The sequence below is a fragment of the Doryrhamphus excisus genome, linkage group LG15 (genome assembly GCF_037039965.1).
Source record: "Doryrhamphus excisus strain RoL-2023G ecotype Guam linkage group LG15, RoL_Dexc_Guam_v1.1, whole genome shotgun sequence".
NCBI classification, from domain to species: domain Eukaryota; kingdom Metazoa; phylum Chordata; class Actinopteri; order Syngnathiformes; family Syngnathidae; genus Doryrhamphus; species Doryrhamphus excisus.
The window spans coordinates 13950319-14079175 of record NC_136371.1 but is presented as its reverse complement, the minus strand read 5'-3'; the positions used below and the strand labels follow the sequence as shown (position 1 = coordinate 14079175).

Below are 128857 nucleotides of genomic sequence, written 5' to 3'. Positions count from 1 at the left end.
GAAAGCCTATTTTATGTAAACCAGAAAACGGTCAAAAGGCTTGAACTGTAGTTTGAATGAAAATCTTTACACAAAGGATGCATTAGTGCATGTTAAGATAAATATGGGATTAAAAAAACAAATTTTGGTCACAAAAAACAAATGTGTCCATTTCTGTGTATAGTTGCTAAGCTACAAACGCAGCACCCTGGGGCTCTTGTGTTCATCTCTGGGGACTTCAATCACTGACTTGAATGTACTGCAGGGGCCACACGACAATGTCAAGGAGGTTGTTGACTTCTGTATAGACGTGTTTGTTCCTGTAAGAACTGTACGCTGCTATGCAAACAAGCAACATCAAGTACCCTCTGAACCAGAGGAAGAGGACGGGGGATCAGCAGGAGTGCAGAAGTGCAGAAGGAACTCAGAGTCCAGCTCAGGGGGGCGAAAGAGTTCAGGTACAGGAGAAAGGTGGAGCAGAAGATGCAAAACAACAGCATGAAAGAGGTGTGGGATGGGATGAAAGTCATCACCGGCTACAGCTCAAAGAGGGGGGTGACCATGCATGGAGATGTGGTGAGGGCAAACCAGATGAACAACTACTTCAACAGGTTTGACCACCCCATCTTTCTCACCTCTGAATGCTGCACCCCCCAGGCTGAGCCTGGAGCAGAGGAGGGTCCCCCAGCAGTGGAAAACATCCTGCATCATCCCGGTTCCAAGAGAGCTGAACGACTTCAGGCCGGTTGCCCTGACGTCACACATGGAAGACCATGGAGCGGCTCCTGCTGCACCACCTCAGGCCACGCACTCGACCCGCTGCAGTTTGCTTATCAGGAGAAGGTTGAAGTAGAGGATGACACAGCGATCCCTCTCTCACCTGGACAGGGGCAGTGGTGCTGTGAAAAGAACTTTCCTGGATTTCCCCAGCGCCTTCAACACTGTCCAGCCTCAGCTCCTCAGAGACAAACTGCAGAAAATGGGAGTGGGTTCACATCTGGTGGTGTGCGCTGTAACAAATTTGGCTGTTAAATTACAGTACACTACTGGCAGCTAGAATCGCCAGCTTCAAACTGTTATTTTACAACTGTTATTTTACAGTGATCGACAACAGTATATTACTGTCAAAGTATTACAGTACTGTGCTGTAGAGAATATAAACTTTACAGTAATATACTATTATTTTACAGTTCCTACAATATTCTCAATTAACAACTTACTACTGTAAAATTACACTGTAACAATTTTCCTGTTAAATTACAGAGAATTTACATATAATGTACATATAAATCACACAAATGTTTATTTAAACGGGCAGTGTCAACATGAATACTGTTACTGTAAAATACAATAAGACTAATCAAAGAAACTAAAAACCGTTAGATGTCCCATATAAACAAACTAAATACATTCTTCAAATGCATGTAAGAGACCTAAATACAGTGAAGAAAATAAGTATTTGAACACCCTGCTATTTTGCTATTTCTCCCACTTAGAAATCATGGAGGGGTCTGAAATTTTCATCGTAGGTGCATGTCCACTGTGAGAGAGATAAACTAAAAAGAAAAATCCAGAAATCACAATGCATGATTTTTTAACAATTTATTTGTGTGATACAGCTGCTAATAAGTATTTGAACACCTGAGAAAATGAATGTTAATATTTGGTACAGTAGCCTTTGTTTGCTATTACAGAGGTCAAACGTTTCCTGTAGTTTTTCACCAGGTTTGCACACACTGCAGGAGGGATCTTGGCCCACTCCTCCACACAGATCTTCTCTAGATCAGTCAGGTTTCTGGGCTGTCGCTGAGAAACACGGAGTTTGAGCTCCCTCCAAAGATTTTCGATTGGGTTCAGGTCTGGAGACTGGCTGGGCCATGCTAGAACCTTGATATGCTTCTTACGGAGCCACTCCTTGGTTTTCCTGGCTGTGTGCTTCGGGTCGTTGTCGTGTTGGAAGACCCAGCCACGACCCATCTTCAATGCTCTGACAGAGGGAAGGAGGTTGTTCCCCAAAATCTCACAATACACGGCCCCAGTCATCCTCTCTTTAATGCAGTGCACTCGTCCTGTCCCATGTGCAGAAAAACACCCCCAAAGCATGATGCTACCACCCCCATGCTTCACAGTAGGGATGGTGTTCTTCGGATTGTACTCTTCATTCTTCTTCCTCCAAACACGCTTATTGGAATTATGACCAAAAAGTTCTATTTTGGTCTCATCTGACCATAAAACTTTCTCCCATGACTCCTCTGTATCATCCAAATGGTCATATGCAAACTTAAGACGGGCCTTGACATGTGCTGGTTTAAGCAGGGGAACCTTTCGTGCCATGCATGATTTCACATCATGACGTCTTAGTGTATTACCTACAGTAACCTTGGAAACGGTGGTCCCAGCTCTTTTCAGGTCATTGACCAAGTCCTGTCGTGTAGTTCTGGGCTGATTCCTCACCTTTCTTAGAATCATTGAGACCCCACGAGGTGATATCTTGCATGGGGCTCCACTCCGATTGAGATTGACCGTCATGTTTAGCTTCTTCCATTTTCTAATGATAGCTCCAACAGTGGACCTTTTTTCACCAAGCTGCTTGGTAATTGCTCCGTAGCCCTTTCCAGCCTTGTGGAGGTGTACAATTTTGTCTCTGGTGTCTTTGGACAGCTCTTTGGTCTTCGCCATGTTACAAGTTAAAGTCTTACTGATTGTATGGGGTGGACAGGTGTCTTTATGCAGCTAACGACCTCAAACAGGTGCATCTGATTCAGGATGATACATGGAGTGCAGGTGGACTTCTAATGGGCAGACTAACAGGTCTTTCAGGGTCAGAATTCTAGATGATACACAGGTGTTCAAATACTTATTTGCAGCTGTATCACACAAATAAATTGTTAAAAAATCATGCATTGTGATTTCTGGATTTTTCTTTTTAGTTTATCTCTCTCACAGTGGACATGCACCTACGATGAAAATTTCAGACCCCTCCATGATTTCTAAGTGGGAGAAATAGCAAAATAGCAGGGTGTTCAAATACTTATTTTCTTCACTGTACATGAAAAGACAACAAAACTGTTTCCATACTATTCTTTTACATAGTGTCTTATCTTACCATATTGAACTTTACCTTAGATAAAACATTCATTCATTTTCTACCGCTTTTCCTCACAAACAATTGGGCTGAATACGGAAGCAACTAATACACAGCAAATACAGTAAGTGACTAACAAATTGTGTGAGGAATGCTTACCGTATCTAAATGTACTCCAATGTATTCTCTGCTGTTTGCAAACATGTATCAGTAAGAACAGTTCTAAAACACACTTTTCCAAGACCATTGAAAATACATATCAGTAAGAACTTGATGAAAATATTCCTCAATTGCAAAATTTCTAAAGAAAACTGTAGGTATGCTGGTGTTTTTCTGACTTAAAATAGTCCTGTGAAGTACACTTATGTTCTATCAAAAAGCAGTTATATATACAGAACATCAATTTACTGCCATGTATGGAAATATACAGCATCTCAGTAAGAACTTATATAACTTAAATATGCATCAATGGCAACATTTGGGAAAAAACAAGACCTGTTAAAAGAGTTCTGTGACATAGGCTCTTGGTAAAGTGGTGAGGTAGGCTTGTTCTTTACCTCAACAGAGTCCTGTGAGGCTTGTGTTTTACCTCCTAAAGAGTTATGCAAGGTAGGTGCATGTTTATGTTCGTCTGAGTAGGCGTGGACAGTCCTGATTCAAAGCAAAAATTATTCAGTCAGGGAGAGATGATCATCATGTTCCCGGCCGTTGTTCGTCTCTATGGCTTGCAGTGTCGATGCTCCAAAACAACAGCAAACAAAATAATCAAAATAAGTCAGAGACGTACAATAACACGCCATGCTTATAAAGCTGATCATATCAAAGTCTTTTATGGTTTAATGTGGCAATGTCAGTCAGAACAACATATGGAGTTAAGAGCATGAGACAAGAGAGATTTCACTGACCTACGTACAGTGCATCTGGAAAGTATTCACAGTGCTTCACTTTTTCTACATTTTGTCATGTTACAGCCTCATTCCAAACTGAATTAAATTAATCTCTTACCTCAAAATTCTACACAAAATACTCCATTATGACAATGTGAAAAAGTTTTTTTTTTTACTTTTTTTGAATTTATTAAAAATAGAAAACAAAAAAATCACATTTACATAAGTATTCACAGCCTTTGCCATGAAGCTCAAAATTGAGCTCAGGTGCATATTTTTTCCACTGAGATCCATTATTCGTAAATGGAAGACGTTTGGAACCACCAGGACTCTTCCTAGAGCTGGCCGGCCTTCTAAACTGAGCGATCGGGGAAGAAGGGCCTTAGTCAGGGAGGTGACCAAGGCCCTGATGGTCACTCTGTCAGAGCTCCAGCGTTCCTCTGTGGAGAGAGGAGAGCCTTCCAGAAGGACAACCATCTCTGCAGCAATCCACCAATCAGGCCTGTATGGTAGAGTGGCCAGACGAAAGCCACTCCTTAGTAAAAGGAACATGGCAGCCCGTCTGGAATTTGCCAAAAAGCACCTGAATGACTCTCAGACCATGAGAAACAAAATTCTCTGGTCTGATGGCTTTCGTCTGGCCACTCTTCATGGCAAAGGCTGTGAATACTTATGTAAATGTGATTTTTTTGTTTTCTATTTTTAATAAATTCAAAACAAAAAAACCTTTTTCACATTGTCATAATGGAGTATTTTGTGTAGAATTTTGAGGTAAAAGATTAATTTAATTCAGTTTGGAATGAGGCTGTAACATGACAAAATGTAGAAAAAGTGAAGCGCTGTGAATACTTTCCGGATGCACTGTATATGAAGTCCCATTCAAAGTCCATGAGGTTCTTCAGTAGTGTGGAGACATGTGTATTTACTGTGGCAGACTTCTTCGGGACCATCATACCAGTCTTCTGGAGACATGCTTTCCTCAGGTGGTCTTCTATCCTCTCTCTGGATTGATACCAACTGAAATCAGAATAGTCTATGATAAGAGACCGAAAGGAAAACTGTATCTTGGAACTATTCTAACATGTAGCATGCAAACTCCACACAGAGATGCCCGAGAACCACTCATCCACCGTACAGCCTTCAGGTTTCAGTTTTCACAAATTAAATTAATAAAATAATAAAATAAAAAATCTATAATGCAGACAAGGAAATGAAATGATTCTTACCTCTGAATACATTCCAGAGTACAAGCTTGTACTCTTTTATTGATATTGAAGGTTGAATATGTAGTAGACTGCAAACACAGCAGCCAGTCCGGTCAAAAAGGATGGTGTGATGCCCTCAGATATTACACGGCCCTCCAGAGTAACCATCCAGCATCCAATATTGACATTCTCTGTTCCACCTGAAACTTCAAGTAACATCATCAACATCATTTACTTGATGTTACACATCTATAGTCTCAAAATAATGACCAATGTAACATATGAAACAATGAAAATGAAATGCTTACCAAGCAGTATCAGACGAGGGCTTGCAGGAGGAGTGAAGGTTGTTTCAATGTCAGCTGACACCCGGAAACAACCCGGCAGACACCCGGAGAATGAAAAGCAAAGGCCATTTGCTTTTCTTTATCTTCAATGTCAGTTGGAGCGGCACGCAGGAGAGCAACTAACGTAACGTAACGTAACACAGTCTAATCATAATACAAATCGTCACACCTCATGTAAAAGTTGTTTTTCATGGACGGAGATTAAAGTTTCCATCCATCCATCCATCCATTTTCCTCCACTTATCCGGGTCCGGGTCGCGGGGGCAGCAGTCTTAGAAGGGAAGCCCAGACTTCCCGGTCCCCGGCCACCTCCTCCAGCTCCACCGGGAGGACACCAAGGCGTTCCCAGGCCAGCTGTGAGACATAGTCCCTCCAACGTGTCCTAGGTCTGCCCCGGGGCCTTTTCCTGGCTGGGCATGCCCGGAACACCTCACCAGGGAGGCGTCCGGGAGGCATCCGGACTAGATGCCCGAGCCACCTCAACTGACTCCTCTCGATGTGAAGGAGAAGCGGCTCTACTCTGAGCCCCTCCCGGATGGCTGAGCTCCTCACCCTATCTCTTAGGGTGAGTCCAGCTACCCTACGGAGGAAACTCATTTCAGCCGCCTGTATCCGCGATCTCCTTCTTTCGGTCATGACCCAAAGCTCATGACCATAGGTGAGGGTGGGAACATAGATCGACCGGTAAATTGAGAGCTTTGCCCTCCGACTCAGCTCTCTTTTCACCACGACGGTCCGGTACAGCGACCGCATTACTGCCGAGGCTGCACCGATCCGTCTGTCGACCTCACGCTCCCACTTTCCCTCACTTGTGAACAAGACCCCGAGATACTTAAACTCCTCCACCTGGGGCAGGACCTCATTCCCAACCCGGAGGGAGCACTCCACCCTTTTCCGACTGAGAACCATGGCCTCTGATTTGGAGGTACTGAGTTTCATCCCAGAAGCTTCACACTCAGATGCAAACCGTCCCAGTAAACGCTGAAGGTCGCAGCCCGAAGAAGCCATAAGAACCACATCATCTGCAAATAGCAGAGATGAGATTCTAAGGCCCCCGAACTGGACTCCCTCAACACCTTGGCTGCGCCTAGAAATTCTGTCCATGAAAATTGTGAACAGAATCGGTGACAAAGGGCAGCCTTGGCGGAGGCCAACGTTTACCGGAAACAGGCTCGACTTACTACTGGCAATGCGAACCAGACTCCTGCCCCGTTTGTACAAGGACCGGATAGCACGTAGTAGCGTGCCACCAATCCCGTACTCCCAGAGCACCCCCCAAAGGACGCCACGAGGGACACGGTCGAATGCCTTTTCCAGGTCCACAAAGCACATGTAGACTGGTTGGGCAAACTCCCATGCACCCTCAAGCACCCTCGTGAGGGTGTAGAGCTCGTCCAGTGTTCCACGACCAGGACGAAAACCGCATTGGACCTCCTGTATCAGAGGTTCGGCCAACGGTCGTACCCTTCTCTCCAGCACCCTGGAATAGACTTTCCCAGGGAGGCTGAGGAGTGTGATCCCCCTGTAGTTGGAACACACCCTCCGGTCACCCTTCTTGAAAAGGTGGACCACCACCCCGGTTTGCCAATCCAAAGGTACTGTTCCCGACTTCCATGCAATGTTGAAGAGACGTGTCAGATTAAAGTTTCCTTGCTTGCCTAAACTCAGGTGTTCAACAGATTTCATTCAAACTCGACAGAAAGTTAAAATAAAACTCACCACAGCCATCTCTGTTACTCATTTCACTCTTCCATCACCCACTAAGTTTGTAGTTTGTTCGAGATAGGTCCTTAATTCTGCCGCGGCTCGATGTAAAAATATTTTGGACGTGCTCTTTCTCTCCCATGCCATGCTGAGTGACAGTTTGATTTCAGTCAGGTTGATTCATTCTGCTGTAAAAAATAAAGATACGTTAGTTTTTACTTACCGTGTTATTTGTAGATGCACAATTGGAAGGATGCAGACGAAGCAAGACTTCCTGTTCATGGGTATCAAACATGTCCCCGCTGCACAGGCAGGAGAACTTTCCCTCGCGAGTTTGGCACGCACCAAATTTGAGAAAATACTGTAGTTTACTGTAATTTATAACAGTAGCATACTGTTGACAGCCCGTGCGCTGTTGCTTCACGTTCAACAACCCACAATGCATTGCAAACTACAGTAAAAAACGTATTCCGTTAATATAGTATATTACTGTTGGAAATTAACAGTAATTGTTTACAGTGTGGATCACGGACTACCTGACAAACAGATGGATGAATAAATAAGGGATGAATTAAGCAGATACCTCCCTACCTCCCTCCTTACCTACCTACTTGCCTACCCACCTCCCTCCCGACCTACCTTCCTACCTACCTACAGGCTGTTTAAAGAAACAACGATGTTCATTTAACACATAAAATGGCTAAAATTGTTCCCAGAATGATTTAATGGTCGAAAAGCTTAATTATCCTTGTATACAAATGGCAGCATGGACATGTCACACATTTCCACATTATGTTTATTACAACATGCATACTGTGATATATTAACACATCAAATATCACAATACCACAATTCAATTTGACACATTTTTCCCCAACAAACTTTATTATTTAGTAATTGAGGGAGTAATGCACAAATTCATACAATAAATTTGGGAGAAAAGTGTAACAGTTCAGACTCTGGGCGGGGGAGGGGGAGGGGGGGTCGGGTCCTCTGTTAGATACAACAGAAGTGTATTTTAGATATAGACATCATTAGTCTCATTTAGTCAGTTTGCTTGGTCAACTACCACACAATATTTAACAATCTCATAAAATGTGATGGTACCTGCAAAAGATTTTCAATTTCAATTTTCAAGTAGGTAGCATGCGAAGCCAAATGAATGGATCAAATTCTGAGGCAGTCTTAAAAGGGAAATGCACAATTTGGGGGGGAATTTTGCCCATCATTCCCAATCCTTATATGAAATAATTGTATGTTCATGTTTGACAGAAGGATTGTGAATGATGGGCAAAATTCCCCAAATGCAGTGCAGTGCAGTTCCCCTTGAATGGATTATAATGAACAAACCTCGATTTTAGGTAACAATAAAGGGAAGACACTTGAGTCTGCTGCCTCCGCACTTACAAAAGTCACACCACACACAGTCCAGATCACTAGAAAAGTCCAACAACACTCCTACTTCAAGCCTATTTCATGGTATAGTAAGTGCACTAAATATAGAAACAAACACATATACATATGCCTTGTTGTCCCATATTGATTAAGTCAGAATGAAGGACAATCCCTATGTCATTGTGTACTGAAAAAACTTATGTGCTTATGTGCGTCATCAAAAAGGACAAAAGAAGTGTATGCAGACACATAAGGATATTTGTGGTCTACAAACATATATATTTTAAATGTTATATGTAAAACATACTTGCAGAACAAACAAGCAATAAATCAGTGTTGAAAAAAAGCCATACGATTTAGAGAACACACACCAATATTAAAATATCAGCAAGCAGACAAAATTAGCTAAACATGGTGTATTGCTTTACTCTCTGAACTGTTGCAGTTTGCACACACTGCGGGATAGATATGTGTTTTCCATATCATAGGAAGACAGAAAATTCCGTAAAGGGTGTGATAAAAGCAGTGCTAAACTATCATATTGCAACACCAAAGCTTGCTGGGTAAAAGGGGCGTTGACATGAGTAACAAGCCGATGATTATGTGCCACTTCATAACACTTGACGAAAAGTGTCACAAACTCTGATTTCCAATGATTACAAAGGTGCTAAATGTTAAAACACACACACTCACGTTGTGGACTACTCATATGGAAATGGGATCAGTGCTTGTCTAATAAATCTTCACCAGCTAAAGCTGGACAGAAGGAGGAGGTCGATCCCATTAACAGAGACGGACACATGCATAATCATCCCCACCTGAATATATCCCGTCAGTTGATTCTGAATGGAAACCAAGATGTCACATCTTAGCTTTACACTACAAAAAGGTCATGAGTGTCATTTCGGAAGTAACGAATTTCTGATTATGCTATTCATCAAAATGTTGACATCTCAGCTTGATGGAAGTGATGACATCTAACATTTGTTGGTGCAAATTCTGGAGCAGTCATGATGAGGTGGTTTGGCGGATGTTTTTGATTTGACATGATTTATTTTGTCTATTATTGTTGGGAAGGCAATTTTTGCAAACTTTTCATTTGCTCAAGTCATTAATACAACAGTGGATTCAAGTATCTGTTCTGCTGCTCTCTCTGATTGCCCACTTTTTAAAAGTCATTTGACAATATCGGATATTTCTTAAAAGGTAATCAAAAACTTCAAAGAGATGGCAGTTTTGCCTGTGTGGTCAGTTAAAGGGGAACTGCACTTTTTGGGGGGCGAATATTGTCCATCATTCCCAATCCTTATGTGAAAGATGAACATGTTCCCTTTTCTGTGCACCATAACACAAGAAAACAAGTTAATATGAGCTAGCTTACAATGCTGTCATTGGGATACACCTATTTTGACAAAAAAAAAAAAAACCCTCCAACATGCATTTAACATGTACATGATGATAACATGGAATAGTTGCAGTATCTTGCCCTATTTGGATTACTTAAAACACTACCAAAAGAATTTTCTCAGCATATTGATACACACACAAGTAGATACACGCGCTGTGAACAACAACAGCATAGACACAGAAACAACACTTATGATGTCCGCTCTCCTTGGGATGGCTGTGTCTTCCAGCACAAGACGTGTGCTCCAGTCCTCAGGTCAAAAATGCTGAGACTTGCGATTACCAACGCGTCGTGTTAGTCCACAAGATAAAAATAGTTTTTCATGTTAGCTGCTACAATAATAATATCGCTGCAGCTGGGTTAATATACAAGTCTGTTATGTAAATGGAACACTGTTGGTGTTTTTTTTTGTGCGGGCTTTAGTCAAAATAGGCATTTCCTATGAAACCCGTTGCTAGCTAGCTCATATTAACTGGTTTTCTCACATAAGGATTCTGAATGATGGGCAAAATTCCCCTTTAAAACTGTATGTTCATGCTGGATTATGATGCTGACATGAAAACATATCCATTATTCATAAATAGAATCTAAAAGTGTATTTGTTACTGTGTCTGAGAGCCACTAGCCATGGTGAGATTAAAGTATCCTGGAGTGCAAAATCACGAGAGGGCAATGATGAGGGTTAAAGTGCAATGCATTATTTTTGAACATCAGGTGTGAGTTCATATACAGTATATGCAAATCCTCATTTGCAATGATGCTATTTCATAAAAGATCACTCTTAAACCACTACAAAAGATAATATTTTCATTCTCTTCTCATCACTTTGATTCAAGATAAAGCAATAGCCAAAATATGGCCTCTTCTTCTTCTTCTTTTTTTTTTTTAAAAAAAAAAAGGTATTTACCTCATTTGATTGTGCTGCAACAGTGCAACAAGCGCCACTAAAATTCATCCTTCTGGCAAACAATTAGCTCAGCTATTCTAGACTTAAAATAGTCATAGTCATAATATTTCAAGCTTTTTCTCTGACGTATATGTTGACATTGACGGAAGAAAACAATCCCTATTTCCTAAAGTCAGTGTTTAACAATTTGTAAATCATGTTTTTTGCCCTTGATTATGGATTTAAAAGCAATACACTTTCCAAGTGATACAAGACAAAAAAGTGAAATATGGTTAAAAACTGACCATTAATTGAGCCTAATTGTGAAAAGTGAAAGTACAAAATGACAAAAAAGGGAAAAAATGAAAACATCAGAGAAAATATTGTGACTACAGATAATCCACAAGGGTTTTTAGATATGAGATAACGATGGCATAATTGCTTAGAGTATATAGTTGTATACAGATATTGTTTATGTACAGAGTACAGTCTACACAAGCATAATTACGTGACTAAGCTAACAGAGAATTCAAGAGAAATACCCTCCACTTACAGTAAACGCGACTTTTCTTGAGATAAGGTTATCCATGTGGAAGTCACTGATTTTGTGAAGCTCCTGCCGAGAGAGGGAACTGAAACGGGTACCTTGAATGGAATGGAAAACACTACTGTTACATGGGTACTACTTAGAAAGGCAGCCATGTTACTTTGTACTTTAAACTTTTTAACAGCCGACTGAGTTGTTTTCTTCACGCTAGGTTCTTGTCAGGTTCAACAACATTTTGAGCAGCCGTTCTCTGGGATTCCTTCATGTTATTCAGACAACGGTGGCCTGTTTAGCTTGCTTCTTCGTGCAGTGGAGGCATTGGGCTGTCGCTTCAGGTCTGGGTCCACAATGTCCGTAAAATCTGAGTTTTGTGTGGGGGACTGTGTTGAGTCAGACAACGGGGTCACAAATGAGTCTTCATTTGTTGTGGTTGGCGCTTGAGTTTGTGTTTCAAGAGCAACAACCACAGGGGAGCGCTCTTTGGGCTTGCGGCCCCGCTTCTTACCAGTGGTGGCACCATTCCTCACATCTGCTTTAATGCCGTTGTCCTCCAGAGGTTTAGTCTTGCTGCCGGAGATGCCTTCACTGTCTGTTGCACGGAACCAGTTCTGAAGCCATAAAAGTCACATTAGTGCTGATTGGAATTCATGTAACACAGTCATATGAAGATATGCTGGAGTCTATCCCAGCTGGCGGGGCGGGGTACACACGGACTGGTGGCCAGCCAATCACAGGGCGCATATGGACAAACAACCATTCCCACTCACATGCAAACACCACACAGAATAAAATAATACTATCATATAAAGCGCCATAATAATTGTATTCATGATCATGAATGATAATGGTAATAATAATAAAAAGGTGAGACGTAATTATATGACCCACCTGTGAGTGTGTCTTGCTGATGTGGTACTTGACACCACTCTCTGAGTTAAACTCCTTCTGACAGATCAGGCATGTGTACTTTGCCAGTCCTCCACCACCCTGTGGCACAGAGACAAACACAGACAAATATTGCCACATGATTTTAGACTTTACTGATTGCAAATTCATAAATACTTTCTCACTGCTAAACTGCCTTTGTATAGCTACAAACCAAAGATGCTATATAGATAAGACCACCATAAGAGCCACAAATACGAACATGTAACAGAATGTTGTTGGCCATGATGGAAAGCAAAAGAGCTGGATGGGGCGGGGCTAGCTGCACAACCTTGTACAATGTATTCACTAGCTGAGCTCAGTGGAAAATAACCTTATGCACATATAGCTTGGTATATATATACATACATATATATATATATATATATATACATACATATATATATGTATATACAGTGCATCCGGAAAGTATTCACAGCGCTTCACTTTTTCTACATTTTGTCATGTTACAGCCTCATTCTAAACTGTATTAAATTAATCTCTTACCTCAAAATTCTACACAAAATACTCCATTATGACAATGTGAAAAACGTTTTTTTTTTTACATGTTTTGAATTTATTAAAAATAGAAAACAAAAAAATCAGAAAATTGAGCTCAGGTGCATCTTTTTTCCACTGATCATCCTTGAGATCTTTCTACAGCTTAATTGGAGTCCACCTGCAGTAAATTCAGTTGATTGGACATGATTTGGAAATATAATAACTGTCTATATAAGGTCCCACAGTTGACTGTGCATGTCAGAGCACAAACACCAAGCATGAAGTCAAAAGAACTGTCTGTAGACCTGCGAGACAGGATTGTCTTGAGGCACAAATCTGGGGAAGGATACAGAAACATTTCTGCTGCTTTGAAGGTCCCAATGAGCACAGTGGCCTCCATTATTCGTAAATAGAAGACGTTTGGAACCACCAGGACTCTTCCTAGAGCTGGCCGGCCTTCTAAACTGAGCGATCGGGGAAGAAGGGCCTTAGTCAGGGAGGTGGCCAAGGCCCCGATGGTCACTCTGTCAGAGCTCCAGCGTTCCTCTGTGGAGAGAGGAGAGCCTTCCAGAAGGACAACCATCTCTGCAGCAATCCACCAATCAGGCCTGTATGGTAGAGTGGCCAGACGAAAGCCACTCCTTAGTAAAAGGAACATGGCAGCCCGTCTGGAATTTGCCAAAAAGCACCTGAATGACTCTCAGACCATGAGAAACAAAATTCTTTGGTCTGTGAGACAAAGATTGAACTCTTTGGTGTGAATGCCAGGTGCCATTTTTGGAGGAAACCAGGCACTGCTCATCACCAGGCCAATACCATCCCTACAGTGAAGCATGGTGGTGGCAGCATCATGCTGTGGGGATGTTTTTCAGCAGCAGGAACTGGCAGACTAATCAGGATAGAAGGAAAAATGAATGCAGCAATATACAGAGATATCCTGGATGAAAACCTGCTCCAGAGCGCTCTTGACCTCAGTAGACTGGTCATGTACCTTGACCATATAGACAGTAGACATTAGCACACAGCCAAGATCTCAAAAGATTGGCTTCAGAACCACTCCGTGAATGTCCTGGAGTGGCCCAGCCAGAGTCCAGACTTGAATCCGATCGAACATCTCTGGAGAGATCTGAAAATGGCTGTGCACAGACGTCTCCCATCCAACCTGATGGAGCTTGAGACTTATTGCAAAGAAGAATGGGCAAAACTGCCTAAAGATAGGTGTGCTAAACTTGTGGGATCATATTCAAAAAGACTTGAGGCTGTAATTGCTGCCAAAGGTGGATCAACAAAGTATTAAGCAAAGGCTGTGAATACTTATGTAAATGTGATTTTTTTGTTTTCTATTTTTAACAAATTCAAAACATGTCAAAAAAAACTTTTTTCACATTGTCATAATGGAGTATTTTGTGTAGAATTTTGAGGTAAGAGATTAATTTAATACAGTTTGGAATGAGGCTGTAACATGACAAAATGTAGAAAAAGTGAAGCGCTGTGAATACTTTCCAGATGCACTGTATATACACACACACACACACACATATATGTATATATATGTATATATACATATATATATATATATACATATACATATATACATATACATATATATATATACATATATATACATATACATATATACACATATACATATACATATATATATACATATACATATATACATATATATACACACATATATATATATACACATATATATATACATATATATATACATATATATATATACATATATACATTTATAATATTTAATGTATATATATATATGCCATTATATTGCAGAAATATGACCCAAGATAAGATATGCCTTTATTGCTTATTTCTACATGTAACCTTGGCGTCTTTTTAGATGCTTCTTTTGAATTGTGCTTGGACTATTGCAATTCATTGTATTGCAATTCATAGTTCCTACCAGAACTATGAGGTCCAGCTCACAGCTCTCTTTAACTACGCCTCGGTCGAATCTTAAATCTCGGGGTGATAAGAGCCTTCTCTGTTGCAGAGTTGTTTTACAGTTATTATTAGTGTCATGACTCTGTTTTATTTACTTTTTACTTTTAGCTCTACAACCTCTTATTACACATGTGTTTTATTGGCTGCTATACAGCACTTTGGGCTTTTAACTGTTGGAAACGTGCCCTTGAATTTGCCCTTGACCTATTACTAACTAACTGACTAACTAACTAAATAAAACCCAGAGCAGCATTATGAAAGAAACTTTTTCCTTCTTCCCACCGCCCCTCTAGACAGCGCTAACATCCATTAGTGAAATTGGACGATACAGATACTGTTCACATACGTCTCTCTCTCTCTCTCTCTCTTCTCTTGGCTTGACTTCGCAGACGGAGATTTCATGAAGGGTTTTTTTTCTTTTCACCATGTTTTTTTTCTTGTAAGAGCTACTTTTACAAAATGAAAGATAATATTTTGATGCATTTACATTTTTATTTTTTAGAAAATGTTAAACCCCAAAACGTCATTGAAATTGCACAAAATTGCACATTGAATGTGGATGGGAATGGCTGTTTGTCTATATGTGCCCTGTGATTGGCTGGCCACCAGTCCAGGGTGTACCCCGCCTCTTGCCCCAAGACAGCTGGGATAGGCTCCAGCACCCCTGTGACCCTTGTGAGGATAAGCGGTAGAAAATGACTGAATGAATGAACATGGCGGCCTAAAGCAGTGCAGGGCATACTACGGACGTGGCTGCCAGGTAATCTTATCTTATCTGTCCAGTATCTTTGCTACAAACTCACAGTAAAAGGCATATTATACAAGTAAATGAACTACTGAGCTATACTTAGTCAAGGTTGAATGTTGAATGTATTTTTAAGACCCTGCAAGAGCCTAAATAACGATCACCATTAACATTTTCAAAAAAGTAAAAAGTAAATTTTTTTTTCAAGATTAACGTAACGTATAGTTTCTTGCTTTAATTTGTCGATTACATTTACAGTTTCAAAATTAAATTAGGAAAGAACCGAGAGGGACTCTAAAATTGTGTCCAGAGAGTGCTTATACCTGGCTACAGTTGGCAAGGTGGGCTTTTAGTCCAGACACACTGGAATAGACAGCATCACAGTTCTGAGCAAAAAACAGAATAAAATGTCAACAAGCAGACATTTGACAGTCATGACATCACCACATTATGAAGAAATCCAGTGCCCTGACATATCTGTTAGACATATTTTACTTCATTGGTGCAGCAGATGAAGCCATTTTCCTTGACTTGGTTCTTCCAGGTCTCTAGTAGCTCCCTGCTGAAGCTAGGAAGGCCAGGGCGGGTGTAGTTCAACTGTACACAAGAGAATAAGCAGTTCTATCAAATTTATATGCATCATAAAAAAAGAGACTGACTACCAACGTAGTCCTACCTTTTAGGACCTGTATTTGTATGGCTGTGTGGCAGGAGTTACCGGATGCTCTCAAAAGGCATCCGCTCTGTTTTCTTACCCTTTTGCTGTCAGGCACCAAGTCATCCTTGATGCGACGCTTGGTGCCCCAGTCTTTGGCGAGCTCATCCTCTGCAATTTCCTGCAGGTGAAAGACTGCCACCTGAGCAGAGTGGCGCCTCACTCTGCCACTAGGGGTCCGTTCAAAATCCTCTGCCAGGCTTTCATTCTGCACAACCTTTTCCTTGGCTCGGACCTTTCCTTGAATGCCCTCATTTTTAACTTTGTCTTTCTCTTGAGCCACTAGTGCTTTTTGGTACCACTCTGGCTGGTTTTGCTCCCTCTTCCCTCTTGATGACATATCAGAGGCTACCTGGAAGAACAGTACGACACATTGAAACCTGTATATGTAAACACTGGCTTATTTTTCTTTACATCCGGAGGCTGTCACATTTGCTATCTTACCCTCTCTTTACCAGTGTTGTTGTTTGTATCAGTGCTACTGTCTTTGCTCTTGCAGGTGGCTGACATAATCGCAGCGATGGTTGAGGAATGTTCAGTGCGTACATGGTAGTCCCTGCCAACCTTCGAGCGATATGTTTTTCCACAGTGCTGGCACAGAAATACGGGTTTCTCATCATCAGAGATCTCACGTCCGCAACGCTTCTGGTGGTACTGGTAGCCCATTAGACTGGAGAAGTGAGCTGAACAGCCCTGCACATTAAATTGCAAACTTGTCATATGAAATATTTACTACTATTTTTGTACCTTTGCATTATTTTGTAGGAAAATAACAGCAAACAAGAGGAAGCTGATATTTTTTCATATATGGTTAATGCAGTAGATTTCCTTGTGTACACAGTTTGCCTTTTGTACTACATGTTGATGTGATTTTGGATGCACTACCGATGTACTATGTGTACTAAAAAGGATAAATATTGATGGCCAAATGGCCAAAAGAGATATGCTTCAGTGCCCTCCAGAAGTATTGGCACAGTGAGGACAATTATTTTATTTTGGCTGTAAAGTATACAAATATTTGAATATGAGATTTCAGCTTTTATTTACATGCACAACTTTCCTCCCCCATTCCAAAAACATGCTAGGTTAATTGGCCATTCCAAATTGTCCATAGGTATGAATGTGGGTGTGAATGGTTGTTTGTCTATATGTGCCCTGTGATTGGCTGGCCACCAGTCCAGCGTGTACCCTACCCGAACACAGCTGGGATAGGCTCTAGCACCCCTGCGACCCTCGTGAGGATAAGCGGTAGAAAATGAATGAATGAACTTAAATGATGATGACACAATTTGTGTTATGTTCTGGCACTGGTGTTTGTTGGACTTTGTGTTGTTGCTTTGTCTGTGCATTCATTTTGTGTCCTGTGTGTGTTGAGTAGGGGCGTGGCAGATGGCCAATTAGGCCTACTTAAGCCAGCTGCTACAGCAGCACAATGTATTAGCTTAAAACATCTCATGTTAGCCTACGTACTATCACTTGCAGCTGAATGCAGCCACTGGTTTTTATTTACATATTGTTAACTATAGTATCAACTGAGAAGTGGTTGTTGCTTGTTTTTCTAAAGAAAAACAGGAGAGGAAACACTTTATTTTTATCACTTATCATCAACTCCTGCCTCCTTGTGAATCACATCACCACATTTGGAGACCCTTGACGTGACCAATGTATCGACCAACAACAGTGCGGCCATACTGTCGCCGCTCAAAGCTAAAAAGGCACCCGGCGTAGGTGGCTATGTATGCCCGACTTTTGGCAGCATCACGCCTGTGGTTTTATACACAGGCAAAACATATCCTTCCCAATCTGAAACTGAGCGTAGACATTGAGTGCTAGAATAAGCACTGCAACCGGATACACCTGAGCAACAAAAGACACCTGTCGGTCACACATTACAAAACATTTGCTCACATGAAAAATGGGTGGGTACAATTCCTTTTTTTAAAGCTGTGCATCCGATCCAGATGTAAATATCTGGAAATAAAAGTTTAATGTTGCTCTCTTGTCTCATATTCATCATTTGATGTCAAATGTGTCAGTTTAAAGGAATCGGTCTCACTGCACCTATACATCTGGAAGGCACTGTAAATCCAAGCTTGCATAATTGACATCATGAGTAAAATGTGACATGAAAGCTGGACAGAAAGGATGAAAGAAACAAAGTCAACTGCATACCTCGCTTGGACATTTGATTTTTCCCATCTGTTTGAGTATTCGCCGTAGTCGTTCTCTCTCCTCATGCTCGTCCTCCATCTGGCCTTCACGCCATGAGGGCTGAGAAGATAATGTCACATAAGTGTCTCAAAAATCATAATGTCTTTTGCATGCATGCGTTCAGACTTTAGATTACATAGCTTTATGGTGAAGCTGTTTTTCAAGGTTATAACACCTGTAAAACCGGTGTGGACATTGAAACGGTGAACAAAAATACATTTCTGGGGATCACAATAGATGAAAATATGAGCTGGAAACCTCATATTACAAATATACAACATAAGGTGGCCAGAAATATTTCAGTATTGAACAAAGGAAATTTTTTTCTCAATCAGAAATCACTCCACACACTTTATTGCTCTCTGGTTCTACCATATCTTACTTATTGTGTGGAAATATGGTGTAATAACTATAAAAGCAATCTTCACTCACTAAATGTACTGCAAAAAAGGTCAGTAAGGATAATTCATAATGCCGCCTACAGAGAACATACTAACTCCTTATTTCTAAAATCACAAATACTTAAACTTGCTGATATAGTTCATCTTCAAACAGCTAAAATCACTGATTTTATCACTATATTGACAGTTACTATGGTACCCATTATGTAATTGGATAGTCATGTCACCTCGTACTTAAAAAAAAAAACAAACAAAAAAAACCAAACCTTAAACTGTATTATGGAAAGCAGGAAGTGAACAAATGTAACAGTTACTGATAGTAAAAGTACCAGATGGAGGGGTAGGATTTAATAAGCTTTGCTTCTTCCTACTCCTTTTGGACATGTGGAACCGTGAACTGATAATGGGATGCACTCAATTGTAATCTGATGCATGTTCAAATGAAATAAAACCATTACCATTACCATTTTTCCCGCAAGTCTAAGTAGTTAGCAGAGGCTGGAATAACAGATGGCAGAGCTGCCAGATGACTGGAGAGAGTATAGACTTATTAGAGCATCCCAGTGGAGCAATTGCAATATGGTGTCTCGTGTGAACACAGAGAAATGACTGAGCCACAAGGCTTGCTTTTATAGTTCAGGCAACAGCTTTTGATGGATGAAAGCATTATGGCCATGTCATATTAATGCTTCCATGAGAGACAGTGCATGAAAGGACGGGAGCTAGCTAATAGTAGAAGCTATCACAGTAGCAACACCAGTTTCAAGGTCAAACTAAGGAGGCAATTTCCTGTCCTTCTGTCAGCATGCTGAGTTGTCGGACATCGCGCTGAGGCTTTGCCATGTGACCATAACAACACAATATACCAAACTCGCAGGTCACAGGAAATCAACACTGATATAAAACAGCAGTGTCAGCTAGTTTATGTTGGCTGATAAAGTCCATACTGCTGTCTATAACAATGTTTACAATAATATGACATTGTTTTTGGTTATGTATGATTCTATCTCATACATTATTAGAAAGAATAAACACTCATGCATAATGCCACAAGGTTTGCAGCACGTCCACTCATTAAACATTCATACTTTTTGAAACAGGCTATGTTGAATTATTTAGGAAACTTCATAGCTCTAATGCAAAGGTACGCTTCTAAAATCTTTAAAAAGCTCTCTCAGCTGTCAGACTTCAGTCATACAATGATACAAATGTGAGTGCTTCAACAACTGGTATGCCAATCACCACATCAAATATCTAATCATTAATAAAGCAGAAAATAAAAAGTGTGTGGCTGCACGTGGTTAGCATGTTCTGGAATGTTCTGTATCTGGAAGATCGGGGTTTGAATCTCTGTGCGTGTGTGGGTTTTCTCCAGGTACTCCGGTTTCCCACATGACATGCACGTTAAGTCAATAGGCCACTCCAAATTGTCCATAGGTATGAATGTGGGTGTGAATGGTTGTTTGTCAAAATGCGCCCTGTGATTGGCTGGCTCTGTTTGGTATGCCCAGTATTTTGTAATCTTAAAATACTGAGAGCATTCACACCGATGCTGAGTGAAATGGAATGATTTTCATTGTGCTTGAGTGCATACCTTGGAGTTGTGTTCTGCCATGGTGTGATAGTTAAGTCCTGCCTTGGATCTGAACTGTTTGTGGCACTGTTGGCATTTCAGGGCCTCTTGGAGCTGCAGGGTTTTAAGGTAAAATTAAGCAGGTTTCCCCATACATTCATTATAATTTATTTGTGGCGGATCACCACAAAAAAATTTGGACTGCTACAAATAGTTTTGGCACTACCTGTTTGACCTTGCTCATAAACACATTATACTCTATTATAATGGGACTGTCCATGAATGAGGCTCGTCCTTACAACTGTGTACAGTTGGCTGTGCTATCCATCGTAACTTAAGACACCTCATACACACTCTAACAGAGAATGAAAGGACAGAGCAGGAGGGATTTCTGTTGCCAAGTTGTCGCTACATTTAGTAGTTCACCAGACACTCCAGGAACTGCGGTAGTACTGCGGGAAACACTGTTAAGCCCCAAATAAGGTTTAAGATAAAAACAAATGTGCCACATATGGTCCAATCAACAATGTAGTATTTTATATGTAACCTTATACACTTTGTTATTAAAAGGTCAGATGTGATCAAAACAAGACACAGAAGGTCAATTCATAAATGGGAAAAGTGGATTTAACAGTTTTTCCTAGACTCTGTATTGCTTTGGAGAAGGGCTTTTGTACTTCCTTTACTGTCATTGCACAAAAACATAGCAGTGAACACCAGAGACAAATAAAATAAAATAAAAAAAAATAGTAATGGCGCGACTTTCTCCCTCTTTTTCTACATAATGTCAATTTAATTGATTAGTACAAGCCATGTCACCAAAGAGACAATAAAATGATTCTTTTAAGACTCTTTTTTTATGCTGTGTTTGTGAGCCAAACCATTTAAAATATCTTATTATTTGCCCAGCAGACATAATTGAGATACACCTCTCAATTACATTTGTATGCTGTATACCGTATTTTCCGCACTGTAAGGTGCACTTAATTTTCACAAAAATCGACGATGCGCATTTTAATCCAGTGCGCCTGTGTGTGTGTGTACTGAGTTCCAAAATCTGTAAAAGATTCCCGCTGACACAGGGACGTACATAGTACATACGCATGACAGTGATAAGCCAATCAGAGAACAATACGTAATACACACAGTACATATGCTAGCAGCAATAAACCAATCAGAGAACATGACGTATGTACACCACATACGCTGGCAACGATAAACCAATCATAGAACATGACTTAATACGTACAGTTCATACGCTTAATGTCATTGACCAACGTTTCCCAATGTCGCTGACCAAAGCCCATCAAAAACATTGTGGTGAACCCGAAAAGAAAAAAATAAACTGTGGACCAGCATGCCCCCTCTCAGGTTCAGTATTGGTGATCTGTGACCTCCTTGGACAATGGACAAAAATTCCCCCGGTCACACTAACATCTTATAGTAGAAAGTTTTACAGGATGTAAGTGTTACTGACTATAGATGCAGTAAACATGTAGTCAAATAAATTTATATATACAGTGTTTCTCCTTACATTTACAGTGCATCCGGAAAGTATTCACAGCGCTTCACTTTTTCTACATTTTGTCATGTTACAGCCTCATTCCAAACTGAATTAAATTAATCTCTTACCTCAAAATTCTACACAAAATACTCCATTATGACAATGTGAAAAAAGTTTTTTTTGACATGTTTTGAATTTATTAAAAATAGAAAACAAAAAAATCACAGCTCAGGTGCATCTTTTTTCCACTGATCATCCTTGAGATCTTTCTACAGCTTAATTGGAGTCCACCTGCAGTAAATTCAGTTGATTGGACATGATTTGGAAATATAATAACTGTCTATATAAGGTCCCACAGTTGACTGTGCATGTCAGAGTACAAACACCAAGCATGAAGTCAAAAGAACTGTCTGTAGACCTGCGAGACAGGATTGTCTTGAGGCACAAATCTGGGGAAGGATACAGAAAAAATTCTGCTGCTTTGAAGGTCCCAATGAGCACAGTGGCCTCCATTATTCGTAAATGGAAGACGTTTGGAACCACCAGGACTCTTCCTAGAGCTGGCCGGCCTTCTAAACTGAGCGATCGGGGAAGAAGGGCCTTAGTCAGGGAGGTGACCAAGGCCCCGATGGTCACTCTGTCAGAGCTCCAGCGTTCCTCTGTGGAGAGAGGAGAGCCTTCCAGAAGGACAACCATCTCTGCAGCAATCCACCAATCAGGCCTGTATGGTAGAGTGGCCAGACGAAAGCCATCAGACCAGAGAATTTTGTTTCTCATGGTCTGAGAGTCATTCAGGTGCTTTTTGGCAAATTCCAGACGTGCTGCCATGTTCCTTTTACTAAGGAGTGGCTTTCGTCTGGCCACTCTACCATACAGGCCTGATTGGTGGATTGCTGCAGATATGGTTGTCCTTCTGGAAGGCTCTCCTCTCTCCACAGAGGAACGCTGGAGCTCTGACAGAGTGACCATCGGGGCCTTGGTCACCTCCCTGACTAAGGCCCTTCTTCCCCGATCGCTCAGTTTAGAAGGCCGGCCAGCTCTAGGAAGAGTCCTGGTGGTTCCAAAGGTCTTCCATTTACGAATAATGGAGGCCACTGTGCTCATTGGGACCTTCAAAGCAGCAGACATTTTTCTGTATCCTTCCCCAGATTTGTGCCTCAAGACAATCCTGTCTCGCAGGTCTACAGACAGTTCTTTTGACTTCATGCTTGGTGTTTGTGCTCTGACATGCACAGTCAACTGTGGGACCTTATATAGACAGTTATTATATTTCCAAATCATGTCCAATCAACTGAATTTACTGCAGGTGGACTCCAATTAAGCTGTAGAAAGACCTCAAGAATGATCAGTGGAAAAAAGATGCACCTGAGCTCAATTTTGAGCTTCATGGCAAAGGCTGTGAATACTTATGTAAATGTGATTTTTTGGTTTTCTATTTTTAATAAATTCAAAACATGTCAAAAAAAACTTTTTTCACATTGTCATAATGGAGTATTTTGTGTAGAATTTTGAGGTAAGAGATTAATTTAATTCAGTTTGGAATGAGGCTGTAACATGACAAAATGTAGAAAAAGTGAAGCGCTGTGAATACTTTCCGGATGCACTGTATACTCCTCCACTATATTGCTTCTTGGACGCGAAAAAGGAGCATTCCCAAAAAAGAACAGCAACTTCTCCATGAATCCATAACCTGATAACAATATCATATAACAAAACAAATCTAGACAAATCTAAAACATCTGACCTTCTGGCAAATCTCCAGGTGTTTCTTCAAGCCATGGATTGTTTTCCGAGTCACGATGGAGCAGGTGGGACACACCACTTCGCCTCTCTCTGAGATGGCTTTCTGCCACTGAACATCAGAAACAGTCCCTAAAACAACATGATGAGGTTACTCTGGGAGTCAGCAAATCAAATCTGAGACTACTGTATGAGACTACTGTATGTACAACATGTACGGTATGACCTATAACTCTTGACTTTTTGGTGCAGCCTTTTCCTTCTTTCGTTTTGTCTTAAGCACGTTCAGGTAAACGGGTCTGTGTGAGCAGCAGACGACCACAAACGAACACAAATATGAACGACTGTGAAGAATATAAAAATTTTGTTGCACAAAGTGCCCTTGCGTAAAGATGAATCTTGTCCAGGTGGTCCTTGAGTTGCAAATGAGTATAGTTCCTACGATTTTATGTGTATCTTTATGTGTCTATGTATCTTTATGTAAGCATGCACCAATCGATTGGAGGTCGAGCTGCATCAATTCCCTTAATTATGTGAGATTCCTCCTTCATGAAAATCTGACAGCTCGTAATCGAGTTGGGGATAAAGCTAAAGCTACCCTGTGCAAAGAGTCAGGCAGCGGCCTGCTGTTAGCACCTAAGAGTAGTCAAAAGAGCAAAGCTATGACAAGGACAATGTGAGATGAGGACCAATTTCCCTGGCATTGGATGACCAACCATTTTTGATCGATGTGTACCATAAAACAAAGAGCTTGTCAACCCATTGCAAATGACAGGCGGACATTATATATAACAGTATAACAACACAACAGTATGTCTCACGGTGTGATCTTACTAAGAAAACTTTTCTTACAACACTAAACTCATCAAACAGCAACTTAACACCCAAAAGGTATACCTGACAATATACCCCAACTAAGTTTTCCCATCATGCATTGCGTCTGAACAATGCATTGATGTCAGCCTGCCTCTGGGCTCTGCGCTATGGGCTCCTCTGGTGGCCAGAGGAAGCATCCATCCATTTTCTATGTTCCCTGTCCTCCAATGAAACGCTTTGCTCAAATGAATGTGCTGTGTGAAAACTTTTAAAGGTTGTTTCTTTTTTTCATTTTAAACTAATTTGGTACATGCTTATGTATATTCCCAAGGTACGGGTATATGTTTTGAGCGTTAAGTTGCTGTGTGATGAGTTCAATGTTATTTGTAAGATGACACTGTGAGTCAGATCGATATATTGTTATACTGTTGTGTGCCAACCCCTTGTGATTTCCAATGGGTTGTGAGTGGGCTTGTTGTGAGTGTCAAATAAAGAGCTGCCTGGTCCTCACAGACTCACATGCACCACAATATGCCATTATATGATGTGGACAAATGCAGTTCATATAATGGTGCGGCTTTTACACCAGAATTTAAGGTACTTCATTTTTGGTAAGAAGCCCAAATCCGGTCTGCAGTGTAAGCTGTTGTATAAGTATTGGTTGTTTTTAAAATGTAAATGAAATAACAAAGAAAGTGATATAATTTAGCAATCTTCTAAACTTTTCATTCATATTTGCAGTTAGCAAGTTTGTATTCACAGGTACAGGTCATGTTTTTCAACAAAATAAGATCTGAACATTGTTGGTGAATGCTGGAAGTCAGTGGCTCCCAAACTTTTCAGTGGCGTACCCGTTCTAAAACATTTGACCTGAAGCCATGTACCTCCTACTCCTGCACACTTCAAAAATAAATATTTTATCTTAATTAATGTGAAATATTGAATATAATTAATTGTTTAATTAGATAGCAATTTTGGGTCAAAAGTGTGTATTTGTTTCACATTAGGACTGATAAACAGATAAGTAATCATCCCACTTATGTTTTATTTCATTCTGCTGTTAGCATACTTCCGTTTGAATGGCTTAAATTTGAGTGTCACATTTTTATCCACTTCTGATGGCTATGGTTGAATTCTGCATATTCATTTCATACCAAATTGAAGGGCAAAGTTAAACAATCATGATGAAGCAGCATCTGTTTGACAATGATGTCTTTTATGACAGTACGACATTTTGTACTATTGTCATACTGTTGTGAGCAACAACATGTGTAACAAGTTGTCCATCATTTGTGTGTTCACAGCTGAATAGGTGCAGATTCTGCAAGAACTAGAAAGCTTTTTGTGCTGGTGATTGCGTAGTGCTGCTCTATAGGAGTCCTTAACTCAATACAAAGGGAGGAAAAATGAGCATCATCGGCCCCTTTAACCACGTTATTATGAGCCATGAAGGATTGCGTTCAAAGACACCATGTAACTTGGAATTCACATGTTTGGAGTGCAAAAGTATGATAGCCCTAACATTTTAAGACCATTTTAAAAGCTGAACAAAGTGTTCACCTGAACTTGTTGTGGCTGTACGTTTATTAGATGACTGATTTGCAGTTGGTCGTCTGTGAGGGTCCTCACTGAAACCACTCCCCTCTGGCCTTTTCACACGGCTTGCCTTCAGCTTCTCCTCCACTTTAGTCATACCTGCAACACAAAAGATATATAGAAGTATTCGAGTCACTCTTCACAGAACTGCAACAGTGTGGAGATGGATATTTTAATTAGCACCTTTCAATCCAAAGGTTCCAGAAATTGAAGGCTGCTCTCCAGTGAATTTCTTGGGTGTTTTCTGCTTCCGCCCTTGCTCCCAAAAGGAAAACAGTCAAAACACAGTACAATTTTATGTTAAAAAATGAAACTGTGTACCCTTACGGTGTTTCATTCGTTCTGGGTCTTCATCGGCATAAGTTGGCGGAAGGCTGCCACCTTCGCTTTCACTTCCTCCTGCATCAGATGATGTGCTTTGAGAATGCTCAAACTGAGGTTGGACTGACTGAGAGTGGTGACTCTGGAGTGAAGGTTGGCTGTACTGTTTCCTCTCACTCCTCTGGTGAGTCAGCTCTCCATTGTGAGATGGGGTAGATACCTCCAGGGTTTTTTTCACTTTGAAGAACATTGGAGATGAGGGGCTGTTTTCCAGGGGCCTGCATTTACAGACCAAGGAAAGGGCAATTTGACATGACTAATGTATTATACTCAATGGTAAGCCTGGAAGCTTGAACTCTTATTTACCTTTTGACACTGCTGAACTTGACAGCAGTCTTCTGGAGCTTAAGCTGTTCATCTTTAGACTCCAAAGTATCCCTGTTTGGATGGTTCCAGAGCTTGTGCTTATGCAGGCGAACCTTTGTTGCAAACGCTGCCTCACAATAGGGACAGCCATGAGTCTGCTTCTCAGTCACCGTGGTCTGACACATGCAAGGGGTTTAGATAGGGGGACAAGGGGTTTAGATAGAGCACGCTTATTTGCTATGGCTTGATCACTACTTGCAAATTAAATGGTATGAGATTAATGTGAGTCTACACTGACCCATACTATATACAGTAAAGTCTCATTATATCAATATTGTCGGGAGTCGGAAAAAATATCAATATAACCGGACTGTTGATATATCCGATCCTGCGCCAAACTGCATTAAAAGTGGGCAATAATGCACTCGACATTGTTCTATAGTATAGAACAAAGACACTCTATAGTATAGAACAATGTCGAGCAGCTTAAATCAATCTTTGCTTAAGGATTTCAATACCAAAAAAGAACACGGCGAACGGCTGCTTCCAGTCAACTTTATTTTTCACACTTCCACCACCAGAGCACAGCACACACACCGATTCCCGCACTTCCTGGTTCACAGGTCATGCTCAACCCGCCCCACATAGCTGGCCAAACACATGCCTGCAACAGAAGAACCAACTGCGTTCGTGGTTTACGAGAGAAACCACGAACGGCAGCATGTACATATGAAAAACAGTGATTATTGCAAGCGATAAAAAGATATCTGAATACAACACAATTAAATACATGTATTTGTACGCTTGTGTCTTCATTGGAATAGGTGTGTATGCTATGTCAGTTGGTTCTTCTGTTGCAGGCATGTGTTTGGCCAGCTATGTGGGGCGGGTTGAGCATGACCTGTGAACCAGGAAGTGCGGGAATCGGTGTGTGTGCTGCGCTCTGGTGGTGGAAGTGTGAAAAATAAAGTTGACTGGAAGCAGCCGTTTGCCGTGTTCTTTTTTGGTATTGAAATCCTTAAGCAAAGATTGATTTAAGCTGCTTTTGTATCAATATAAGCAGACCAAATTGGCTGGCGGGAGATGAAAAGGTAAAGGGCATCGTAGTAACCGGATTATCATAATAACCGGGTATCGTACTAACGGAACTAATTATATCATAAAATACAAGAAATTTGCTGGGAAATGAAAATAGTATCGTAATAAGCAGTAATTCGTTAAAACCGATATCGATATAACAAGACTTTAGTGTATATGATATACACGCTATACAGTTACAGAGGATAGAAGCTTACCCCCTGGCAGCGTTGATAGTGGTACTTTACACCATAGATGCTGGGAAACTCTAACCAGCATCCTGAACATGGACACTTAACTCTGGAGCGACGCTTAAACTCTTCCTTCCACTGTACCATCATGTGGGGCTGCTCGAGAAGAGGGAAAATGAAATTTAAAATTTTATTCTAATATAAGGCACACCGTCCTGTAGAATGAACCAAGCTCACTTCAAACAGCCACTCGGTTCAAAGAAAACTACTTACAGGGATGCTTCTCAGTTCCTGCTCTTCTGCTTTAGGACGACCTTTTCTCTTCCCCTCTGCTGCTTCATCAAAAACAGGAGCTGGGAAAAAAACACAAAGAACCACACATTTTACCTGTGAATACAGCTGGTAAGTCATTTGGGACATTGAAATTTAAATAACAGAGGTGGAAGAATCAGAACAGCTGCATTCTGATCTACGCAATGCAAAATCATTATGTCAAGTTAGATTGATATTCTATTGTTGTTTTATAGGTTGATATTATGTAGTTATTTTATAGGTGATGTGATAGGAGGCCACCTACGCAACAAACTACTAAATATTCCACCGTCAACTGTCAGTGGGTTTCCATGGCCAAGCAACTCCATACAAACCACCACTGGACTGGAGGGCACTGTTTCCCAACCTTATTTGTCTTCTGTAACCCCAGAGCCTTTTATTATACATTTTTTATCATGGCTCTGTAATCTGATATTGGTCTTTTGGCTGATATTAGACTGATATCCAATATCAATCAGGACACCCCTCATAATGTATATGTCAAAGAATATGTTATGATATAGATAATTATCATAAGAAGCTGCAAAGTATGTCACAAAATTACTTTTCGGTCATATCATCCATCGCTAGTTTGCATGGATGAAATATAAAGCAACAAACATGTAGAGTAGCCAGCCAGCCTTTTTGCCATTGCTTGACCTGAAGTAGCACACTATAAGCCATTGTCCCATCTGAAACAAAGCAGGCCCATAACGGAGCCAAACTTCAGCTCTCAGGCACAAGTCAAAGGAACAAAACAGCTGTTCATTTAGCGTGAGGGAATGACTCACACCCAGCTGTCTGTATGTTTGTGTTATTGCGCGTCTACCCTTGGTAACCCTTGAAAGTATTGAGAGTAGTGAGGACATGTCTTAGCGCTTTAACTGACTTTAGTGGTAGAAAGCAATACACCAAGACAAAACTGGCTAAAATTGGAGCCATTCATACTTTATATATTACAAACAAGTACAACAGTTCTTGTTTCCCACAATGAAACAACAAACTGTCATGCAAATAACAATTACACAACAATGCAGCTACATTGTAAGTGAAGAAGTGCGAGAGGAGTCAGAACCCAGGGGTCCTGGCAGCTGTCAGATGGTCTCATATAACTCCAGCGTTCTCCGAGCTATGTCTGCAATTGCGGCCATTGAGTGCAAGGGTGTATACACTAACAAACACACACAACACACACAAACACGCACTCACACAAAACAATCACACAACCCTGTTTTGTTTTTCTCAACAAACACTCACACTGGAGCCATTGTCATAGTAGGGTCAGAATTGCTGTAATTTGGAAAACACCACCATCATACACAAACACAAACTGCTTGGGACAGAAACAAAGCTGTTTGGAATTATCTGAAGAACTACTACCGCCACACAATATTAAGTGAACAAATAGATTCTTGCAACCAGAGTGTACGTGTCAATCTTATACATGTAATTTGACTTTGCTGTGGCCTGTTGTTAAGCTTTATCCGTTGTTATGCTAGTAACACACTGCAGTACCTACCTGTATGTGCACAGCACATTAGCTGGTTGTGCTCAACAAATTCTTCCTGGGCTGCACAGGTACAGTACTTCATGTTCTGTTTTGAATTCATATGTGAATAAAAAAAGGCAGTTTTGGTGTTAAAATACTGTTTGATACATTTCTCCTAGGCTTGTAAATCTCTTTTTGATAGACGATTTGATTCACATCTAGATAACACGGTTTACGAAATGATTCCAAAACTATACATTTTCACAGGAGAATGATTCCATTTCAAGTCAGTACCCAAGTAAGGTATTGTCAGTGTGGACTTCAATGTCCCTCGGCGAGCTGTAACAATTCTAACTAATGTGTGCAGTGTACTTATATGAGCTTTGAGACGAGTGAGCAGCAACCTATTACAGAGTCGCTTGGTTTTTGTAAATCATTGCAAATTCCCAAGTTCCCTGTTGATTTGGCCATGTTTTCAGAACACAAGTCGCTTGTTTCTCTCTGCAGTCAGTGCCAAAGAAGAACGGGGAAATACATTGACTCTGCTTATTGATACGCCAGCTAATCGGAGTATCGTGTGGAGAAACTTTGCATTCTCGAATGCGTGACGAATGTGGTACAACTCGGGCTGGGCGAGATATATATATATATATATATATATATATATATATATATATATATATATATATATATATATATATATATATATATATATATATATATATATACGTATAGTCAATTTAAAAAAAATATCAATATTTACTTTAGGCACAATATCGAAACCAACCATATCGTTGCTATCGCTGTAGACTGAATTTGTGCTATATCTCCCTCATGTCTGCGTGTCAGAGGGAGGAGGGGTGGAGCAGAAGCCCGGAGGCTCAGTTGAACAGGCTAGCGCGTCGGCAGTGGAAGAAGTCGGAAAGGAATAAGCCGTAACTCAGCAGTACTGAGGTACTTTGAATCCAGAGCATTAAAAAATCATTTCCACGACCTTTAAACTTGGCACAAACTCCAATATGAGTCGAGCGAGGTTTTGTAGTCAGTTCTTTACACAACAAGCTCTACCAAAAATGTTCAAGGAAGTTAGACAGCTGCTAAGCTTGATGCAGTCAACATGTTGGTATTCCTGGTACAAAATAACAACATGCTTGTGTCTGATAAATGTTTACCTAAAAATACTATGGTTTAATTTAATGTATTTTTTAGTTGCTGATGTTTTAAAATGTCCTCTTAAACCAGGGATTCCTTTATATGCTGTTGTTTTGCTATTAGCTGAGGATTTGAGCATAGCTCATTTAGGTTTGTTATAAAAAGATTCTATTTGACTTTTTCTATACTTATTTAAAAGAGAATGGCCCAATTTATTTTTGCAGCTATTTGTAGATAATATTTTTTAATGAGCATCTTGCATGTAGCTTAAAAATTTTATATTTTTATTTTTTTTACATTACATATTGCATGCATATTTGGCTTTGATTTTGTCTAAACTCTAAAAAATATCACCATATATATCGTATATCGATATTCAAACTAAATACGAGATATGGGTTTTTGGTCCTTATCGCCTGGCTCTGGGTGCAACTATAAATTCGCAAAAACTGACATGTACACAGTGTTTCTGAAGTTTCCAAACCAAAGGAGGAAACAATTCAAACCTGGCAAAATACCTGAAAGACCGGGGCACCCCATTTTTTCCAAATAATTCAAGGTAAGGAAGTTTTAGTTTACCATCACTGTTGTTACATTAGAGCCCCGTAGACATGAAAAACACATTTACACCCCTATTGACCTGAAGCCATATAACCCCTAACACCTGCACATAACACATAAACCTGATTATGTTAATTAACTTGAAAGATTGGGTATCTCTGTGGAGTTTGTTCTCCCCATGCATGTGTGGGCTTTCTCCTGGTACTCCCGTTTCCACCCCCATTCCAAAAACATGCTAGGTTAACTGGCGACTCCAAATTGTCCATAGGTATGAATGTGAGTGGGAATGGTTGTTTGTCTATATGTGCCCTGTGATTGGCTGGCCACCAGTCCAGGGTGGACCCCGCCTCTCGCCCCAAGACAGCTGGGATAGGATCAAGCACCCTCGCGACCCTCGTGAGGACAAGCGGTAAAAAATGAATGAATAAGGACTTTTTTTGTCCACTGAGGTTGGCTGTGGTTTAAGTCTGATATTCATTGCATAGCAAATAGAAGGGGAAAGTTTAACAATCCTGATAAAGCAGTATCTGGTTTGTTTAACATTGATATCATGGACTTGATGTGATTTACAAGTGCAGCGCTGACAGTTTGCTAGTTTGCTTGTTGAGTATGAAGTGTTATTATCTGACTGTCCATGACGAACTCTAAAAGAACGACTACCCCCTTCTAAATAGTATCTGAAATACAAAAATACATACAAGATTAATAAAGCCTCATTTTTGGGTGAATCTCCACTCACAGTGGGAGATGTTCGGGGATTCATTGGAACGCCAATATAAATAAAATCTTCCAGATGAAACACTCTTAATGCACAAAGTCATCATTCAGGCTTACTTATTTGTTGATATGACACACATGTCCAAGGAATAACTTGCGCTGTCTTCTTCCTGCTGTCTTCTTCCTACTGTCTTCTCCTCGCAGTTTGAGGCATTCAGGCGCGCTCGTAATTTTGAGTGCTAGGCGCTCATTGTTTTTATTCACGTACCCCTTATAGCAATTGACATAACCTTGGGGGTACGCGTACCCCACTTTGAGAACCACTGCTACACTGTATACAAACTCTGTATGCAAATGTTACATTTTAGTCAAAAATGTAACCAGTGTGACTGTCAAATAAATACCCGTTTACTGGACAGTGCAGGGCTGCGCGGCGGTCGAGTTGTTCAATCCCAGCTGGAGGATATGGTTTGTGGGCCGGACGGCACGCTCATCCCCATGGCGTGGGTGTATCCGGGACCCGCAATGGACAAGCCTGCCCGACCACGACGCCGGCGCAGTAAGGTGAGGGCACCTCCTTCCTCCACGCCACGCAGAGGCGAAATTAACCCCCCACGCCATCGCTGAGTGCCGGCCCATCACGCCGCTATTGATGGCCTCCGCATCATGTAAGCACGCCGATCTCTCGCTGCCCTCTTCGGATCCCCTTTGCCTCCCGTGCAACACGAACAGGAGCACGGCACACGTTCGCCTCCTGTGCCCAAGCCACGCAGCTCCAAGGTTCCCCAAAACCCGGCTCCCGTGCCAAGCTCTGTGATGCCCCAGATTCCTCCAGTGCCCAAGCCACACAGTTCCAAGGTTCCCCAAAACCCAGCTCCCGTGCCAAGCTGCATGGAGTCCCGGATTCCTCCTTTGCCCAAGCCTCAGGGGTTCCCAAGACCTGGCTCCGGATGCTCCAGACCCCTCCAGAGCCAAAACCCCGTCTGAGGCCCTCTGGAGCTCCGGTCGGGGAGGCAGAGCTGCCAGAACTCAAAACCCTCCTCCATGTCGGGCCCCGGCCCGGGCCCACTGTCCTGGTCGCCCTCCAGAGGCGCCCATCCATGGACTCCGCTGGGCCTGCCGTTTTTGGAGACCTCCAGAGGAGTCCTGCTTCCACTGGCCTGCTCACCATTCAGGCCGCCCTCCTGGGTGGCCCTGCCACCCCCATCGGCCTAGCCCTTTCTCCTGCCTCTCGTGGGGGCCCTGCTGGCTCTGCAAGGCTCCAGAGAGGTCTCGCCAGCAACCCACCTCCAGTCCTCCCACCGCCCTTCCCTCTTCGTTTGTGGACTCTTTTAGGACATCTAAATCTTTAGGACATCTGGGATCCATCCTTGGGATCCGTCCCTGCATCTTTGCCTGTGTGATAGTTTTGTGTTTCACTTTGTCTGCCTTAGTTCCTGCTTTCATGCTCTTATTTTGTATTATTTCCTGTGTTCCGTTTCTCTCCTGGGTGTGTATTCCTTTTGTTGGTGCATATAGTTTTTTGACGTGCTGCAATCGCTTTTTCGGAATTAAAGCTAAGCTTTTACCTGCACCTTCTCCTCATCTCTGCATCCTGGCGTCGAACTGCAAAGCTCTCAAGCCGGAACGTGACAGAATGTGGGTGGGGATGTTTGTCTATATGTGCCCTGGGATTGCCTGGCCACCAATCCAGGGTGTACCTGCCTAAAGACAGCTGGGATAGGCTCCAGCACCCCCGCGACCCTCGTGAGGATAAGCAGTAGAAAATGAATGAATAACTGGACATCGCAGGTGAAGTTTCTTAGATTCCCATAGTTTTTGCAAGGGAACTGGGTGTAAATTGATAATAATGCTGACATACTTAAGAATGAATTATGACAGAGTAAAACAAAATGGTTAAAAATGCAATCAAGATGAACATGGAATATACAGCTTGCCATGATTATTTACTTTACTTTGGGTGCAATCCAAACCTGCACTTTGCACCCAAAGGTGAGGGACATTATGCAAATTTGTCAGCAAATAAATGTGCTATCTTCAATTAGGTTTTGAAACAGCTGTATGGTCCAATGGATAGTGAAGCAACTAGGAAGTAATGTGGCCTCCTTGTAGCTGTTGCTGCTGAGAGGCTCGGGATGGGTCCTCTGTGTAAACAGACACTGAACAGGATACAGTGGTGTGGTGGGTTTATGATTACGTTTTGATAATGATGAGACCAAACTGGGAGAGCAGACTCTATTCATGTGATTGTCATTCAAGTGATGGCAGATGGCGTGTAGGAGTGTAAGGAAACGGGGGAATGCAAAAGAAGAATACATAAACAGGAAGATAAATGTGAGACAAAACAAATGGTCAACAAAATTATGGCTCAGAAGCCTTTCCTCTACCCTCCTGCTGCGTTATGAGCAAGTGCACCCTGTTTATTGCTTCCACATACGTAAGCACACACACACACACACACACCTGTGCCCATAATCCTCTACACCAGGGGTGGGCAAACTACGGCCCGGGGGCCACATGCGGCCCACCAAGTGTTTGAATCCGGCCCGCCAGTTGCTTTTTCAGTATTTCAACTTTTAACATACAAACTGGCAACATGTCTTATTTAGTCATTTTTTTTTTAAATGTAAAATTTAGTGACATAGTTTGATGTTTAAAGTGCTCCTGAAAAAAGCCACATGAGAACATACAGCTACAATTAGACAAATCATTCAAGGAAAATGTGTGTGTTAAATACATGTTCTGGCCCCCTGGACAATTTTGTTAACTCAATGCGGCCCACGAGTCAAAATATTTGCCCACCCCTGCTCTACACCCATGCAGACTATTAATACAGTCATCTCCACCAAGCTTAAAACCTGTCTCCAACAAGCAAGAATACAAAAATGACACAAAAGGTTTTCCATGCCCATACTGTTTGTTTGGACCTGTTCATGAAGCATCAACTGTTACTAGATGGTAAACTACCATCAAGAGACGTACGAGTGGGATTACTTTGCATACTGTACCTGTAAATGTCAATTTAACAGGGTTTTGAATAGGGACAGATAAGTTAAATATGAATATTGATTGGACGGCGGTCGAGTGGTTAGCACGCAGACCTCACAGCTAGGAGATCCGAGTTCAATCCCACCTTCAGCCATCTCTGTGTGGAGTTTGCATATTCTCCCCGTGCATGTGTGGGTTTTCTCCGGGTACTCCGATTTCCTCCCACATTTCAAAAACATGCTAGGTTAATTGGCCAACTGGTCAACTGGCATATGCTCCAGCACCCTTGTGAGGATATGAATGAATGAATGAATACTGATTGTGAATCAACTGTATTTCACAAGTCCACTACAACTCCCAGACCACCACATACCAGGAAGACAATGACGTTGAGTCATGCAGGGCTCGACAATAACGATGTACCGATGGCCCGGAGCAAGTTAAAACAAAATTCGGGCAAGTAAATCCAATCAGTGATATTCCCGTCGGGCAAGTGCACTTTGGCATGCTATACTGCGAAGAGTTTTTTTTAAAAGCGGTTCTTGTTGGGTGTTGGTAAAACACGGACTGCGTAATTCCGGTGGTAATTTGCAAACCAATCCTTGCACATCTTGAAATGGACCAATCAGAATCGTTTATTTAGACCACGGTACACAATCCACAGTCTGTGTTTTACCCACACCCGTTCTTGTTCAACCAATCGATCAACCAATCAGCGATCGTTTGACTACGAAAACATCTATCATGGCGTCCCTGTCAACATCGTCTAATTCTTCAACAACTTCTGAAGGAAAACACCAAAAAGTGATGAAACAGTGCCTTCTAAACAAGTATTTTATTAGCGGCAGCAAATCAAATGATGATGAGTGAATCACATTGCTGTGACAATTTTAAGTGGTCACAATGAAACACCACCAATTAGATCCAATACAAAGTGCTGATTTTGCACAAGCTACAAAATCTAGCGGTTCCATTTTTCTCTGTTTCTCTTTGCTTCACAAATTATTGTTTAACCATTGAGCATTTTTTTCTGGATTAAAAGCACTTTACTAGTACACAAATGTGTCTATTCAATAATGTTTCATTGTGGTGCACAACTTATAAATATCACTGCTTACTACGACTACGATGTGTAAGGTGGTATGGCATGCCATGTTAACATACATCTCCACAATTTTTCAGACATTCCTCCAAATACAATACATCAGTACTATTATCTGATGAATTATCAGCATATATTGATATATGATATCATTATGGCAGTCTTTTCATTTTACATGGGGCCAGTTCGGGCAAGTAGTTCTCACCTTAAGGATTCCCCATGGGCAAGTAATTTTTGTTTTTAATGTAGAGCCCTGTCATGTTTAACGTCTTTATCATTAAAAGTGCTATAAAACACACATCCATATAAAACCTGCCATGCTTACATAAATCCAATGCTTTACTTCCTAGTATTGATTCATGCAGATGCAGAGGTTCAATCCTTCAGGAAGCATGTTTTGTGAGGTTTGAAATGGTCTTAGGTCATGTTGCATGCAAACAAGTGCTACTGCACATCCCAAAATGGAATTCTGACTGGAATTAGTCCAGGACTCGAATGGCCCACACAAACAAAAGCCTGCATGTTAAACAATCTGTGAAAAAAGACTGCATAGAGCTAAAGCTGCACATTGTTATTGTTTAACAAAGTGTGTGGCAGCTTGCCACTTACTGTGTTTGTTGTTGTTTTCAGGGCATGGCACAGTTCTAACAGGCTCCTGGGTATGTCCATGCTTAGAGGTCTGGCCCCTTGGCAGCCCTGATATAAACAGCTTCCCAAGCCTGGTGCCACTGGGGCTTTCCATGCCTACAGTTGGAGTTGAGGGGGGACAAGACACAGACGTGGTTAAACTCATGAATCGAGCACCGATTTCACATTTTAAAAAATTGTATCATTGTTGACAGCACGGATGTCTTCATGGGTTAGTATGCATTTACTGTAAAGTGGCTATTGGTGCTGCCCAACTCAAGGTTATCTGAGTGGAGGCATACCCATCATCTAATGAGGATATGACCTTCCACGTTTGAGTTCAAAATCAATAGTCTTGACTCCACTAACCTCGTGTTCTACCCTTTAGATGAAAGGTGGGTCAAAGAAAGGGACAAGGGCGAAGGTTTTAAAGCTCTTCTTGCTAGCACCCCCGTCTTATTTCTCATCATATCCAGATATTGATCTCTTGGTCAAGTCACACTGCAAAGCAAAGTTTGCCTTGAGAAGGCCCCTGTGTGTTATTAACTACATGCTGTAGCCATCCATAAAAAGATTTAATTAGTTAGAATTAGATAGAATTAGTGATGAGCTCTGGTTGCTGTGTGCCATCAACACTCAAATGCATGAAGGTTGACAATCTCTAATAATGCCAAGTGAGACTGATAGCGATCCTACTTAATGTCTAAGCACCCATTCCTCACAGTCAGGCTCACAATGATTTACAACATCACACAGAGTCACTCGGTGAGTAAACAGTGTCTGTTTGTGTCATGCCAGTCAGAGTAAACTGAACCATGATTCACCCTATTGTCGCTTAGGTTGTTGTTAATACAGTTTGATTGTAGAGACATGTAGAATCAGATGAAAACACATACAGATAAGGTTAAAGCTATTTTATTTTTGCCACGTACCTAAGTACGAGGTGATATGACCATACAATGACATAATCGGTACCATAGTAACTGTCCATATAGTGATATGTTTGGCACATCATGACTGGTTCAAGTCTCTTCATCCTTGTATTTAGCAAACATCAACTGCTTGTATTGTTTCTTGAATTCGCTCATTGTTGTGCATTGTTTGAGCGTCTTACTCAATCCATTCCCTAGTTTGATTTCACATACTGAAATGCTATGGCTTTTTAACGTAGTCCTAGCATATAAGTGTTTCAAATTTAGTTCTTCCCTGAGATCATATTTCTCCTCTCTTGTAGAGAAGTATTGGATGACATTTTTAGGTAATTGGTTATGTTTAGCCTTATGCATTATTTTAGCTGTTTGAAGATTAACTATATCAGCAAGTTTAAGTATTTGTGATTTTAGAAATAAGGAGTTAGTATGTTCTCTAAGTAGCTTGTGACCCAGTTCATAACTAATCCTCTTATTCCGTACCTTTCTAATTTAGTTATTAGGATGTTATGATTGATTGTATCAAAGGCTTTTGTCAGACCCATGAATACTGCGGCTGCACACTTCCTATGATCTATAGCGTTAGTGATTTCCGCCGTAATTTTAATCAGTGGCATGGAGGTAGAAATGTTAGCTCTGTATCCATACTGAATTTCTGATAGTAATTTGTTCGCATTAATAAATTTATCCAGCCTATTGTTGAATAGCTACTCAATAATTTTGGAGAACTGTGGAGTAAAGAGACTGGCCGATAGTTAGTAAATTGGTGTTTGTCACCATTTTAAAAAATTGGAACAACCTTAGCTGTTTTCATTTCTTGGGGAAATCTTTCGGCCTGAAAAGATAAATTACTGATGTACATAAGCTGTTCTACAATCTTGTTGACTGCCGTTTTTATAGTGTCCATTTCGGTTCCATTACAATCAGTTGATGTTTTTGCTTTACAATTTTTGTCGATGATTTCCTTTTTCATTACATCTGTCAGAAACATAGAATTAGGTTCCTTTCTATTCAATGGATTTGAAATTAGTGTGAAGGTGAGTGTGAGTACCATCTTAAGGGACTCAAATAATTCTTACAAAGCGACTTGACTGCAAAGAGAACGACACATTTTAGTTCTTGGATGAAACGCATTTGTAGTGAATCACTAAGTTGGGGGTTTTCTCCATGAAGATCCTTTTCCAGGCCTTCACTGCAGTCGCCTTCCTTTGCTGTTCGTTTGGGGGTCTATATGCTCACACATTTGTCCTCAGTTAGGGCTGGGCGATAGGGACCAAAAACTCATATCCCGGTTTAGGTTTTAGGTTGAATATACAATATACGTATATACCGATATTTTTTCCACAAAGTGAGTTTAGACAAAATCAAAGCCAAATGTGTGTATCATTCATTCATTTTCTACCGCTTATCCTATTACTTATCCTAATACCGCTTATCCTAATACTGAACATGAGGATTTATTTTATATTTTAAAGCTCCATACAAGATGCACATAATTTTTTTTTATCTAAGAATAGCGACTTTTAGCAATTTTTGGCTTGAGCCCTTTATATTCTGGATGCCCTTCCTGACATACCAATGATGCTTACTAGTGGAGATTCAAACCAGGGGTGTTTGCTCCGAAGTCCAGAACGCTAACCACTACACCAAATGCTATTTGCTGACTCACATTTTTTTTAACAAACCTCTGCGAGTGAAAACAAACCATAAAAAAACAAAAAACATACAAAATTGTAGGTCATGCTGTGTAATAAAAAGTTAATTCAGCTCTACTTTGGTTGCATTATCTTCAATGCGTTGAAGAGCTCTTTTCATAACCAATTCAATTCCACAAATTCATGTTTAGAAGATAAGCTTAAATTAATTTAATAAATAAATGAATGAATGAATGAATGAATGAAGGAAGGATCATAGGACCTCTCTCGTTGCAGTTTGTTAGCTTGTTTTTGTCCCACAGGCGAGCAACAACTGGCTACCAGGTTCATACATGTTAATTTAGTTAACTTAAAGGACACCTGGACTTGTTTAGAATTTTGCCCATTATTCACTATCCTTATGTGAAACATGAACACTAGGGTTGCGCAATATTTTTTATGGGGCGACATACCAGTATAGATTCTTCCAATGATAAGAAAATGAATTATACCGGTAGAAATGATAAAACGTAATCAACCCGAGGTGATGACTGTGCAATATAAGATGAATGGAATGTTGTCATGGTGAGAAGAAGGAACGTTCGTGTGTGGAAGTATTTACTCGGCAGACCGCTCAATCATGTCATAAAATCATTATAAACACTGAACAACCCCCTACCGTCCTACACAGGTTGAAATGGCCATAAACGCAGGTGAAAGCCGGCTAAATCTTCCTTTCCAGAACGTGAATAGAAGCTAGCAGGGATTACCTTGTGTGGCTGTGTGTGCGCGACTCCGGTTCGATGAGTATATTTTCACCACGTTGTATTTTACGGCTTTAATGGAAGGAATGTTTTACAAAGGTTTGTAGCTTTTTGTACAAAACTCAGCTGAATTTAAATATAGTTTTATGTCGTCACATCATGATACATCCCTAAAATATTGTGATATATGCTAAGGTCCATATCGCCCTACTGCAATGACCACATACTGTATTTCTTTCCCTTTTCTGATGTGCTATATTAAAGTGGACCTATTGTGCTCATTTTGCGGCCCTTTGTATTGAGTTGTGGACTCCTATAGAGCAGCTACACACGATAACCAGCATCAAAAGCGCTCTAGTTCTTCCAGAATCTGCACCTATTCAGCTGTATTTCTTTGGATTTCATACTTCCAACGAAAACGGTCTATTTTAATGTATTCCATCCATGGCCCACCTCCAGGCACACCCACTCTGCTGTGGTTGGTTACACTACCAGTGTATAGAAAGAATTCCAGTTTGTGCTGCTAACTGTATAGGAGTTGATAAATGGTAAATAATGGTAAATAAATTGCCAATTCCGCCCTCTGCAGAGTGCATAGAAAGAGTTATGGTTTGTGCCGCTAACATTCTAAGAGATGACAATATACTGCGACTTATCCTTTTAAAATGTGGGCTTTAAACATCCCGAATCCGGAAGCAGAGACTGGACAGTCTGACGATTCTGAATAAAAGAGGTTACTTTAAGACGTCTCTCAATGCAAAGTAGATTTAGCATTTTAGCGCTTAAAGTTGGAAAGGCGTTGGAAAGTCCAGCTGCATAGTGGCCCATGTTCACTAAACAGTCCAGTGGGAAATGCCCTTGACAGATGAAAATGCATTTCTTTTGCTGGTAGGGAATCAGGAACTCCAACCACTTGTGTCTGTTAGTGGCGTCTTTAGGAATTGGAAACAAATGTGGCTTTCCCTTTGGAGGCATTGCTAGCAAGTAAGCAATTTTTCGCCCCTCTGTGACATCACAAAGGGGCAATTTTACCATGCCTTTTGCTGGGATAGGCTCCAGCACGCCCTTGTACCCTTGTGAGGATAAGCGGTAAAAAATGAATTAATGAATTAATGTTTTGAAAAATCTGTCGGGGCTCACTTCCAAATGCGCAAACCTCATTATCTTATATTAACTTTGGCATCCTTTAACATGAGAATACTACATTCTAACTACATTCATAGGTCAAACTTTCAGGGGCAATACCTGAAGGTCTAACCTTCACCTGAAGTTACACTGACGTCTGCGAGAGAATACAAAGCTTCAGGGCTTCAGGTTGTGCAGTGGCGTCATCAATTGGCGGCTGGCTATGTTGCAGATTTGAACTTTATTCAGCTATGGTCTTAAAATGTTTGATTAGATGAAGAAGAGCCTGTTTGAGTTTATAAGCATGTTTGACTCTGAATTGTTTTTCTCTTGCTCCTGTTGAAATCCTTTAGTCACAAATTATTTACGGTCAACCAGTGTAAAATGGTAACATTTGTAATTCCGGCAGTCTCAACATTGCATTCAAAAAGTGAATATACAGTATGTAAAACATACACACTCAATCAATCTGCTGACAAACTGGAAACAAGTATGTTAGCAATGCACATGGCCGGCTGCCATGTTAGTGTCATGTCACTCCAACGAGACAGAGGAGAAAGCAGCACTTTGAGTGGTGGTCAGCCACACCTACCTGAAGTGTTGGCCGGTCAGCCAGTGTACAGGGCCGGCTGGCCCCAGGTCAGCCAGGTGATCGAGGAAGACTGGGCGTTTATCCGCCAATGTTTTGTTACATTGCAATCCCGCCTCGCGGCATGTCAACAACTGGTGACGGAGGAAACACTGTTGTCTTGTCCACAATTCACGAAAAAAAAGCCCTGAAAAAATGAACGAAACAATCTAGGGCACTTTAGCCAGACCGTGCCACTCTTGCTTTGCTGCATTAATATGTACAGTATATACCACAAGGCACCGCTCCAAGCTTGTCGTTAAACACTCCAAAAATAGAGAGAAAAGACAGCAAAATCCTTGACTCCTTGAGGAAAAATATTGGAATACCGGATGGTTTATAGAGGCAGTGAAGCAAAATGGCGACTTTATACCGAAGGAGGAGAGCGGGGGGAAAAAAACCTTGCGCTGACTGGACCTTAAGGGAGCCTCCAAATGTTAAGATGTTTGCTCATTTCGACGACACTTTGCTAGCGTCAAAAGGAACGAAGCGATGGAAAATGAGAGAGAAACGCCGACAATCGGTGGCTTTTCGGCCTCTCCTCGGCTGCTTACCTCGGATTATTTGGCTTTTAATACGAATGTCTCTCCGCGGCCGTGTACAGTAATGTGTGCGGGACCGCACGTTTAGCTAAGCCCTCCACAGTTGACAGTGACAAGTACTCTCAAGGTAACTTGACAACTCTCGCCTTATTGCTGTTATTACGATCATTGTTTCCTGTGTCGACGAGGTGAAAATTGGAGCTTCGAGAGGGCTAAACTTGCTGCCGTTGTGCCACCGGCTCCTGCTTTTCCGACGTAACGGCGTTCCCTCTTGACGTTAAATCATTGCCAACTATTAGCCCGGTTTTGCTGGCCATTAGCATTTAGCATGGCGACTCCTAGTGTAATTACATCGATGGACATTTTTATGTTGTATTTTAACGCAGAGGTGTGCGCCTAGCCTATCACTGTCATCTTAATAAAGCATACAATCCAAATAAACTACAGCAATTGAAGTATGGCCACAAATGACATTTTACTCTCAAGCTACCGTTACGCTGTATGCATTTAGTTGACGTTATGGTAGTGTGAGCACACACATGCACGCAAAAGCTGCAGCTGTAAATTCCCATTTCAACCATATATTCAATAGTGTTTCAGAAAAATATTGAAAAAAATAATACTTAAAACTTAGATCACTAATAACACAAAGCTTTTTTTCTTTCGTCTCTGATTAAGTGCCAGTCATCATGACCTAATATTTCCCAATAACGGGGTATCATCCGAAGCCATGACGTCATCCGGGTGTATAAACATTGTTTTCAGTGTAGCCAGTAGAGGGCAGGAGACGCACATTTTGTGCAACAAGGGTCTAACTCGATTATTTTTGCATAGGCTTAATTGCAAAGGTTTAATTGATGAATATAAAATTTAAAAAAATACAGCAGTGGCATTGAGTCTAAATAAATAGTTGTATTTCATGTTAAATAAAAATCTAAGGTAACATAAACTAGACTGGTAATCATTAATGACTATTTTGGACAGCTGCATAGAGATTCTGAATTTCTAAAATGCCCTTTACAGTCATATATTGTCACGTCTAGGTATGAAACTGGCTGAAACTTGAGATCATTATTTTTAAGTGCATGAATAATCCACTAAGGGGCAGTGTCGGCTTGTGATAGCTCCAGCCTGCACTCAGGCTTTGGAAGAGGTTTTACGTATACATTGCATTGCATGACAAAATGGAAACCTATTAGATACATACAGTATGCACAATCTCATCCGATACAAAAACTGACTCAACAATTTTCATTAGTGTCATTTATTTGCATATATCAGAAAGCAATACAGTTCTATGAGGTCAGCTACACTTAGTACATGAATGCATGAATACAAAAGTGGGCCTTTCCTGGGAGGCACCAGAAGATTTACGGAATAAAGAAACAATGCATATTTTTCACACCTATTGACTCATTCACCACCAAGCCATTTTTCAGAAGCTGGTCTTTTTTCATGGTTTTGACTGATTTTTTGAAGGCATAAAGAATATTGTGTTCTAGTGCTATATAGACATGGTATGTACCAAGAAAGGTTAGACTTCCATCCTTTCATCAGAAAAAAATGGAAGATTTAAGAGTTAGCAGGGAGTGTGACCAATCACAGTGGAGTGGCCGTGGGTGGAATAAATGAAAACTGACCGTTTTGGAAATCAAAGGAAATACAGGTGGACTCGGTGCAGATTCTGGAAGATCTGGAAAACGTTATGTGCGGGTTACGGTGTCTCACTTCTCTATAGGAGTCCACGACTCAATACAAAGGTCCGGAAATTAGCATAATAGGTCCCTTTAATATCTCAAAAATCATCCTATAAACAAAGATGGTCCTCACAAACCCTAAACATTGTCTTTCAGGATCCAGCAGGCACAGAAAAAAATGGGTTTTTTAATGTAAATTGTGCACCTGATGGCTTTGACTTTGTATTTTCCATGTTTTGTTGACACAAATTGGCAGCACTAGAATGATCATCTCCTACCGTCACCCAACTCGCAACCAAGGCTAAACCAACTCATATCGACTCACAATTCCCTTCTTTTTATTTCACATTTTCAAAGTGAAATAGCATGTTTGAGGCTCTTGGTCTGCAATATAATTCATATCATATAATACTAACTCGGCTGCACGGTGAACGAGTGATTATTGTGCAGGCCACACAGCGAGGAGACCCAAGTTCGATTCCACTCTAGGCCATCTCTGTGCAGCATTTGCATGTTCTCCCCGTGCATGCGTGGGTTTTCTCCGGGTACTCCGGTTTCTTCCCACATTCCAAAAACATGCTAGGTTAATTGGCCACTCCAAATTGTCCATAGGTATGAATGTGGGTGGGAATGGTTGTTTGTCTATATATGCCCTGTGATTGGCTAGCCACCAGTCCAGGGTGGACCCCGCCTCTCGCCCCAAGACAGCTGGGATAGGCTCCAGAATACCCTGCGACCCTCATGAGGATAAGCGGTAGAAAATGAATGAATGAATAATATTAACTGTTTAATATTACTATTGTAAATGTAATTTTTTGACCTTATAATTAATCTGTTTGAACACCTTGGGGGTGTGAGTATTGCACCTGTAGAGACCGCCCGACTGCCATGTGCTGACTCAATGATGATTTGGTGAACACTGAGCATTTGTAAAAATATTTGCTTTCTTTCCGCTTCCGCAGTGCCCCCTGGAGAATGCTGTCCTGGGCAACTGCCAACATGGCCCATGGCTAGATCCGCTACTGCCACTGGCCAATAGGTAATGGTCATTAAACAACAACACACAAATAGTATTTGGAGTGCCAGACATGATTAGTATAATGACACCAATAGACACTTGAAGAAGTTGGTACATAGCCCATAAACGTGATATCCCCATGGGAGAAAACTATCCCCAAACTAACCGCATTGCTTGTTTGTTTGAAACACAATGACACAATGTCACTGTGGTAAAAAGTCACATTTGGAGTCCGAAGGCGAGAAGCTAGGCAGATCATTTTAGGTAGCTAGCTATGGAGTAAGCTGCAGACAGCAAGGCAAAGCCTTGACAAGGGAGTGTCAAACAAACTGGTATGGATCGGGGTAGTCTGTGTCAAGTTGTCAAACTGAAGCCACTGACATTTCACAGATTAGTACTGATTCTCGCTGTAATGCAGGACCGTATACGTTTTTATCGGCTCAATGTGGGTGTTGTTAACCGTATGTGACACAGCATGTAGGCACATTCATGTCATGACTAATATTTACATGTACATTTTTAGCCATGTAAGTGGCACACTGGTGACTTCACTGCCGTGTAACTCAGCATGGGGTTCAGTGTCAGCTAATGCTTTAGCCAGCTTTACTTTGCGTAGAACAGACTTAAAAACAAATAATTCCAACTTGTGTAAGATGATATTTTTTGCACAATGGTGTGCTCAAAGCAGCAGAAATCCAACCATCTGGCGGCCATCTTGAAGTTTTTCGTGGACGGTCAGATTTGTTTTTACAGAGAAGGGTTTAGAGAACACAAATTGTATGACAAACTGAACTATTTTTGTACTTATCTCCTGTACTAAGAGTGTTTGCCAAAATGTTGCTTCTGAGGTTGTACAATATTGCACGTAACAAATTATTCACATGTTGCTGACTCACTGTCCATGCGTTTTTTTATTGAGTGTGACTGCTAAATAACCTTCCATGGAACCGCAGAAGGTTTTGAGTGCCAGCACTTTGATAACGAAGGTCAGAGACACTATTGAATTGGATTTTATCAGGATATATAGGAAGTCTGCTTCAACAATAAGTTCCATCTATCCGTCATTTGTTTTATTTTGCATTTCTTCAGGTAAAACTATAATTGTTCTCTTAAAATGTAGTTTTGATATTATTTTGGCTGTTTCTGTAACAGACTGTTGAATTTACAATATTGTCTATCGGAAAAAAAATGCCTTGGTTTTCATACATTTGGGTATTTGTTGGCTATTTTGGAACAAATGACTGAGGGAAACAGATATTCTACTGTATTACGTTCTCCGAGGGAAGGCCCAGAGAACCTCAGAGAAGGCTCCAAGTGGCACACTTTGAAAAGCCCCAAATGAATGGTCATGGTAATGGTTGACTGGCTTGACGTGCCTCAAAGTAAGCCAAACACATGTAAAAGAACCTCCTTTAATATCCACTCAGGGGCAAGTACAGGACACTTGTTGTTCACAAGTGGCTGATCATGTTAATGACTGCCTCAGCCTTCCGGTGGAACATGTATAATTCATTCAGTCTCACTAACTTTGAAGTTCCATAAGGCTGATAGGACCTACAATACCTACAAATGGGACAAATAAGTACTTTCCGCTGAGCAAGACCAACATGGAATTTCTCATTTAAAATTCAGTGTTGTCTTACGGCTAAGATCCAGCTGGTCACAGGCTTGAGCAGATAACAATTAACAGGCTTCCAGGAGATGTTTTTGTGTCTTGTATGACAATGTTGTAGGAATACATCATGCATACTTGTCAGAATAATGAATGTCAGAAATCAGAAATGAGATATTCAGCGATTTCATGTATTTTAAAGTACAATAACCAACTAAATCAGAATGCACGGGGGGCAGAAGAGTCAAAATTAGATACAGTAAATATAAAATATAAAAAATAAAAAACAGTAAATATACAGCAACACAGGGTCAAAATGTTATCTTGATTAGTTTATTATAGAAAAGTCAACTTTCTCTTATCTGTGAGGCTGACGTACTGTATTGGTTTATTTTCCATACAGACAACCAAAACATTGTTCTACAGAAGACAGTGGAATGTCGGTTACTGTCCACCCCAGTTAGTTTTTTGGTTAACGTTGAAAATTTAGGTCCAAATTTTGTGTTTGATGGGGTTTGTAGCGGGAAAAATGGCCACAAGGTGGCAGAAGTACATTTTATAATCAAAAAATCTTGTCTTCAATGAAGGAAAACTTAAAGGTTAATTATCCCTTCCATTCATTGTGAAACTATAAAAACATGTTTTCCTGGAGAAGTGTAATTGAACATACATTACTTTTTGTGAGGAAAAATTTATTCAGTTAGCGTACATTTTGGTACGCTAGCCCAAACCTCTGGGATGAATTAATGACACAAACCAAGCTTCCACTTAATGTCAGATAACACATTTGGAAAATCCAAGCTGATGCAATATTATTGATAAAATTTGCCTCAAAACATTTTGGCTGGGCTGCACGGTGGTGGAGTGGTTAGCGTGTAAGCCACACAGCTCGGAGACCGGAGTTTGATTCCGCCCTCGGCCATCTCTGTGTGGAGTTTGCATGTTCTCCCCGTGCATGCGTGCGTTCACCGGGTACTCCGGTTTCCTCCCTCATTCCAAAAACATGCTAGGTTAATTGGCCACTCCAAATTGTCCACAGGTATGAATGTGGGTGGGAATGGTTGTTTGTCTATATGTGCCCTGTGATTGGCTGGCCACCAGTCCAAAAATGAATGAATGAATGAATGAATGAATGAATGAATATTCCAACTTCTGTCAGCTTTTTGAAAGCTAGCACCTGAATCAGGCATTTTAATCTGCAACAATCATAAAAAAGCAAAATCCTGGAGGGTGTCAGATAGTTCAAAAATAACACAGTAGACATTCTCCCTTACAAGAGTCACTTCCAGTCTCTGGTCATCTGGCTCCCATGGAGGGAATTCTGAAGTTTATCTACTGGGATATGGAAATATAAAATCATCATCTTCATCGATGTCTACTTCCGTTTAACAAACTGACATCACTTGAGTCGGCCTGAGAATCTTGGATCTGGGTGCCGTATTTTCCGCACTTTAAGGCGCACTTAAAAGCCTTTAGTTTTCCGGTGTACCTTATGTTGTGTGCACGGAGTTCCGAAAATATGTAAAAAGTTTGTTTTGCTACTTAGGTAAGCACTCCGCTTGATTGACTGTTGGACCATTTCCCTCTGACACAGGGATGTAATAGGTACGCTGTCAACAATAAACCAATCAGAGAACATGACGTAATACACACAGTAGAGGTCTACACGGCTGTGCTTTTCCACCCCACAGCCGTGGCACGACAGCCACAGCCGTGGTAAGATTTGAGCGGCGAGCCGTCAGCCGGCCGAACAAGCGCAAAAATTAAATGACCTCTTTTCAGTTCAAGATAGTATAAATTGTGTGAAAAAGATGATGTAAGGAAGGATTATGGACAATATAGGTGACCTTTCAAGAAACAAATGAGGCTATCAGTATTTTTTTATATTAGTTTTCCATAGCCGTGGCCACAGCCGTGGCTATGTTCTTGAGATTTCTTCAGCCCGCCCCACCCCGTTAGCCGAGGAGTCCGGTCAGTCGTGGGGCCAGCCGCTCCGTGTAGACCTCTAACGCACAGTACGTACGCTTAATGTCCGCCACGCCTACGGGGCTTCCAAACATGGCGCCTATCTCTCCGCTACCATGAAAAAGCAAGTGAAGCAAATAAATTCAGAGGTAGCCATCATTCCAGGAGGATTAACAAGAGAATGCCAACCTCTAGTGTAAACAGGATGTTCATAGTGAAGTTGCGAGTGGCGTGAGCGCGATGGATGGACGACGCACAACACACCTTTACTAAGACTGGGAGGCAGGTGAATGGATTGTGGGTGCTAGGCTTCTCTATTATTCAACCGCATGATTTAGCATGCGCCTTTAAAACAGTGTTATGTATGTGTATGTATGTGCCTTATGTACGTGTTGAGTACAGAAATTGAGACTGCGCCTTCTAATCGTTACCTGATTATGGTGCGGCTTCGCTGACTAGCAGAGTATTAGTGATTTTGAAGCATCTAAAGTCAGTAGAGGGTTGGCACAATGCTACAATAATAGCCTTTTCTTTGTCATGATGACTTACAATAACACTCATTAAAATCACAACACAGCTACAGTAAATGCTGCTTCTCTAATAGGCAAAGCATTCCCCATCAGCTACAACACTTATTATAAATAACTCCCGTCCCTCTTTATGTAATTACATGTATATTATTGCTTCATCAAGCATAGATAATATCACATTACACTTGTGCTCTTGGGATTTGTCCTGCTGAAACACCACTGAGCCTCTGTGACAACACACAGACGTACAATATGTTATTTTAACAATCCTTGAAATGTACACTACCGCTCAAAAGTTTGGGATCACTTGGAAATTGTTTTGGCCAGTCTGACATGTGGCTTTTTCTTGACAATCCTGCCATGAAGTTCAGCATCCTGAAGTCGCCACTTCACTGTTCATACTGACACTGGTGTTTGACGGCTACTATTTAATGCAGCTGCCAAACTACTTACTCTCAGATATTTGTCTTCTTGCACAGTTGTGCATCGGGGCCTCCCACTCCTTTTTCTGTCCTTGTTAGACCCAGTTTGTGCTGCTCTCTGAAGGGAGTACAGTAAACCTCGGATATATTGGATTCAATTGTTCCCACTGGTTTTGTCCGATATAAGCGAAATCCGTTATATGCGTATACCGGAAAATGTCCGTTTTACGCATATATCGGATTTATATCCGGTATATGCGTAAATCGGATTTTATCCGTTATAAAAAGGCACTTCCTTGACTATGTTTCCAATGTACCTGGACTGGGCAATGAAAAGAGACGTAAGGTAATGAGAATTTAACTTTATTGGACTCTGAGCATAACAAATTGTTAATTAAGCTAGGCCCTGTTACGCCCGTCAGGCCTACGTTATTTCCAATAGTGAGGTTAAGATCTCATTCACTGCTGTGCTAGTATTATTGACGTCACTCACTTTTATATTTGTCCTAAATCTGGAGCCAGGAGAAAGACAATAGCCAGTGACATCAACAAGATTAGCATAACGTAGGCCTACGTGATCTTAACCTCACTACTGTTTTGGCATTTGGCCTCATGTAGACCTAGGGCCTACCCTTCCTGCCACATTCATTACACGGACGCGCAATGCCATGGGGGAACTTTGATCCATGTTCACAGCCAAAGCTGAAGATTATAACATCTTTGTATGAATTACAGACATGTACATGAGCATGTACAACGAAAAAAAAAAAAAATTCTCAAATCTGTAGAAATGCCTTCTTGTTGCTATTAGGGAGGTTTAGAAACCAAACGATTAACGTAAACGCAAACAATAATGACGTCACAGGCTATTGACAAGTCGGCAAGTTCCCATACATTTCAATAGCATGTGACGTCATTATCGTTTGCACTTACATTTATCGTTTGGTCTCTAAACCTCGCTAATAGCAACAAGAAGGCATTTCTACAGATTTGAGAATTTTTTTTTTTCGTTGTACATGCTCATGTACATGTCTGTAATTCATACAAAGATGTTATAATCTTCATTTTTGGCTGTGAACATGGATCAAAGATGGATCAAAGGCCACGATGCGGCCATCCGATATATGCGAGGGAAATTTGAACGGGACTGGAGATTTTGTCAGAAATAGGCGAAATCCGTTATAAAAATGTATTTATAAAAATCTGATATATGCAATGATTTTTTATTGGAAATGCATTACAGAAAAATTGGTTCTTTTTTATCTGTCTGTTGTGAGCGAATTTCCGATATATCCGAGTCTGATATATCCGAGGTTTACTGTAGTTAACGACTTGGTAAGAGATTTTTTAGATGGGTTTTCTAATAATCTATTAGCCTTATAAAATGATGAAATTGGATTAGCAGCCATACCAGGAGATTGATGCAGAGGGCTGACAGTTGTTGATAGTAGGCCTCTATGCAAAAATTTAGATCCTTCTTTGAAAATCATCTGATTCATTTTCATTGTTTGTGAAATGGATGAAAATGTGTTTTTTTTTTGGAAAACAAAGACATTTTGCAAGTGATCCCAAACTTTTGAGCGGTAGTGTATATTCGGCAGGGGTTGGGAACCTTTTGGCTAAGAGAGCCATTAAATCCCCCCCCCCCCCCAAAAAGCACTTCTGTTAATATATAACACCAAATATATAAGTTGCTCTGAAGTACAAGTTGCACAAGGCCAAAATGCGTAATTAGGAGGAAAAAAACATACATAAGTCGCACTGGAGTATAAGTCGCATTTTTTGTAGGTAAGTTGTAGTTCTAGTTTTGTAGTTCTAACAAAAAAAGAATAGAGAACAGGCTGAATAGGTGTAAGATATGCTAACACAATGGTTATTCAGCTACACCAAAAATAAACGTGAACAGAAAAGGTGTCCAGTGTTTATGTAACATAAACAGTTTTTTCATTTATAAGTCGCTCTGGAGTATAAGTCGCAGGAACAGCCAACCTATGAAAAAAAGTGCGACTTATAGTCTGGAAAATACGATATATGCATTTTTACATAAAACCAATACTTTCAAAATATCGTAAGTCTCTGTATTTATTCTTTTGATTAATGTTGTTGTACTGATCCATCATTAATATACTTAGCATAAATGTGACTTCTGGTGCTGCATGTTTTTGCTGATGTAGTCTGTTTAATACGTGGTGAGTTTAAGCTTCATGCAGGCGTGGAGGTTTCACTTAGCTTGCCATCATGGTGGTATGATCAGGCATGCCTTTTATCTATCTATCTATCCATCCATCCATCGTCTGTGCAGCTCATCCCAGCTGTGTTCAGGCGAAAGGCGGGTACACCCTGGACTGAGGATTAATGTTTTGACAAATTCGCCATCTGTGAATGGCTTTCCATTTCTCACAATTGCTGAAGTAGTTCAGTCAGTCCAGTCGGCCCCATGCGTGGAGTTGTTGCTTGCTAGCTTGCATTGGGAAGGCATCTCTTGTCATGCCTTCACTGTCCTCCGCTAGATATTCATTTGCAAATGTAGCATGTGTGTCAAAATACTGCATTATATTTGATATTCCATCGATGAAATTTGCTGCATATTAAGCACACGACCAAACCTGCTCCGTCCACAAAGGCCAATTCATCGGTCCATTTATGTTGAAATCTACTGCTACTTTCTTTTTGACATCTTCTTCAGCAAAAGTGTGAAGTTCACCTCTTGACCACTAAGCTACCGCATTAGCCAATTATCATCGTGCATTGGCGTCTGGCCGGAAATTACCCCAAGGCTAGCCATTGGTAGAAAATGGACAGAGGAGGGATTAAAATATATGATAATGTTTATGATAATGTTATATTTGGAATGTTTTTTTAACATGGTCATTTTGTAACACTTTACTTTCAAATGTAGAAAAATAGGTTCCCGACCCCTGCTATACGGTATAAAGCCTAGTTCAGTCACAATACAAAAAGTGGGAGAATAATAGGAGAATCATATCTACCATTAGTCACTCACCAGAGTTATCATTTCAAAATGAAATCCTGAGAGGAAAATGCACTGTGGGTTTTGGGTGGGGGATGGATTCGTTAGTCCACTGCATTCAAAACCTCATGTAACGCCCTCCAAGCAGCATTCATTTTACAGCTTGGATGGGCTTGATTATGTCCGGCATTCAATTTAGGTTGCGAAATGGTGCAAATGTATCAGGGTAAGAATGAACCCATGTTCTCAGCATCCATTTCCTCAAGAGAGGTTACTGTAACTACAACATTATGTACACCTGCATCCTGGAAACATATGCTGTCAGGTCTCTCAGTATGATAAAATGCAGTAAACCATAATAATGCGATGAAATACGCTGAAATCAATGTCAGACCTAATGGAGCATTATCATCCTGGTCAATGGAGAGAAGTTGTAGGTTGTGTGTTTCCCACAAACCACAAAAACTAAGACAGACCATCAGGTATGCATTTGCTTGAAGTAGGCGTAAACCAGTGCCAGTGCTATACATCATCATTCTCCCATCTCATCACTATGCTACAGTTGGTACGCAGGCCTTGAGCGTGTCTTTGTTGCTGCCTTGAGGTCTGGTAAACCAGTGTTCCACCGACTGCTTGGCTTGGCTTGTCCGCTTGATTCTCTGCTCAGAAATCTGAAGACAGAAGCTCTTCCATGGCTCCTGGAGTTTTTTTGAGAGAGGAAATGGGCGCAAAGGCTGCCAAGTGGACCCATAGATGAGCTAAGAAAAGTTTCCAAAGGAGGCTGCAGGGAAGGAGAGAGAGAGGGGAGGGCAGTGCATAATTAGGGTTCATCCAGAATCAAAACGCTCATAGTTAATATCATTAAAAATTCTCTCTGTACTATAGATATCTCACTGTATATGCACTGTTATAGTTGAGCATCATGAAACCACGCGTCTCTCGCAAGCCACGTCCCCAGCAAGTTGAACAGTTCAGTTCAGTTTAGCATGCTCATGTGGTTGCATGAGTGACTCGGGCTAGATGAGTATACGTTCACCGTGGGATTATAGAGCACGGGAAGCACGTTTATTCTTGTACCCAACTCATCGTACAGACACTCAATACACAGAGGACATACTACCACCCTTCAAAATAAAAGCACAGTTTGCCGTATAACTGTGTAAACAAGAGTGTTTGTAGACTCTGCTGAGTTTAAATTTTATATTGCGATTTCGTGATATATCCCAAATATATCATGATATACTGTATGTATGCTAAGGTCCATACCGCCCAACCCTACTTTTCATCTACTTTGGTATACTGCACTGCTTTTTGCACTTAACATATCACTAGAACAAGACAGATACCTACTATCTGCTGGGTAAAAAACAGGAAAAACGATTGCCTTTTCCAAAGTTTTTCCACATGATCTAACTTAATAAAAGTGGCTATGTACCAACAGTATATGAATCCAGTCTTGAGGATGCATGTGCTAAAGGGGAATCTGTCTTCCTGGATAAGATCCTTGGGCAAGATTGTTTTTAAATATTATAAGATTTTTTTAAATACTGCCATTAGCTGGTTAAAGCCAAAGTTGTCTAAAGGTAAGAAAACAATGGAATATATAAGGCAATTCGGATATATTCTTGTGGTTATAGCGTGGATAATTACAAGTCTGCATCACATTTGTAGCAATTGTCTTTTGAGACAGTACCACTCACTTTAACTCTCTTGTGTTGCAGTAGTTTTGTCATTTAAATGTATACTTTTTGTGGAAGATTGCACCATATTAGCACCGTGTTTATTTTGTGTAAGTAAGTGGTTGTCTGTGTAGCATTATAGAGTGTGCATACATGGAGCCTGCAAATTCCAAGCTCACCAATGTTTAGAACATGGGTAGTCAGCAGTGTCTGCGTTATCACTCTTTGAGTCCATACACTGTAAGTTAGGGGTTTCCAAACCAGTAGCTCCTAACCAGTCGTTCTCCGAAGGGTTCACTCATTTATTTTCAACTCCTATATCGACAAAATTAAAAAGTGAGGTTCAGCACTAGTGCGGAGGTACTCTCGAGCGCTCGGGAGTGTGACCAATCACAGAGGAGTGGAATAAATGAAGACAGGCCGTTTTAGAAATCCAAGGAAATACAGCTGAAATAGGTGCAGATTCTGGAAGATCTAGAAAACTTTCTGTGCAGTTTATTGTATGTAGCTGCTCTATAGGAATCCACAACTCAATACAAGGGACCGAAAATGAGCATAACAGGTCCCCTTGAAATGAAGTACACATTTACAGAATCTGTTAGACAAATCCTCCATATTCAGTTTTAGGATGCCTCACAATGCTCAATTGGGTTGAGGTCTGTCGGAGACATATTTTTCCACACCATTACATTCAGCTTCATCTTCCTGGTGCATACTGAACTCATATTCCCCTCAGGGAATCATAGCTCCCCAGTAGGAATGTGCAAAAAAATGTTATACAAACAAATTGTTATACAAATAAATTGCTCTGATCGACCCATGAACCTTGGTAAATACAACCATATTACAAAATATATAACTTGGGCTGTGAAAATCGGTTTTAAAAGTCAACACAGTAGACATTGACATTGTTTTGATAGTTAAAAAGTCCAGGGAATGAAGTCAAGTGTCATATTTCCCATGTAGTATATGCCTGAAACTGCACTGCAGCAACACATTGCAATGTTGATGCTTATAATTATGCAAAATTCACTTCTATACACTGAGTACACAAGTCTGAGCCAAAACAAGCCTTCCTCCACAACGTCATTGTCTTTTTCTTTGAAAACAACAGAGGGTCCTAGCTGGTTTCCCTGACAACAAGCCAACTCTGACATGGAGTGTCATTAGACGGTCATCCGATCCTGAACTAAACAGTTGGCATTTTCAGCTGCAAGCTCACATCCCCTGATAGCCGACAAAGACGTGCCGCCTGTTCTTGAGCCCAGACAGATGTACCATGGCACTCAAGTGAACCTGAGCCATGACATGGAGAAAGCAGAAGGATGGAGCGGCTGGAGAAATGACTCGAGGCGATTCCAGATGCAGGGGGAAACACTTCTCTGATAGAAAATAGTTTAAATGAGCTCCCAGAGGAGTTATCACAGAAGAGGGGAGGGTGGGAGATTCACATAACTAGCCAAAATCCGTGCGGAGAAGACGATACATTCTCAACGTCAAACTTTCATTTATGCTCTTGAAGGAAATTCTAGCAAAAGCAAAATAACTGCACCTTCCTTGTGCTGCTTCCAATCCCTTTGTAGTAAAATAAGGGTGAAAGGTGGTGTGACGGCTTGTAACAGTCATCTGGTTCTCGCTAATTATCGCTGAGATGCTGAGGCATAGCAGATGGCTGCATGCTACAAGGACAGACTTTGATGAAAATTCTGTGTTGAGAAGGAAGGAGGAACTGACAAGTTACAGATATTATAATGATAAACCAAAAAGGAGAAGATGCAGGAAGAGGAGGCTTGATTCCCACTGGGCTCTGATCTAAGTACACCACTACCCCTCCCCCACACTCAGACACAAACAATCCCAAAGCTCTCCAGATGTTACAACAACCCCTGTAAAGCTCATGGTACATTCCTCTTAGACAGCCAAGAGGCTTTGGACTTGGGAAGGCTTCCCCTTTACCTTCCGCTGCAAAAACTACAGAATCCACCAAGGCTGAAAATATGTGGAATATGGAAAGTGGAGAAATCTGTGCAAGGTTCATGCTGCAAATATGAAGGACACTACATTTCTTACATTAAAGGGGTGAGAAGTAAAGTACAGTAGTGAAGGTTGAACTCGTTCTTACTTCCTAAACATACATTTGCATTCTACTTTGATGCTCTGATTTGAATTTCCACACACATTAATTTTTAGCTGCACTGACTTTAGAAATGGACTAGCATATTATTTAACCATGACCTTAAACTTTGCAATGTTTTTTTTATGTGCTTCAACAGCAATTTTTGCCCAAGTTTCCACCACTAAACTCCTGCAAACTTAAAGGGGTACTGCACTTTTTGGGGAATTGGGCCCATCATTCACGAACCTTATTTGAAACATGAACACATTTTTCTTTCCCTTTTCTGTGCATTATAACATGAGACAAGTTAATATCAGCCAGCTTACAATGCTGTCATTGGATAAGGCTATTTCAACTATGAAGCCCTCTAAAAAACCTCTCACATGCATTAACACGAGTACTGATGATAACATATAATAGTTGCAGTATCTTGCTATATTTTACTGATTTATAATAATACCGAAACTTATTTTCTCACTGCATTGACATGCATACTTGTGCTACTTCTGTCAACAACACTTACGATGCCCACTCTCCTTGGGATGGCTGTGTCATTCAGCACAAGACGGGCATCTTGTTGAGTCTGGGTACTCAAATGGAGAGCTGGATATCCACTCTTCCGTCTGTGAACGACGCTGAGACTAACAATTAGCCATGCGTCGTGTTAGTCCCCGAGATAATTTTTTTTTTTTTAATTGTTAGCTGCAACAATAATAATATCGCTGTAGCTTGGTTCATATACAAGTCAGTTATGTCAGTGGAACACTCTTGGTGTTTTTTGAGGATTTTCTGTGAGGGCTTTCAGCGTCAAAATAGGTATTTCCCATGGCGCCCATTGCTAGCTAGCTCATATTAACTGGTTATAGCTATATTAACTCGAAGGATTGTGATTGTGATGGGCAAAATTCCCAAAAAGTGCAGTTAAGAAGTTGTAGTTACTGTAGATTCAGTGTTTTCTGTTTCAGTATTTTTTTTAAGATATTTATAGACGTCCATTGGTTTCATGTGACAGCCAAGCACAAGACTGCATGCTGGGTTTATTCTAGTTGAGTTATTCCGTTTACACTTCCAGTTCCACTGCTCGAACTCTCATATAACAACGAAGGAGAATTTTCTCAGCTTCAGTCATTAAGTTATTATGTGGGGAATTTCAGCTCTGACGCCAATTGGTGTGCCACAATTAGTACAGTGAACAAGTGTGCCTGTCACAAAATGGAAAGTGAAGACACTGGTGGTGGTGGATAAGTGCGCTGACAGACACGTTTTTCTCCCTTCACGCTGCTTCATTATCCTCTGATTTGTCAACGTCTGCCTGTGTATTATTCTGTCATGCAAGCCAATCACAGCACTGTCATTTTTTCTGTTTTTCTTATTGCATATTCAAGCATAACCCCCTGGGCTCCAAAGAAAGCTGCATCCAGTTAAACATTATGCCACATTTTCATCAAGGTCAAACTCAGGTCCGGCTGCCAAATCTGGCCCACACTGTTTTTACTCTTGTAAAATACATTGAGTTGGCCCACCTCATGGACCTTATCAAACAAAGTGCTTACAGCGATGTAAGCGAGCCATTCCTCCGGGATAAACTACTTGTTAAACTACTCTACTACAGCATTTTGATTTGAAGTGGAAACAATACTGAACAACATTCACAACCATTCTTAATAAGGATGCCAGATTCAGACCAAAAGCCAAGATAATTGAAGTGTACACAGTAGCACCTTAACTATGGCACCCTGTCTGTACAAAATAAGAGCTTAAAAGGGAATAACACAATCTAAAGTGGGCATCTTTTTTTTGTACCTCTAACTATGCCATAAAATGGTTGTATTACATGAAAATAAATGTTGTTTTCCAAATCCGTACAAAACCATGAACTTCAAGCCTTTTCGCTACCTTCCTGTAGGTCATTTTCTTATAAAATGCACTTCAACTTAAAACTGCACAAAACTCACGCAAAAAAAATAATTATGTTCACTTGGCATGTTGCCATGTTGCCGTTAATTCGTCGCCACAGCGAGCCACTACGCGCCAATCACATAATCTTTGGCACCAACTGGCTCCGGCCAAGTGGACTCCTAGTGTCATGGTAGTAACTCGTAACAAACACTGTTATATGTATATATGTATATACAGTAAAGTCTCGTTATATCAATATTCTCAATATCTACCGATATAACCGGACTATCTATATATCCGATCCTGCGCCGGACTGCATTAAAAGTGGGCAATAATGCACTCGACATTGTTCTACAGTATAGAACAATGTCGAGCAGCTTAAATCAATCTTTGCTTAAAGATTTCAATACCAAAAAAGAACACGGCGAACGGCTGCTTCCAGTCAACTTTATTTTTCGCAGCACACACACCGATTCCCGCACTTCCTGGTTCACAGGTCATGCTCAACCCGCCCCACATAGCTGGCTAAACACATGCCTGCAACAGAAGAAACAACGAACGCCAGCATGTACATATGAAAAACAGTGATTATTGCGAGCGATAAAAAGATACCTGAATACAACACAATTAAATACATGTATTTGTACGCTTGTGTCTTCGTTGGAATAGGTGTGTATGCTATGTCAGTTGGTTCTTCAACTTAGGTCACGACTCACTAGTTGAAAAACCCTGGTTCCCTCCCTGGTATTGAGTACAACTGGATTTAAGCCAGCTGTAATGAACTGGGTGATTTTATTGATGAGTGGCTGGCTTAGTGCAGCAGTGTGCTAGATGCGGGGCAGAAACTTAAGTGCTGCCGTCAATAAAACCTCACGCCGCTGTTCGATGTCCATTTCCATGTATGTCATAGCAGGCACGCCACAGTCGTCTCAGCTGAATTTAGCCAAACTGACTATAAATTTTTTTTAATCTTTCAGCTTTTGTTTGTTGTCCACTGCTCCTCTGCACAAAAGTAAAAAAAAACAGATACTCTACATACTCACTTCGACTAAGGAGCTGCAGGTTGCGGACCTCTTCTCTAACCTGAAGCTGGAGGACCTGTTGGAGGACTTCCTGCCTTAGTGTCTCCTGGACGATTCCCATCCTGTGTAGCTTCTCCCCATTCAAACGCAGCAAGGCCCGTCCTGTGGGGGCAGGGATGTGTTAACATACAACATTTCTCTTGGGATTGTTATGGTTTTACCCCAAGACAATGACCTCTAGAAACTGCAGTTCTAGGTCATGTTTTCCTGGGTGCTGGTGTATTTATGTATTTTGTGTGTGTCAAAATGCGTCATGCCAAACCAATTTTAATCTGGATCTGACCCAGATTGTAGTGGTGGGGGGATCGATCCATTCATTCATTTATTTTCTATTCCGCTTATCCTCTTTTGGGTCGCGGGCGTATGCTGGAGCTGACGAGACAAACAACCATTCCCACCCACACTCATACCGATGGACAATTAAGAGTCTGCGATTAGCCTAGCATGTTTTTGGAATGGGGGAGGGAACCAGATTACCAGGAGAATATCCACGCATGGGAAACCTCCACACAGAGATACCCAAGCGGAGATTCGAACCCATATCTTCCCAGTCTCCGGACTGTGGTCAACACGCTAACCACCCCTCCACCGTGGGGCCCGGGTCAATCCAAATATCAATCCCAATTTTGGTATCAATATTAATTGACACCAAAGCAAAAAGATCGATACTTTGTCTTCAGTTGGTTTTCCAGTCCAACTGCAGCGGTTTCATTGAAGATGCAACCTGTGTGTCTCTGCTGTCACAGCAGCGGCGACAGGCAACCAAAGAACGTCCAACACAACCACTACAGTACCTGCCAGCCTGGCCGTCAGGCTGGTCAGCCCAAACATGCTACAGAGAGAGCAGAAATAAAGAGGAGCGCTGCTTGGTTATATTTTCAGCTCAAAAACGAGACCACGGCAAGTGTATCGGTATCGGCTGTACTGGCCTTGCAGTCACTTGGTATCACATCGATACCAAATGTAGAATCAGAATCGCCTTTATTGTCATTGTATTGCAAACAACAAAATTTGAGAGTACACCACTACCAGATTGCACATTTGGCAGCAATTTACCTGTTGTTTAAAACAACAGGTTTTCATCATGTTAAAGGCAATTGATGTTTAGTAGTTTATATTTTTATTTTCTGGGTCTATTATTAAAGAGTGGGCGTTTAACCCAGGGGATACACTCATTGAACAAACCCACATATGTTCCTGCAGGAAGGTGATGTCCTGGAGGAATCCATCATACCTGTAGAAGCTACCAGATAATAATTTGACTCATTACTCATCTTTGTATTGCTGTTGTCTGTCCATCTATATCTCTGCATATTTAGCTATCTGAGCTAACCCTCATCCTCATCGCTCCATCACACGCAGCCATCATCATCGACCACTGCATCAATGGCTAGTACTGTTATTCCTCCATGGATAGACATAAAGTATCTATGTATTATGCTGGTGAATATTATCATTCATCCATGTCATTGTATCCTCGGATACGATTAAGTATGCCTCAATTAATCAATGTTTGTTTGTTTTTTACATTCCTGCTATTCCCTTCACCAACAGCAGTGTTTGACAACCCACCACATCCCCAATGTCACCCTAAGCATGGTTAAGCAAAACAAGCAAAACAACACGCCGGCCTTCAAAATAACAGCATCTCCTGTCATCCTACAAAATAAGAGTCTCATAAATAATATCTTAAATTAGCCAAGCTACATCCATTTTTGAATTGCAAAATTGTCCACTGATGTATTGCATCAATAAATGTAAGGATTTTTGCATTTTCGATTCAATACAGTATGAGGCTATGGCAACTATGGCAACTGTGGCAGCTACAACTGTATTGTATGTGCAGGCATTGGGTGTGAAACTACTCAATTCTCTGATGACAAATACAATATGTTGAGAATTACAATAATAATCATCCATTGATTTTCTGCGCGATACCCACAATCAAATCCACATATTTAAACACACACCTTGTTCTTTCATCCATACAAATCAAGCTACCTTACGCCATCTCTCCCATCCCACAGCCTTCTTTTGTGTGAGCTTACAAAGCGGCGCACCAGAACGTCCCAGAGACACAATGCCCTTGCGATATGCGTGCATAAATGAGACAAAGCAGTAGAATGGAATTCAAATCAATTCTCCAAAGACGTTCTGCAGCTCTCATTAATTTCATGGCGATAGGGAGTGAAGTGCTGTCAGTGGGAGAAGAAAAGACAAAAACAAAAGCTGCTCAATAGCAATCACTACTCTCATTTTGCCTTCAAAGGAAATTGCTTATTAACAGTTCAAATTCTAAATGAGAGGCTTTTCTGAAAGACATTGTGAAAACCAAAAAAATAAATATCCCTTTTTAAAACAAAGGCAGTGTTTCTTTATCCTTGAACCTTTTGTGCATGAAACAATTCAAGAAATTGTTTCCTATGGGATTAAATGGCAATTAGATGATATTGTTTGAATTTGAGAAATTCTGATTCCTCATTTTGATTCCAGTTTCGTAACGATTCTTAAATCCGATTCTTTTCAGAGGTTGGGTCATAAAAGTTTGCATGGTTTAAATGAGTACGCTATCCAAAGTTCTTGGATGGAATGTTTGAATGTCTCCATGTTTTTTTTGATAATATGACCTTTTTATGAATGATGAATTAAAATGAATTTCTCACAGTGTTATTAGTAACCAGTATACAAGTATCAAACCACTGAACAGGAACATGAACCACTAAAAAACTCTCATTTTTCATTAAGAGTACATGTTCACAAAGGATTTTTATTTTTGGAAAGCTTATGAAAAAACAGTGACATATCCCACACGGCCTCGACACTGTTTTAAGCAAGTTTTATAAAGGAGGCCCCTGGTTGTGTGCCATCAGGGCTAGCAAAGCCTCGTCTGCTGAACACTCAGAAGCAGTGACCTATATTTAGAACTTGAATTAACATACTTGTTCCATGAAATTGTATTATTTTATTCCCAACAGTCTGTTATTTTTATTTCACAACTTGCCTTGACTGCACGGCTTTTAGTCATGTGTGCTCGTCTATGTTCAATTTTTTTTTTGTTCAATCAGATTTCAGCTTGCCATGTCAATGTAATCTACCCAGGGCCTTCAATATCAGGAGTGCTGGCCCATCACATATGCGCGGACGCCCAATCACATCCACCCGCCCACCCTCCCACAATATCGGCAATGGGGCTGTTTTAATAACCGCTCCATTAGCCTGCTAGCTGGCCCACAGTGGTGTCAGCATTTTCTGTTCTGTGACTGAAAGCCTATTTCCGAATGCTGTGCTTGAACGCATCATTACATGAACAGTGCAAAATTAAAGAAAGACAGCACGGTACTGCATGTCATATTTAGTGCTTCAAAATTATTATTAAACATTTTATACTGAAGTGATGAAGTGTATGAGCTTGTTTAGAATGAGCTGATAAGCTCCCATTGTAGTTGGGAAGGCCAAAATATAGTATCACCCAGATTCACCTTTTGTTCTTCTGTTTGTACGTATACCGCCAGCCAGTCATTAAATAATTATTGCACAGTTTTTGTAAATCCTAGAAAGTTCATTCCACTTCTTATTGATCCCTGTGTTGGTCTGCTATATATACTATATTTACCTGGAATGGATGATCCCAACAACCAGTCATTTAGAAAGGACAATAGTGAAAGGGGTGCCCAAACTTTTACTCATACCACTGTAACATATACAATAAAAAGCGGTGGCCCAAATATTCAAACATTAACTTCAAAATGAATAGCGACACTGATCTCATTCGGCAGCTTGTTCTGCTGTGGTGTGGTTGCTGAGAGACTGTGAGAGACATGATTACTTCTGGGCCACTGAACAAAGATGATACAGAGAGGAAATCCATCTCTAGGTTTTATTAGGATCCACTATCCTTCAGTGAACGTGCAAGGATGAAAATTCATATGCAAAACATGTATTGATACTGGCCATATGCACCAGCAACAACAACAATACAGAACACATTCAGGCCTCATCTTCACAAAAAGGCTGCTTATGACAAAGGCAAATAGGAATGCACTCTATGTACACAGTATTTATACACTACGTATGCTCTACGTATACTGTTTGTGAATCAGCATGTGAATACCTGAGGCCAATTGGATGTGTTTCCTTCTTTTTGAAAATGCCTACATACACATCCTGTAATCCTGTCATTACAACTACAGCCTCAATGGGACATCCTAACTGTTATTAAAAATGCTCTACTGTCTGTGGAAGAGAAAGAGAGAGAGAGCGAGAGAGAGACCATGTTGGGCTGTTACATGGTGTGGCACCCTGGGCAATATTGGTGACAAGAATTAACTGTTTCATTGTTTGCCTCCCTACATTGTTTGTTCGTATTAATGTGTCCATTCATCCTGAGCAAAGAAAGACCCAATTGTAGATGCAGAGTTGCACTACTCTTTTCGTCACCGGGGGGCAGCCATGTTTCTTCTTTGACGTCATGGGTGGCTCTGATTGGTTAAAATTGCCTAATGACTGCAGCGCCCCCTACTTTGGCATGCACATGGCAGCCAGTGTGTGCTATTGGTGTGGATAGAAATAGGTTTAAAACAGTGACACCAGAGAGGGGCAGATGTGCGTTTTTGAAAATATCCGTATTCATGTGGACATGGCCGAAGTGATATTTAGTGACTGTAAAAAGTTCACAAATGGGCTATAATTGCAAAGTGTACAGAAGATGCAGCCATATTGTATGACTACATTATAAACTACGGTAGTAGCAGAGCACATACAGTGCATCCGGAAAGTATTCACAGCGCTTCACTTTTTCCACATTTTGTCATGTTACAGCCTCATTCCAAATTGTATTAATTTAATCTCTTACCTCAAAATTCTACACAAAATACTCCATCATGACAATGTGAATAAGTTTTTTTTTTTACTTTTTTTGAATTTATTAAAAATAGAAAACTAAGAAATCACATTTACATAAGTATTCACAGCCTTTGCCATGAAGCTCAAAATTGAGCTCAGGTGCATCTTTTTTCCACTGATCATCCTTGAGATCTTTCTACAGCTTAATTGGAGTCCACCTGCAGTAAATTCAGTTGATTGGACATGATTTGGAAAGGCACACACCTGTCTATATAAGGTCCCACAGTTGACTGTGCATGTCAGAGCACAGACACCAAGCATGAAGTCAAAAGAACTGTCTGTAGACCTGCGAGACAGGATTGTCTTGAGGCACAAATCTGGGGAAGGATACATAAAAATTTCTGCTGCTTTGAAGGTCCCAATGAGCACAGTGGCCTCCATTATTCGTAAATGGAAGACGTTTGGAACCACCAGGACTCTTCCTAGAGCTGGCCGGCCTTCTAAACTGAGCGATCAGGGAAGAAGGGCCTTAGTCAGGGAGGTGACCAAGGCCCCGATGGTCAGAGCTCCAGCGTTCCTCTGTGGAGAGAGGAGAGCCTTCCAGAAGGACAACCATCTCTGCAGCAATCCACCAATCAGGCCTGTATGGTAGAGTGGCCAGACGAAAGCCACTCCTTAGTAAAAGGAACATGGCAGCCCGTCTGGAATTTGCCAAAAAGTACCTGAATGACTCTCAGACCATGAAAAACAAAATTCTTTGGTCTGATGAGACAAAGATTGAACTCTTTGGTGTGAATGCCAGGCGCCATGTTTGGAGGAAACAGCAGGACAACGACCCGAAGCACACAGCCAAGATCTCAAAAGATTGGCTTCAGAACCACTCCGTGAATGTCCTGGAGTGGCTCAGCCAGAGTCCAGACTTGAATCCGATCGAACATCTCTGGAGAGATCTGAAAATGGCTGTGCACAGACTTCACCCATCCAACCTGATGGAGCTTGAGACTTATTGCAAAGAAGAATGGGCAAAAATGCCTAAAGATAGGTGTGCTAAACTTGTGGGATCATATTCAAAAAGACTTGAGGCTGTAATTGCTGCCAAAGGTGGATCAACAAAGTATTAAGCAAAGGCTGTGAATACTTATGTAAATGTGATTTTTTTGTTTTCTATTTTTAATCAATTCAAAACATGTCAAAAATACCTTTTTTCACATTGTCATAATGGAGTATTTTGTGTAGAATTTTGAGGTAAGAGATTAATTTAATACAGTTTGGAATGAGGCTGTAACATGACAAAATGTAGAAAAAGTGAAGCGCTGTGAATACTTTCCGGATGCACTGTATGACGCACTGTCCTCTTCATAAGTGCAACATGGCTACCAAATAAACATCTATGTGTCTCTTTGTGAACTTGTTTGAACTTGGGCTGTAATGACCCATCATATTTTTCCCCCATAGCTTAGCTTTTTATCTCCAAAAATAGTCTGCAGTTCTTTCATGACTGCACATGAACGCCTATTCAATCTCCTTTGGAGAGATTTGGCTGCAAACCTTCTTCCAGTTGAGCAAGCTAAGCTGTGGAGCCACAAACCAAGGTAAGCTCTGCATCCACATAACCTAAAAATAAAACTTCCAACACAATATATGGTGAGCATTTTTTATGGACCCTATTTACATTGTCTGGCTAAATAGTAACAAGAAAATCACACAAGGTGGAAGAACCGTCAAGTACGCCCCCATGCATTCCTTTCCTGCCATGCATGTTGTGTACCTGTACCTGTGATGGCGTGATGAGAGAAGGCTTCTACATAGGCCAGGTAGTTGTGAGGACAGTGTTTCTTAAGCCACTTGCAGACATCCTGCTGAGTCCACAGCACTACTGGTTTGGACAGACTTGACAACGTTGCGCTGGTGTGATACACAGTAAAAGCTTCACCTGGATGCAGCTGAAAATAAAACCACACAGATTAACAGATGTTGTAGGCAAGTGTCGGGTGTGGAAACAGAAATGACAGAAATGATGTGAAGCATTTATTAATTTATTAATATATTTATTGTACTTGTTGGACCATCACTCAATCAGGGCCCATAAACTAATTGCTTGTTATTTTCTAGGTCTTACAATTGATTCAAAATATTATGCAACAATATACAGTCATCAGACACAACATTATGTGCACCTGCTCAAACCAACAGCAGATAAAACAGTGCTGTCAAAGTCAGTTTTCACAAGGACAATGGTGCTCATTTTGAGGTGACATTGATTTGTCCATCCATCCATTCTCCTCCGCTTCTCCGGGTCAGTGTCGTGAGGGCAGCAGTCTCAGTAGGGAAGCCCAAATATCTTGGTCCCCGGCCACCTCCTCCAGCTCCACCGGAACGACACGACAATGATGTTCTTGTGTTTCAAGTACATGGGCCAGACGTGGCCATCAAAGAGGCCGGGGGGGTCTGGTACCGTGTAGTTCCTTGAGGTGACCGGGAGGCATCCGTTCTAAATGCCCGAGCCAGTTGAGGTGGTTCGGGCTCCATGTGAAAGAGGAGCATCTCTACTCTGAGCCCCTGCTGGATGACTGAGCTCCTCACGCTATCTCTTAGGTTGAGTCCAGCCACCCTACGGAGGAAACTCATTTCAGCCGTTTGGATCTGCCATCTCGTTCTTCTGGACACAAAGCTTATGGCCATAGGTGCGGGTGGGAATATAGAACGCCCGATAACCCTAGATCTTTGCATGCTGGCTCAGCTACCTTTTCACCACGACGGTACATCGACCGCATGACTGAAGCTGCTGCGCCGATCCGCCAGAAGCTTCACAATCAGATTCAAACCGTCCCAGTACACAGTGAAGGTCACCGCCTGAAGAAGCCATCAGGACCACATCTAAGGCCTTTGAGAGGTTTGACCAACGATGTTACACTTTCCCATGAAGGCTGAGGAGTGTGATCCCACCCCAGTCTGCCAATACAAAGTTACTGTTCCCGACTTCCACGCAATGTTGAAGAGACGTGTCAGTCCCTCAACATAAAGAGCCTTGAGGAATTCTGGGCGACACTCGTCCAACCACTGAAGAGCATTTTGACCACCAGATACCTCAGCCACAGTGATGGAACTGTCCTCTGACTCTGCTTCCTCTATGGAAGGTATGTCAGTGGGATTTAGAAGGGCCTCAAAGTATTCCTTCCACTGTCCGACTAGCTGGACTCCTGGTGGGAGACCCCACCAGGGGCATATAGCCATAGCCAACATAGCTCCTAGGATCACTCGGGCAATCAAACCCCTCCAGGAGACATTGATTTGTATTATTTATTTTTCACATTTGGTGAGTGTATATAAATTAATTTACATTATTTAATATGAATCCCAAATAATATAAACGTCTGAGAAAACCCTGACATTATGGTGCAGCTATGGTGCAGTGTCGATAGTGTCTCCTCCATTGTCTTGTACTCTTGCCTCTGTCATGGTGTCATATGTAATGTGAGCAGACTTCAACTCTTCACCTCCCTCTTCTCATAATATTCCTCATTTACAAATACTAAATCCATGGATTAACGTCCGATTGAGTGAAGCGTAAAACATGACAGTAACAAAGAGCTGCTGCCAAATGTTCTACTTCATTATTGACGACATGCCCTGGGGATTATTTATGCAGACATGTCATACAAACAACTGCAGCATACACATACTTTTGCAGTTTAATATAAATCCTTGACTTGGCACCAGTTGCAACCAAGAGGAGAACATTTTGTCTGGGCCTCTGGATTTCATGGAAGTTTAGAATAGTTTACATACTGACTACTCATGGTTGTAAATCAAATGGGAATCAACTGCATATTTAAAAATGTCAGTCAGTATCTGGTGTGACCAGCATTTGCCTCATGCAGTGCAACACATCTTCTTTGCGTAGAGTTCAGATTGTCAATTGTGGCCTGTGGAATGTTGGTCCACTCCTCTTCAATGGCAGTGCGAAGTTGCTGGATATCAGAGGGAACTGGTACACGCTGTCATATACGCTGATCAAGCACATCCACAACATACTCAATGGGTGACTTATCCGGTGAGTATACTGGCCATGCAAGAACTGGGACATTTTCAACTTCCAAGAATTGCGTACAGTTCCTTGCAACATGGGGCCGTGCATTACCTTGCTGATTACATGAGTTGATATTCATGGATATATGGCACAACAAAGGGCCTCTGGATCTCATCACGGTATCTCTGTGGATTCAAAATGCCATCTATAAAATGCACCTGTGTTCTTCGTCCATAACAGATGCCTGCCCATACCATAACCCCATCACCACCATGGTCCACTCCATCCACAACATTGACGTCAGGAAAGCGCTCATCCACACGACGCCACACACGCACATGTCTGCCATCCGCCCTGAACAATGTAAACCGAGATTCATCCGTGAATAGAACACCTCTCTGCTGTAGCCTGAAGTGTTGGGGCGTAAGCACAGATGATGTTGACAAGGCCCTCCAATGTTGAGTGACGCGGATTGAGAATTCTCTCTGTGCCGTTTGGTGAAAGGCTGATCATCCGGAGCAGCGTGTTCTTTACGGCAAAGCCCACTCCATGTTCCCTTCCATGTTCATCAGCACTTTCCCTTGCCAGAAGAAAGTATAGCGTATTCCTCATTTAGGGATCCATTGTCATGGAGTCGTGTTTCCTGCAGGGCTGCGATGTCGATATTCAGCCTGTGCAGCTCCTGGTCAATTACTGCTGTTTTTCGAGCATCATCAATTGCTTGAAGATCCTCAGTCAGTCCAGGCCACATAGTTCGTACATTCCAGACCGCAATCAGAAGGAGAGTTGGTGTCATGGTTTTCTTCGTTTTTTTGTTTGCCTGGTGCGTGGTGAATGATCTGCTTGTTGAGCTTTGACTCGAAGCTACAGGTACCCACTAAGCTGGCAGACCGTGGCAGGTCAGTACCTTACTTGAAATTAATCTTTTCACAAAAAGCTGTTTTTCTCCCTTTTTTTTGTTGTGAACTGATTTTTTCCCGGAATTTACCCATGTTCTACTGCTGATTACTAAAGAATGGAAAACGCTAGAAACAACCTTATTTTTGGCTGATGAAAAACAAGAGTCTAATCTTTGTTTTGGTAAATTCCATGTTTATATAACCCTGGCACACAATATTATATGCGCCTTGAAGATCAGATTAATGATGATTAACAAAATTAGCAGATTTTTTGATCATATTCAGTGCAGTGCTGGGATTAGAGGATACCATATAATGCACCCTTGTGGTTGAGATTTCAGGTGGGTACAAAATGTGTATGACAGCTAGTGAATGTTTCTTTATGTCGAAATACATTTTTGTAAAACTCGTATGGATGGAGCCAAGATGGAGGATTAGGTACCCAAACTCAGCAGGAGGTGATCAGACTTTTACAATGAAGCAGCCAAACTTCTCCTGGAGAAAGAAAGGCTGCAGTACTTCCTATACAAATAAATTACAGTAAAGTCTCGTTATATCGATATTCTCGGGAGTCGGAAAAAATACCGATATAACCGGACTATCCATATATCCGATCCTGCGCCGAACTGCATTAAAAGTGGGCAATAATGCACTCGACATTGTTCTATAGCAGGGGTGGGCAAACTTTTTGACTCGCGGGCCGCATTAATATGACAAAATTTACGGGGGGCAGACTATATGTTTTACACGTAACAGTCCACCTGGTATTATTGTATCTGTAAAATTGTCATGCAATCTGCTATTATTATTTATTATTTTATATTTATATTTAAATATTTAAAAAAATAATAAAATATAATAATTACAATAAATTTAAAATAATAATTATTATATTATTATTATGTAAAATATGCAAATATAACAATAATATTATATATAATTAATATAATAATTAGCATTAATATAATAATTATAATAATCATAATAGTTCTAATAATAATTATAATAATCTAATAATCTAATAATAATCTAATAATAATAATAATTATTATTATTATGTGCTTGTGTCCCTTTTTTCAGGAGCACTTTGTAAACAACAGACCATGTCAAAAAACGAAATTGATAAAACCATCAAAAGGTTGGCTCAGGCCATGATGCCAGGTTGTATGTTGAGTTTAAATGAAATACTTTTTTTTTGGGATTGGGCGGGCCATATTCTAACACTTGGCGGGCCGGATGTGGCCCCCGGGCCGTAGTTTGCCCACCACTGTTCTATAGTATAGAACAATGTCGAGCAGCTTAAATCAATCTTTGCTTAAGGATTTCAATACCAAAAAAGAACACGGCGAACGGCTGCTTCCAGTCTATGCTTCTGCTTCTAGTTTATTTTTCACACTTTCACACAAGAACCAACTGCGTTTGTGGTTTCTCTCGTGTGTATAGAATCTATACACACAAGAGAAACCACGAACGCCAGCATGTACATATGGAAAACAGTGATTATTGCAAGCGATAAAAAGATATCTGAATACAACACAATTAAATACATGTATTTGTACGCTTGTGTCTTCGTTGGAATAGGTGTGTATGCTATGTCAGTTGGTTCTTCTGTTGCATGCATGTGTTTGGCCAGCTATGGGGGGCGGGTTGAGCATGACCTGTGAACCAGGAAGTGCGGGAATCGGTGTGTGTGTTGCGCTCTGGTGGTGGAAGTGTGAAAAATAAAGTTGACTGGAAGCAGCCGTTCGCCGTGTTCTTTTTTGGTATTGAAATCCTTAAGCAAAGATTGATTTAAGCTGCTTTTGTATCAATATAAGCAGACCAAATTGGCTGGTGGGAGATGAAAAGGGCATCGTAGTAACCGGATTATCATAATAACCGGGTATCATACTAACGGAACTAATTATATCATAAAAGACTAGAAATTTGCCGGGAAATGAAAATAGTATCGTAATAAGTAGTAATTCGTTATAACCGATATCGATATAACGAGACTTTACTGTATATGCCGTATTTTCCGGACTATAAGTCGCCCCGTCGCATGAGGCCAAACATGCATAATTAGGTAGAAAAAAAACATACATAAGTCACACTGGAGTACAAGTCGCATTTTTTTAGGTAATTTATTTTGCAAACTATGTGACCAAAACATAGTTGTGAAAGTTCTAACATTAATAAAAGAATAGAGAAACGGCTGAATAGGTGCATGATATGCTAACACAATGGTTATTCAGCTACAAGAAAAGTAAACATGAACAGAAAAGGTGTCTAGTGTTTGTGACATAAGCAGTTTTAAGTACAGTAATTATAGCCTAAAGAACAAAACAAGTATACCTTTTAATATAATTCATAACAAGCAAACTCACTCCACATCACTAAATCTGTTGTATTCTTCCGTCCTCTGTGTCACTTCTAAATAACTCCAACTCCGGAGAAAGACGAAGCGTAGCTTCCTCTTCTACGTGGCTGTCTTCAGACTCAGACTCAGTTGCAGTTCCAATTATTCCAGCCTTTCTGAATCCAGACAAGATGGTCTGTCACTGAATCCCATGCTATGTGGATCCATTCAATAGCGTGCTGAAAAGTTGCATGGCGCATCCTCCCGGTTGCTGTAAAGCTTTGCTTGCCGTCCGTCATCCACTGCTCCCACAGGCGACGCAATACTGCCTTAAAGCTCCGGTTTACCGAGATATCAAGCGGCTGGAGTACTTTTGTTAAACCCCCGGGGATGATTGCAGGTATGGAATTGACAACTTTAACTTTCTGTCAGGTTTAAAATTAAAATAAAATGTACAATTCTTCCAACAGTTTCGTTTTGAACTGTGGCGTGATGTGCGCTTGCATACTGTCCATCACAAGCAGAGCTTTGCATGTCCTGAAGAAGCCATCGGGGCGCCTAGTGTAGCATTTTGTAAGCCAAAAGTTCATCATTTCCTGATCCATCCATCCTTTCTCATTCACGGCTACAATGACATCAGAGGGCGACTGGATTTTTGGCATGGCTTTCAGTTTGGCAACTTTGATCCATCACTACAACATGCTAGCACCACTGTGAAGCTTGATTTTTCATGGCCAGTTGTCACTATATTCACGCTCTTTTGCCCTTTCTCTGCGACACTTCAACCCACGGGGATGTCTAAACTGAGGGGGACTTCGTCCATGTTGATGATATGATCCGGTGTCACACTGTGCTCAGTTACTTGTTTTCATTCAACATTCATGGAAAATATTTCCATGTTCCAAGTAACCGTGTGCATGCGCGTGTTTTGTTGTACACAACAATACTGTTCTTCCTTTGCTTTGCTTCTCATTCGGTTGTCAGTTGAATTCTGTATAGTTCCTTTGTCATGTCAAAGATTGTCTTTGTGTGTGACTGTTAACTGTTAACCGCAACTCCAAAAAAAATGGTGAGGGAGAGTCAGCAGGAACAAAAAAATGTTTGGATTATCATAATGATCTACATTTAACTTGATTGACACAACAAGGACAATGACAACTAATGCACCGCCATCTTTTCTTCCTCCTGCCAACATGTGTGAATTTTGCTCCTTTTGTTTCGTCACTCATTTGTTTCATATCTTGGAGCCTCCAACTCCGGGATGCAACACTACTGTCATCAGCGACCAGTAGCATAAGCATAAGCCAAGCATATCCTGTCTCAACTTATGATGCAAATGCACAAAAGTGGGATATGGGAAGTGGCATATTTATTTACCTCCTGGCTAAGGTCCAGGTTCATCTCATGCTTTATCTCAGTCAGTAGTCACCATGAATGGAAACCAATCATTATTTCACTGCCCATTGCGATTATATTCAATTACAGGCACTGTCATTCATTATTTCAACATTTGCCGTCAATCATTGTACATACAGCATTAGACATGATGTTGCAATCATTAGATCTTTTTTTGGATCATTTAAAAATACTATATATGGCGTGATGCTGTAATCTCGCGAGAGGGTACGTGACGCACGCAAGTCAGACAAGCGGAATACAGCACTCCCAAACAATCTTAACTATTTAAACATCCGCAAAGTATCTTTAGATATAAACCAACATATTTAACTGCTGGAGAAGTTACAGTTCACAAAAAACAAACCTGGAAGATCTGGAGGAGTACATCGACGGGTGCTTCGATAGTATCGTCATGGGCAAGTTACCCAAGAGGCCGAACTCCAAGCGTAGCCGTCCTGAGGACTCCCCTGGGGGGACGTCGCCACCAGGCACAGACATCAAGGACATCCTCGATTCCATCGACAAGAGGCTGATTTGCTTGGACGGCCGCCTGGCTCTTGTCGAGGTACTCCATAAAGAATTTCAGGCCATCCGTGAGTCTCTGGACTTCAGCCAAAAACAAATAATCTCCTTGGTGACGGAGAACGCAACCCTCCGCGAATCGGTGAAGTCCCTCACCGACGGAGTTTCACAACTCCGCCAGGAAAACAAGTCCATGAAGGAAACGATCTTGGACCTTCAGGCTCGAAGCATGAGGGACAACCTCGTCTTTGCAGGAATTCCGGAGAAATCTGAGGAAGACCCGGAAGAATCCGTAAGGGCCTTCATGGCGCAACGGCTCAAGCTACCAGCTGACGTCATCGGGGACATCACCTTCCATCGCGTCCACCGCCTGGGAGCCAAGAAGCCAGAAAATAGAAGGCCGAGACCCATCGTGGCAAAATTTGAACACTTCAAGCAGAAGGAGCAGGTGAAAGGCCGAGGCCGAGAGCTGAAGGGGACGGACTTCAGCATGAACGACCAGTTCCCAAGGGAGATCCTCGACAGACGCCGTCGCCTGTTCCCTATCCGAAAAAAGTTCATCAACGAGGGGTGCTGAGCTGTCATCACAGTGGACAAACTCTTTGTTAATGGACAGCTATACCGCGATCGTGAAATTACACCGTGGCTGTATTAATCATTCTAACATGGTAACTGAATATGCTTGGTAAGGTAAGGTAACATCCTACTTTTTCATAGCAACATGATAAAGGTTCGTATATTATAACGCGCTCATCCTCGTTAACGCCTGCGCTCTGCCTTCAAATTACCCCCCATTTCTCTCCCTTGCATGTCACCTCATTCCTTTCCTCCCTGTCTCACACACTTTCTCACTGTCTTTCCCCTCTTTCACTCACTTATATTCCCGTTTGTCACTTGTCTGTTTTCTGCACTTGTCTGTTTTCTGTCTATACAGTTCACACACACTCACATAATCACAAACCTGCAAATACAAACATTGTACATAAAGACACACATCCATGTACACAGGTGGCTCATACTGTACATCTGACACATAAACCTACAACACTGCCACTTACACACACGCATATCTCACACATGCATACACCAACATTACACCATCACTAGTCAGATCAGGAGGGCTACATTATAATATGCCCATGTGCACTTTAAGCATATATCTAATTGTATATGCTTACATTACCTACAGGCACATATACTTCACACTTGCACATATATACACACGCATATCATCATAAGCTAGTCTAGGATGTCCTCACTGCAATTTGTCACTTGGAATGTCAGGGGAGTCGGGTCTCGAGTAAAGACAAAAAATGTTTAACCATCTAAAGAATATCCAAGCAGACATTGTCTTATTGCAAGAGACTCGCATCTCCAAAGCAGCTGCCCATACATTTCACTCACCACAGTTTCCACACATATACTTAGCAAACTACAACTCCAAACAGAGGGGCGTAGCCATTTTAATTAGCCGGAGGGTCAATTTTACACTGCTCAACAATACTACAGACATAGAAGGTAGATATATAATAATTAACATATCTGTGGACAATTAAATATTGCATTGCCAACGTATATGGTCCTAATGTTGATGACCCCTCATTTTTTCACACCTTTTTTTCTTCTCTCTCTGCACACCTGGATTCAAGCTTGATCTTGGGAGGGGACTTCAACTTGGTATTTAATCCAGATATAGATAGGTCTAGCCCAACAATATTGAAAAAATATATGACTGATTTTGGTCTTTGTGATGCTTGGCGCTCTTATCACCCTACTCACAGAGAATATATGTATTTCTCACCAGTGCACCACACGTACTCCCGAATTGACTACTTCTTAACAAGTAGCTCAATCTTATCAGACATATCAAATATTCACATACACCCTATCATTATTAGTGATCACGCACCAGTCTCTATCTTTCTTACTAACCAAACCACAAGTACACCTACTAAATGCTGGAGATTTAATACATCATTGCTTAAAGACCCAGACTTTTTAAAGGACTTTGAGAGAGAGTGGACAATGTTTTTAGATTTTAATGACCAACCGGAAACCTCGGCTTGTGTTCTCTGGGAGACAGCAAAAGTAGTAATGCTTTTAGTAATGCTACTCATCATATAAGAAAAAGAAAGAAAGATTATTGGGATTGGAATTGGAGGAAAAAATCAAACTCCTTGAAACTGCTTATGCAGATTCACAGGATGAGAATACTCTGAATAATCTTAGAAAATTGAAATTAGATTTAAAAGAAATTACTGATAAGAAAATTCTGTTCCAATTACAAAGACTACGTTTGGAGAAGTTTGAACATGCCAATATATCTGGAAACTAACTAACCAACTAAAACTTAATAAAGAAAAAAACTCTATCTCCTCCATTAGAAACTCAGAAGGTAACATCACTCACCTTCCGGAGGAAATTAATTCAGTCTTTAGGGACTAAAGACTATACACACCTCAGATTAACCCTTCTGTTCCAGACATTGAAACATTTCTTAGCACCATAGAATTACCAAAATTATAAAAAAAATCAGGTGACAACCCTGGACTTACCCATTTCACTAACAGATCTTTATGATGCTCTACAGCAATTGCCAAATAACAAGGCGCCAGGACCGCACGGGTTCCCTGCCGAATTTTATAAAACATTCTGGTCATTGCTAGCCCCAGTATTTTTTAAAATGGTTCAGGAAATAAAAGAAAATGCACGCCTACCCCCATATATGAACTCTGCTACAATCAGTCTGTCACGGTTACGCTAGGCGGTGTTGCGATGTGACCCCAGGATGCAGAGAGCAGGACAAAAAGTGCAAATAAAAGGTAGTTTAATACAAAAAAATAGCAGCAGCAGGAAAACACAACAGCCACTTCAACGCAAGGACAATTCACAATGAAACCACAACAGAAAGAGCACGCACCTGAACTAAATAGGGATAATGAAATTAGAAGCAGGTGTGTGAAAAGAGCAGGGGTAAGGAAAACGGAAGAGAACAACAAAGGAAGTGGATACCAAAATAAGGGCATGGAAACTGGAACAGAAGGAAAGAAGGAAAGGGGGTGAAGCCCCCTCGTGACAGTACTCCCCCCTCAAGGACGGATCCCAGACGTCCCAAAAGTTCCACAGGCAAAGAGGGATGGGAGGCGGGGGGACCGGAGGTGGGTTGCTGGCCGGACCTCTCCGGAGGTCGGCCAGGGTGGCAGGGCCACGCAGGAGGGCGGCCTGCCGGGTGAGCAGCCCAAACCCGGAACCCGGCTCCTCTGGAGGACGGCCATGACGGCAGGCCCAGCAGAAGCCATGGGTGGACCCCTTTGGGGGCCGGCCAGGGTGGTGGACCTGGCAGGGGAGGCCCGCCCCGCCGTGGAAGAGGTGGCGCCTGCGGCGGCGGCGTGGCGTCCCGCCGTGGGAGAGGTGGCGCCGGAGGAGGCGGCGGCGTGGCGTCCCGCCGTGGAAGAAGTGACGCCGGAGGAGGCGGCGGCGTGGCGTCCCGCCGTGGAAGAGGTGGCGCCGCAGGAGGCGGCGGCGTGGCGTCCCGCCGTGGAAGAGGTGGCGCCGGAGGAGGCGGCGGCGTGGCGTCCCGCCGTGGAAGAGGTGCCGCCGGAGGAGGCGGCGGCGTGGCGTCCCGCCGTGGAAGAGGTGGCGCCGGCGTGGCGTCCCGCCGTGGAAGAGGTGCTGCCGGAGGAGGCGGCGGCGTGGCGTCCCGCCGTGGAAGAGGTGGCGCCGGAGGAGGCGGCGGCGTGGCGTCCCGCCGTGGAAGAGGTGGCGCCGGAGGAGGCGGCGGCGTGGCGTCCCGCCGTGGAAGAGGTGGCTCCGGAGGAGGCGGCGGCAGCGGCGTGGCGTCCCGCCGTGGAAGAGGTGGCGCCGGATGAGGCGGCGGCGGCGTGGCGTCCCGCCGTGGAAGAGATGGCGCCGGAGGAGGCGGCGTGGCGTCCCGCCGTGGAAGAGGTGGCGCCGGAGGAGGCGGCGTGGCATCCCGCCGTGGAAGAGGTGGCGCTGGAGGAGGCGGCGTGGCGTCCCGCCGTGGAATAGCGGGCACCGTCTTGGCTGGACGGTTGTGCTGGCGGTCCGGCGGGCTGTTCCTCCTCAGGCGACCAGCTGAGGGCATCATCCCCACACTCCTCGAACAGGGTGTGATGTGCGTCCTCCGACGCACTGCTGGTCGTACTAGCCCTCCCTTCCGAAGGCGGATTCCAGACGCCGTATGCCGCTGGACATGGAACCGAGGAAGGGAGGAGGGGGACCTGGAGAATGTACGTCGTTGTCGCGGCCAGGCCGGTGTGTCGTCCACGGGGCCCGGATAAACCCACGCCATGGGTACGAGCGTGCCATCCGGCCCCCACACCATGTCCTCCAGTTCCTCCGGAGTGAATCTTGTGCACTCCGCTTCCATCGCCTTCAGGATCTGCCGGGTCCAAAAGTCGCTCTCCGCGAGGTCGTCGTTTTGTGGTTTCATTCTGTCACGGTTACGCTAGGCGGTGTTGCAATGCGACCCCAGGATGCAGAGAGCAGGACAAAAAGTGCAAATAAAAGGTAGTTTAATACAAAAAAATGGCAGCAGCAGGAAAACACAACAGCCACTTCAACGCAAGGACAATTCACAATGAAACCACAACAGAAAGAGCACGCACCTGAACTAAATAGGGATAATGAAATTAGAAGCAGGTGTGTGAAAAGAGCAGGGGTAAGGAAAACGGAAGAGAACAACAAAGGAAGTTGATACCAAAATAAGGGCATGGAAACTGGAACAGAAGGAAAGAAGGAAACTAAGAGAGCTGTCACGAGGGGGTGAAGCCCGCTCGTGACACAGTCTCTTGCTAAAATCAGAAAAGGACCCAACATTACCTTCCAGTTATCGTCCAATTTCACTTAATGCGGATCTTAAAATAATATGCAAAGTATTAGCTAGAAGACTGGAAAAAGTTACCCCCTCATATAATACATCCCGATCAATCAGGATTTATCAAGGGGAGACACTCAGTTAGCAATGTACGCCGCTTAACCAATCTGATTGATCACTCTATCATCCATAATTTGGAAACCACAATCGTCTCACTAGACGCTGAAAAAGCATTCTACAGAGTTAACTGGAAATTTCTCTTTGCAACCCTACAGAAATTTGGCTTTGGAGAGTCATTTAGAACGTGGATCCAAATATTATATAGCACCCCAAAGGCCTCCGTTCGAACCAATAATCTGATCTCTCCAGAATTCACTTTACAAAGAGGTACTAGGCAAGGTTGTCCACTCTCCCCCTCATTGTTTGCTATCTTCATTGAACCTCTTGCAGCTGCAATTCGACAACATGTAAATATTAAAGGGATCCACACAACGAATGTTCATCATAAGATAAGCCTTTATGCTGATGATGTGTTACTCTTCCTAAAAAACTCACACTCCTCACTTCACCAAGCTATCACACTCATCAATAACTTTAGCACCTTTTCTGACTACTCTATTAACTGGTCTAAATCCATAGTATTGCCCATTAATTTCGTTTTCCAGAGCATCCCCTCTATACCACTGCATTCAGGGAATATCAGGTATTTGGGCATCAACATTTCCTCCAATCTGTCAGACCTGATCAGCTTGAATTATACCCCACTGTTGAAATCGATTGAGGATGATCTTGAACGTTGGAGAATCCACTGTGAAAATGATGATATTACCAAGGATCAATTATCTGTTCTCTATGATCCCAACCAAACCATCTATAACTTGGTTTAAGTCATTAGATTCTTATATAAATAAATTTCTTAGGAAAAATAAGCCAGCACGAATATGCCTAAAAACATTACAAAAATCTAAAGAATGTGGGGGCTTAGAACTGCCAAATTTCTCCAATTACTTCCTGGCAAATAGGCTACAGTATATCTTAAAATGGATAAAACCTAACCCCTTGGATCAGTTATGGCTAGACATTCAACAATCATTTAGCCAAGAAATCCCCATCTTTAACTTACCTTTCATAAGTCAAATCCTTAGGAAACACGATTGTTTTAAAAGTATAAATATTAAAACCACTCTGACAGCTTGGTGGGAATTTTTAAAAATAACTAGGTCCTCGCTCACTCCTTGCCAGTACACTCCGATCTGGAATAACCCTGATATATTGCTTAAAAAAACTTTTTTACAACATGCCATGACAAAGGAATAAGTTGCTTGGAAAATATCATAAGGGGGGGAAAGTTTGTGTCATTCACTTACCTTGTTACACAGTATGGGTTAAGCCAGAATACATTTCTTGAATACTCACAAATTAAATCCATAATTAGAGCTACGTTTCGTAACATATCTTGGGAAAGCTATCCCACCATTGACCAATTCTTAAACGTATCCGCTCCCCAAACATTATCCAAGTTGTACATTCTTTTGTCAAAGTGTGACAACACCGTTGGGGTTCCAGTCCCCAAATGGAACCTAGATTTATCTACAAGCTGTGACCCTGAGTTCTGGAAGCAAATATGCCTTAATTTGTCCCGTTTAATAAAAAATCCCAACCTACAGTTGGTTCAGTTCAAAACCATTCATAGAGTACACTACACAGGGCAGAGAATGTTTAAAATGGGTCTAACCGACTCTAACATCTGTGTACACTGCCCAGATCATGTAGTAGATGATTATTTACACTCCATGTGGGCTTGTGCCCCCATTAGTAATTTCTGGCAAGCAGTGTGCGAAGACCTTTCTTTGGCACTTGGGACCTCTATTCCTTCCTCACCTGTATTATGCTTGTTGGGTGATCTTTCTACAGTCAACGTAGAAACAAATCACACACAACTCCTCATCACAGCGTTAAGCATTGCCAAGAAAACCATTCTTATCAATTGGAAATCCCAAAAAAAAACTGAACATAGCCTTTTACAAAAATCTTCTGTTAGATCATATAGCAATTGAGAGAATGTCTGCTGAATCCAAAGAACAACTGTCAGAATTTCAATCTATATGGGCTCCAATAATTAATCTCTTAAACTAATCTCTTAATCTAATTCTCGAAGAGCTGAGTGTGCCTGTCTCTGCCCCTGGCGGTCTCGTTCCTCTGGCTTGGGGCATGGTCTTGGTCGCCGGGTTGCCCTGGGGGGTGAGCGGGTGGGTGCCGTGTATCTCTGTCCCTTCTTGCTGGGCTGACCCCCTGGAGGTTCTGGTGGGGGTTGGTGGGGGGCTGTCCGGATCTGGGGATGGGGCGTGGGTGGGGTGGTAGTGGTCGTCCCGGGGGTGGTGCAGGCCGTCCCTCAGGGTGGTGGGTTGACGGGGAGCCGCATCCGGTGGGTGGTGGGCGCTTGCTGCTGCTAGGGGGGGCCTGTGTGCGGCCAGTGGCGCTGGTTCCTTTGTGGCCTCCCTCGCCCCTGGGGGTGGGCCGGGTTTGCCCTGGGTGCTCTGGCTTGGCTACAGTGTGGGACCGTGGGGTGTGGGCATGGGAGGCTTTGGCCCTGCCCTTGGTGTGGGCACGGGTGGTTATACCCCGCTGCCCTTGCAGAGCCTTCTGGGGGGCGTTCGCCGGCTATATATGTGTGTGTGTGTGTGTGTAGGTATGCATGTATATATTTATTATTATATCTAAAATAGCTAAAAGATCTAAATTATTAGAAAATATATTATATATAAATTATTATTATATATTAAGTATCAATAGTAGTATCATTATTATACATACATAACTATTATCAATAATAATAATAATTATTATTATTATTACTATTATCATTATTATTATTATTACTATTACTATTATTACTATTATCATTATTATTATGATTACTATTATTATTATTATTATTATTATGATTACTATTATTATTATTATTACTATTATTATTATTATTATTATCAATTACTTTATTTTATTGTTATTTATTATTTTTATTCTCAATTTTTATTTTTGTGTATGGTAGGCATGTGTGAGTTATGGGGACCGTGTGCTATCGTCCCACTCTGGCTGTGGCTGTTTCCCGGGTGGGGCGCCTGGTAAGCTCATACGGGAGGGGGGGGTCTCGTTTGTGCACCTTGGGTTCTGGGTGGGGAGGTGCGGTGCTGGGGTGGGGCATTACCTGCTTCTCTCCCTTTGGTAGGGGGGTGGCTGGGTTGTGGTGGATGTGGGGCGGGCGGGTGGGGGGGCTGGCTGTGGGTGCGTGGGTACCGGGACGGGTAGCGGTTGGGGTGGTGCTCTGCGCGGCGCGGGCCGGGATTGGCGGGGGACTTGCTTGGGGGGCGGTGTGGTGGGCTCTGGGTCGTGGGGGGGCCTCGACCAAGGGTTGGGGGGCGGGGCTGGCCAGTGGCTCACAGGCGGCCCCTGCTATTTGCCGGTGTCTGGTTGGCCCCTTCTGTCTCCGGTCTGGTGGCGGTCTTCCCGCCTCCGGGGTGTCCTACTCGGCGGGTACGTGGGTGGATGGGAGATGTGGTGGAGACGGGTCGGCGCCGTGGCGGAGGGTGGGACTGGGGGGGGCATTCACTTTTTACGGCTGTTGGGGTGTCGTTTATCTGGTGGGCTCTGCTGCCTGGTGTGTGTGTCTCTGTCCCGCCCTGGCACTCTTGGCTCACGTGCCCTGGGGGTGGGGTTGGGCTCTTCCACATGCGGGTCCCGGTTCTCCTGCGGTCTCTGTGGTGTCACTCCCTGGGCTGCCATGGTGACGGATGTGTTGCCGGGGCGTGGTCCCTGCTGTTCTGGTGGTTGTAGGAGCTGCCTCGGGGCGTGTGGTTTGTCCGCGGCTCCTGGTGGTCCGGGGGTGGCGTAGCTGGCACAATCTCTGGTGGGGCTGCCACGATGGGCTGGGTGGGGCTCGTGGTTGGTACTGTGGCCCACGGCTTGCTCCGGGCGGCTGGCTTGCCCGGCTCGGTTTGTCGAGAGTGCGGGGTGGGCGTGTGTGGGGCCCCGGTCCTCCCTGCTGCACTGCACCACCTCACATACATGTAGGACTTTGGGGGGTGTCCTGCAACTGGTTATGCCGGGGGCGAGGGGTTTCCTTGCGGATGCCCTTTTGTCCTCGGCATTCCTCTGGCTTGGTCACCCTTCAATTTTAACCGCACCTTAGACACTCAGTTCTGGGGGGGATCTGGGCAGGCATGGGACCCACCATTGCTCAGCTTCCCTCCACACACACACATACACCACACACACAGGTCAGCCCTATGGGGCAGGCCTATTTTTAATTGCACAATCTACACAATACTATCATCACACACACAGGTGTAGCGGGCTGGACCGGAGAGCCTTCTGCCTACCCCCGCGATTGGCCCGCTGGCTGCTGGGGCTTGGCGGTTCGCTCGGGGTGTCCTGGGCTGCAGGATATTTTGGTCTGGTCTGCCTGGCCTTCCTGGGGGTCCCGCTGGAACCAGCTGACGCCGGGGCTTGCCCTAGGGTCATGGTTGGCGCTACCTCATTGGGTCTGTCCTGGGTCGCGGGCCCTTGGGGGGGCGTTCGCCGGCCTCCAGGCGGTGGGGTCCGCGCTGCTGGTGGCCTGAAGTCTACGGTGGTGGCTTGGGGTTGTTGCGCTGTGGTGGCTGCTGCAGGGACCGGGCTGTGTGTTGGGAGGGGGCCTGATCCTGCTCATGGGGACAAGGGCCTGGGTGGCATGTGGGGATGGGGGGCATGCTCCTCGGACTGGGGCCTGCTGGGGGGGCGGTGCTCTTCTGGGCGTTTGGGTGTCTGCTGCCATTGGTCCTATGCTCTTCTGCATCGCTGTCCCTGTCTTTGGGTCTCGGGTTCTGCTTCCTGGGGGTGTGTGGGGGGCGGGGGGGCGGCGCCTCCGGCCGTGGACAGGCTCCCTTCCAGTTGGCGGGGGCGCTCCTGTGCCCACAGGTGTGTGGCCTTCGATGCCCTTCTGCCCTAGGTGGGGTATGGTCTCCCGCTGGTCTCGGGGGTGCGGCTCTCCCCCGGCCTGCTGGCGCCCTGTTACCGGTTGGGATTGCTCCTCCATGGCCTCTTGCTGGTCTCTTCGGGGAGTTGCTTCGGGGGCGGGTCTTGGGGAGTCGGCCCTGGCTTTGCCCACACCCACGGGGCCGGAGGATCTCTGGCGGTGGGGGCTTGACCTGGCTGCGCGGGGCGGGGTTTGCTGGGTGGTAGAAGGCAGTCTCTCTCCTTTTGTCATTCTCAGTGACAATTACACATTCACACACTTGCATTCACATACACAAGCACGCTTACGCACACATATATGAATATATACACAGAAGTACACACCTCCATATGGACACTCACAGCACATGGGTGCTTCTCTACACAATCTACCATCTTATCCCTGATGTCTTTATGCTATTGGTATGCTATTATTACAGTAATAATGATGTCAAGCAGTGAGATTTTAATTACTGTAACTGTATGGCTGTAATTCTGTTTACTATCATGGTTCATGTCTTCATTGTTACTATTGCTACTGGTAAGTTGGACTGTTTCATTTCACTGATATCATCTCCATTGTGACCCTTAGCCATCATTGACATTTAACTGTTCTGTTTGTCACTGTTATGGAAATTCTTGTTGCTGCTGTTTTTGTCTCTCTCTCTACTCCCCCCCCCCCCCCACCCCACCTTTCTCTTCTTTTTTGTTCTTCTTCTTGCTCCGGTCCAGTCGCTCCAAATGTGCATAACAAAAACATCAAATAACGGCAAATAAAATTTCATGGTACAGGGAAGTTGCAGCCAACACCTTTCCTGACACAGAGCAAATCTGTTTAGCATGTAAGGGCATTTAGATCAGCAATACTATCTGCCCCAATGGCTGGACGGGACAAAAAAAATATACTATATATGAAATGCATATCCCATATAAGTACAAATAAACATCTACAAGATAAGAGTTATACAATATAATGGAGTCAATTTCACCCTCAATTTAAACGGATTCATAATCACAGTGTGACAAAATTTTAATATGGCTGTGTACTACATTACCCAGAAGCTTTAGAGCTCGAGAGAAACCCGTACATTTACACGCTGAAGAAGCGACGAGCGAGTAAGGAGCGTGCTGCTAAACAAGAGTTCATAGAAATGACTGTACACTGCTGTTCTTGGTTTGTTAAACAAGCAACAATCATAACATTAACTAACAATTAGGAATTTAATGATGATGGTTTCAGCAGAGCAGTGACTATGTATTTGTGATATGTACTATGTACTGTATATGTGTATATGTATTTGCTGAGTGTGTGTGTATATATTTTTTATTTAGTTATGGTGATGTTTCAAAATATTAATATAATATATTAATAATAAATATTAACCGTTTTTTGACAGTGTTGGTTTGTTTGTTGCATTTTTGCATGCTTGCTAAAAAAAAAGATACATAACCAATTTCTGTGAACCCTTACAGGCAACTGCAGAGGAAAAACATTCTGTTTTGGTTCACCAATGTTGTAGACCAGTATAGTCTTAATGACAAGTCAGTGCACCATCTAAACGATTTTGAGGCTTTATTTTCAAGGACAATTTGTTTTTGAGTGCACTGAGAATTGTGTTTACACTTAACCGAGTAAAGCCATTTGATTAAGTCTAAATGCTGGAAGAAAAGAATATCTGACTGGCTGTTGACCTTCAAGCTTTAAAAAAATATGCCACAAGGGCCCATTGTGCCTGAACAGCCTGGATCCCTTTTCTTCCGAAAAACAGAGACATGACTGGCTGTTACTTCCTGCATGATGACTGCCACAGTTACCCAATCACATCTAAAGGTGCTTCTTCTCTGTCAGACAGCATAATGGGCCACCCACAAACCTATGTCCTTTACCCCATCTGGAAAACAGTGTGCTGTAAGGATGGTATCGAGTGAATCAATTAAAAATCTATTTCGTAGTAGATTGCTTGCTTGGACGTACACCTGGAGCAGTGCTGTCTTTTTTAGCAACCAATCATTTTCAAATTTATTGCTTGAAAAAATGGGGGTCAGTGGGATTGAGAAGGGCCTCAAAGTATTCCTTCCACCGTCTGACTACATCCTCAGTTGACGTCAGCAGGCCCCTGTCCCCACTATAAACAGTGTGGACCGGGCACTGCTTCCCTTTTCTGAGGTACTGCCAGGCCAAGCGGCATGCAGATGAGGCAGTGGTTGTGGCAAAAACTCAGGTGTGGGAGGAATTGGGTGAGGCCCAACTTTCAGTCGGCCTTGAAGAGGTTCTGTCAAACCATCCGACCCCTCAGAAAGGGGAAGTAGTGGCCGGTCTGGGGGCCTGCTGACCTCGTCTGAGGATGCAGTCGGACGGTGGAAGGAATACTTTGTGGCCCTTCTGAAACCCACTGACATACTTTCCTTAGAGGAAGCAGAATCAGAGGACACATACTCGGACAGTTCCATCACCGTGGCTGAGGTATCTGGGGTGGTCAAAATGCTCCTCAGTGGTTGGACGAGTTTCGCCCAGAATGCCTCAAGGCTTTGGATGTTGAGGGACTGTCTTGGCTGACACATCTCTTCAACATTGCGTCAAAGTCGGAAACAGTACCTTTGGATTGGCAGACCGGGGTGGTGGTCCCCCTCTTTAAAGGAGGGTGACTGAAGGGTGTGTTCCAACTACAGGGGATCACACTCCTCAGCCTCCCTGGGAAAGTCTATTCCGGGGTGCTAGAGAGTAGGGTACCGACCCTTGGTCGAACCTTTGCTACAAGAGGTTCAATGCGGTTTTCGTCCCAGTTATGAAACACTGGACCAGCTCTACACCCTTGCAAGGGTGCGGGGGGGTGCACGGGAGTTTGCCCAACCAGTATACATGTGCTTTTTGGACTTGGAAAAGGCATTCGACTGTTTCCCTTGTGGTACCCTTTGGGGGAGTGCTCCAGGAGTACGGGATTGGTGGTGCCATCCTGTCCTTGTACAAATGGGGCAGGAACATGGTTCACATTGCCAGCAGTAAGTCCAGCCTTTTGTCACAGACTCTGTTCACAATTTTAATGGACAGAATTTCTAGGCACAGCCAAGGCGTCAAGTGAGTCTGGTTCTGGGACCTTGGGATCTCATCTCTGCTGTTTGCGGCAACCTTCAGCATTTACTGGGACGGTTTGTATCCAAGTGTGAAGCTTCACACTCCAAATCAGAGGCCATCATTCTCAGTCAGAAAAGGGTGGAGCGCTCCCTTCGTGTTGGGAATGAGGTCCTGCCCCAGGTGGAGGAGTTTAAGTATGTGAAGTAGCTGAAATGACTTTCCTCCGTAGGGTAGCTGGACTCACCCTAAGAAAGGTGAGGAGCTCAGTCATCCAGGAGGGGCTCAGATTAGAGCCGCTTCTCCTTCACATTGAGAGGAGCCAGTTGAGGTTGCCCGTTTGCATCTAGTCCGGATGCCTCCCGGACGCCTCCCTCGTGAGGTGTTCCGAGCATGCCCAGCCGGGAAAAGGCCCTGGGACACACGCTAGAGCAGGGGTGCTCATTAAGTCGATCGCAATCCACCGGTCGATCGCGGAGGTGGTACTGGTCGATCGCGGCGTGACATTAAAAAAATATCATCCTAGCATCAATGCCGTCACTTGATTGATATACAGGGCAGCCATTCAGATGACAACTGAATGTTGCCCTTCGGGTGACCAATCAAATCAAACAACGTCTCTAAGTGCAGCAGAACTTACGATGTCAGCCTATCATCCATCCCCGTTACTTGATTGGCATACAGGACAACCAGTCAGATGACAACTGAATTTTGACCTTTAGGTCACCGCTCATGCGTAAACAACGATGCAAAGTGTCAAGCTAGTCGGCGAATTGCGTCAGAAGCCCTCGCTAAAGTTTATGGTCACTAAAATGAGTGAAGTAGCTGGACCAAGTAAAAAGGCAAAAACATATCACTTCCATACGGAATGGGAGGTGGACTTTTTTTTTCACAATGTCTTTTTCGAAGTGCGTTTGCCTGGCTAACCTGGCTATCAGCAGCTACTGTCCGGACTATGCATCCCTGGCTGATTCAATTCAGTGCAAGTCATCAAAGTAAACTCAGGTAATTACAAAAAATGTTAACAGTTAATTATGTGTGTTTTGCAATATTGGCTCATTTGGTTATGTAAGGTACATCAACATACATTGTACGTACAAATAATCCTCAATGCATTAGAAAATAAATAGATGTTTTGCATTTTTGTAGTGGGTAGATCATTTTGACTCGGTCAAAAGTAGCTTGCATGCTGAAAAAGTGTGAGCACCCCTGCGCTAGAGGGATTATTACTAGCCTGTTAACTATCTCCAACCTTGACCAAGATGGCGGCGCACAGAGACGCAGCGGCTCACGGCTCTCCCTTCCAGTGCTTTTTTTGTTTATTTTATGTGTCCACGTATACATCGGCATTATTACACCCATCAGGACCTTGTGGACATCAGCTACTGACAAACTGGTAGTTTGCAGAGACTTACACCATCGACACAACATCCCAGACGAACAAAAGACACCACCAGGTGCTCCATGGATTATTGTCTGGTCCGGAAAGAAACGTAGGCGGCATCGGGAGAGGAAGCCAAAGCGCGGTCGCAGGTCCCTACTGCTATGGCTACGAAATAACCCACATAATCCACCCCTGCCGATCCTGTATCTCACCAACGCCAGATCCATTACCCACAAAACGGATGACCTGGAGTTACAGCTCGTGGGAAACAGCTACATTCGTGACTGTTGTGTTTTAATCATCACAGAGATCTGGCTCAAACTGAGGATCCCCAATGCTAGCGTGCAGCTAGACGGCCTCTCAAACAGAGGACTCCGGTAAGAACAGAGGTGGGGGGCTCTGTATTTACGTGCATGAGGACTGGTGCAACAACAGCAAGATCAGAGAGACTCACTGCTCCCCTGATATTGAGTACATGTTTGTTAGATGCCGGCCGTATTTTCTCCCAAGAGAGCTAACTGTTGTGGTCATCACCGCTGTTTACATCCCATCGGATGCACTCACTCTCCTGCTGAATGTCATTAATGAACAGCAGCAGACCCACCCTGATGGAGTTCATATTATAGCTGGGGACTTTAATAAGGCCAATTTAAAGACTGTACTGCCAAAGTTTCATCAGCAGTCATCCCTGCCTGCCTGAAATCCGCCACAATCCTCTCCATCCCGAAAAAGTCACCCGCATCCAGCCTCAGTGACTATGGCCCTGTTGCCCTCAAACCCATTGTCATGAAGTGCTTTGAGAGACTGGTCCTTCAGCACATAAAAGACTGTCCCCCCCACACTCGACCCACCAGTTCGCACCCTAGGCCTCCCGCGCCTCACATGCAGATGGATCAAGGACTTTTTGGCCAACAGACCCCAGACTGTGGGACTCGGCCCTCACCTTTCCTCCACCCGCAGTGTGAGCACCGGATCACCACAGGGCTGCGTGCTGAGGCCCCTCCTGTACTGCCTACACCTACGACTGCAGTCCGGCCCATGAGAACAACATCATCGTCAAGTTTGTGTCAGTGGTCGGCCTGATCTCACAGGGAGATGAGGCAGCCTACAGGGAGGAGGTCCAGAGGCTGACGACCTGGTGATCCGACAACAACCTGGCCCTGAACACGCAGAAAACAAAGGAGATCATTGTGGACTTCAGGAGGAGTAACCTGCCCCCCCCCCCCCCACATCAACGACGAATGTCCACAAATTCAGGTTCCTTGGAGTCCAGATCTCCGACAACCTCTCCTGAACAGCCTGTCATAACACTTCCTGAGAGTCTTCAGGAGGAACAACCTGGACAGAGAGCTGCTGCTGGCCTTCTACCGCTCGTCCATCCAGAGCCTGCTGACCTACTGCATCTCCACCTGGTACGGGAGCTGCACTGAGGCTTGCAACATCATCAAGGACAGTTTACATCCCGGTGCTCAGCTGTTTGACCTGCTGCCCTCTGGCAGCCCTCTGACGCTACAGGTGCATCAAAGCAAAAACAGACTGAGAAACAGCTTCTTCCCAGGAGCCATCACCACCCCTCAGACATACAACAAGCCGGGTCATTAGCGTAATGCAAATGTGCAATATTTCCATCACTGCCTCTGTCACTACCTCGAAAACATATTTATTATAACTCACATTCATATGTGACTTTTACTCATTTGTATATACCATTTATCATTTGCACTAAAACCCACTAAAATGAATACATATTCTGGTGTCTGTGCAATACATATCTGCTCCTGTGCAGTATTATGTGTATATCTTGTATGTATCTATCTGTTGAACTGTCTTTTTTACTTTTACTTTTTGTACACTTTTTTAACTTAACTTTTGCACTGAAAGGAGAAGATCTCCAATCTCGTTACATCTTTGTATAATGACAATAAAGGCCCGAAAAGGAAAAAAAAAAGATTATGTTTCACAGCTGGCCTGGGAACGCCTTGGTGTCCTCCCGGTGGAGCTGGAGGAAGTGGCCGGGGACCGGGAAGTCTGGGCTTCGAACCCGGATAAGCGAAGGAAAATGATTGGATGGATGGAAAAATGGGGGTCGACAATACAGTAATGTTTGGCAAAACCTTTTTAAAAAAAAAAAGATTTTATATCTCCAATTTTTTAAGGAAATTTTCTGAACCCGCAGGGTCCAAAACTGTAAGATAAATTACACATTTTATCAGATTTGCAATTTATTTTCAACATTCTTTCAGTGATGAAGATCCAAAATTGTAGCACTTTTGCTGGTGATACATTTCATGTTCAAGTTTAAGCAGAAGTCTGCACTCCACTTTCAACATCATTTTTCTTACTAGTATTTTTGTCTCAAAAACTAATTGTAAAAGGGAGCAGCAGAGTATGTTTTTTTTGTTTGACACAGAACAATGTTTAAATGTTATAAGATAAGGAAACATGCAATGTAAACCTAGAGAATAATCCATCAACCCCTGAATGTGCTTACATTGCAGTCAATAAATACATTACCGGTAATTGCAGGTGGTATTGTTAAGCAGAAGAGGAATATTGTCAAGGTCACTCCTTATACAGTATTCAGTCAACACTGAGCAGGCTTCACCTTCCCTCATTGGAGTTGATGTGTGCATAAACAGTGTAATCAAGAATAAACTAATCATCTCTCGCGAGAGGACTTAAGTCTACTCTCTATTAGTCTGTAAGTCTACTCTACTCTCCCTGTGCCCAAAGGTTTGCAAAGAGGCAACTGATGGCCGTTGACTGTAGAAAAAAGTATGAATGCACAAACCTCTGAATGAATGAATGAACTTTGTGGATTTAAAGCATCTTAAATATATAACTGGCTTTGTGTACAATACATATGGAAACCATAAATCCATCCATTTTCTATATTGCTTGTCCTCATTAGGATGAGGCTAACCCGGCTGATTTGGGGATACACCCGGGACTGGTCGCCAGTCCATCAGATATACATGGACAAACAACCATTCACACTCACACGATGGACAATTTTGTGCATGCTTTCGGAATATGGGAAGAAGCCAGAGTACCCGGAGTCACTTCCATGTCAGCATGTCCCACTGGAGATTCGAACCCGGATCTCCAGATTGTGAGGCAGACATGCTTGCCATTAATCCACCATGCTGTCTTGGCAGCGTACAGTATATAATGTATCTATCATGTAATCTATCATGTATTGGTACTGAGTTGACAAGCTCGTCATGAGTTCACTGATTCACGTAGTTCACTGGCTAACTGCCAAAGAAAGAGCTTGTAGTCCAGTGCGGCCGATATACTGTATGTTTCCGTTTCTGTCTCTAAATTCAGTCAGTGCAGCTTAAACACCAGCGTGTCTCATACACTGTAAATTACTTAGATCTCTCAGCTCGACTTCGGCATTCATACCTGAATGCCGTCCGTGCCAGGCTGCTGCAGAAGTTTGACCGTGCGCGTATGTGCCGTCGCCTGTCTGCGCCCGTCATGCCAGGTCAGGTTGCTGCCTCCCGAGCGACGTGGCAGCTGGTAGCTCAGCTCTTCAGCAGACAGTGTGTGCTCCAGGGAGGCGCGGCAAAAACTGAAGCTGGAAGCCGCTGTGAAAAGGCCGACAGGGAGGAGAGAAAAATTGAGACGTACGGAATACTTTCCTTTCATGTAAGGAACAATAGCAGCAGAATACAATATTGTAAAAGGTTAAAGTACCTGCATTCATTATAGATTACATGCAAGGGAACAATGTTGGTGATGGTCAAGGGCAACAGTGCTATGATGCAAGTTTACTTACTTCATCTGGATATGAGCTGGAGTGCATATTGTTCGACTAATAATAGGCCATCCACAAAAAAGTATTGTGTATTAATGTACAGTATTTTAGGAGAAACGTAGGAGTGAAGCCACGGAATTGGAACCACAAAGTCTTCTGAATGCCTTATATTTCTACTGAAGTTCATTTTGCCATTTTATGTTTGATGAAGTTCAATTGTGGCCACATTTGAACAAAATAGTATTATTGATGAATTAATTATAAAATAGGGTTGGCTGATGTAGACCTTAGCATATATCACAATATTTTTAGGATGCATCACAATATGACGATATAAATTTTAATTCAGCGTCTTGTACAAAAAGCTACAAACCTTAAGCCATATCATGAAATACACTTGTTTCAAATGGTAAAGCACATGTATTTATTAGTACGAAACTAGCTAACCCTTCTAATAGGATGACAGCCTCTGCACACATTGCTGCTAAATCAACCAACTGTAATGTCTGTGCTCGTGATTAAGGAAGATGCAGTCAGCCATGCAATTCCAACTGGCCAGATGAGAATCTCAAGCTGAACTTGCTGTAATAATCCAGGATGAAGTCTTTCACCTTATGACACTTTGTTTTGTTTCCGCATGTAAACCCATGTCACATTTTGTAGGCAGGTAACAGAACCTTAATATCGAATCTCAAATGAACTGGGGGCCAGTGCAAGTTGGCTAGTACTGGAGAAATATGGTTGAATTTACACGTCCTCGTGAGGAGTTGCTTTTAAAATGAGATATTGGAAGGCAGGACGTGACAAATACATGGCATTGGCTCTCTGCTCCAGTGATGGAGAGAATAGGCCATATTGTCAAGGTTCGGCATGTCTGTGTTGCGGTGCGACCCCAGGATGCAGAGAGCAGGACCAAAAGCAAGTAAAAATATTTATTTTTGCTATGATTGCAGCAGCAGGAAAAAGGCAACTCAGGTAGCAGAATGACAAACTAACAATGATCCAACAAAAGGGAGATGCACACACCTGAACTAAATACAAACACAAATTAGGGACAGGTGTGAATGATTGGGGCAACGAAGGAAAACAGGGCAAAGTAGGAAGTTCCATACAAAACAAGGGTGTCAAAAATGAAAACTAAAGCCCAGACAGGAAACACAAACAAACTGTCACGAGGGAACCCACACAGGGCGTGACACATATCTTAGCAATGTTGCAATGATGCAAAAATGCATTTTGGTAACATTCTTAATGTGCTTTTGAAAGGATAGAGTCAAACCAAACATGACATATTTGTTACTGAGTCACACTGGGTAATTATGCTAGGCTGTGGTGTCCTTAAACAGGCCACTGTTTAGCTGGGCAAATAAGTAACATCTCTGTTTTGTCAGGGTTTAAGAGTAAAAACTTACAGGACATTGTAAGAATATATTAGTCATATATTAGCATGCTAATCGTAAAAATTACATGATCTGTGTGGTCGATAACATGGCTATGGTATATACTGTATGTATACACAGTGATAATAAATATGATATTGGTCATATGTAAACATAAATGTATTTCCCTGTGAGCCAACATATTATGTACTTGTGATAAACTTTATCTCCTGTATCCTCTAGACCAGAGGTGCTCACACTTTTTCAGCATGCGAGCTACTTTTAAAATGACCGAGTCAAAATGATCTACCCACTACAAAAATGCAAAACATCTATTTATTTTCAAATGTATTGAGGATTATTTGTACGTACAATGTATGTTGATGTACCGTACATAACCAAATGAGCCAATATTGCAAAACACACATAATTAACTATTAACATTTTTTGTAATTACCTGAGTTTACTTTGATGACTTGCACTGAATTGAATCAGCCAGGGATGCATAGTCCGGACAGTAGCTGCTGATAGCCAGGTTAGCCAGGCAAACGCACTTCGAAAAAGACATTGTGAAAAAAAAAAGTCCACCTCCCATTCCGTATGGAAGTGATATGTTTTTGCCTTTTTACTTGGTCCAGCTACTTCACTCATTTTAGTGACCATAAACTTTAGCGAGGGCTTAAAATCTGACGCAATTCGCCGACTAGCTTAGCACTTTGCATCGTTGTTTACGCATGAGCGGTGACCTAAAGGTCAAAATTCAGTTGTCATCTGACTGGTTCTCATGTATGTCAATCAAGTAACGGGGATGGATGATAGGCTGACATCGTAAGTTCTGCTGCACTTAGAGACGTTGTTTGATTTGATTGGTCACCCGAAGGGCAACATTCAGTTGTCATCTGAATGGCTGCCCTGTACATCAATCAAGTGACGGCATTGATGCTAGGATGATATTTTTTTAATGTCACGCCGCGATCGACCAGTACCACCTCCGCGATCGACCGGTAGATCGCGATCGACTTAATGAGGACCCCTGCTCTAGAGTGTTATTTGAATGTAGTTATACAGAGCCCAAATGATAAAGAATGCAAGTCTCCCTTTTTCAGGACGGCCACCTGTAATGGATTCAATCAATCACACTGTAAAATAAATCTTAGACGGTGAATCTAAAAATGAAAATTTCCTGTGCTAACAACATCCATTGTCTAATATCAATAAGACACGGCTCCAGATTAGAGCAGTCCTGTGGGTCAGTTAGCTTTAATGGCAAATTACATTACAGTGTTGTCAGCATAACAGTGAAAGCTAATCTTATGTTTGCAAACGTCATCGAGCATCAGCGTGTAAATATTGAACAGAAGAGGGCCAAACACTGATCCTTGTGGACACCCACAGTATTCAGGTCACATTATAATTAACTACAATGTGTCCGATTCAGGAGGTAAGTCTAAGTTTCTAAGTCAAGAAAGTCCCGGACTGGTAGCACCATTACATGTTTTAAGGTGTTTAACGATATTGAAGAAAGCACTGTGATCTCGGAATAATAAGGAGATAAAGAATATCACTTTGCGAGGGCTGATTCAGTAGAGTGGTTCACCCTAAAACCAGACCGAAGAGATTCAAATAAATTGCCGTGGCCATGTGATTATTTAAAAACAACCTTAACAAAAAATAATAATGCAAATCCTTTACTAAAAGTATGTTGTTGAAACTCAGTGTTTCTCAAAGAGTGGGGTGTCAGGAGGAGTGTGAGAAGCAGGGAGGATTCAATATTGAATGTATTACATTTGTTGTACTCAATATCAATTTGACTTTTGAATTGTATGCTTCACTGCTCTCCATTTTGTAGCATTTTGCTCTTTTTAGTTCGAGTTCAATCTGTACAATAGATATCAGGTTTATCGAGAGTAAGTCTCCATACAGACCATTGACATCTAACTCTTCAAGTCAGCAGCTGCGAGAAGACAGAGCCTGTCTAGTCATGGCCAGTCATGGTGGCCGGAAAAAAAAAAGAGTGGAGATGAGAACAAGAAAGCACGAATCACTAATGTTGCTGCTTCGATGTAGACAGTTTCTGCTGCCTTTTTAACTCCTTTCCCCTCAGAATTTCCTTCTGCCTTTTTCCAGCTGGCAGGTCTTTTGGGTCATTGGGACTAACCAGTGTAATTATTGCCAGTCAAACTGTGGAGGCGGGGACAGGAGGAAGAAACGTGGGAGGCAAACACGCCAACCCCAAAGACCTGACAGTCGTAAAGAAAGAGAGACTGACAGACAAGAAACAGCAAGAGACGTTTCTATTTATCTCTTCTACATTTATGCAGTTTTCCAATTGGTTATATCTTGGTGACATCTTGATATCTGATATCTTGATGAACAAATGCAGCAACATTGCATGTCTGTCACGTTCCGGCTTGGAGGTGTGGCGTCCCGCCGTGAAAAAGGTGAAGCTGGAACAGGAGGCGTGGCGTCCCGCCGTGGAAAAGGTGACGCCGGAACAGGACGCGTGAGCCCTGGGTCTTGGCTGGACTGTGGAGCAGAGGAAGAGGAATGTGAGTCTTGGACAAGAGGTAATGTACCGGACAGCACATCCCGGTTAGCCGGAAGAACCAGTTGTGCTGGAGGTCCGGCGGGCTGTTCCTCCTCGGGCGACCAGCAGAGGGCATCATCCCCACACTCCTTGGACGGGGTGTGATGTGCGTCCTCCGACGCACGGCTGGTCGTACCAGCCCCCCTTCCGAAGGCGGATTCCAGACGCTGTAAGCTGCTGGACGTGGAACCAAGGAAGGGAGGAGGGGGACCTGGAAGAGGGTTTTGAGTTCTGCCTGCTCTGCTGCCCGGACCGGGGAATGACCTCAGAAATAGTTTGGGCTCTGGGGGGGTCTGCAGCGTCAAGCCGCTGGGCAAGGGAGCCCCTGGGTCTGCGCGGCTTGGGCGCGGAAGGAATCTGGGACACCACACAACTTGGCACGGGGGCTGGGTCTTGGAACCACGGGGGCTGCGTGGTTTGGGCACAGGAGGACTCTGGGGCGTTACGCAGCTTGGCACGGGAGCCGGGGTTTGGGAACCCTTGGGGCTGCGTGGTTTGGGCACAGGAGGACTCTGGGGCGTCACACAGCTTGGCACGGGAGCCGGGCTTTGGGAACACTTGGGGCTGCGTGGTTTGGACACAGGAAGGGAACGCGTGCCGTGCTCCTCTTCGTGTTGCACGGGAGGCAACAAGGATCCGGAAGGGGGCGGCAGGAGATCGGCGTGCTTACGGGGAGTGGGAGCCTTCTTGTGCTTGTTCGTAGGCCGGCACTTGGAAGCAGCGTGAGCCATGCGGTGCACCCGGGGTTTGCATGGAGGTGAGGAAGGAGACGGCCTCACGTCATGACTCCTCGCTGAAGCCAAAGAAAGAACTTAAGATGAAGATGAAGAAGGTGGAAAACACTGTTGAATTCAAGATAGTACTCCTAGCAAAGTCCAAAGGTAGCATCTGTTACAATAGCATTGTAATGTAAAGTTTCCTAGTTACCGCAAGTCTGCCACTCTCTGAGCAAGGCCTGTGGCCCACTGGGCATTGCAGGTGGGCATAGCAGAGCCATTAATAACAATGTGAAGGCTGCACAGATCACCTCAAAGCCATACAGAGACTCCAGCAGAGACCAACCGCTAGGCCATGCAGTGCACAGGCAACACCACCAGAGCCCACATCAGACTTTAACCTAAAGGAGCCTAAGGGAAGTGGAGGAAGTGGTGAGCAGAGCAAGATCAAGCTCAGCCCCAGGCCTAAGTGGTGTTTTTAAGGTTTATAAGAACTACCCGAAACTACTCCATGGGCTTTGGAAGGCCTTGAAGGTGATCCGGAGGAGGAGGAAGGATGATCTCCTTGCTCAGTGTGGAGAGCAAAACCTTCTTCAGCATTGTGGCCAAGAGCGGCCAATTTCCTGTCAAGCAATAAATACGTTCACACATCCATTGGAATGGGAGGAATACCCGGAGTCCCCGGTTGCCTGGACCATATAGGGGTGGTAAACCAGCTCATCAGGGAGGCAAAAGCCAGCAGAGGTGACTGTACTGTGGCTGGATCTCACCAAAGCTTATGGCTCAATTCCCCATAAGCTGGTGGATGTCACACTGGAAAAACACCATGTACCGCAGAAGGTTAAATACATCATCCTGGATTATTACAGCAAGTTCAGCTTGAGAGTCTCATCTGGTCAGCTGACATCTGACTGGCACCAGCTGGAAGTGGGTATAATCACTGGTTGTACCTTATCAGTGACACTCTGTGCTGGCAATGAACATGTTGGTCAAGGGAGCAGAGGCAGAATGCAGAGGTCCACTCAGTAAGTCTGGAGTAAAGCAACCACCAATCAGAGCTTTCAGCTCTCACGGTGACAACAACAACTGGGGCTAGGAGGATCATGGCATGGGCGTGCATGAGTTTCAAGACTGCAAAGTCCGGTCCTCTGTTCTAAGAATGGGGAAGGTCTGAGACAGCTTCCGCTTCAGGCTAGGAGAAGAGCTGATCCTGTCACAGAAGCCAGAGAAGTAAAGTGAAGAACTAGATGTCCATGCAAAAGAAATCGATCTTTCCCAGAACCCCTTTGTTGCCAACATTGATGAAGGCCAGCCTTCTTATCAGTGTGAGCTGGCTGGCTTACAGAACTGTGATATTCTGACAGAAGCAGGGTCTACTAAGCTAGTCAACTAGAATCTTCAAGCTGATCGGCAGAGTGGATCAGTGTTTTAAAGCATGTATCGGCCGGTGTCGATACCGTCCTTTTTCACTGATATCGTCCAATACCGATCTGTGGCCGATCGATAGGAACACCCCTAGTACGAGCTGTTGGACAACAGCCGGCATAGCCGAGGACATCTATGTTGGGTCTTCTGGTCGATCACAAAAGCATTATGGATAGATCGCATGGCATTGAAAAAAAAATTTTGCCACCAGCCTAGCATCCGTCGTCACAATGACATCTGACCTGACCTTTCTCTGACACACGGGTCACATTTGTCAGTCTACAATTGCTTTACCGAAGAAGGAAAATGTGCAGCGCTATTTCCGGACTGTTCATAAAAACTATGACGCCGAGTTCCCTCCGAAAAGCGAGCTGAGAAGGAGAAAGGTGAAGGAACTAAAATCCCAGCTGTGTGGACAGGAGCCATTTTTCCACACAGCTAACTTCCCTGTGCATCCCTGGCTGATTCCATCCAGTGCAAGTCATTAGAGTAAGGTAATGACAAAAAAATGTACAGAGTACTGTGTATTGTGCAATATAGATGCAGTAATACAAGGTACACCAGCATATACTGTATATAAAAATAATTCTCAATATATTTATAAATACTGTTTTTTACATTTTTAGTAGGTGGTAGATCATTTTGACTCAGTTATGTCATAAGTAGCTTATTTCTTAAATATGTCAACTGCTTTGGGTTTTGTAAGTTTAGGTTTTTGTCTGACCTTTTGGAACAGGTTAATGACAAAAAACAAGATTCCAATGTAATAGCTTTTTTAATTAGTAGTGTGCCTCGCTGATAAAAAAATAAAAGTGTAAAACCCACAAGACATTGGACTGTGGAAAAGCGTAACAATAGGGCTGCATAGTGCAACTAATTCAACTGGCATATGCGCCTAGAAATTAGATTTTGCGAGTGGGAAAGAATAAAAAGGGAGCACTCCTGCAAGTACAATTTTCAACCCTTTCATTAGAATTTTTTCCCCCCTAACATAAGTCCATACAAAGTGAACCACACACAGCAGGATAATAATACAAATATAGAAACTTATGATCAATCCATGTCAATTTCAGACTTCAACTAACCTACTGTACAGACGTAAGCTCCACACATTTCCGGTAAAACAGCACCCACTTCCGGTTTATACCCTGCCCACTCCGAGTATTGGCACGGAGCTCGGCGGTGGATGTGCCATCTGTTGCAGCATGCAACGGGAACAAAGGGTCATCTTTGATAGATACATCGCTAGAAATGTTATAATAATAATATGGGCTGTCATGCCAAATGGCTAGCTAAACACGGATTGCTGTCACTCGTCTTTCTAGCCTATCAGTAAGTAAACCCATAGTTTGTTTTTTTTCAGAAAAAAGAGGGTGCGTTATTGACACATTATTTCCACATTTCCGTATATAAAATGATGTCATGGGCCCCAGGACTTGTTTTACACTTGTGTCCTACAGAAATAACCTGCAAGCGAGATGTTATCTGGCAACCTCAAATATATGTAGTTTTAATTTTGTTTCTTTTTAATAGTTTCTTTCTTTGGCTTGGAACCATAATCCCCCAAGAAATACAGTTGGAAAAAATTATCAGTTAGTAACTTCTCAAGACAGGGTGGACCAGGGCCGTATCCTGCAGTTTGGCTGGGGCAACAATGGAACTCAGTCAGGTCTTAGAACGTGCCCCCTGTGCTCAAGAGTGATTAGTGTCCTCACTGGTCACAATCTTGAGTCATCTGTCACCTTTCTGTCTCAAAACCAAGCACTTTATCAGCTTGGACAAGTGCCAAATCTACTATGTCCTATTCGTCACTAACTGGGGTTGAATTATCACCCTCTGCACAGTGACTCTAACGACTTCTAGAAGTAAGACGTAAAAGAATTATGTTTGGGGAAAATGATATGCTGGTGATGCTCAGGTTCCATCCAAGTTCTGTTCCTAGACGGTGATGTAAGTTGAGTTGAGGTGTACATCGGATCTTATATCTAAATTAGCACTAAATTAACTTCTATGTCACTCACACTGTATACAGAACATGAGGGTCATTAAATACAATAATGAAACACTAAAAAACTACCAATAAAAAGTCCACTACACTGCTTGATTATTGCTGTCGTTTTCACAGGATCAGTTACCTGGCCAGTTATGTGTACTGCTAAGTGTTAAAGAGTTTTGCGATTTCCAGTTGTCTGTGAATGTGACATGAATCGGGGGACAGCTGCGTGAAGACAGAACAGTTGAGTTTCCTGATTTTCTTTCCTGTATTTCAGCCAACAATAGCCTCTCTAAACAGACCACCTCATCGTTATATGACAACGTCCAGACATATGTTATAATTTGGGATGGGTTTCAATTAGATTTTAAATGATATTGGTCCCTTCAACAGTGCCCAAACTGGTACTTTATTTGTTTAAAATTTGGTAAATTGGTAAAACAAGCATATGGGCTTTGTTTGGTTTGAAATAAGCTATGAAAATAAAAGTTGGAAAATTAGTAGCATTTTGAAAAAACCTTGGTGAACGCTAACATAGCCAGTAGTACATTTAAACATTTACACTGCATGTATGTGATCAGTATCGGTATCGGCCAATTTCACTAATGGATTATCGTATCGGTACCAAAGACAACTGGGATAGGCTCCAGCATGTCCATGACCCTCATGAGGATAAGCGGTATCGAAAATGGATGGATGGGTGTCGGTATAAAATCCTGACTGGAACAAGAACTAGCAAGAATTTGTACTTGTACTCCATCCACTGTAACTACTGCCTGTTAGCACTGGATGTGTTGGAAGATGTTCCATTCCAAAGGTGGGATCCACTGTGAAATCTTTCGTTTATCTGACACCATGACTATGCTCATGCCCATTCATGGCCATTCATTTTCAATTGGAACATTTTCACAGAAAATATGAACTTACACTAAATGTGGGAATTCTGAATAGGTGAGCTGAACGTTTTGATGTGGGATTTGTTTGAATTGGTTAAGAATGGAGAAGCAGTTAGCAACAAAAACGAGGCAGAATAAGAAGTTGAAAGAAGAAATTATCAAATACCACAGGGCTTATCGCTTTTAATGGAATGCAAAAGTTTTCCGACCTCATCTACATTTATCCTCTTAAATTGAAAACTACACAGTTTATCTTTCTAATCTTGTTCTTTATAATAGAATTTGACAGTCGACCATCAACATCTGTCATCTGATCTCTCATCAAATTGACTTTATTCATAAAAAAAGTATTAAAGTAATTAGCAATATCCACTGGTTTAGTTATAAAAACAATCTCTACCTCCATGAACGAGGGCACCTTACCCATTTTATTCCGACCAGTGTTCTTCCAATTTTCTTCCAGTCATTTTTACATTCCTGAAATTTGCATTGATAGTAATCTTTTTTCTTTTGTCTATTCATTTTAGTTATTTTATTCCTAAGAGCTGGATACTCTTGCCAAGCGACAGGGCAACCAGATACCACCGCAGAGTGCTTCAGTAAATCTCTCTCTTTAATAAACTTTTTAGCTCATCATCCATCCAGGGGGCTTTGATCTTCCTAACAGTATACTTTTTCATGGGGGCATGTTTGTCACAAAGGTTTTGCAAAAATTGACAATGCAGACTCTACATCATTACATTCAAAAACCAAATCCCAATTCACCTTTCTTATGTCTTAAACAAAATTGTCCTCAGAAAAACCATGATGGATTGGTGATGACCATGTTTTGTGTTGTTGCTGTGGACAACGCAACAGTGAAACGTGTGCAATGTTGGAATTGACACATCCTGTTGTTTGACTATTGTTGGCATAGTCAGGTTGGCAATAAAGACTGTGGTTCTCTGTTGAGAATTACAAGATGTTAATTGTGTTGTGCCATATGGAAAAGAATATATACCGGTATCCTAATATAGGTGATTGACAGACTGTAATCTGATTACGTGAAAATACTGAGTGAAATGTGTCCCCATTCAAAGTATTCAACTAGCATGACCATTATGTCATTTCCAAAAGACAAATTTTGTTTGTATTGAATGCATCACATCTATTAACATCTAAATCAGGTTAAGAACAAACAGAGTGGATGTGGATTACGTTTCTGTGGGCTCCAAACTGCTGGAGAGGGGCAGTGGTTAATACCAGGATGTGTCAACATGCTTCCTAAAGTGGCACAAAGAACGAAAAGTTGGACTAATACCTGTTGTGAGCTAATACGTTGGGTAACTCATTTTATCAGGACCCAGTTTATTAAACAGTACGTTCAGTCAGTCAGTCATTCATTCATTCATTCACTCATTTATTTTCTATACCACTTATCTTCACTGGGATCATGGGGGTATGCTGGTGCCTATCCCAGCTGACTTCACACACACAAGAGGTGGGTATACACTGGACTGGTCGCCCGTCAATCACAGAAACAGCACGTTCCTGTGTAATATCACCGTGGAGATAAACTGACACAGAAATTACGTTTGCTGAAGTGAATATGATGAAGAAGATGGATGGTAAATAATGTAATGCGAGTTTTCCAGGTGTGTTTATTTTGGTTTTTGAATAAACTAATGTAGTGTGCATATACAGTTGAAAATGTGAAACTCGTTAATAGTTTTGTTGTTGCGAACTGATATTTGAAACGTACTTATGTTTTATTGTTGATTACTAAAGAAAGGAGAAAGAAAAGAAAGAAGCAAACTGTCACGGTATGGCATGGCGGCGTTGCGATGCGACCCTAGGATGCAGAGAGCAGGACCAAGTGCATTTAAAAAGTCTTTTTGCAAGAACAATTGCGCATAAGCAGCAGCAACGCAGCCAACAAACGGCAACCAAATGACAATGCTCCAACAAGAGGAGCAGTGCACCTGAATTAAATAGACAACATAATTAGCGGTAGGTGCGTGTAACAAGAAAATAATGGCAGAAAGGAACAACAAAGGAAGTGACTACAAAATAAGGGCATGGAACCAAGAACTAAGGCATAGAAAAGAAACTAAACAAACTGTCACGTTTTTTTTCTGATGGAAGATGAAAGAGTCTAATCTTTTGGTACATATCATGTCTATAGAGCCCAAGAACATAATATTCTTAGTGCCTTGAAAAATCAGTAGAAATGGCTGATAGCAAGAGGTTGTGAATTTCGTGCTATATGCCCCTATACCCATATTCTACTTTTAATATCAAAATTCCACAGGACCAATTTATACAGATGAATAGCTGACTTCCTCAGACCAATCCAAGCACTTTGTTTGATAAAGGTCCATGAGGCAGACCAGCTCAATGCTATTTTACAAACAGTTCCGCGGGCCGGGTAAAATTGCAGCGTGGGCGTATTTGGCCCGCAGTCCTGAGTTTGACACTTGCTCCTGCCAGCTTTCATATGCATGCATCAGCATCATAAAGTTATTTCAGGTGATTATTTTTTCAACTAATTAATCATGATTAATCACCTTTACAACTATGTCTGCCCATGTTTACTGTATTTAATCAATATGCAGGGTGGTTTTTACCCCCCACTACCATCGCAGTGTTTTGTCCAGCTGTGCTACACGTACTGTATACTGTCTTTAGAACCATGGCATCAGTGGTACAGGAAGGAATGGGATCATGTACTTTATTTTAGGCATCTGTGGCACAGTGCAATGGTGTATTTCAGCAGCACCATTTTGGCATCAGATTAATCTCAACCAAGCACCTCTTATTCAACTGAAAAAGGGCATTTCTATTCGCTGTTCTAAAAGAATCGTTATCCTCAGTCTTGCAAAACTTAATCATAAGTTGATTTCAAGCCAGTAGCTCACATTAAACCTGATCTGAAATTGCAGCTTCAGGCAACAACCGCGGCAACTCACAACATGCCTCTGGAACAGCTATAAATGATCTGCATTTGTTTGTGTTGTAATATGTTGGATGTAAAGCACAGGCCTGTTTGCAACTCCTCCACTCCTCTGTACCTGACTCTACCCTCAGGAGTGAGCCATGAAATGACAATTTGGAGAGCATGCTGGGAGATATATGTAAAACCCTGGGTTTTTTCCCATGACGCATCGCAGTCCATTATCCACTCTGACATGAGACATTGTTGCAAAGGCTGGGGCTGAGGTTTACTTTTCACAAGCTATTACTGTCACTGGGCCATGCATGTATGGGCACCCACAAAGCAGGCTGATAGAGGATAACACACTAACTATCATCAGGACACAGGCGAGGAAAACGGCAACTAAATCTGTGTACAAATACGTGTGTTAGTCAAAGCTGGCAAACTCATGCATATGTGAATGTGACTCACAAAGACAGCATGAGAACTCAGGCCTCCACACATCTGTATAATTATCTTCTACTTAGGTTTGGACCAATGGGTCTGAGTGGTGCTACACAGACCCTACAAGCAAGCGTGCGGATGGCGCCTGGATTCTGGATTGAAACCGCAGGGCACTTATGGCTCACAATGTACTGAAGTTCTAGAATGCAAGTGGAGTTGCCAGTTCTGCTATAATACTGGTCATTAATAATTTTTAAGATGTTCCTTTGTAAATGGCTGGTTGTTGGGATCATCCATTGCAGGTAAATATATCATATAACAGACCAACACAGGGATAGATGGTAAGTCAAATGAAGTTTATAGGATTTACAGAAAGTCTGCAATCATTATTTCAAAAAAAGTAGGCAGTTGTGTGTGTGTGTGTGGGGGGGGGGGTGAGAGGCTTTTCATTTCAATGCAGACCTACCAACATGTACAGTATGTCACAAAAGTGAGTACACCCTTCACATTTCTGCAAATATTTTATTATATCTTTTCATGGGACAACACTGAAGAAATGAAACTTTGCTACAATGTAAAGTAGTCAGTGTACAGCTTGTATAACAGTGTAAATTTACTGTTCCCTCAAAATAACTCAGACCTTAATGTCTAAACTGCAGGCAACAAAAGTGAATACACCCCTAAGTGAAAATGTCCAAATTGGGCCAAAATTGTCAATATTTTGTGTGGCCACCATTATTTTCCAGCACTGCTTTAACCCTCTTGGGCATGGAGTTCACCAGAGCTTCACAGGTTGCCACTGGAATCCTCTTCCGCTCCTCCATGATGACATCACGGAGCTGGTGGATGTTAGAGACCTTGTGCTCCTTCACCTTCAGTTTGAGGATGCCCCACAGATGCTCAATAGGATTTAGGTCCGGAGACATGCTTGGCCAGTCCATCACATTCACCCTTAACTTCTTTAGCAAAGCAGTGGTTGTCTTGGAGGTGTGTTTGGGGTTGTTGTCATGTTGGAATACTGCCCTGCGGCCCAGTTTCCGAAGGGAGGGGATCATGCTCTGCTTCAGGATGTCACAGTACATGTTGGCATTCATGGTTCCCTCAATGAACTGTAGCTCCCCAGTGCCGGCAGCACTCATGCAGCCCCAGACCATGACACTCCCACCACCATGTTTGACTGTAGGTAAAACACACTCGTCTTTGTACTCCTCACCTGGTTTCCGCCACACACGCTTGACACCATCTGAACCAAATAAGCTTATCTTGGTCTAATCAGACCACAGGACATGGTTCCGGTAATCCATGTCTTTAGTCTGCTTATCTTCAGCAAACTGTTTGCGGGCTTTCTTATGCATCATCTTTAGAAGAGGCTTCTTTCTGGGATGACAGCCATGCAGACCAATTTGATGCAGAGTGCGACGTATGGTCTGAGCACTGACAGGTTGACCACCCATCCCTTCAACCGCTGCAGCAATGCTGGCAGCACTCAGGCGTCTATTTTCCAAAGACAACCTCTGGATATGACGCTGGGCACATGCAGTCAACTTCTTTGGTCGACCATGGCGAGGCCTGTTCTGAGTGGAACCTGTGATGTTAAACCGCTGTATGGTCTTGGCCACCGTGCTGCTGCTCAGTTTCAGAGTGTTGGCAATCTTCTTATAGCCTAAGCCATCTTCGTGTAGCGCAGCAATTCTTTTTTTCAGATCCTCAGAGAGTTCTTTGCCATGGGGTGCCATGTTAAACTTCCAGTGTCCAGTATGAGAGAGTGTGAGAGTGATAAAACCAAATTTAACACACATGCTCCCCATTCACACCCGAGACCTTGTAACACTAATGGGTCACATGACACTGGGGAAAGAAAATGGCTAATTGGGCCCAATTTGGACATTTTCACTTAGGGGTGTATTCACTTTTGTTGCCAGCAGTTTAGACATTAAGGTCTGTGTATTGAGTTATTTTGAGGGGACAGTAAATTTACACTGTTATACAAGCTGTACACTGACTACTTTACATTGTAGCAAAGTTTCATTTCTTCAGTGTTGTCCCATGAAAAGATATAATAAAATATTTGCAGAAATGTGAGGGGTGTACTCACTTTTGTGACATACTGTATGTACAAATTTGACTCTTGAATATGCTCTCCATTTGTTTCATTTTTTACTGTCGTATTGTACACATACAGTGCATCCGGAAAGTATTCACAGCGCTTCACTTTTTCCACATTTTGTCATGTTACAGCCTCATTCCAAATTGTATTAAATTAATCTCTTACCTCAAAATTCTACACAAAATACTCCATTATGACAATGTGAAAAAAGGTTTTTTTGACATGTTTTGAATTTATTAAAAATGGAAAACAAAAAAATCACATTTACATAAGTATTCACAGCCTTTGCCATGAAGCTCAAAATTGAGCTCAGGTGCATCTTTTTTCCACTGATCATCCTTGAGATCTTTCTACAGCTTAACTGGAGTCCACCTGCAGTAAATTCAGTTGATTGGACATGATTTGGAAATATAATAACTGTCTAAGGTCCCACAGTTGACTGTGCATGTCAGAGCACAAACACCAAGCATGAAGTCAAAAGAACTGTCTGTAGACCTGCGAGACAGGATTGTCTTGAGGCACAAATCTGGGGAAGGATACAGAAACATTTCTGCTGCTTTGAAGGTCCCAATGAGCACAGTGGCCTCCATTATTCGTAAATGGAAGACGTTTGGAACCACCAGGACTCTTCCTAGAGCTGGCCGGCCTTCTAAACTGAGCGATCGGGAAAGAAGGGCCTTAGTCAGGGAGGTGACCAAGGCCCCGATGGTCACTCTGTCAGAGCTCCAGCGTTCCTCTGTGGAGAGAGGAGAGCCTTCCAGAAGCACAACCATCTCTGCAGCAATCCACCAATCAGGCCTGTATGGTAGAGTGGCCAGACTCCAGTTTTTGTTATGCCATTTGGAGCGACTGGACCGTAGCAAGAAGAAGAACAGAAAAGAAGAAGAGAAAGGTGGGGGGGGGGGGCAGTAGAGGGAGAGACAAAAACAGCAGCAACAAGAATTCCCATAACAACAACAGTGACAAACAGAACAGTTAAATGTCAATGATGGCTAAGGGTCATAATGGAGATGATATCAGTGAAATGAAACAGTTCAACTTACCAGTAGCAATAGTAACAATAAAGACATGAACCGTGATAGTAAACACAATTACAGCCATACGATTACAGTAATTAAAATCTCACTGCTTGACATCATTATTACTGTAATAATAGCATACCAATAGCATATAAACATCAGGGATAAAATGGTAGATTGTATAGAGAAGCACCCATGTGCTGTGAGTGTCCATATGGAGGTGTGTTGTGTATGTGAATGCGAGTGTGTGAATGTGTAATTGTCACTGAGAATGACAAAAGGAGAGAGACTGTCTTCTACCACCCAGCAAGCCCCGCCCCGCGCAGCCAGGTCAAGCCCCCACCGCCAGAGATCCTCCAACCCCGTGGGTGTGGGCAAAGCCAGGGCCGACTCCCCAAGACCCGCCCCCAAAGCAACTCCCCAAAGAGACCAGCAAGAGGCCATAGAGGAGCAATCCCAACCGGCAACAGGGCGCCAGCAGGCCGGAGGAGAGCCGCACCCCCGAGACCAGCGGGAGACCATACCCCACTAGGGCAGAAGGGCATCGAAGGCCACACACCCGTGGGCACAGGGGCGGAAGGGAGCCCGTCCACGGCCGGAGGCACCGCCCCCCGCCCCCCACACACCCCCAGGAAGCAGAACCCGGCCCGCCCCAGGTAGCCCCAGGCCTGACCACCGACATAGGACCGCCCCGGCCAGGACAGGAGAGGCCCGGGCACACTGCCCCATGGAGGACCGGGCGGTATAGATCAGGGGTCGGCAACCTTTACTATGAAAAGAGCCATTTTACCCAATGCCCACTGAAGAAAAATAGCCTGGAGCCGCAAAACATATATTATGTTTAAAACAACATTGGAGGGAATTTGGGGGTATCAAAGTAGTTCAGATAAGAAAAGACGAGTTGGAGTACTCTTGCTAGTATTGGAGATAAACTTACATAAATGTATGTGTAAACTACTGTAAACGTAAAAACAAGTTCCCATGCCGCTGTTTTTAAATTATCTCGAATTTATTTTTTAGATTTGTAGGTAAGTATTACTTGTTTTTCTTCATGTACTGAACTGGATAGCAGTCAGAACTCACTCAGGATGCATTCATGGTCTCAGACAAAGTTGGATTTTTTAAAACTCATTACAAAAGACGTGCATTTTCCCCACTCGGGTGTTAAAAATATTCAAGCATCGCAAAGGGAGCCACAATAAAGAGGCTGAAGAGCCACATGCGGCTCTGGAGCCGCAGGTTGCTGACCCCTGGTATAGATGGAACGCCCTGCGCCAGACCCCCGCAGAGCCCCCCCCCCCCGTATATCTATATGGCCATATACACACACACACACACCCACATATATATATATATATATATATATATATAATTATAATAAAACTAATCATTATTTATCTAAGTATTTAAAACAATTAATACATAAAATAATCTCAGACACACGCGCACACCCCATCCACTCAATACACACACACGCAAGCACACACTGTGGACGTCCCCGGGTGGGGCGTCCGGGGCATCACAGGGCGGGGGACCCAGGGGTCCCAGACCCACAACCAGGCCCCGAGCCCAGGGAGGTACGGACCGCCAAGGCATAGCACCCCCAGACTCCCCTCGACCACGGCATCAGGGCTACGACAGTGTGGCAGACAAAGGAGCGGGCGAGGGGAGAAGGACCGCACATGAGCAAGCGGAGGGGGCAAGCAGGCAAGTGGTGAGGCGCTCCACCGCGCCGGCCGACACCCGCCGGGCAGCTCACCCCCGTGAGGGAGAGCCATAGCTCCAAGTCATGGGGAGGCCAGGCACCAGAGCCGAGGAGTTAAGACCAGCGCAAGGCCACCGACAGACCCCACCATCCACCGGGAGGGCCAACCGCCCCCCGCCCCCAGAACCCACCCACGTACCTGAGAACCATCCCCAACGAGCCCTAAGGCAAGACTGGGGATGGGCAAAGACAGGGACAGCGATGCAGCAGAGCATAGGACCAGTGGCAGCAGACACCCAAGCGCCCGGAAGAGTACCACCCCCCTTTCACTATTTGACAGTAATAATTCAAAGTCGTGGAATTGAAGCTCACATTTTCCATTTAACAATTTAGTGTTTCTTTACAGCTGCTCCCTGTAGTGGTTAAATGTACTATACAGTGAAGAAAATAAGTATTTGAACACCCTGCTATTTTGCTATTTCTCCCACTTAGAAATCATGGAGGGGTCTGAAATTTTCATCGTAGGTGCATGTCCACTGTGAGAGAGATAAACTAAAAAGAAAAATCCAGAAATCACAATGCATGATTTTTTAACAATTTATTTGTGTGATACAGCTGCAAATAAGTATTTGAACACCTGTGTATCATCTAGAATTCTGACCCTGAAAGACCTGTTAGTCTGCCCATTAGAAGTCCACCTGCACTCCATGTATCATCCTGAATCAGATGCACCTGTTTGAGGTCGTTAGCTGCATAAAGACACCTGTCCACCCCATACAATCAGTAAGACTTTAACTTGTAACATGGCGAAGACCAAAGAGCTGTCCAAAGACACCAGAGACAAAATTGTACACCTCCACAAGGCTGGAAAGGGCTACGGAGCAATTACCAAGCAGCTTGGTGAAAAAAGGTCCACTGTTGGAGCTATCATTAGAAAATGGAAGAAGCTAAACATGACGGTCAATCTCAATCGGAGTGGAGCCCCATGCAAGATATCACCTCGTGGGGTCTCAATGATTCTAAGAAAGGTGAGGAATCAGCCCAGAACTACACGACAGGACTTGGTCAATGACCTGAAAAGAGCTGGGACCACCGTTTCCAAGGTTACTGTAGGTAATACACTAAGACGTCATGATGTGAAATCATGCATGGCACGAAAGGTTCCCCTGCTTAAACCAGCACATGTCAAGGCCCGTCTTAAGTTTGCATATGACCATTTGGATGATACAGAGGAGTCATGGGAGAAAGTTTTATGGTCAGATGAGACCAAAATAGAACTTTTTGGTCATAATTCCAATAAGCGTGTTTGGAGGAAGAAGAATGAAGAGTACAATCCGAAGAACACCATCCCTACTGTGAAGCATGGGGGTGGTAGCATCATGCTTTGGGGGTGTTTTTCTGCACATGGGACAGGACGAGTGCACTGCATTAAAGAGAGGATGACTGGGGCCGTGTATTGTGAGATTTTGGGGAACAACCTCCTTCCCTCTGTCAGAGCATTGAAGATGGGTCGTGGCTGGGTCTTCCAACACGACAACGACCCGAAGCACACAGCCAGGAAAACCAAGGAGTGGCTCCGTAAGAAGCATATCAAGGTTCTAGCATGGCCCAGCCAGTCTCCAGACCTGAACCCAATCGAAAATCTTTGGAGGGAGCTCAAACTCCGTGTTTCTCAGCGACAGCCCAGAAACCTGACTGATCTAGAGAAGATCTGTGTGGAGGAGTGGGCCAAGATCCCTCCTGCAGTGTGTGCAAACCTGGTGAAAAACTACAGGAAACGTTTGACCTCTGTAATAGCAAACAAAGGCTACTGTACCAAATATTAACATTCATTTTCTCAGGTGTTCAAATACTTATTTGCAGCTGTATCACACAAATAAATTGTTAAAAAATCATGCATTGTGATTTCTGGATTTTTCTTTTTAGTTTATCTCTCTCACAGTGGACATGCACCTACGATGAAAATTTCAGACCCCTCCATGATTTCTAAGTGGGAGAAATAGCAAAATAGCAGGGTGTTCAAATACTTATTTTCTTCACTGTATGTGTGGATTAGCAGATCTTTGGCAGATCATTCATTCATTATGTGATGCACTCAATTGTAATCTGATGAATGTTCAAATGAAATAAAACCATTACCATTTTCTCCCGTTTATCATCACGAGGGTCACAGGGGTCCTGGAGCCTATCCCAGCTGTCTCTGGGCAAGAGGTGGGGTTCACCCTGGACTGGTGGCCAGCCAATCACAGGGCACATATAGACAAACAACCATTCCCACCCACATTCATACCTAAGGACAATTTGGAGTGGCCAATTAACCTAGCATGTTTTTGGAATGGGGGAGGAAACTAAGGATTGACCGAAACATTGGCCGGCCGATATATCGGGCAGATATTTGCGTTCTTTACTTGAATCGGTATCGGCCGATACGCGCAAGGGTTCGCCGATATATTTTCCGCCGCATGATTTACAGACAGGCATTCGCCGGGCAGCTATGTGTTGCCGGGGACCCTGCAACACACGCAGTCGCGGCACCCCGCCGCCACATCATAAAAGGGACTTTCAACTTTTAATTAGCCTCAAACAGTTAGGCTAACATGAACGCCAAGTAAAAGAATAAGACCGCTAGGCATAACAGTTTAAGTCATGGTGTGACAACAAGAAAGCCCCAAAAACATCACATACCAACGCAACAGACGAATAAAAGCACTCTCACTAGTTGAGCAGACCAATAATGAACAACTATGCAACTTTAACTAAAAACTGACGAACTATTTACATTGATGGTGCCGCAAAGCACCCTGGGAACCAGGAAGTGCTCCAGTGGCTAGAATATATTTTAGTTTGTGGGTCTGAAAACCAGGAATGCTGCTGAATGCTTCATCTTTAAAAGTGCCAACCGTTGGAATTAGGGAGCTGTTGATGAAGTTGGAGGATAATATGTATATATATGAGTTGATAATAAATATATATATATATATACAGTGAAGAAAATAAGTATTTGAACACCCTGCTATTTTGCTATTTCTCCCACTTAGAAATCATGGAGGGGTCTGAAATTTTCATCGTAGGTGCATGTCCACTGTGAGAGAGATAAACTAAAAAGAAAAATCCAGAAATCACAATGCATGATTTTTTAACAATTTATTTGTGTGATACAGCTGCTAATAAGTATTTGAACACCTGAGAAAATGAATGTTAATATTTGGTACAGTAGCCTTTGTTTGCTATTACAGAGGTCAAACGTTTCCTGTAGTTTTTCACCAGGTTTGCACACACTGCAGGAGGGATCTTGGCCCACTCCTCCACACAGATCTTCTCTAGATCAGTCAGGTTTCTGGGCTGTCGCTGAGAAACACGGAGTTTGAGCTCCCTCCAAAGATTTTCGATTGGGTTCAGGTCTGGAGACTGGCTGGGCCATGCTAGAACCTTGATATGCTTCTTACGGAGCCACTCCTTGGTTTTCCTGGCTGTGTGCTTCGGGTCGTTGTCGTGTTGGAAGACCCAGCCACGACCCATCTTCAATGCTCTGACAGAGGGAAGGAGGTTGTTCCCCAAAATCTCACAATACACGGCCCCAGTCATCCTCTCTTTAATGCAGTGCACTCGTCCTGTCCCATGTGCAGAAAAACACCCCCAAAGCATGATGCTACCACCCCCATGCTTCACAGTAGGGATGGTGTTCTTCGGATTGTACTCTTCATTCTTCTTCCTCCAAACACGCTTATTGGAATTATGACCAAAAAGTTCTATTTTGGTCTCATCTGACCATAAAACTTTCTCCCATGACTCCTCTGTATCATCCAAATGGTCATATGCAAACTTAAGACGGGCCTTGACATGTGCTGGTTTAAGCAGGGGAACCTTTCGTGCCATGCATGATTTCACATCATGACGTCTTAGTGTATTACCTACAGTAACCTTGGAAACGGTGGTCCCAGCTCTTTTCAGGTCATTGACCAAGTCCTGTCGTGTAGTTCTGGGCTGATTCCTCACCTTTCTTAGAATCATTGAGACCCCACGAGGTGATATCTTGCATGGGGCTCCACTCCGATTGAGATTGACCGTCATGTTTAGCTTCTTCCATTTTCTAATGATAGCTCCAACAGTGGACCTTTTTTCACCAAGCTGCTTGGTAATTGCTCCGTAGCCCTTTCCAGCCTTGTGGAGGTGTACAATTTTGTCTCTGGTGTCTTTGGACAGCTCTTTGGTCTTCGCCATGTTACAAGTTAAAGTCTTACTGATTGTATGGGGTGGACAGGTGTCTTTATGCAGCTAACGACCTCAAACAGGTGCATCTGATTCAGGATGATACATGGAGTGCAGGTGGACTTCTAATGGGCAGACTAACAGGTCTTTCAGGGTCAGAATTCTAGATGATACACAGGTGTTCAAATACTTATTTGCAGCTGTATCACACAAATAAATTGTTAAAAAATCATGCATTGTGATTTCTGGATTTTTCTTTTTAGTTTATCTCTCTCACAGTGGACATGCACCTACGATGAAAATTTCAGACCCCTCCATGATTTCTAAGTGGGAGAAATAGCAAAATAGCAGGGTGTTCAAATACTTATTTTCTTCACTGTATATATATATATATATATATATGAGTTTCATTCAGCCAACGCCGGGCTGAGGTTAAATGCGTGTCGTGTTGCATGTGTGCACTCTCTCCGAGCACGCACACGCACACACACACTCACACACACACACAGAAGGAATTGGAGCAGTCGTGTCTGCTTATGAGAGGTCTTTAGCGTGCACAACACAAACTTTAATGATGAGAAAAACGTTTTATATATCTTACTAAATTGTGTCAGTGTGATGTGTTTGTGTGTGGAGGCGGGCGGGCCGGGGCGGGGGGCGCCTCACACTGCGGAGGAGCAGTCATCACATCGATGCTAAGTAAAACTTAACTACGACAGAAATGTTTTGCACATGGTTTAATATTTACTCCTTTTAAAATTGATAATGCTGTTTAAATGTGTGTTTAAGAAAGCTGAATCCTACTGTGTTCAGTGTTTACATTTCAATAAATATTTGTTTAAACTTGAAACCTGTAATGTTTGTTATCATTGTAATTTTTTCATATAAATTAAGGGAGCAAAACAAATCAAATCAACTTTATTTGTATAGCACTTTTCCTGCAAAGACATGCAACACAAAGTGCTTTACAGAATTAAAAACAATTACCACAATTAAAAGGAAAAACAATTACTAAGAAAGCCCTTCCCTCCCTCCCTCCATACTAGACACACACACACACACACACACACACACAATCACACACAGTAGGGAGACATGGCATGGCACTGAGGATCAAGGAAATGCCACCTTTGGGGCCGTCCACACTGTGAGGAGTCGCAGGCCGTGCCATTGGGGGACCAGCACCCGGGCCCCCCGACTCCGACAGACGGGCGAACCCCCACATTAATGGGAGGAACCCCTAGCCGGCCGGGTCAAAGGGACCCAAGGATGGCAACCCCTCAACAGACCCGACACAGCCCCCAGTGTGGAGGACCCCCCCTGAGGAAACACTGGAGTTAAAAGCTATAAGACTAAAAGCATAAAATAGGACTAAAAAGAAAACATAGAAACAAGAAAGCAAACATAAAAGTTTAAAAATATTAGTTAAAAGCCTGATTAAAAAGTTGTGTCTTTAATCTTTTTTTTTTTAAATATCAACAGTCTCCGCAGTCCTGAGGCTCTCCAGCAGGCTGTTCCACAGGTAGGGGCCATAGTGGCCAAATGCTGACTCACCGTGGGTTTTTGTTCTGGGTTTTGGTATTGTTAAAAGGCCAGTGCCGGAGGACCGCAGGGTCCGCGGGAGTTGATATTGTAAAAGCAGATCAGATAAATAAGAAGGTGCAGGGCCGTTAAGACATTTAAAAACCAGTAAGAGAATCGATCCTGTAACGGACGGGGAGCCAATGTAGTGACTTTAAAGCTGGTGTAATGTGCTCCCGCCCTCTGGTCCTTGTCAGCACACTGAGTTCTGTAATAATTGGAGATTTAAAATACTTTTTGGGGGAAGACCAGAGAGCAGGGCATTACAGTAATCTAAACGACAGGATATAAAAGCATGCATTAGCACCTCCATACTGGCCTGAGAGAGAGATGGGCGGACTCTGGCTATGTTCTTTAGGTGATAAAAAAACATTTTTGTTATATTTTTGATATGAGGAATAAAATTTAGCTCAGAGTCAAAAATCACGCCCAAATTTTTAACTGAATCGGCTGGTTTAAGATCCTGTAGTTTTAGTAAAAGTTTCTCTCTCTGGCCTTCAGGACCTATAACTAAAACCTCAATTTTGTCCTGGTTGAGCTGTAGGAAATTCTCTGCCATCCATGACTTGATGTCTACAATGCAGTTAAAAAGGGCATCAAGTGGCCCTGAGTCATCAGGAGACATGGTGATGTATAGCTGTGTATCATCAGCATAACAAAAGCAAAAGCAGTATCGGCCATAAATATCAGCCCAAGCAAAATCGGCCGTCGTTGAGAAAAAAAACATATTGGTCGATCCCTAGAGGAAATCTGCGTGAGTTTTCTCCGGGTACTCCGTTTTCCTCCCAGAGTACCCAGAGAGAAATCACGCATGCATGGGGAGAACATGCAAACTCCACACAGAGATGGCCGAGGGTCTCCTAGCTGTGAGGCCTGCGTGCTAACCACTTGTACGCCGTGCAGCAATGAATTCTTGCTTTCTTCCAAAGCATGACATGTTACAGAACAATACAATACCTTCAGTGACAGCCTGCCAGGTATCCGTCACACTCAGTCTGGTCACCATTGAGAAACTGCATTGAGAAACTGGTCATCAACATAATCCCATGATTTATTAGTCTTATTATCCCGAAGCAGCTTGTTGCCATCCTCAGCCAGAAACAAGTTACTGTTTAAAACGTTGCACTTTCATGGAGCAGCCTCAATTGTACATGGACTTCATTGTGATTGTCACATGGGGTCCATAAATCAATGGGGAGCGCTGAAGCTGTGGCCTGCTGAGTGAACGAGTGTGGCATGGTTCGCCGATCAATACTCTGTTGAGTGTCCTTAACCAATGTCTATCACACAAGCACACTATTCTGTTTATGCATCAATGTCAGAGACCTCCAAGGCAAATGAGGGAAGAAATGTCTCAGTGATGGAGCACGGCTAAAATACGTAACACCCAGTCAAAGGCATTAAATGGAACAGCACATACAAATACCCTCACACAAACCAACGGTTATCGATCGTTATTGATCATTTGCAAACAAATGGATGAATAAATGGCTGTTTTGAGAATTGGATGAAAACCAGCTCATTATCCACACAAGGACAGAGAACAAGATAACCAGACTATATTTATGTTGAATTTGTTATTGGACACCTTCAACTTTTGTTAGTGTTTAGGATGTACTGTAAATGCAACAGCCTTAGCTTCAGTATGTACAAACAAAACTGCTCAAAAAAGATGGTTCTTCTCTCCACACAATAATATTCACATATGCATGAAAAGTTGTTCATATCGTGATGCTGTTGTTTATTATGATCATTTATTTAGATACTTGCAAATCTTGCTGAGGCGGATTGGGAAAAACATCCCTATTGTTGCCCTAATGTTCCCTAGCAAAGCTGGATAAAGGAGCTCAGAAGGAGAAAATGGGAGTGTGCCATTGAATTTGAAATTGAGATAGACTGGCCCAGTGAAAGTAGTAAACAGGACTAGAACTCAAAGCTTTGAAGCGGTCTAGGTTTGTTGTGCTCCTGAGTGGGTGAGTGTCTAATCGTTCCCAGAGGTAAGGCAACAGACAAGTAAAAGAAAGGTTGGTAAGACATGCAAGAAGTTGGTGGCCACACTGCAAATCTGAGTAAGTGAAGAACTGCAGCATTGCCACTGGCAAAACACTTTCAACAGGGACAAAAAATAACACTGTTCCATTTCCTGCAGACTGTCCAAGGATGATTCCAAACAGTGTAACAAATATAGCCACGATTACATGAGGAGCGTTTCGTCTTTCCGAATGGAATCTTTCTGAATGATTTTTTCGAAAACAATGGAACAACATGGGAGGGAATAATCCAATCTCTGGTCTACATGCGCCATCATCAAACAGATTAGTCAATGGGGCATGCACAGTAAAACGTAAACATCAATAATGAAATGACGTCATTTATCAAAGATGGAGGACAAATGTCTCTAGCTGCGTGTTACGTCATATCTGAGCATGTGCTGAGAGAACGCACCCTGACAACTTTCCATTTGAGTGGATGCATGATACCTCAATCAGTTTGGGGAAAGGAATATTCCACCCCTGAGAAACCGATTAAATGTCCATTTGGATTGGCACTTTTCTTTCGGAATGGGGTGTATACAAAAGGTCATTTATTTCCGTATGCAAGTGGAATACTTGGGTCCATATAGTATATGTGGCTAATGTAAAGCATGTGGCTTACATGCTTACATAGCTCCAGCTATTTTTTTAGTTGCTTATAAGTGCGTTGGTGAAATCGTGTTACATCTTCGATTACTTTTTGTATCGTACCCCTACTATAATGATAAGATATTCCTCCATTCATGAATGCATGAATATACAGACATTTGTATATTGTCATTTGTATCAGTTTCTCCAAGATGAAAATTGTTCTCCGTGCCACAGGCAACCCAGCAGTGTGAATGTCTTTATGATGCAGAGTATGTTATGCATGTGCATACGTATGCATGGGTGTGTAGGTATCCTTCTGCAGAGCACCAGTGACCTGAAATGTAGGGCGAGACCGCAACGCTGTGTTGACAGCATATAGTCCGCCCCCTCTAACTCTGACTGACAGCACTGTGACCTCGACTGCTTCCCACAACATTTTGGTCTTGCTTCCACTTGAACAGCTGTCATTTCCTGCGATATCTGACAACTTTTACTGGACAAAACTCATGATGGGGAGACGAGGGGGAAAATAGAGACACGGATGAAGAGAAATACATTTCAGACGGACATGACGGCTGCTTATTTTTAACGCAACTGTCAAGAATAGCAAGGCCCTCAGGTGCCGTTCCTTCACCAATCACATCAAGATTTTGCCTTCTTCATCCCAATACAACACTTAACCACACGCCTCTATCTATCTGCCACTCTCATGCAAGAGCAAATCCCTGCTAATCTAAGGAAAGGGTACAACAGCCACATATCTCAGTGGATTTGTACAAAACCAGGTCGAACGGGTGAAGACAAGCAAAAGAGCATTATTGTACAGAGGGATGGACATTCCAGGCATAGTCCGACCAAGGAAAATGCTCAAATCATAGAAAAATCTAACAAAAAAAAGACCCATGCAATGCAAGGTGACATGTCTATATACCTTCAGTGTAAAGGCATACTGTCTTTGACGGATATTGTGCCAATGCCCAAAGAATGCTCCAGAATCGTCACAGGACCAGTGTGTAAAAAATGAATATGTCAAAACAAACGCAGTGATAAAATGTGGAATGGGGTGAAAGAACGTATGAGAGCAGTTGTTTCTGGAGGTGAAAGGATGTCACATTTGATCTGCATTCATACCAAACATCCTCCTTACCTCAGCTGCAAAACTCACAGACACTGGGTAGCCTGTTGACACCGTCACCATTTGCAACTGCCATGCACATCAGACTTCTAATAACATAAGGAGAAGGAGAATGTGCAAGCAAGTAGGAGGGCAGCAGATGGTGAGCCACACAGAAGCGGGACATCTCAAAAAGGGTCAACAGTGAAAAGACAGGAGAAGCAAAGTTCTAACTTCCTCACATGTGTATCAGAACCACCACATATCAAGCTGTTAAGAATTCATTAATTCATTCATTTTCTACCGCTTATCCTCACGAGGGTCGCAGGGGTGTTGGAGCCAATCCCAGCTGTCTTGGGGTGAGAGGCGGGGTCCACCCTGGACTGGTGGCCAGCCAATCACAGGGCACATACAGTGCATCCGGAAAGTAATCACAGCGCTTCACTTTTTCTACATTTTGTCATGTTACAGCCTCATTCCAAACTGAATTAAATTAATCTCTTACCTCAAAATTCTACACAAAATACTCCATTATGACAATGTGAAAAAAGGTTTTTTTGACATGTTTTGAATTTATTAAAAATAGAAAACAAAAAAATCACATTTACATAAGTATTCACAGCCTTTGCCATGAAGCTCAAAATTGAGCTCAGGGGCATCTTTTTTCCACTGATCATCCTTGAGATCTTTCTACAGCTTAATTGGAGTCCACCTGCAGTAAATTCAGTTGATTGGACATGATTTGGAAATATAATAACTGTCTATATAAGGTCCCACAGTTGACTGTGCATGTCAGAGCACAAACACAAAGCATGAAGTCAAAAGAACTGTCTGTAGACCTGCGAGACAGGATTGTCTTGAGGCACAAATCTGGGGAAGGATACAGAAAAATTTCTGCTGCTTTGAAGGTCCCAATGAGCACAGTGGCCTTCATTATTCGTAAATGGAAGACGTTTGGAACCACCAGGACTCTTCCTAGAGCTGGCCGGCCTTCTAAACTGAGCGATCGGGGAAGAAGGGCCTTAGTCAGGGAGGTGACCAAGGCCCTGATGGTCACTCTGTCAGAGCTCCAGCGTGCCTCTGTGGAGAGAGGAGAGCCTTCCAGAAGGACAACCATCTCTGCAGCAATCCACCAATCAGGCCTGTATGGTAGAGCGGCCAGACGGAAGCCACTCCTTAGTAAAAGGAACATGGCAGCCCGTCTGGAATTTTCCAAAAAGCACCTGAATGACTCTCAGACCATGAGAAACAAAATTCTCTGGTCTGATGAGACAAAGATTGAACTCTTTGGTGTGAATGCCAGGCGCCATGTTTGGAGGAAACCAGGCACTGCTCATCACCAGGCCAATACCATCCCTACAGTGAAGCATGGTGGTGGCAGCATCATGCTGTGGGGATGTTTTTCAGCAGCAGGAACTGGCAGACTAGTCAGGATAGAAGGAAAATGAATGCAGCAATATATAGATATCCTGGATGAAAACCTGCTCCAGAGCCCTCTTGACCTCAGTAGACTGGTCATGTACCTTGACCATATAGACAGTAGACATTAGCACACAGCCAAGATCTCAAAAGATTGGCTTCAGAACCACTCTGTAAATGTCCTGGAGTGGCCCAGCCAGAGTCCAGACTTGAATCCGATCGAACATATCTGGAGAGATCTGAAAATGGCTGTGCACAGACGTCTCCCATCCAACCTGATGGAGCTTGAAACTTATTGCAAAGAAGAATGGGCAAAACTGCCTAAAGATAGGTGTGCTAAACTTGTGGGATCATATTCAAAAAGACTTGAGGCTGTAATTGCTGCCAAAGGTGGATCAACAAAGTATTAAGCAAAGGCTGTGAATACTTATGTAAATGTGATTTTTTTGTTTTCTATTTTTAATAAATTCAAAACATGTCAAAAAAACCTTTTTTCACATTGTCATAATGGAGTATTTTGTGTAGAATTTTGAGGTAAGAGATTAATTTAATACAGTTTGGAATGAGGCTGTAACATGACAAAATGTAGAAAAAGTGAAGCGCTGTGAATAGTACTTTCCGGATGCACTGTATAGACAAACAACCATTTACACTCACATTCATACCTATGGACAATTTGGAGTGGCCAATTAACCTAGCATGTTTTTGGAATGGGGGAGGAAACCGGGGAGAACATGCAAACCAAGGGTGGAATCGAACTTGGGTCACCTCGCTGTGAGGTCTGTGCGCTAACCACTCGTGCACCGTGCAGCCCTCACTGTTAAGAATGTGACAGACAATTCCAAGTGCTTTTATAGTGCATGAATGTTACTTGTGTAAAGTGAGTCATGAGAGCATGAGTCTGCAATTTCTGTGTTATTTTATATATATATATATATATGTATTTTCTGACACTTTACATTTTCTTTCATACCATTTTAATTTAACTCCTGTTTATTCTCTATCCTGTTTAAAATGAAAAATGTTGTATTTCATAGTGCAACCGTGGATTTTCCCCAACCAAATTAATTATAACATGAAAAATAAATGAAGTTTATTTCCTCTGATCCTCTACGGCCGCATCAAAAGTGAGCGTGGTTCATAAGCTAGAAGACTTGCATGTCATGTTACACAATTAGTACAATCCTTGAAAAATATTGCATCCTTTTTTCCCCATCCACCCCTGCTCCTTTTCAGACCATTTTCCCTGTCTATTTAATTAAAATGAAAGAAATTGGATACGCAACTATGAGCACTCTAATTTCAAGAACGCGCGTGAAAAGTCGGCCCCAATGATGCAGGCACTGGATAAGAGCGCTGAGGCCTTGTCACTTGCGGAAATACTGGATGCTGCCAAGGTTAGCAGTGAGGGCGGACTGGATGAGACAGTTGAAGCGTGACCAACAGAATCCAACACACACGGCAGACACTCGTGCTAATCCGGTGGCCATTTTTATTGAATGCTGCGCTCCTCTAATGCATCAGTGCCTGAAAGGCTCGGGAGTAGATGTTTATCGAATAATTCATTCATCCATCCAACCAGATGTCAGAGAGACACTTGACAAAGGTATTATATGAAATACTCGCTAAACCGATGATTTTTTTCCACAGAAAACGGTCAGTAAGTAATCAAAGAGAAATCATCATGATATAGTTTATTAATACAAAGGTTTTTAGGACTACATGGTTTTGAGGATAGATCCTAGTTTTGAGGATAGATGGAGGTGCTCCGATCGGTATCGGTCAATATAAGTCAAAAGGACGGTATCGATATTGGGCAATACTTGCTTTAAAACGGCGATACCCTCTGCTGATCAGCTCCGCCCCTGCAGTGGCATTCAGAGCAACCAGCTTATAGTATATTCATGATGCACAATTCTCGTTTTAATACAGACCTTTGCATTTCACACAGCTTCTTCATGCTTTATGCTCAAAGTGTAAAGATAACAATGAAGGCTAATCGCATAGGTGATGACAAAAAACAATACAGTAATCTCTGGTTTAATGGCGGTTAATTGGTTCCAGACCCCACCGTGATAAATGAATGTCTGCAAGTAGGATTCCTTGGGCTATACCGAATATTAAATGGGCTATTTTTGTACTTATAGCACAGAATCCTTTTTAAGTTTTTTCAAATAAATGTTTTAACATTATTAGGGCCCTCTTAACATGAAATACTACCCATATTTTGTTCCGGTGATCAACAATTACTGACACCTAGTGACCAGTGTAGAAGACTACAGTCACAATTCCAATCCTCTATTGAATGGCTTATATTTGTGTTTTAGTTCATTTAGTCATTTTTATGCTTGAAGGTGCTCAATCTAGGCCAAAAATATGTATAATGTTCTTAAATGTGCATATTTGACTTACTTATTATAATAAAAATAGTTAACCATGATGCATGTGCATGGAATTTTTATTGATCTGAATTTCCATGGATGAAATTGTGGCAGGCAAAATGAGTAGAGAAACGCTGCTTTCCGACATTGAGACATCCACACCTACAAAGGTGGGCCAGCTGTCCAAAGCTGTGGCATTGAAGAGATTGCATGCGTGCATGTGCAAGTTCAACAAGACTCTCCACCTCTGCAAATTAGACTGATTGACACACTGCATGCTGTGAAGAGGTCAGCAGAGGTCAGTCAACAGCTTGCACGCTCTTTAAAATGCATGCACAAGATCGTGCAAGTGAAAGGCTTGACAGACTTCCACCATATCACGCCTTACGTCAGAGGACAAAAGGTATTTGGTGTCAGTGCTGAATTTGCCAAATGGACCTGCCAGCAGGAGACACAGGGCACACCAGTAAAGCAACAAAGGGTGAGTTTGTCTGTTAAACTAACACTCGACACCCCCGCGGATCTCCATCTTCCCACCCACAGGGGGTCCTGGCTGCCCTTCTGGTTCATCTGCATGTTCACAGCACAACAAACAAACACACACAGTCCACAATAGACATTTCCACATCCACATAGACATACAGTGCCCAGCAGCTCCATTCTCTCATAAAATTATGCTGATGGGACACTGGGATAGGCCAAATGCCAAACCTGAAGCACCAAAACCACAATATATAAATCAGTGGACGTCGTCATGGTGATAATGTCCACTTCCTTTGGAAATGTGTGTTTCAGCTTCATGCACATGCAAGACTTGGGGTGGGGAATAATAAGGGAACTGCCCTTTTTTGTAATTTTTGCCCATCAGTCACAGTCCTTATGTGAAACATGAACACATATTACTTTCCCTTTTCTGTGCGTTCTAGCACGAGACAATGAGTTTATATGAGCTAGTTAGCAATGGACATCATGGGAAATACCACTTTGGACGCTAAAGTCCTCACAAAAAACCCTCAAAAAAGTCCAACAATGTTCCATTTACATAACTGACTCGTATATGGACCAAGCAACAACTATATTATTATTGTAGTAGGTAACATGAAAAACTATTTTTATCTCACAGACTAACAACGCATGGCTAATGGCTAGTCTCAGCGTCATTCCCTGACGGAAGAGTGGATAGCTAGCTCTCCATTTCCCCCAAGATGCTGGTTTGCCGCCAGCATTTTGACCTGAGGACTGGAGCACACATCTTGTGCTGGAAGACACAGCCATACCAGGAGAGCCGACATGTGTATCAATGTGCCGAGAGAAGAAATGTCATTCATGTTTTAAATAATCAAAATCATCAACATACTACAACTATTACATCATCAGTGTAGTGTCAATGCATGATCACAGCATATATATCAAATGATGCAAAATTGGTAGAGGATTACTTAGAGGACTTCGTAGTCGAAATAAGTGTATCCCATCACAGCTTCTGTGTGTGTTGGGGGGGGGGGGGGGGGGGGCTTGTGTGTATGCATGTGTTACATATGTCTAGCTGTATATGAATGGAAAGGAGCCAACAGTGAGAGTACTCGGAAAGCCTCCTGGTGAGGTTGGGTACACTGAAAACAAGTACATTTACCTTAAATGACATGATGTCTTTGAACACAACCCCTCGTTGCTCATAATAACACAGTTTAAAGTGTGATTCAAATGTTTTGCTACTATTAAAAAGACACTAGTGCTACATTTGTGGGGTATTTGTTAGCTTGACTGACATTCAGTTGATTTGGAGCTGTTAATATACACAAATATACTACATCATCTTGTCCTGTCATTTCTCTTTCTGTTCATTAAATTCAGTAAAAAAAATGCATATTTCAGACATGGTTACTAATGGTGATTCATTGTGATGAATTAATTTATGATTAATCTGATTAAAATGTTTTCTAATTTGACAGTTCTAATATGTGTAAAATGTGTAAAAATAACTCTTTTTTTTCCTACATTTTATAAGTTTTCATCTTTGTTTTAGGGGAACTTGAAAAGTGATAAATCTTTGGACAAGTCTTTGGATCATTTATTAGAGCAATTCATGGCTGAGCAACCTAGTGTGGACCAAAATAGAAAAACCAGTACCTGGTTACTAGAGATTTCTAAAATAATCCTGATTCTATTATTAACTATAACAAACAAGCTGGTCTACCAATCATTTTAGCATGAAATTACTACATATTTACATAGTGGGAATTTGTCTTAATGCCAAGACTGTAAAGGCAGCTTTGCATCCTGTGAGTTTGTGTTAATCTGAAATATTAAATCACATAACATAGTATGGTTTGGCCATAACAATGAAATGCATAAAAAAGCCCATCTTCTGGGAGGAGCTTATCCATTTATGCAAAAGTGCACATTTATTTACAGTGCTTGATCTCTATTTATAGCCAAACAAAAGAATGAGGAACACATAAAAGCTGCCTCACTATTGTATAACTGGAGACTGCATGTACTGTATTCAGGAGGGCAGATTAATATATTAAATACATTTATAGTAAGTGCAAAACAAAGCAAAGTACATGCTAAATATTTTAACAAATGTTGCTTTTGGCCAGATTGTGGTGTGTTAGTATAGCGTCTGGGTATAACATTTCAATAGAAAAAGTGCCAATGCACCCACAGAAGACACAGAAGGTCAAAACAGAAGACAAAACACATGAACGACAACTAATCTCCAGTTATTGACGCGTCACCCGTTTCGTGCAGTAGAAACGCCCTACGTGTGTAGTAATAAAAAGTATTGTATTGGGTCACGTCAACACAACGTTTGCCCACTGCCTACCGTCCACCGCCATGCCCGGTCTCAGCGTTGGTCTGTCCGTGGTGCTGTCACCAAGGTTCTTCCATTCTGCTGCCGGACCAAGGACCAAGAAAATGTTCGGACGGTCTGGATGAAAGTCGAACAAGAGGTCCTCGAATGTGAACAGCAGGACCACACACTCTCACTCCCTACCACCATTTGTTATCAAGGAAGCCGGCACCCGGCACTGGCGAGGCGGCAAACACTCAAGCTCCGCCCCCTCTCAGCACCTGACTGACCAGCGAGGTCACTACGTCTCTCTCTCTCTCTCTCTCTCTCGCTCTGTCTCTCTCTCCCTTCTCTCTCTCTCTCTCTCTCTCTCTCTCTCTCTCTCTCCTTTTGTCCGGATTTGCGCTGTATTTGTTAATGTAGATCTATCTTTGATGTATTGTCTTATGTATTTATTAATGTAGAACATCTATCTTTAATATATTGTCTTATGTATTTCTTAATGTAGATCTATCTTTAATATATTGTCTTATGTATTTCTTAATGTAGATCTATCTTTAATATATTGTCATATGTATTTCTTAATGTAGAACGTCTAGCTTTGATATATTGTCTTATGTATTTCTTAATGTAGAATGTCTATCTATATCTTTGATATATTGTCTTATGCTAAGTGGCTTGATTTTAAAACGGAGCTGTCGTATTTTCTTTTGGGTATTTGCATTATATGTTTGCTATTGGCAGGACTCAATAAATGTGATATTCTTCCATCAATGTCTAGTCGCTCACTACATTTTCCAACTGGCAGCAACATTTCACTTCAAAGAGCATCTTTGGGGAGCGAGTGGTGATCAGGTCATGATTGTAATCCCACCATATCCTCAACTAATTGATTCTCTTGGCAGTCAGATAGTTGCAGACTACAGTATAAGGGTGCCAAGAGACCCGTCCCTCAAAGACCTTAAAGACGAGAATGAGGGCAGTGGTGTTTTCGTATTTCAAGGTGACTAGAGTAATCTCAGCCTGACATTATTTTTCTTCCAAAGTGTCTTATTCTGCTTATTATAATAGCAAGTATTAAAGCTACTGCATTTGGCCAGTTGATATTTTAATGATGTTCTTCCAGTAGTATGTGTGTATGTGTGTATGTGTGTCCCCACTATGTGCACATATACAAATGGACTTGTGGAAAAGACCGCTAGATGCCAGTCCACTCGTTAGGGTGTGCAAACCTGGGCCCTGGTAACCAACCCAAGCTTTGCCACTAGTTGCAGTCACTGTCTTTGACACACACACACACCTCCCTGAAGACACACACATTCAGATTTGCAAATGTGTTTAATCTCCGAGACAGATCTTCATTTAGAAGTGTGCTGGTGTATGCCTGAAAGGACATTTGGTTGTGTCTAACAGCGAACAGTCAAAGCATGTATCTTTAATTCAGGCCGTAGTCAGCACCGTGAATAATGAAACACAGACCGCGTAGGACTGAGTGAGAGAGTTGTTGGGCAAGCTGGCTGGCAAAGTCAGCAACATGGATCCATGTAATGTTCCCACTGTGTTTGGCGTAACTTCTTGATGTGAACAGGTGAAGGCATGACGTCAACGAACCGTACATTGCATCCTTTAACCAACAGATGACACCATTAAACGTTCAGTATATAAATGTTTAAATATATATATATATATATATATATATATATATATATATATATATGTATATATGTATATATGTATATATGTATATATGTATATAAATGTATAGAGGCTTGCTCATGCCACCACATAAGTCCTGTCCTCCTCGTGCCAAGAGGGTTTTTGATTGGATGACAGAAAACAGATGAAGCTCATGCCCACACTTTTATGCATACCACTTCACAAATAGTTGCTAGTATGTTTCTGCTTCAACAGGGCATTGCGACTTGATAGCAGTAAGAAAAAGAGAGTTTACTGAGCTTGAGCGCTGTTCAAGGAGAGAGGAGCATTTTTTGAAAAGACATAGAGAAGCTATTGATCCTGGAGTGTGGCATCAGCCTCCCAAAGCTGTTGTTGTGGTGAATGGCTGTCCTTTCGTGGACACGGACAAAACACTACGTGGAAAGAAAAGAGAAAAAACCCTGGCTGGTGCATTTGTATAAGCAGAAAGTTTCAAAGAAGTGAAACCTCAATGAAGCTTCATCCAGTCGCTAATCTGATATGAAAGGGCTGGTTCTTTCAGGTGAAAGTGGGAGAAATGTCATGAATTCCCACAGGAAGGATTACACTGCTGAATGCAAATGATAGAAAGGCAGATACTTTATATTAAAGGGTTGCACTCTTGGGCTGTTTTCTCAATCATAGACCTGGGGAAGTGCTTGTACTTGTACAGACAGAATGCTGACAGGAGCCCTTTCTCGAAAACAATACTTATACTCAAGATGTGGCGCAAAGGAGTGCTGCAACCTTCATATTACAGGTTACCTTACCTTATGTGTGCAAACCTTCCATCAGGGTGTTTTAGTATGAATACGCTTTTGGAAGGAGGCACTCCACACATAACCTCCTGCACTTTGCAACAATACCAGCTGGAAAGGTGGCCTCCAGGCGGGAAGAAATTGGACTGAAATGTAAGAGAAGAAAGGAAATAGAGGATGTAAGATTTGCACCATCGCTCATCATCCTTTCTCATCTTGCGTTTCATCTTTGAAAGTCACTTGTGTACACTCTTGTGTTCACACTGCTTCCCCTACCCAAAGACAATACCTTTAGCCATGATTACTTTTTGCTAGGGATGGCCCAAACTATCAGGCCACCAATAATAATGGCCCGATATCAGTATGAAAATATGATATCGGTGAACTTCAGTATCGGATATCTTATGGCACGTAAAAATGTGCTTGAATAAAGAAACAGAGCTACTTGGAAGGCAGACACTCCACGAATTGCGTACGTACTGTAGACACATATAGATACGCTCCAAAAGAAATTTACATTTCTAGCACCTCTGGAAAAAAAGCATCCTGTATATTCCAGTGTGGAAAAGCCTCTCAAGCCTCTCAAGCATGTACATGCTTGCGCCTTCCATCCATACATTTTTTTATATATGCCGCCTCACCTCACTTGTAGGAATGTAACAATTCCCGGAAGTAATCCTGGTAAGATCTGATGCTGCCTGTGTGCACGCTTGACTAGAAGAGTTTGCGGGGTCGTCCGTGAAAGGCATATTTTTCATATGATATGGGGTATACTTTCAATCTTGAGGTAGATTACTTTTCCGCTTCCAATGTTAAGTCCAACTTTAAGGCTTGACTTTAGCACATGGATTGGAGCTTCAGGACAAGATAAGGGTGTCAAAGAGCTGTACAAGTGAAAGACCATTTACCATAAAAGGTATGGAGGATATAACTTCACTTACATATCTGTAGATGAAATGTCATTCAAATCTGAGGATGCAAAATATGTTCATTTTGGCCCAGATTTGCTGTGTGCATGCACACATTTGTAGTGTGATGTAGACACCAATACATTGTGGTGGCCAGGGGGGGCGTGACCACCCTGCCTGTCCATCTCGGCATCACAGGTGTCAAATTATTGCCACCCCTATGTGAGTAATGGTCTCACCTTGGCTAACCCAATAAAACCCAATGAAGGCTCGACATACATGACAATTATGACAATTATATTCTTCCCTGGGTTTTTTGATGATCAAAAAATGTAAATGGATACTCTGACTGGCTACTCTTGACTTTTACAACAAATGTCACAGCCTAACGGCAAGTACAGTGCATCCGGAAAGTATTCACAGCACTTCACTTTTTCTACATTTTGTCATGTTAC

General features: G+C 42.5%; 2 protein-coding genes across 3 annotated transcripts; both read right to left on the bottom strand.

Annotated features, from left to right (window-relative positions):
• Positions 1–10901: 10901 nt before the first annotated feature.
• znf512b (zinc finger protein 512B) lies at positions 10902–43381 on the bottom strand. Of its 2 annotated transcripts, XM_058051352.2 has the most exons (17): positions 42088–43379; positions 37026–37160; positions 28369–28448; positions 28123–28251; positions 26828–27003; positions 26468–26739; positions 26324–26395; positions 26105–26239; positions 23733–23860; positions 20506–20598; positions 18472–18570; positions 16744–16992; positions 16340–16651; positions 16080–16181; positions 15908–15970; positions 12332–12430; positions 10902–12051 (listed from the first exon to the last, which is right to left on the bottom strand). In XM_058051352.2, the coding sequence occupies exons 2-17, from the start codon at positions 37156–37158 to the stop codon at positions 11710–11712; spliced, it is 2484 nt and encodes an 827-aa protein (XP_057907335.2). In that variant the 5' UTR covers positions 37159–37160; positions 42088–43379; the 3' UTR covers positions 10902–11709. The 2 variants fall into 2 exon arrangements, with proteins under 2 accessions (XP_057907335.2, XP_057907336.2); XM_058051353.2 differs by lacking the exons at positions 16340–16651; positions 16744–16992 and having other exon boundaries at positions 42088–43381.
• A 7595-nt stretch (positions 43382–50976) lies between these two features.
• LOC131104315 (sterile alpha motif domain-containing protein 10) lies at positions 50977–125338 on the bottom strand. Its single transcript, XM_058051355.2, has 5 exons — positions 125075–125338; positions 91377–91561; positions 66273–66441; positions 59618–59758; positions 50977–53661 (listed from the first exon to the last, which is right to left on the bottom strand). Exons 1-5 carry the CDS (start codon positions 125085–125087, stop codon positions 53639–53641), a joined length of 531 nt encoding a protein of 176 aa, XP_057907338.2. The 5' UTR covers positions 125088–125338; the 3' UTR covers positions 50977–53638.
• Positions 125339–128857: the final 3519 nt, after the last annotated feature.

What these genes read in the sequence shown, in the direction of transcription:
- znf512b (XM_058051352.2), bottom strand. Translation starts at nt 37,158, where the DNA reads ATGGAAAGCCCCAGTGGCACCAGGCTTGGGAAGCTGTTTATATCAGGG. An exon ending in TGGAACCTTTGGATTGAAAG is followed by an intron (nt 26,240 to 26,323) that starts GTGCTAATTAAA and finishes TTTGTGTTGCAG; the next exon opens with GTATGACTAAAGTGGAGGAG. An exon ending in TGGTGCCTGACAGCAAAAGG is followed by an intron (nt 16,182 to 16,339) that starts GTAAGAAAACAG and finishes TCTTGTGTACAG; the next exon opens with TTGAACTACACCCGCCCTGG.
- LOC131104315 (XM_058051355.2), bottom strand. An exon ending in CTGGCACGGACGGCATTCAG is followed by an intron (nt 66,442 to 91,376) that starts GTATGAATGCCG and finishes TTTTATTTTCAG; the next exon opens with CTGCATCCAGGTGAAGCTTT. An exon ending in CCTGCAGCTCCTTAGTCGAA is followed by an intron (nt 53,662 to 59,617) that starts GTGAGTATGTAG and finishes CCTTCCCTGCAG; the next exon opens with CCTCCTTTGGAAACTTTTCT.